This window comes from Cydia pomonella, chromosome 11, assembly GCF_033807575.1.
Source record: "Cydia pomonella isolate Wapato2018A chromosome 11, ilCydPomo1, whole genome shotgun sequence".
Lineage (NCBI taxonomy): Eukaryota > Metazoa > Arthropoda > Insecta > Lepidoptera > Tortricidae > Cydia > Cydia pomonella.
Window position 1 is genome coordinate 10738804 of NC_084713.1, and position 144179 is coordinate 10882982.

Consider the following 144179-nt stretch of genomic DNA (forward strand, 5'->3'; position numbering starts at 1 on the left):
GGACATAGTTGTTGGTCATGATCCTCAGGCATGAGGGAACGACGAAGAAGAAGAAGGGTAAGAACGACTAAACTTCTATAAGTAAGTACAGTCAGCATCAAATACTATCTATTTGATAACAATGACTATGATGGCCAAAGCGACCTGATATTATTATATATCGGAACATATTTCTATTTCTAGTAATTCACGCACAATTTCGTAAAAGAGTAAAACCAAACTCGACCGTACTTTCTTACAAACTAAGTATATACTTGTAGATATAGGTATATTATAAGTGATGGTAGACCCCATATAATTGCTTCGCGCTTTTAGGCCTCCTAGCCTCATAACATAACCCCTTGATCGATCCTGCTCATGTTAGAACTTCAAAAACCTATGCCCCTTAGCTACGCCGTTACCTAATTTTATTTAAATTAGAACAAATTTACTAAATTTATCGCGGAACAAACTATAGAAAATAAAATAAAAACGAATAGCCGGGATTTGCGCCTAGCCAGCTGCATTGCAAGTTGAATGTAAGAGCCGCTCCACACTAGCGTCTTCCGAGCGTCGGCGTCTAGTCAACTCTATGGCTGCTGCTCGACGCAATTAGTCCAAAATTAAATAAAAATTAAAAAAAAAATTAGGAAAAAGAAATCTATAAATGTCAACAATTAAAAAGAAAAATTAATAAAATTATGTCATTTAAAATCAAAAAAATATCTGGAACATGACAGAATAAGACAAATAAATTATTAATTAAGAGAAAAAAGTAAAATTATTTCACTTGGAGGTATCTATTTGATGCAGTACAGTAATTGGATGTCAACTTGCGTAAAATCACAGAATTAGAAATAGTATTGTAAAATTGCCTAGGTTATCTAGCTCACAATTTATTGTATGGAAAGAAGTTCCATTCTCCTTGAATACACTTGAAGCATTCTTAGAAAGTACTTTTGCGGTTTGATAAGTGCGAAGTAATTATAATAAATGTAGAGTAGTGGTAACCGAGGTTAGATGTAACCGAGGAAAATTTCGTAGAACGACGACCACCTCGTCCTTATTAATAAATATCCCGTAAAGTTATTTCAAAATGTTTCGAATATATAGGGAAAGTGTTAAAAGGGCACGTCATTTACGGTAAATAAGGATATTTTGCTATGTAAAATGTTTACCATGGTCTATGTTCTTGTAACGAGCTAAGAATCTTGAGATTTGAGATAATTGGTCGTCTTTCGGTTATATAATGATCCTGAAGAATTTAATTCAATTGAATGGTGTAGCATGTGGTTATATAACAAATATATACATACCTGTATAGTTTAAAATTGATTTTGTTAAATTTAAATGACCTAATTAATTAAAGGGTAATTTCACACCTCGTCAATAACAATGCAATGGTGCAAAAATTTCTGTGTCAACAACATCCATTCACAACCCCTAATCTAAGGGCGCTCACATAAAAGCAGTTCCGACTAGTCGGTCGACTGATCCACTTGCGGATATACAATACGCCGTATTAGTCCAGTGGAATACCGTTAATTTACTGGTAAAATTGTTTGAAAATATTAGTCACGGTTCTAAATATTGGGAATAAAATGTGTTCCTGGATGCGTCATTGGTCGCTGGAGCTGTCGGGCGACGGGTCGGGGCGAAAGTCGGCTGGTCACACACAGCGGCCGCGCGGTTCCACGCCACAGTCTCATCTAAGCCACAGCTATGCGCACATCTTACCCATCATAGCCGAAAATTCCACATTCGAATTCCAGAGTTACGCGTGCCGGCCGACGCGAAAGTTCCGAATACGAATTTTAAATTCGCGAAACTTTTTTCCGTTATTCGATAAACGAATTTTTTTTAACACTTGACTGTTATACAGGAGGAGGCAAACGGTAAAGTTTTTAGTGTATGTAAAAGTGCATTTTGCATATTAGAGCGTTGAACTTTTTTTTTTCATTTACTTATGTGCTGTATCGTATCGGTGTGCTGAAAGATTCTGTTTGTGAAGTGTTTTATTATTAAGTGCACTTTTCTATTTGGATTTTATTTGCTCCGGAATTTGGGTTGGTTATTTTTTTATTATTTCGTTTTAATTTGTCTTGTTTTTTTTACTGATATTTACTAGTACAAACCGCATAGGTATTTAATTTCGGCTTAATTTTTTTGGCATTATTGATTAACCATTTATAATAATGTATTATTTTTTTTACAAAATTTGTAGACTATGCAAGTACAATACTAATACGATTTTAAATTTGAATACGGGTAGGCATATTGTGTCAGACATAGTTTCAGAACAATATTTTGCTTTCATGTAGCGGAGCTGCTACGAGTTGAAAGCGGTTTGTAGCAATTCTAGTCTCGGTAGTTGGTGCCTACATTACTGCTAGTGCTCGGAAAATAAACTACCCGTTACGCACCTAGGTAGTAAAATAAGTTACTACCTACAAGTAGTTATGAACATGATCCCTACTGTTCATTTTTTTTATAATAATATTTTTGTTACATTCACTTAGGGTTTGTTTCACAAACTCTGAGTAAAGTATTGGATAGATACTAAACAAATAAATTAACTGCCAGATAAAACTTAGCCATCCTGCAAAACTTAGCACTTTATCTACCAGTTAATGTTATTTCAAGATTGTGAAACGCCAGTGAAGACTTTGTTCGTCACATAAGGTGCAAGTAGATTCAGGACTTTTACTTGAACATTGTGAAACAGACCCTTAATCTCTTATAAGTATTTTCCGAATAATTAGTCAAAATTAAAAATAAGATGAAACTTTTAGCATAGGTACTAACTTTATTGCACATAAAAAATTATACAAGATCGTACGAATGGAAAACTTAAGGCTGTAAGGCATTCTTTACTAGCCAAGTGTTTTTCTGGATGGTGGTGGGCGAAAAAAAAAATTACATTTCAGGCAATATTGCCTACAAACGAACACAATGTTTCAGTTCATAAGCGGTTTTGAATGCTTCATGCAATCGGTTACTCCAATAGTTTTATGTTACATTTTATGACAGTGGGTAAAAAACGCTTTAAGGTACAGTGTGTATGATATAACCGCATACTTAAACTAGACGTAGGTTTTAGTGCTATAAAACAATTCTGAAACATTTTATAATTTAGTCTTAACTACCAGCGCATAATTAATTTTTGAAAATATTTCGAGCGGCAATATATTTCGTAAATCATGGTCACTTGTGACAGTTGTGACGTCGCGTCATTAAATGAGACGTTTTGAGTTAAAATAAATAAATACATTGCCTGCTGAATTATTTTATATGGAAAACTTTGAAAGTGTGTTCATTAAAGCGTACCCTTTGATTATGCGGTCGTATCAAAAATAAACGCGGTATATTTTTCGGAGACTTAATAATTTACTTACCTATGCCTTTGTTTTTAGAGTAGGTAAGTGCTTTTGACACTTAAGACATTTATTTATTGTTAAACCGCATGAAGGTGAACCCTTTGGAAATTACAAAAACGAAAGTTGAAAATGTCTCGAATTAGGAACCTTTGCCTTTTGCAGGTTGTACATTATATGTATAAAATAGAATGAAAACTTATTTTGTGCCTATCTATCCTGATTTTATTTTTGCGAGCATTTTGGAAACAATTATCTAAATTTTTAAATAAAATTATCTTCTATTTTAAATTATCCTCCTACATAACCACCTGACGAAGCCTGCGTTGCGGATAATTTACATACTAATTGGATTGTTTTTAAAGTAGTAATAGATATATTTTCTTTAATAAATAAAATGAAAATAGTGAATTAGTAAATAATTAGTAAAGTGTTTAATACGAGTAGAAAAAATTGGTAGTTCTCCAGATTTGTGCCTTCGTCTAAACTCCGTCAAATCATACTAAGTGTATGAAAAGTTTGAAGGAGTTGAGTCCGATCGCAGTCATATTATTTGAGAATAACTCAAATCAGCATGTTAGAAAGGTGTCGACTTGTTGTATTTTTTTGTTATACTCAAAGAAAATAATTAGTATCAAACGGGGGCTAAAGCAAAATAATATACTGTGCAACGAGGGGGGTAAGTGAAATTTTGCAAACGAGATCTTTAGATGCACGACAGCAGCAGGCTGGAGTGCATTAAAGACTCGAGTTTGCAATATTATTACCCCTGGAGTTACACACTATGTTTTCATCACACTTGAGAAAAAAAAACTCAATTTTAAGCGCAATAATTCTTGAACACGGTGACATTTCAAACATTCTTCCGCCATATTGTAATTCTTTGACAGGTTAGGCGTCGAAGGCACAGACTTATCCGGTATTAAGCCACGATTGAAATTTCTGTAAAAATATTTTAAAGGGCTATTAAATTAAGCAAATTAAATATTTTTTGGCTGCGGTTTTCTGTATGGTGGGGAACTTCCCCAGTTGGGCTCTGCTCTAGATCTGGAATGACATCCGCTGTGCTGTGCCCTACCACACAAGTGATATTCACAGTGCCCATACCCCTCTTATGAATATTAATTAGTTCAATTGTTTCAAATTAAGAAATAAACGAACAACTGGCTCGTTTTGTAGCGATATCTAAGACCGCCTGTTGTTACCTGGTTCTATTTTCCTTTAAAATTTATTTGTAGTCTTACATGTATGTAAAATGTATAATTGTTGGTGCAATAAAGAATATTAACTTACTCACTTACTCCCTCGGGAGTTATAGCTTTTTTTCCGCTATCCATAACTCCCGCGGGAACAATAAATGCCTTTGTCCTTCAGTATACCTGCATGAAATAAGATTTTTTTGAGCAAGTCTGGTGAAAATGTAGTTTTTATATTGGATGTTACACGTTTGGATCAAGGGCAAGCCTCATGAAGAAAATAATACGGCGGAAACTAGATTAAATTTTTAAGGGTAGATTCCAACCTTTACCTTACTATAGGTTAAAGTTGGCTCAATAGAAAGAAATAACGAAAAGAAAACTGAATTTCATTGCATTTGGGTTGTATGTCGTAAGCGTGCATACCAAAAGAGTGTAATTTTATTTTAATATAAAGTAGCTCATGATATAGTCGAGTAATATCATTAGCAAAATTTTCAATATACGTTTTTTTCCATATTAATTGCAAAACGATTAAACTCTTTTTATTCTGCGCGATATATGTATTTCCCGTCGCAAATTACGCGCGGCGCGCCATATCTTTTGTTCCATTCTAATGAGCGTTTTTTTTTCGGACTTACACCTCTAGAATATCTACGTGTTATTAAGGTAATTATATAATGTCTGTAATATGTTTTATATAACTTTAAAATCCTTGCGTACCTTCGTAAATGATTAAACACTAAGTGACACTATGACTATTCTTATTGAGGTAAAAATACTATTATAGTCTGACAGACCAAATTTGTCAGTAAATAAGAACAAAAAAACTATAGTCATTCCTTTCAGACAGTCCCTGAGAAAACTATACCTATGTACTACAATGTTAACTGCGAATATCATCTTTTATTACTTACGCACTACTTATTTGAGATTTATAAACTTTACCTACTCCGCTCCAGTACTGTAAGAAGGCCGAGTATGGACGCTAGTAAAAGAGAGGATAGTGAAAGAATCCCTTTGGCAGCATTTTGGGCTACGAAACCCTAAAAAGTTAGAATTGTCAGATATAAACATAAAGCAGTCAAATTATATTTGGTTGTGTCCAACTATTAAGATACAGTGGAACCTCGATAACTCGAACCTCGTTAAGACGAAATCCTAACCTGTCAAAGAAGGACAATATGGCGGAAGAATGTTGAAATACGAAACGGAGAAATGTATTCAAGAATTATTTCGCTTAAAGTTTAGTTTTTTTTCTCAAGTGTGATGTAACACGAAATAAAATGCCCTTCCCTTCAAAGCCCAAAACCTCTATAACTCGAAAAATTTTACCTCGTTAAGGCGAAGTACTCGACGATTACCTTCACGACTATCCAGAACAGTTTTTAGGGTTCCGTACCTAAAAGGTCAAACGGGACCCTATTACTGAGACTTCGCTGTTCGTCCGTCCCTCCGTCCGTCTGTCACCAGGCTGTATCTCCTGAACCGTGATAGTTAGCCAGTTGAAATTTCTACAGATTATGTATTTTTGTTGCCGCTATAACAACAAATACTAAAAACAGATTAATATAAATATTTATTTCCAATCTCGAGGTTCTCATCCAATCACCGAAGTTAAGCAACGTCGGGCGGGGTCAGTACTTGGATGGGTGACCGTTTTTATAGATAATGGTACGGAACCCTTCCTGTGCGAGTGCGACTCGCACTTGACCGGTTTTTACTTTAAGCTGGTGTATTATTACCTCTTTCATACGATAAGATCATGGTTTTACTTCTGCAACTCGAAACGTCTTTGAGACGAATAGAAACGTGTGAGAACCGCCCTAAGTCGACACCCTCTACAAGACGAAACATCGTTAACACGAAGTTTTTATCGTTTCCCTTGAGATTCGTGCTATCGAGGTTCCACTGTATCATTTTATGGACTCACGGAACAATGCAGGAATCGAACTAGCTTCCAGATTACTTACATTGAATATGTCGTCTTGCAATGAAGTTAACATACATCACTACCGAATAACAAATTCTGCTCGTAGATTCTTTAACGACAAGTATTCGCGAAAAATATATAAAAGTCAGATAGCATTGGTAGGTAAGACTTGCATCTAAAGATTCATTGCTATGGTGCTATTGAACTGAACTGCAACAACATATTTACCGTCGCACTTTCAGCAAACTCGCTTAAGAGGGAAGAATAGCTTTGCGATCCTAACGAAATAACGGTACCTTTTCTATCAAATTCCATTTCGGGAGAAAACGGTTTCCACTAACTAAATCTTAACAAATCACTTGGATTTTGATGTCGATCGCTACAGCATAATATACTCTAGGATTATAGGTTTCGCATTTTTGAAAGATATTTTTTTTCCAGTTTTGCAAATTTTGATAAAACAAGGGAACACTAACCCCTACTCATAGTGTTGTGCCGGTGAGTAAGGTTGCCAGAGTTCAACAAGGGTAGGGAGTCCTAGGGTCGGCAACGTGGCTATGGAGACTGCTTACCATTAGGCGGAACGTATGTTTGTTTGCCACCAACGTAGTATAAAAAAAGGAAAACCTATAAACCTATTTTTTCATCGTACAAAAAAATCATGGAGAATGGAATTTTTTTTGAAGTGGAATAACATTTTCTCTTTTTGTATGGACGAGTACAAGCTATTCCTCTCTCTTAAGGCCATATTCGACATCGTAAATTTTGTTATCAATTTGATATTTATATCATGTGTCGTTCTTTCTCTTGAATCGCAGCTACATGTGTGCGGCGCGATACTATCAAATTAGTTTCGTATTTTTGCTTCTGAATATGCCTTACGTTGGGTAATATAGTAATGGCCACTTGCAACCCAAGGTTAACTGGTTAAACCTGAAGTACCATGGTTACCAGTATAAATTGACATTGGGTTAACGGTTTAACCGGTTAACCCCGGGTTAGTGGGATGGGGCAAGAGGCCCTAAGACAATAAGAATCCATGATTTGCATGTGTATCTTACTACCTTTTCGTTCCAGTAAGTGCGTTTTGTCACTTATAACGTTCTTCTGGCTGCTGCGTATGGGATATTATCTCGGGAACGTTTCAAATTCGCAGTTATTTAAGTTATTCGGCGTATTAAGTTTGTGGAGCGGAGTAACGTTCTTTGAAATTGTTTTCTGATAGTGCTACGCCGCGTTGTAGCCAGCAATTACCACTGAAAGTTTCACATTTATTGAGACATCAACTCTCACTAAAAATATCTACGTAGTTATGTATTTCTGTTTGCTATGTAGATAATAATGCAATAATTATAAATGTAAGTCAGTTGCACTAGTATAAGATCTATTTTAAGGATAAATAGCGATATCTACGTTAGATTGTAGCAGATGCTTTTGGCTTGTTGTTTTATCCAATACCTATAGAGGTAAATGAATACTTGTTAAGTGCGGGTTATGACTCATCAACTTCCTCGCGTTGTCCCGGCATTTTGCCGTGGCTCATGGGAGCCTGGGGTCCGCTTGGCAACTAATCCCGAGAATTGGCGTAGGTACTAATTTTTACGAAAGCGATTGCCATCTGACCTTTCAACCCAGAGGGTAAACTAGGCCTGATTGGGATTAGTCCGGTTTCCTCACGATGTTTTCCTTCATACGACATCTTCGACTGGTAGATATCAAATGATGTTTCGTACAGTATAATTTGAAAAACTCATTGGTATGAGCCGGGGTTTGAACCCGCGACCTTCGGATTGCAAGTCGCACCCTTTTACCGCTAGGCCACCAGCGCTTCTAAGTGCGGTTTGTGAGTTTTGTGACATACGTTATATGACAGATTAGTTTCAAAACATTGGATCATAAGATAAGTTTGATATAGCAATTTTATAAATGCCATTAAAGTAAATTATACTCCCATGCACTCATATAGTGTCTTATCTTTATAAGTGCTACATGTTTTTTTTTTTGTAAAGTATGTATATTACAATAATAGAGCATTTTAATTTACATTATAGGCCGTTCAATATGACCCGAGCATTAAATACTATCGAACTACCAACTGATTTATTGTTTTAAATATGTGATCAACTTTATTTTATCAGATACAAATTTACTTCATTAATAATATATGTATCGTGTAATTACATAAGTATATCCTATACTAATTTAAAGATGCGAAATCATTGATAATAAGGCAGCGGGTGCGTTTCATTGCACAGTTATGTAAAAGGAAATTTAATGAAATTACAAATCCATGTTGCACCACCCAGTCAGGTAAAACCAGATTATTTCGAGAGATGGTCCGAACGGTCGGCTTAAGTACGAGAAAAATCGAAGTGAAGTTAAAATATGGAGGTTGTACATTTGTCCAACACTAACTTGTGAAATAAGGATCCGTTTTTTTTGTGAAATCAAATGGTATTAAAAAAATTACTCTTTAAAAAATTTTTGACAAGAGGGACACGCTATTGTTTTACTCTTCGTGCTAATATTGATACCCGAGCAAGCGAAAGATTCCAAAATTGAACCATGAGCGTAGGGAGTGAGAAAATGGACTTTTCAGCGATGCGAGGGTTTCAAGGCACGAGGCTTCAACAAACTTTGTTATCGAGTCCAACACAATTTTTGTGAAGATACCAACGTGAGGTAAAATACTAACTGTACAATCTAACAAATCATATCCAAATGAACGCTAATAAATATTTATCATTCAAAACCATAACTTAAAAGTCAATACCAGCCAACAAATTACTTTGCCACTCTTGTAGATAAAATGCCACTTTCTCATCAGTTAGTTAGTCAATATCCCTGCATACCACAGCAATATAATTTTAGTATAAAATAGCTAGTGATACAGCCGAAATCTTCCGTCGAAAGTTGCGCGCGGCGTGCCATATCTTTTGTTTCTTTCTAATTTCATGGTTTTATGACCCGCCCCCCCCTTAACGCAGACAAACTTAAATTACTACGTTAGCTACCGTAAAAGTCAGTGATTTTATAAGCCTTAAGTAAATTAAACAAGGGTGACACGTAAAACATTAACATTTTAATTTGTACTATTCTTGTACAATTAATACTAATTCAAATACGAGAATTAGCAGTTTAAGCACAAACTCCTTTACTAACAGGTATATTTTTACATTAAATGAACAATTTTCCAATTTTCCTAAACCTAGGAGTAAACAATGATACAAGTTAAAGTTATTTTTATCGGTATTTGTTCGGATTCTCCAAAGTTTCCATTCACGTCAGACTTGGTGCACCATCTATTTTCGATACGTACGTTAGCTTAATTGTCCGAGAGAGCAAAATCCTTGTTCGCCGTGTTTTCGCGAACAGTTACGGAAAGAGTACGGAAACATCAAAATACTAGCGAACGTAGCTAGCACATCACAAACATACATCTGCGGTTTTACGCTGCGCCACTACCTTTTACTATGCGAAACTTAGTACGCGGCGATGCTAGTTCAATATTTCACCATCGGCACAAACAATTTTGTGGTGGAATGCGCAGTAAAGTTCCAAAGTTGTTCCTAGTTTTTGAAATTAAACGTCAAATAGAATGATATACGTATTTTGATATTTTTAGCTTGGGAGAACGGAATAGGAAACGATGGAATTATATTGGCGGTCCATTATCGGTTCGGGGGATCTTGGGCCATTCCAGCCTTATGGCGGTGTTATCGTTTAAATGTCTGTCCACATCTGTCGCTTATAGGAAATGAGGATGCATAATCGAATTATAAATTATTAAAAACAGCCATGACAATTATTTATGAGATTTATGAGTAACGAATTTATTATTTATTTATTACTTATATAAAAATACGTCTAACCGCAAGCGGCAAGGAAATAATTGCAGATTAGGGACTTCATGACAACTAATCATTTTACATTGATACTTGGGTATTTTTAGGTGCCATAAATGATGTTGCTATAGATGGTCCTGGGTTCGAATCCCGGTAAGGGCATTTATTCGTGTGGTGAACACAGATATTTGTTCCTGAGTCTTGGGTGTTTTCTATGTATTTGTATATTATACATATATATCGTTGTCTGAGTACCCACATCACAAGCCTTCTTGAGCTTACTGTGGGGCTTAGTCAATCTGTGTAAGAATGTTTATAATATTTATTTAATTTATTTATTTATAAACATAAGTATAATTGAACTAAGTATATTTTAAGAATTTAATTAAGTAGGTAAAATTCCACAAAAAAAAACCGAACAGTACGAGTACAATGAAATTGGTCGTATCTAGCAATGTACAGTATACATACATTCCATACCTATTGTATTGTATGAAGGACTAAGCTAATAGTTAAGTCATTTGATAATTCGTTATATGACGCGTTTATTGTATTGCCTTATATCAAGAATTAAAAAGAATACTATACTACATATAATACAACAATCTCATGAAATACATCCCTACAAGCACCACCTTCTCTATATCTGTGTACGCATTACGCAATAAGCCACATTTTACGTTAGGAATTAATAATAAGAAAAAGTGTCAAATAAAACTTAGTGTTTGTTTAACGTTACTACGCCATTTTACGTCCAATGCCAAATTTCAGCTCTGAATGGAATCGTAAGGCTTTCAAACCGGGTTCATTCACGAAAATCATAATGCTCTTTGTGTCTTATCTTAGCTTTGCAGAGCCTTTTAAGAGCATTAGTAAGAATGGCTGCAACGAGGGAGATGAACTATTCCACTACCTAAAGATAACAATAAAATACTGCCTACTTAAGATGAATAGACGTAATTGTCATTGTGGAAACAATACCTTTTCTTATTGGTTTAGTAACTTTATGTATATTTCTTTTGCACGGCTTGCACCCTAAACGACTTGATGCAAATTATATTTTAGTAAGATCAATGAATGTGTATAGTAGTCAATATAATTGAGTCCAACCTTAATGAGGTTACATTGTTTTATCTTTAAGGCCATATTCAGTATCCATCATCACATCAGCTCGATAAAAAAAAATGATGGTCCATACTTACATATTGCATTGTAACTGGAATTGCATGCATTTTAAATGGAAGCCTTAACCATGAAACAAAAGCTTATATTAACTTAGAAATTGATTCAACAAAATCCTCTTTCAATACTTAAAAACTTTTTTTTTTATTCCTCTTCAAGCTTAAACAGCTGAATCGAGTTGAAATTTGGTATAGAGATAGCAGGGATCGGAAACCGGTATTTCTTGTATGGGAACGAAAACGGTATTTTTTCGTTCTTTGTTAATTACTTCATTTCTAATTAGGCAATCTAATAATACGAAGTCGTTATCTGAAAACACAACTGAGTCCTACATTTAGAGTATAAAATAAACCAAAATATATGGTTATTTCGATGTTTTTGCAAAAAACCGGTTCCGATCCCTGAGAGATAGTTTGAGTCCCGGGAACGAATATAGGAAAGTTTTTATCCCAAAAATCATATCTTAAGGGTGTGAAAAGGGGGGGTGAAAGTTTGTATGGGGAATGAATAACTGCTGGACAGATTTAAATGAAATTTGGAATAATCTACATTATTGATTTAGTTGAAAATTATACCAAACGTGACTTAGAACCTAATCTTAAACAGTTAATAAGCCGAAGCTGAAACTGAACCGAATCATGAAAAAGCTGGGTAGCTTTACTTTTTTAATACATCTTAGGAACACAAAGATTAATTCTGTCATAGGAACCTTTGGTTCAGAGAAAGCCGTATTTGGTCTTTTTATGCCGTGTGCAAACGCAACTATAGCGGCATAAAAGCGGCAAATTAAAAAAAATGTAGGCGCGAAAGGTTATTGTCCCTTATAAAAAAATTGAAATTAGCACCTTTTTCTACTTACAAACTTGTTTGATCGACTATAATAATGAATCTTTGTAATTCAGCTTACAGGGAGGGGAATATTCAGTAGGTATCGGACTGTTTTGCATTTGCACAACAAAAATATTAAACAATGTTCTTTACCAAATTGTAGCCATTATATCGTTTTCTGAATTAATCATATGACATTAATATGCCTTTAAGGTGTTTAGCTTTCGGTGACCAATTTCTAGAATACATTTTTGATATGTTTTTTTGTTCAGTTCGCTCTAACAGTGATGTAGATTTAGTTTTAAATTTGGCGTGTCTGTGTAATAGATATTTTTTAAAGTTTAATAAGGAAAATTGTACACTAGTACTGTAAACCCGGATTTACTGCGTGACAAATAAATGTATACCTAGTTTATTTGCAAGAAGCACTTAAAAGGTGAATTATTTTAACTTACCGTGGCCAAGTGGATGCTGAAGTGGTTTATACTTAAATTAAGATGTGGTTTCATTTGAAGCGGTTATGTAGCAAACAAGTTTAAATACTAATGTTATATATATATAATATTAGTCGTGTTTGTTAAGGTTTATGAAAAGTACAGGTACTTGTAGCTTGTTTGTAAACACTTTATTTTGCGTAAAAGAGGTTAAAATAAAATTAACATAACAGCAGTTTTTGGAATATTTTGCGTTTAAAAAAAACACTTTATTTTGAAAGTAAAAAACGTGATATTAAGTTGTGTAGATATAAATTTATTTACATCGTTTAGCATAAGAATCAAATGTCCAATAGAAACAATGATAACGACCTACGCTAGTACTCCTGCAATCTAATATAGCCTGTTCTCGCTGCAATTTTAGCTCCAGCCTTACGTTACCAAAGGACAGGAAAAATATTTTATTTTATTTGGAAAAATCTTGAGAAGCACTTGTCTAATTATATATTTGTTATGAAATGGAGATGCCAAATATTAAAAACTCGTCCGTAAATAACGTATGTTTTTCTAAGAAGTATGTTTTGATTCATTTTAGTACATATTTTGCACTCATTTTCCGTATAAAAAAATTGTTATTATTAGTCTGAGACAGCGATCTGGCACTAAGTCTACCTGTTGCACTTACTAAACAACTTAATTTTACTTAACTAAACAAAAACATTGGCATACATAATGAATAAATGTAGTTTAAGACTACAAACTATACTCAGGCGTCCATAGGTTATGGTGACTGCTTACCATTAGGCGGGCCCAATGCTTGTTTGACACCGACGTGGTATAAAAAAACCTCTAAGCCCATACTGGCTGACGTCTTCGATTACTATCGTAACATAATAATCCTGTTGCAAGAAAGAAAAATGCATATGAATAAAGTTATTGACAATTAATCTTATGGACAAAAAAGTTTTTGTACAATTAATATGGGCTAGGTGCATTCTGTTAGGAAGCTATTTTCTCTAAATTAGGGACTGTAGTAGTTAAACATGGATAGGGATACCGAGCTGGCAATTTGTCTCACTGAGATATGTAACTAAGACATACTCATAAGTACTGTACTTTCCTCAAAAACAATAGGTATTTCATTTCATTTATTCATAAACAATTATATATTGTGTTTGAATGATACATTATAAATTAAATAAATCATGCCTATTTACAATTCATTACAATTTTACCATAATACCTAATAATCATAATACATAGCTTATTATTAAAACTAATTAAAATACATAGAACAATAAAATTACAATATGTCGAAAACCAATAAAATGTATCCATAATTAACATTGAATAACACGTAAAACTCATAATCATAATCATAAATCTTTATTTGCAATAGATATAGTGCTAACAGATCTTAGGCTAATATATACAGGTCCATATATCTAGACTTAAATAAGTCATGCAAATTTTACATTTTTAGCTTACTTGCTAATAACCTATTAAATACTTCCATTAGCAAAATATTCAGTGGTACTATAAAAACATTTGTTAACCAGCCAAGTAAAAAGTTTGTGCCTTAATTTTTTGAGGGGTAGTTCCTTTAATTACTCTGGCAAATGATTGAATATCTTAATACACATGGCATAACAATTTCTACCCCTCATTGCAGTGTGCATTTTTGGAAGCACAAGTCTATCTGGATATCGCGTATTAATGTTTGTTATATATCTTTTTTTCATCAACACGATAACGATCACGATAGTAATTTTTTTCCAATAAATATACTTTCAGCTTCGATTTGAATATCTTATGATATGTCATACTCGTAGAAATTCGATAGGCAATTTACTGAACAACTTCAATTTATGTAGAACCTTTGCTCAACATACGGACACTGCTAAACTGGGGATGGGGCCGCGGAGCAGGCCCGACGCGTAGTATCCACTCCTGTGACTCCTCGGACTCACTTTGCCGGACTAGGCCGGCAATGTTATATGAAAATCTATTGCAGGCGCGTTTCACTAAGAGCAACATGATTTGCTTGACATTTTCGCGCATGTTTGCTTACATGCTTATTGTTTTTACCCTTAAAGTTAAATTGTACGCCGAAGAGCATGTCACACGGAAACACCTACTTACTTAAAATTAGATACCTACCCACATACATAGATAATATATCTCACAAGTACCATGACTTTCAAATTGCAAACAACACGTCCCTAAAAAGTAAAAAAAAGACCACCCACATGACAAAATCGCTTAACCAATTGAATTGTTACCGTTTAAGACATTTAAATGGAAACCGCTTTAACCGTTGCTCAATATTTAAATGTTCAAGCTATAAAAGTAGCCATTAAAAGATATATGCAGTTGGCATTTTAACGAAAAAAAGGTAAATATTGGTGCAGTATGAAGTGGGAAATCTTGTAACTGTTTGTATTAGGTACTAGTTATTGATATATTACATACATCTATGCGACATTTATATGTGAAACATTAAGGATGCAATTATAGTTAGTCGTTCACCTAATGCGCGGTCACTGAAGAATAGGGGAATAGCAGATATGAGTCTGCCAGGCAAACGATATTGTTCGATATACGGCAAATGATCATAATTCGACCATACAGCAGAATTATCGAAATTAAACTGTCGTGAGACATAGTAACATTAAATTATCGTAACATTAACTAATCGAAGCGAAGCACGGCCGTCGTAAACGCTGCTCGCATTGTGAGTGCTTGAGTAAGGAGACCTATAGGCTCTCCGAAACATGTCGCGCGAGTGACTAAAAACACGTGAGTGCAAAATTAGTTTAATATAGCGGAATGTTTCACAATATCCAAGTAAAGTATTGGATAGCTAATTAACAAATAAATTAACTGGCACATAAAACGTCCTGCAAAACTTGGCACTTTTTCTACCAGTTAAGCTTATTTGAAGATTGTGAAACGCCAACGATGACTTTATTCGTCAGATATGTGGCACGTAGCTTATTATAAGGACTTTACTTGGACATTGTGAAATAGGCCCTTAACCTATTACTTTGGTAGTGAGTGATACACCTGATATTGTAGGTATCGATACCTAGACCGGTAACAGTCCCGGGTTCGAATCTTATGTGATTTGCATGATTAAGTATTTTTTCTTGTAACACTTATTTAAGCATTTTTAATTTATGCATATCGTCTATAGACTAGACAGTCTTTGAGCGTAGCTTTTGAAGACCGGTCTGGCCTAGTGGGTAGTGACTCTGCCTGTGAAGCCGATGGTCCTGGGTTCGAATCCCTATTTGTGTGATGGGCACAGATATTTGTTTCTGAGTCATGGACTTTTTTTATGTATTTAAGTATTTGTATATTATATATATCGTTGTCTGGGTACTCACAACACAAGCCTTCTTCTTCTTGAGTTTACCGTGGGCTAAATTAACTAAATCCCACAGTAAGCTCAATAAGGCTTGTGCTGTGGGTACTTAGACAACGATATATATATAATATATAGATATTTACAAATACTTATATAGATAAAAGACACCCATGACTCACAAACAAATATCTGTGCTCATCACACAAATAATAAATAATAAATATTATAGGACATTATTACACAAATTGACTAAATCCCACAGTAAGCTCAATAAGGCTTGTGTTGAGGGTACTTAGACAACGATATATATAATATATAAATATTTATAAATACTTACATAGAAAACACCCATGACTCAGGAACAAATATCCATGCTCATCACACGAATAAATGCCCTTACCAGGATTTGAACCCGGGACCATCAGCTTCGTAGGCAGGGTCACTACCCACTAGACCAAACCGGTCGTCAAATAAATGCCCTTACCAGGATTTGAACCCGGGACCATCGGAGGCAGGGTCACTACCCACTAGGCCAGACAGGTCGTCATATTTATTTATTTAAATACAAAAAAAAACTTACTTTGCTATGAGTACATTTTATTTAGTTGCTTTTAACCCTTAAACTATTTGACATTCCTTTCTAGTCATTCGATTTCGAAGCGTAAGCGTTTCTTATTGTAGATATGCGTATGATGGCAAGTATGTTGCTGCTAGGAACTAAGGCGAAATTTCATAGTGGAAGCATAAACTTAGTTACATATGTGCAACCACCATCAGTATTATATAGACTTGATTGCCACTTTGTGACTAATTCATGATAGTGGTCCGTTTTTACAGACCTTATTATGATGAATTTTATTACACTTTTCCTGCATCCCCCCCTATTCCTCCATGCATTTCCCGTAACACTAGCGATACACTACGGCGCACGGCCATGATGTACTCTTTTTATAAGTTCTGTTGCAACGTAAAACTCTATCGCGTTATTTAAGCAAATAACTAAGCATTGTGTGGGTCTATGCGTGTCAATTCTATTTCTACTTTAAGTACGTTTCACTATCTTTACGTCTTTACTAGTCGAGTTCCTCGATCGATGTGGATATCCATATGACAATGATTAAGCGTTAAGGTGCAGTAGGTTCAAAGAGCAGAGTTTTTGAATAGTCGTAGTGCTTTTTTAGATCAGAATACGGCTGCCAATAATTTAAGCAATCTTTAGGCCTTGCTCGAGGGACTCTATCGATTAGAATCCAGAGTTTTTCACTTTTGCTCGATAGAAAAAAATAACGAACATAGGTCTATAATGCGTTTTAAAAAATTGTAACGAACTTTGCACAAAATCGAAAAATATGAAAATTGCTTCTAAAAATCGGCAATATCATGTTTGAGGGAACTTACTCGTACCGATTACATTTTTTTACACGTACAAACAACTAAAATTTAAAAATATGATATCCTCGCTCCCGGGCCCGCATATCCATCTCGCTCACGCTTGCTCAGTGAGGGTGAGATAAGAACACGAACTTACTGGGCTTTAAGTAGTTTCTCATAGATTTCAGTAGTTAACGTTCGAAAATTATGGACTAAAACCTGTAAATAATCAAGCGGTCCGTGTTCTCGCATAAACTTAACTAGTTCTCAAATTTTCACCTATTGTAACCCATCGGCTATTGCGGGACAGAAAGCTAGTAAAATATAAATGAGTGGAGAGTTTTTCATTGCATATGAATATGCAGGGGCATTATTGCAATCGGTCACCGAACGTAAGCGAGGCAAACATTCAGTGAACCAGTATAAATGCACACTTCGTTAACGTGTGATTTTACAAATATAGTCACAATATCGGTGGGTAACCTAAGCGATCGACTCTGTAAGCAATCGGAATAAAAGGCCAGACCGCTACGCCGTCTAATCGTTCGGCAAACAGCCACGGTTGCATTCTACGTGTGGTCTTGTACCACAAGTGTGAATAATACAAGGAAGTAGAGAGCGTGGAAGTGAAGCCAATCTTCACTGTACGTGGGGTACATTTATTTAATATATTAAATTAGGTCACGTTTACGGTTTAAGGTAGATCGCAGAGCGGTTTTTTTAATCGTTCATAATGTCTTCACCGTCTAAGCAAATATTTTAGCGAAGTAGTATTATTTGAGTAATACATATTTATTAAAGACAGTAACGTAGTTGTACAGTAGTTGTTGCAAAAATGAAATTGGTGTTATATACGGATTAACGACGAACATAACGTAACTACAAGAGTTCCATCTTTGCCATTTCCATTAGTAAATTGTCCTCCACTTCCTAAAAGGTACAGTAAGACCGTTTCATGCCTCACGTAGTATAGTTCTTTCGTTTTCTCTTTGCTGAATAATAAAGAATGTTTGTATTGTACCTATTGTATATTAAAAATGCGTAAGTTATTCAACATTGTCCTTACGCTCGCGACTTCCTTCCTGGCGCATCCAGCGGCGCGCGCTCATTGTACGAGTCAACTTTAAACCAAAAGTACCTGAGATCCGCACTCAGGACCTTCACCTTTATTTATGCACACTCCAGCAGAATCACCCTTTGCGACGCCCGACTCATGGAAGCAAGAAAGCATTCAAAATGATTTATTGTAAATGGTTTCTACATTGTTGGCTAAAATAATAAGAGCCGCCTCTGCATTGCTGTTCTAAATTCGATATTTTATTGTTATTTTTTCCTTTGCTTGAAGCCGATATGGTCAGGTTAAGATTTAATTTGCAACCCCATTATAATGTCGGCAGTGTTATGAGTCAGCGTTATATTTTCTTGAATTCTCGCTACTCTGTACGAATAACTCGGAGACTTGCGGTTTACTTATTTGAACGCCTTAAAATTAAATAATATTACTATGTTGATGGTTGCTAGGCTATTTTCTAAGTACATATTTATAGATAAATACTAACCCCCTTATTCATAAACATGTACTAAAGTTACGATGTTGCTAATCATCGTTTGTTCCTTTCCATCATACCAATACGTCGGAAAGGGACAAACGATGATTAGCAGAATCGTAACTTTAGTACACGTTTATGAATAAGGGGGTAAGAACATAGCCCGATAATAAAATCCATATCTTTGCTGATTTTGACGCATTTAGAAAATTGCATATTGCTATATCAGTTTGCGATGTCTATATTATAACAGTACACTGTACAGTCAGCTACATAAATACCATTTATACATATAAATCTCTCTATTCCTGTTAGTGGCGCACTAATGATGGAGCGTCTACCTCAACGTCTGCCTGCATGAGTCTAAACAATAATATATAATTATATTTTGGTAGCTTCAATCACAATGGCCAGATAATTAGTGCGTACACCGCAGTCGTAAAGGTGGAAGGAGACCATAGCCCCGCTGAATGAGATATCCGAGGCCAAATAAAAACGGTGAAAGCACAGTAGGACTTGCGGGTGGCTTTGTCCAATACACAATGGCAAGTCTCTGATGCGATTGACGCTTCGACTTCGGAGGTGTTACCAGAATTAGTGGCCCATTATTGCTTTAAAGGGCCCATAGTAAAGCAGAATGCAGATAACAATAATTAGCTTGGACGCAGCAAAAAGTGACATAAATCCCGCATAATAAGTCCTATGCTGCAAAAAATCTCGTCCGAGCTTACCTGGACTGCAGTTTTTTGCATGAAGCAGAATGAACGTGGACCGACATAATAAACACCTCAATTCCTAGCAGAGGCATTGTTTAATGACTTCTCTGTTGTGATATTGCACAATTCTCGGCCGACTTTTGTTTTTTTGAGTCGAGGTTGCGAGGGGAGTAAAAACTTTTTTGTATGTCTTAGTAGCGTATAAACAAAAGGGACACAGGTTTCTGTAGAGGTGTGATTTATTTACGACCACGTTTAGAGCCCCGTGTGTCCAAGTTTGGGTGGCTTCGTCGCGCGAACTCCCAGAACAAAATAAAAACATAGATTTCATGTCTTGCGTAATCGTGATTTTCCTTTGTTGCAGGAACAATATGGACATCGACCACTCGACCTGTACCAGATCGAGCGCTGTTAATTAAATTTCTTTAAATACACCCGGTATTTTTTAAACCGTCATAAATACAAAGATGCTGGGGTGTGCTCTGAGAAGAGTTCCCTCCGTGTCTGCCGCCTGCCCGAAGACCATCAACTTCAGCACGGCTGACGACAGCCGTTGCTTAGACAAGTAGATGACCGAACGAATAAACTTTAATAAGCAACAGTTTTGGCCTTAACTAATTAAATTCGATCGCAATCCGAAACAGAACTAGTCACAATAAAATAAAGATCCATAGCAAATATTAAGTTACCATAGTTATCGGGGGTAGTCTGTGCGCTCGGGCGGGTGCTGGGTAGGTACCACTGCGGTGGTATGCTTTATATTGCATCTTGTGTCGACTGTGCGCTCACTGGTCGCTACGTCACGTGGCTTCCCGGCGCGCGACTTCAGTGCTGGATGCTACTAACTGTATACACGTAAGTACTTCTACATTTCCTGCTAGTTTTATTAGAGGAATCATTTGAAGCATCGGTACAAAGGAGAGAATGGCACCCATAAATTATTTGTCGTGAGAAAAAATATAAACTTCAAAAGCCTGTCTATAGGTATCAAGTTCAGTTTATGGCAAAATTGGTCTTAAGGACGGATTGACATTTGCAGATGGCAGCTGTTACCACGACTATCGTATAGTAAATACACTAATATGGCTATGGTAATAACCATTATTATACTGGTGCAGAGTATTTGCCATGAAGCATCTTAATTACGAAACGCTTAAATATTTATGTGGCTCGTAGGTACATAGTTACCTAGAGTGAACTAGGTATTAATGGCCTTTACGATCGTAGAGTTTACATATCTAGTTGCCATTTACTCGTGAATTTGCTAATATTTCAATAATCAACATACAATATTGTATACTACACATAAAACTTGGATATTCATTAGCATTATTTGACTACCTACTGTAAAGTACCCATAATTTTTCATCGAAGGTCACAATAGTTAAATTAATGTATAGATACATATTTGTAAGGTTTTACTGTCAAGTATTCTAATTAGTTGCTAAATCATTAAAGTAATGGTCAATGTTCGACTTTTGTAGACTGTTAATCGTAATTAATTGTCTGCGATTAAAATATTACTTATATTGCTATTAAAACAGACTACTTCGATAATTTATTCAGGATTAAGTAAATTTGTAATTTAATGCCTTGTTAACAGTTCAAATGGTTCTATTTTGCGCGAAGTCATTTTAATTTTACATCTTATTTCCTTATGATAAATTAAACAATTATTTCATTATTATGTAGAGTAGAACGTAGGATGTGATATTTTAGGTAGCTATATTTTTATTGTGCCATCTTCATTTCAGGAGTAGGTAAAATACAATTATTTACCTTTACCGTATTAGGCGTGTTTCACTATTAATTGAATTGTTTACTAAGCAATTAAGTTTGCACAGATGTTTCCCAATGCGAGGTTGGAAATCTAATTCCAATCAGAATCTTGGGGAGGCTAGAACTAATATGTATGCAAATAAATTCTCATCTACATAACAAAAGCATATGTTACGGATTTCGTGTCTCGCAGCTAAGATTTGTTAGGCTCAGTATGTGAAAAGTTTTTTGTAACAATACGCTTGTGTCATGGATAGAGCAAATCAGTCAGTGACTTCAGCAATTGTTCTGCAATATATATGTCTGAAGGAAACGTAACAGCAAATTAACAACACTGTCATTTGACCATAAGACAGACAGTTTTATTGGTTGACAACAAAAAAGATCACTAAGTAACACACATATTGAGTAAAAATCTGTCAACATTTTGTGGAGAACTTACGCAAATTCTTATAAGATTCATTTTATGAACACACAAATGTTAGAAGAAGTGACTGATTGGCAAGTTCCTGCTAGTGTATATTTTCTACCCAGTGACAATCGGCTTGTTAATTTTCACGCATAATTTTACCAGTACTAAATGTACATTTAATGGTCAGAGAACATTCCGCTAACACTTAGTACTCAAACCTATTCTATTCTACTATTATACACATTGCCGCGGGCGTTTGTCAAACATGTGCAAATATTTCGCGCTATTACTATATCACAATAGACGCTTATGAAAATAACCGGTTACGAAGCAATATGAAAAAAAACATGGAAAAGGTAAAGATCAAAAGGAGGTTTTGATGTTATTATAGGCCTTGAGTTTCAAAGGTCGCGTGTGTAAATGTTAACATTTTAGGAATGCTTAAACAAAACTGACAATTATGTTAGCCAATATTTTATAAGCCGTAACTGGTGATGAAATACGAATCTTACTAAAAATTCGCTTCTCTAGACATGAAAAAATATATTTTGGCGTCCCGAAATATCATGTTTAATAAACATTTAATTCAATGTGTCTTCTTTAATTAAATATGTGATCTTCAACGCAGCGAAAAAAATCTGTATTTTTTTGCCTAACCAAGTCGTCTAGGTCACACAGAAGACAATAATGGCCGAGTGGGAGGCGCATTGTTTGGACATCACCTCGAGTAGAGACCGCCAAAATGTAACCCGCTAACGAATAACGAATAAAAATATATATTTCTAGCAACATAAATTAAAAATGTCAAGATTATTGTTGTATGAAAGTAATAGTAGGAATTAAATTATTCACCAACTAAGTAGTCGGGAATATTTTGACAAAAAGGTGTATAAAATTTGTAATAAAGCATATTTAATAGTCTGCATTTTTCCTCTTAACGATTAGTCGCATGATTAGACATCTTAGGTTTTTATTAGGGTGAAAGAGATTGAGTATATCTGTTTCGCAACTTCGTCCACGAAGAGGTTGATTTCCTAATACTTATTAAGTGATATTTAAGGATCTATATTGTTTATTCATTATTTATTTTTTATGGCATTTATGAAATCGTTTTTGATTTATTAGAATAAATATTTATTCAAACAATACCTCTCTGATTACGACGACAGCTCGCATTACATTGCTGTGATTACAACAGAGACGTCTAGACACCTTCGTAAGCTGTTTTTTAGGGTTCCGTATTACGTTTGGTTATTAATTATACTTATTATTTAAAGTAAGGAAATACATTAGTCATAGTACATTTATGCGGTAACATCAGCGCACGTTCATTGTTTTATTTTACAAAAATCGTTCCATGTGGCTTTGACATGGTTTTCATCGCATTTTGCAAAAGTGCAAGCAGTTCGTGGTCTAGCTAATAGGTAAACCCAAGGGACAAGGATAAATGTACCATTTGTTTTTTAGTTAAAATATTAAGTTATTTGCCACTTTGCGTTAATCCAAAATACATCAATTTACGTATTTTTTAAAGCTATTACTTTTTTCCAGAAATCTATCATAAAAATCAACATATTTACGTGTTATTTTATAAAAACAAATATAATTATACTCCTCAATTGAACTTCCTTTTTATATTACAGAAATATCTTATGGTATTTCAGACCTCGGTATAAAATTAATTATAATTGTTCGTATTGTTGGCTTGTAATGTAATAGAAATTAAATGTTTCAGAACCCTTCTCACAAGACTGCTACTGTTTATTGCCTACAAGAATTTCAACGGCGAATTTATCACGTTCGAATTTTTATTATTACGCGTCAGATCGACATGAGATACTTACTGGTTTGGGAGTTCGGGTATTGTCTTTTTGTTTCTCGGTAGTCGTAATAAGTATGGCAACATACCTTGTATGTTTAAAGGACCGACTATACAGGCACATAACGAAGCTGCAGCGTATACGCAGATGCTTTTTCGCCATTTGTAATTGTATCTGCGCTGCGTTACGGGTAACGCAAGAGCATACATCGGGGTTTTGGTGCGGGTATATTTTACACTATTAGCCAGATAGGTAAAAACTGTAAAAACCGATACTATTTTAACGCAAGCGATCACGGAATGTAGGAAAAATGAAAACGCGCTTACCGCTGCGTTCAGCGCGTCAAACAATATACTGTCATTAGATTATCTGATTTAAAATGGGTGTGCGGCAAAGCGTTTGACGTTGCGTTGATCGCATAAAACAACAGTGCGCTTAACATTTCTTAAGCTCATTTGGAGCTTACTTTTATTTTGAATTCATGTTTTGGTAATTATTTCACAATAAACAAAGTTTTAAGCCACGAAATCATTCTCGCACCAAAAATCCCGATGCTGTTCGAAATGCTCCAAATAAATAATTATTACGTAAACCATCACTTACCTAATTCCGTTACAATTCCGTCGATAATGACATATTAGGAAGCGCTGGTGGCCCAGCGATAAGAGCGTGCGACTTGCAATCCGGAGGTTGCGGGTTCAAACCCCGGCTCGTACCAATGAGTTTTTCGGAACTTATGTACGAAATATCATTTGATATTTACCAGTCGCTTTTCGGTGAAGGAAAAGATCGTGAGGAAACCGGACTAATCCTAACAAGGCCTAGTTTACCATCTGGGTTGGAAGGTCAGATGGCAGTCGCTTTCGTAAAAACTAGTGCCTACGCCAAATCTTGGGATTAGTTGTCAAGCGGACCCCAGGCTACCATGAGCCGTGGCAAAATGCCGGGACAACGCGAGGAAGAAGAAGATATTGATAATGACTGCAGTAGTTACGTTGAAAGAGCAACGTTGGAAGAAAAACGTTGCTGAAGCCGTCATTCGAATGTAACTTAGACGTAACTTACAGGTGCAGTAGGTACAGCCAGCAGTTTTTGAAAAATTGTCGCGCCTTTTTTAAATCACAATATCTTCTTCTTCTTTCCATCCTGTTACCCCCTACTGGGGTGTAGGGCTCGTACTATTTTTCACTGACTCCGGTCCTGGGCAGCTTGGGTAATCTCCTCCCACCCCATCCCCAGTACAACCAACTCTTGCTCCAGGGAACGATTTAGACCGCAATTGTTATTTTGTTTGTTGTTGTATTGCGGTTGTGATTGTCATAGCAATCTTGAAGCATTTTTCTAGTAACTTAATTGATTCGAAACCTGATTTGACTTTCGCTCGATTGAAAAATTCGTGGACTTGAAACGCACCTTAATAATTCGTAACAATTTTTGCACAAGAGCTAAAGATATGAAAATTACTTCTAAAAATGCACAGTTTTTTTTGTTAACACTTACAAAAAAGTAAAATCCCCGATGCCGCACGCGCACAACCTACCTCGCTCACGCTTATTCTCAGTGAGAGTGAGGGAAGAGCCTGAAGCTACGGGGCCTTACGCGTTGATAGATAATGTTACAAGTTCGCTGATGTAATATATATTGAATTGTTTCTATCTGTAAATTGTAAAGTTCAATATATCATAAGTGGGTACGCGGTACATCATCAAAATCATCAAAAAATGCAGCTAAGATTAAAACAAACATTATTAAACTCTGTATTAAATAACCTACTGTATGTTCATGAATTAAGTATGAAGTTTTTAATCTTTATATAGCACAATAGCCGCCAACTTATTTGTTATTAGTAAAAAAACATTCGATTCATAGTATGAATTGTTGTAAGCCAATATAGCATCTATTTGACACATACTACTGCAGCTTGTCAGTAGCATTAGTTCTTGCGTCTTGATGACGCAGGCTAAAATTCAAAGTCACCGAGTCACTCGAGTCACAGATTCAATAATATTGTACCCGTAAATAGATACGCCAATGTAAAAACAAAAGTAATTGCCATCATCAGCTTCATCTCTTACTGCATTCGATATTTTCAATTTTCTTAAAATAAGTAAATAAAAATATATATCTAAAAATTACAAAAAAAACGTTTTATTTAAGTAAAACACTGTCGTTGTCTCTGGTTATATGGCACAGTACGAGGACCCGAATTGCCAGGTACACTGAGATGTTAAAGTGCACAGGTATGGTTAGTGTAAAGTAGATAGGTACTATATGAAATATTTAAATAGGTAATAGATAGTAAGTTACATATAGCAAAATTTTGTGCCCTAAGAGGGTGTCATGAATTGACTAATTTTAACTGTAACATCTTATCTTGCGTCTTGATGACGCAGGCTAAAATTCAAAGTCACCGAGTCACTCGAGTCACAGATTCAATAATATTGTACCCGTAAATAGATACGCCAATGTAAAAACAAAAGTAATTGCCATCATCAGCTTCATCTCTTACTGCATTCGATATTTTCAATTTTCTTAAAATAAGTAAATAAAAATATATATCTAAAAATTACAAAAAAACGTTTTATTTAAGTAAAACACTGTCGTTGTCTCTGGTTATATGGCACAGTACGAGGACCCGAATTGCCAGGTACACTGAGATGTTAAAGTGCACAGGTATGGTTAGTGTAAAGTAGATAGGTACTATATGAAATATTTAAATAGGTAATAGATAGTAAGTTACATATAGCAAAATTTTGTGCCCTAAGAGGGTGTCATGAATTGACTAATTTTAACTGTAACATCTTATTTTGTAATTATGTTCATGATTAGGTATGCAATAATGGAAATGAAATGAATGGGTTTCTTTCATTAAAGGGGTATGCACTTTTGAAGCTGTGTGTACACCTAGCCGCAAAGTTGCATAGTCACTTTATGAATGCTCGCTATCGCTATACATATCGGGATTCGGAGAATATTCGCGATGACGTCTCTCGCTACTTAAGAGAGACATCTTTGTTCATCACACAAGAAGGAGAGAGAAAAGAGACGCCATCACGAATATTCGCCGAATCCCTGAATGTCTTGCCGCACCATTACATTACACCGAAATCACAATCGCAATTTGGAAACGTGACGTTGTGAGTGGCTTATCTCTTATATATATTTTAATCTATCCGTGGTAACTATGTTAGTGTGTCTAAAGCGCGTGTAAGAAGTTACTAATATAATAATCTAATTAACGTCTACTGCCATTGACACCCAAACAATGTAATTCATGTGTCACTCATCGTGGTGCCAAATATAGAAGTCAATGAATTATTGAACCGGTAGAACCATGCTATTCTTTGCTTTTACAATGGGGTATCTTACTCTTCAATAATCTGTGCTTAATTCTCTTTTAAAATTTAGTTTTGCATTTTGATCCACTGTAAAAGGGAAAGCGTAATCAGAAGTCGCATAAATAACTTTGTAATTAATAGTTGCGGTTGTGCCACAGAAAACAATTAAAGGATGTACCAGCTGCACTCCTTTTGTGAATACGGAAAGGTTTCCTTCACCGAATACTTACCCACTGTTGTCAATTTTTAAGCATCAATCACAACTTTGTCGCATGTGGAGTTTGCCTTTAAGTAATTATTACACTAGGTACTCAATTAGGATATATGCATGTAATTTAAGTTTAGCATTGGTGTAAATAATTGTTGGTAAACCTTAATAAAAATAAAAATAGTTACATTCTCTGCAGGATAATTGCCTCCGCAAAAGATCTCCACTTCGCCCGGTTGATGCCCGGTCGAATATTGCTATACCATGGCAGGGTTCATGTGGAACTGTATTAAGTGCGTAGTTTTAAAGAACTGTACACTAACATGAGTGCAATAAACAATTCTGATTTAATGTTTAATGGCCTCAATGGTTACCTACAATTACAATTACAACTACAGACGACCGGCCTGTCCTAGTGGGTAGTGACCCTGCCTATGAAGCCGATAGTCCCAGGTTTGAATCCCGGTAAGGGTAGGGTATATTTGTGTGATGAACACAAATATTTGTTCCTGTGTTTTCTATGTATACCGGTCGTTTCCTGTAACACGAGCAAATAATTAAACCATATATTGTACTCCTAAAACGATATAACTTTTCATTACAACTTTTAAAAATTATGAAATCCTTCGATTTTAACTTTTTCATACAAATTTAATATTATTTTCAATGTATGCTGACATCAGTGTGTTTGACGTTTGACGTTGCTTGTCACGCTTTAAAAATAAAACAATTCGCAATATATTTTAATAATTTAACTATAAAATATTCATAAAGCTTGAACATATTATTAACACATGTTGTATTAAGCTAGCTTTATAGGACCTACTCTTAATAAACGTGTCAAGCTATATATTATGTTTTCGTCTAACATTGACATTAAAAAATTACAAGAAATAACAACAATTTTTCTTGAATTCTTGCAATTTGTCAAACTAGAAAATCACCTGACATTTAGTCAAAAGTCATTGAGTGACTTTATGTATACATAGTTATATCAAAGAGAAAATAAGAAAAAATAAAATTCAAATAGAGCCTATACTCTAGTAGATGGCGCCACTTTTTGATATCTAACCAATGTAACACATATCAGTAAAAGAATAAGGATCAAAGTCAAATGGTTTTTCAAAAGTTTTAATCATGTGTCAAAAGATGGCAGTTAATTTACTGTGGCTACTAAATTTACGTTAACAATCCTCTATTTCAAATTCCCTTTGGTTATATTAAATAATCTTTACTTATTCAATTGCCAAGTAAACCCGCCTAAACCGGTCATTAAATATCTAAACCAAATACTAGTTGACATATAACGGACTCGCAGTAGGGCACAGAAAGAACCTTTATACTTGCTTTTTGTTGTGACAGCGGGTAAGTAAACTACTTGCACGTTGCGACTGGAAAGCTACTTGTACTTGCCCAGTGCGTAGGCGGCTTTATTTGAGAATTGTTCAAAATATGAACTCGAATTGTCCCCAATGATACATAGCTTGTACTTTTTTAATTTTTTAAGTGTATTTTTCTGTTACAAACGTAATGGTTATGATAAATGTCGTGCTGGCAATTGTGTTCCCTTCATGTTGCTTGCCTTTCAAGATTTAAAAAATATGGGATATTATTTAAAGAATTAAGTACCTACATAAGAAAGTATTAATATCTGTATATTACCTATGATTAATGGTAGGTACCTGCTAGTGCTAGTGATAAATTATAAAATACAGTTACTATAAGTATTGTCACCATGTTAATACTGGGTTTCGATACCTAATCTTAAATATGCACGTAAGTTTTTCCAACTCTTATGAATATGTAAGTATACGCCTCGCCTTTGCAATACGTAGGCATTAAGCAAATAAAGAGCTTATTACAGGTTATTAGTTTTCTTGGACCCTTCCTTAAAGGTTATCCCAATGAACCTTAGCTTATTTTATATAAGTAGTTTATAGTTGACAAATCCCTTGATGGAAACTAGCAGTACAACTTCTCAATAATAAAGTCGTTGCCATGCCGCCCCAATGCCAATTCTAACCTAATTGACCGAGCAAAAGGTGCACAACGCAAATTGAATCTGAAACTTTCAACTACTTAATCTGAATTGTTTCGTAGCGATTACCGGAGGGGTGGAATCTAGAATGAGAGACAATGACCGAATAAACGGGCAAAATAGTACATTACGATACAAGTGCGAAAAATAGGAAATTCGAAACGAGTGGCGATAAATTAAAACACGACCGAAGGGAGTGTTTTAAATCGACACGAGTTGCGAATTACCTATTCGTACATGTATCGTACAACGTTTTACAGTACATATGGCCCTTTAAATGTTCGACACAGTAACGTAATATGCTACTTCTCGCACTAGTGCTATAAAGTAGCCCCATATGTACTGTAAATGCATTTTGAATAGTTCATTAAGTACTATAAATACACAACATTATGTATTTTATCATTACTTTCTAAAACGGCCTGATTCGAAGAATGAGTTACGATAACGATAAGTTCAGGTTTAGATAAGTTCTCATTTAGATATCGTTTGTACGTCGTAAAATTGATAGAAGCAGCTCAATTCGGGCAACCAATGTCACTTTAACGTTAGAAATATCGTAGAAAGATCTTATTGGGATCACATCAGCGGAATCGAAATAAACGCCAATTTTGACAGGTTGTTTAATTATCGATCTTTCCAAGATCTTAAACGTGTCTTAATCATTCTTCGAATCGGGCCGTTAGTCACTATTATGCTGCGTCGTATCTAAGTGTGACTGCTCCAAGAGAGAGGTGATTCCCCTGCATACAATCAGTCTATGCAGGGGGGTTGGGGGTCACCTCTCTTTGCATCTGACTATATATACAAGTAAATTAAATGATCTCAGTAGATTCTGCTAGTAGACATTCTTCTTGTTTATACCACTCCTGCAAATGAAAAGGCAAAAGCTTAGCTAAATCATGTAAACACAACTAAAACCAAGCAAATTGTCATCGTTTAGCACACCACCCATGTCAAGGCGCGCGCAAGATAATTGTATGTAAATATATAATTCTATAGAATATTCGTTTCAATAAATTTGACTACTAACTTACAAATATTGCAAATTACTTATTTCAAAGCTTGTAGGTAGTAAAATACGAATGCGACAAGATGAAAGCCATGCATTGAACCACATTACTGCCCTAATATATGTACTCCATTTATCCGTTGCTCTCGAGTTCAATGCATCTCGGACAATAAGGTTTTATAATACGTTTTTTGAACCCTCGAAATACTTCCCTCTTGAGCCGAAAGGACCACCTGACCCGGGGAAGCTGACGCGGACAGATCCGGGTCGCAGGGCTATGTTAATTAATTTATTGTCACGTACGGAACGATCCTTTCATTATTTGTCTTTTGTAATTGACGGATGTTTCGATGCAATGTTTTAAATGTCAGGATCAAGAGCTGAATGAAATGAAACCTTTAATTTTCAAAGGTAACTTCATTTGTCATTTCATTCAGCTCAGCGCAGCAGCATTAGAAATACTTAAATATATGTGAATATTTACTTCAAAATAACTACAGAATGAAACAAAATGACAACTGCATTGTGACCAACATTTGTGAAGTTCAAGCTGAGTTGAATAAAATAGAACTGAAATTTCTTGAAGATGGCGATCTTCGATAATAACAATAAAATGTTAACAAAATTCAGTCGGACTTAACTAGTACCATTTTTTACAAGTTGGTAAAACTATTAAAGAAGAGGTTTTCGATAGTTTTAGAGAATGAATAGTAAAGAAGCAAGCAGTTACTATACAGCACCAGATTTAAATTCACGACCAGACATTAAAACGTAAATAAACAAATATACTTCAAGTATTTAAATATGGAATACCTACTAGAAAAAATACTTAAAACTAACATAGATAATAAAAGGATATAAAAAACTATATACAACCTCAACAACTATATTTTTACGTTGGTGACTAAGCTTTCTAACACAAGTTAAGTGACTTGTCAGTGTGGGCTTTAAACTATTTCTTTTAATTCAGGTAATTTCGAGTTTATATTTCACATTACATGTTGTAACACGTAAACTGGCAAAATGAAATTGTTTTTAATTCGGTCTGCGCGTAGACTCCCGCGCCGCTGCTTTGATCTGCTCGTCCAATATGCGTAATTGTGGGTTTAGTGTTAAAGGGCGCGGCGCAAGTTAAAGGTGAAGAGCTACACTCTCTCAGCGGACAATTTAATGTATTTACTTGATGTTACCTTCATACTACTTACTTAGTAGGTACACTAGGTATTTTATCTACATAGCACTTTATAAGGTATGTAAAATTGATAGCTTATTTCTGAAGATCCCACTTAAATAGTGCTTATTATGCTATTTCTACAAACCGGCTGAGGTTATTGGCACTGGCGTTGAAATCGTCGGAGTTCAGTAAGGCAAAAACATAGCTCAGTCAGGTTGTAGTCAGACTACTTACTACTTGTACTACTACTTTTACTTTTTTGTATTATCATAAAATTGATCTATTGTAAAACAAAATTTACTGGTAGAATTAGTCTGAGTAATACATATAAAGTCGTCGAATAGTGGGTCTTGGGCTTGGCCTGATAGGTAGTCAATATATGATTGACGTGAAGTGAATAAATAATAAAGAAGAAAGGCTCCGCTTATCAAAATAAGCTAAGTATTGACACGACGCAGCCATATAATATTTCATTGTTAAAGTTGGTACATTTTTTTGTAGTAGTTATACACATATAGTTATAGCTTAATTTGCAATAGAATGAAGAGAACAATGAACATATTAGGCCGAAATTAAGTACGTGTAAGCGTGCATAAACTAATCCACCCGCTATCTCTTTCCACATTCACCACACGACTGAACCTCTTTTAGCCTGCGCAAGTGTTTTTAATGAATAGGTATTACATTAAGTTGGGGGCTGGAGTTACCATAAACCGTTGATGTCTTATTACAGGTGACCGACGATGTACCTCGGTTATTCGTAAAATGTATGCAGTGTTAAAGTTTTTAATTACCTCTCTTTTTGTACTTTTTGCAGAATAACGCCGGCAAAGCCTGTCTACAAGATTGGCCTGTCGATTAAAACGTTTATTATCCCATCATTAAATGTTGCTTTATTGCTTTTAAAGCTAATTGATTTTAAGAGCTTTTTAAAGGTTGCTCATTATGGTTAGGTGTATTTCCTCTTTGTGGTACGCACGTTATTCACACTTCTTGCGTATGATATAAGAATTGTGTAATACTCAGTAATAAAATAACATTAAAATTAAGAAATTATCGGATACTATTGATTTATGGGATATGTTTAGAAATTTTATTCCCTATTTTATGACTTAGGTTTGATTTGATTAGGTATGCGTATTTAATAAACATAGGCAACGTTCATTAAGATGTAATCGAATGCAATATGGCGGCACGGGTCGTAAACTTACCAAATTTGTTTAGATAACCAAGCATATCATTATCTCTTTTAAGCTCATTTAGATGGTGCGAATGATCGCATACGATTTTTGATACATTACCGGGTATTCTTCATTTTCCCCGAAAATTATATTGCCGAATTTCACTTGCCAACCCACTTTTCGCAGACGTTTCATTTGGCCGAATAACTTTTACCAAATAATTATTTCGCAGCTATTTCATTTCCCAACCCATAGTTGGGAAATAGAAATTGCGTACTAGGTTGGGTTAGATTAGGTTGGATTATGTAAAGTTGGGAAATGAAATTCACCCAAATGAAACTTCTGCGAAAAGTTGGTTGGCAAATGAAATTCGGCAATACAATTTTCGGCGAAAAGGCAGAGAACCACGTTACCGACTAGAGAGGTGCAGCGAATTAATCGATCTAATGCCACACATGTTAGGACATATTTAGACGGTGCAAGGAGAAAATTAACCAATCTATTAAATGCCAAATGTTAAGGGGCTCATTTAGAAGGTGCGAGAATTCGCGTGCGAGTTTCATTACATTACTGTATTTGATCGGTCGGCTGACTTGGGTGTAACCTAAATGAGTCCTTAAACTCGCATGGGTTCCTGCACCGTGTCAGTAGTCTTTACTAATACTAAACCATGTTTTTTCTACACGTGAAACCAAATAGCTGATATATGTACTTCTAATGTTCGATGAAGGGAAAAAAATGTTTGAAATATGTAACTTATTTTAAAAAAGTTACCACAAAAATAATGTCGTAATACTTAATTGTGGTTTAAATATTTTTAATGAATTTTCGCTATCAAGGAGACCTTCAGCTCCAGCTAGTGTGTTAAAATAATAGGTAATTATTTTTTGATCGACAACAGCTTTAAAATATTCATATCCTAACTTCTAGCAATAAATTGATTCCGTGGTAATTATTACGGTGCCGTTAATTGTCTTTTATCAATTAGGCGTATTTTATGTTCGTTGCTGTAAGTGTTCAATGGCATACGTAACGAGTAGATGAAAAAAACATTTTACGGTTATTAAACCCCACGATTGACAACCGGGAAGGCATTCTTGTCGTTCCCATATTTTTATTGCGTGTAAACCCGTCGGCGCGTTTTTATATCATCTCTTTAAGTGACATAAATTCTAATACAAAGTCCATTTGTGTATCTCGGACGTCTTAAAAGGTATGGGGATAATCGTTTTTCTGCTTTTTACAAGGAACTCATTTCAATTATCGAACAATTTGATGGGCATAAAACTCTATGGTATGTGTCGCGGCAGGCGCCCAACGGCGGCCCGCAGGACGCCGCTCTTTTACATTTTTAACTTTAGAACACGCTAATTTGATTATGAAAACTATTGATTTTTTGTAATGTCTCGCGCAGCTGTATCCTGTCGGTGACCATAATTTTCATACGTAACGGTGTTTTCGTTCTACTCTCTGGTTGTAATTCAATTAGATACTTTATTGTTTTCTAAGCTTTTTATATTTTTTGCATCGGTAATACCGTTGGAGCTTAAAATCGATGCTCAGTTAAATATGTCACGTTAATTTGTAACCAGATAATTTTATCTCATAGACCGATAGAAACAGTTATTATCTTGATATTCGATCTATGAATGGAGTTTAAATACGTGTATTATTTTAATCCGCGTGTAGGTGTATCGGCTGTGATACGGGACCCCGAGATTAATATTGGATGAGTGGGAAAGGACTTTGATGTCACAGGACAAATGGACTGACTTGAGTGACCGACACATTGTCCGTAAAACCATGGAAAGGTTACGTGTAATAACAGTTTTATTTTGTGTTCATAAAAAAAAACAATCAATATTATTAAAAATAATAATAATCAGCTGCATTTCGCGGTAGTTTTCTATATGCCACTACCAAATGTGAGAACAATCTATATCCACCTATTCGCACGTTTTTCAACCATTAACGGTTTCAAATTTATATGACTTATGCTGAGCGCTCAATTAAACACTTAGTGGCCGCAACAGTACCATGCTATTAAGTTTGCACCTATCTTTTTTCGTTCTCAAACTGGGAAAGATTGAGACATTTAACCTTTTATTGTTTCTAAAACCTTTTCAACTAATTTATGCATCGTCGCCACCGTAGTGTTTCGTTTTATGATTTGTGCACAGTTATAATGGCGGTAGGCAAATGATCGTCATCTTTTCTTTACTATTTTTGTCCTTTATGTGTTGTCTGTTTACTTTAATATTTGACTGTTTGTTTTGTCATTCCTTGGCTTTAAGTTAGGTCTCCACTGAAAATAGTCAGCGCTGCAGTTTACCGTGGAATTACGCTGACTGGTACTGTTTATCGTTTGTCACTTCTATACCCTCTTTTATGTAATTAACTGGCGTAACGTATATAAATCTACACATATTTTTTAATTTTTTGTTTTTTTTGGTTTTAAGGAATAATTACGAGTATAAAGCACAGTAAATTTATTATGAATGATCTGAAAAGCCTTTCATCTCACTTTTTTTCAACCAAAATGCGTTCTTGTTTTTATGGACTTTTAAATAATAGGCACTGGTTTTCTTTGAGAAAAAAATGTAATCTGGCAAATAGTAAAAATAGACAATAAAAGTATATAAAACCGTAGGCAAAAATACGTAAAAAAGGTAAAGTTATATAAAAGGTTGTGCAGTCTTGCACACTTGTATTTTATCGTAATCAACTTACGGTTATAATATTTGTGTTACTTATAGCCGGTTCTATAATAACGATACAATAAATAAGCAAACGCAACACGAAAACCATTTTAACATAGCAGCTTGGTAAAATAATGCAGTAGGTAGTTACATTTTAATATTTAATGAAAGCAAAAAAGTGCATAAAAATTTATAAGACCATTTTGAATCTTTGTATCATGTAGGTATGTATGAAGTAGGTATACGTGTTGTATTTGTATTGTAGTGGAAAGTTTAAAGCTGTCGCATCCATGCATTGCGATGTTCTTCGCCTAAGGGCTCGGACACGAAGAATAATGCCAAGCCTCTACTGTCACTGATATTCGAAGTATCTAAACTCTTTTATTTACTCCCCCGTATCAAATACTAGGTATTGTACGATATATTGGTTATAACGAGGTGGTACCGTTACGTGTCGTGTGCACGGATGATTTATACTAACGATTTATTACGAATATTGTCCGAGATCTAAATAATTTATGGGTGAAGCAGTCACGTTGCTAATTTAACTAAAAATTAAAGCATAGGATACGTACCTAATTTAAGCGCCACAAAATCTTAACCAAACAAAAAAGTTTGATCCAACAAGTATCAATAAAAAATCAATAAAAAAGTAACACCCAATATATCACATATCCGAATGAAAATAGTTTTCTATTCACACAACTGTCATCAAGTGACAGATGGGGTTAGTGATTTTATAACAAGGTAACTGAAGCGATTCATCAAGACGTGTCAATTATTATTCTGGTAGCGAGGCCCATGGCCGGTTTAATTAGAATTTATTTGACAAAGTCAGAGTCGTCTCGTGTTAGAAACTGCGGCAGAAGTGGAGTAAAAGTGGCCTCTTATGAATCGAAAGTTGCACGTGCGACCTAACAAAACATCGCATAAGATTTATTTTCATTAATAATTGTTATCTGCCTCTATGCGTCCCACTGCTGGACACGTATTTTTTTTAAAGATAAATCACATTGTACAGCATTGCTACTTTATAACGATAAAGTAAAACTTAATGGCCCAACATCACCTATACCTTTATATGAAAATCATACTGAACGTAATGCAAACATAATCCTCACTTTTATAAACGCAATGCATAACTACGATCTGTTAATATCTAAAATAGATTTAAGTATCGTAGTTATATGTATTTGCTTTGCAAATGTAAATAGATATCAGTGCAAGTATCGCAACTGCACATCATAATTACGGAGCAATAAAGATTTGACGACCAATCACTTTGTAAATATTGCGGGTGTTTCGCTACTTACTTTAAGCGTGTACAGTAACATGATCAGTAATCACCTCGTAAAATAAGATAGCCTTCATATTAAATCCAGATAAAACATAAACACCAAATATATGAAACGAACCGTATATATACTATATATTTATTTAGTACTATTACACTTTTTTCTTAATTTTGTACAATAGTGTTTTACTACTAGTAGTAGTACCACAATACTATATTTTTATACCTGCTATATTTACTTAGTTTTAGGGTAGGTATTTATCTATTATACATTTAATTTCATATCAGGAATTCCAAACTGCAATAAAGTTTAATAATGACTACGACTACGAGTACTTAGGATGGCCAAAAAGAAAAATCAATTTGAAACAATGTAGATACGGTACAATGTAGGTATATTCTAGTTGACAATATTTGGAAACTGTAATATTTTTGTACCTACCTACTTACTAATTAAAATCACAATTTAGTTGCGGGCATTGGGAGTGTATCCTTAGCAGCTAACTCACAGATACCTCAGTATTGCAGTACATGCAAAAAATTTACTCGATATAGTACCAGAGAATAGACCAAATATATCTAGTAAGATTTGATACACAATAGACAGACCACAGACGGATGCCAAAGAAAAGCTGGTAAAATACAGGCGCCCCCTAGCACTTTCAACGCCGAGCCGCTTAGCACAACACAACCACGTCTTGAATTTAAACGGTCGTTCCATACTTTGCAATCTTTATTGGCGTAAAATCTTCTTACGGGTTGTTAATCCTAATTAACAACCGTGTAATTATAACCTTCGGAGTTGAGAACGATTTTCTCGTCGAGAACTATGTGATTTAACCGTCATGCTAGGGAAATTTGCAGGACTTAAAAAACCTGCGATGCGGAAGAGGTTATGCAGTTCTGAGGTTCTGACATTCAATTAATCTTTCGATATGAAATGAGTTATTTGAGAAATACATAGTATGTTTCGTAGTAATCGTAGTTTCTTTAATTACGAAGTCATAATCGATTTATGAATGGTACAATACAATTTAAATTATATAGATCAGAATCACATTACATTACATAGATCCATGCAAATTAGGTACTAATGTACCAGCTTTACATGAATCCATGTAATGCGGGCGGTATAAAATGCTTTCCTGTTTGATATCTATATTTCTTAGTAGTAGCAGCAACTTAGGGCTATTCTTCCTCTATTTGTTGGCCATTGATTCCAATTCGTCCTATTCACATATCCAAAGATGCCGTGACTCTCATGTTCTCGTCCTTCCTTATGGCATTCGCTTTAACCTCGCTACATCACCTCATCTCAAAGAGCGTTTCAAGTACGAGTATCTCTCTTCTATCAGATGTTTTCAGACTGATATTCTTGCTCCTTCTAAATTTTATAATAGGTATTTTACCTTCAGGGCTGTTCGGTTGTGGAATGCTTTTACCGGTAGAATTAGCTAAATCTCACTCCATTTTCAAAAATCAGCTGAAACTATATTTTCTGTCTCTGTCTTAAGTTGCCATTTTATATATTATTGTGCAAGTATAAAACTATATTGTATATTCGTCACAGCCAGTTATCCAGTAGTGCTAGTGATTATAGTCTTACTATAAATATTATATATGCGACAAAAGCTGCGGCAAACCTTTGAAAGCGTTGAAGCACTTTTGCCATAGTTCCACTAATTAACGTTCTCAAGCGGAAACCCGAGACCGACCGAATCAACAATTTGTATTTAAATTAATTAATTTCACTCGCTTTGACTCTATTAACGTTTCCAGCGGTAACGGCCCTGACCCGTTCAGCTCAAGTTTCCATTTTATCTAGATTTTTGATCGCAGCGCCTAGGCTTCACGTAACCGCTCAAGTTCAGGCCGATCTTTATCGTGGAAACCGAAAGATCTTATCGTATCGCTATAGGCCGTACTGAATTCAATTTAAATCTCATTGCGGTATACGAAGGGTGTTCTGCGGTATTTTTACTACAATATAATTAGCGGCCAAGGTTGTATTCTACTGGTACGGTAAGACAACATGACATACGGACATCTATTCGAGCTCAATATGTTTGATCGAGCGTTTGAACGAGTCTTATAATTGCGTAGTCGCGTTGTATTAGGACGGCCCCTTAACGCACATATACCTACATACAAAGGCTAAAGCAAATTCAAGTATTAAAATCAATTCCCCATTTGGCGTTAACTCCACGTAATTAATATGCGCTACTATGTTATCCAGCAAACGATGTGCAAATTTTGCTCACACGACCAAGTGCTCGCCCTCAAGCAATCAGGACACATCATTTGCCCAGTTTATTTAAATAATTATCAGGGAGTATGTTAACATTAAGCATGGTTAAGTGTTGCAAAACGAGGAGCGTAGAAAAATGTCTGTATCTCAATCGGAGGACTAGTAACCAATTACCCAGTAATTTAAATGAGACGTTGCGTAGTGGTGTGTAATGGTTCGGCTCCAGCCAATGAGATAAAAAACATGAGGAGTCACTGCAAAAATCAGCAAATGTTCGATGTAGGTATTTAATAATGAAGTCGTGAATAACTGTTGGTAGGTATGAAGATATAACGCAAATAGCTTTGTAGTAGGTGCCTACGTAAGGCTTAGGCCCTGAACCAGGCAGACTTAAAATTTTAATAAACTATAAGTACAGAATTTTTTTAAATGATTGTAGTTATTAGCGAGATTTAGTGAATTTGAGTCAACATTAAGATAGTACATTCCGGTCCGGGCATTTACAATTTTGTAATAAAAGCCAATTAGTACACGACTGCACATAATATGTAATATAGTTGATAAAAAAACTCTCAACAATTAAATAAATGACGATTCGTATAGGTACATGCAGGTCAGCTGTTTTCAAAAAATTAAGTTGACGAATACCATAACATGTCCAACATCTCTGTGCTTATGCTGCTACTCTAGCTTATGGAAGCTACAACCTATCGACATGACTTCGATAAGCAAAAGTGTCGCTTGCGATGATAATAAACTCTCATATTTATGCCGCTGCCTACAATTAAAAGGCGTAGGTAACATTATCCACAACCTGCACGAAAGAATTCCGATGAGATTTTTATCAGATACCTTAACTGATCGTGATTACAAATACACATGTACTTAGTACTCTTATCTGGTAATTTTAATTGCAGAAACAAATTAGCATGAGTTTTATAGGGTAGTAAAAAAATGTATTTTGAGCCGCGGTTTAATTGCCGGTCAATCCAAGTGCTTGATGTCTACAATATTTTACGTTTAAATTTAATATCTTTGTCATTAAATTTAATGTAAAATCTATAGGTATAGTCAGATTTTAAGATGCCCGCGTATATAATAAAGAAAATTATAGTTTTGATGGTGTTGTCACTATGCATGAATAATACAGGTACTTATGACAAACGTTGACGCTAAAATATGGCAGAGTAGTTTTGCCGAGTTAATTTCATGAAATGGTCAATTCTAAGAACAGATGCGATATATATGTCGATTCCAAATATATCATGTATACATAGACGCGGTGTATCTTTTCAAAAGAGCTTATTTCTGGTCCTACTTATAACATTAAATTACGCATTTTAATTAAGATTAAAGTTCTAAAAAGTCTCTTCTTGTTCTCTAAAAACAGGTTCAAATATCGAAGTTCAGAAATCTGAAATTATTTATTTGCATCGATATAGTATGGGGGGGGGGGGGTGAGGCGATACATGGGAGTGTTACAGTTCATATATCTAGCTTGCATGCAAGGGTGCAAATTTATAATCAGTAAAATTACAATATATAAATCGGATCAAAAGGGCTTATTTCTTCCTAACTACATACACAGTCTTCCATGGCCGATATTGTTATTGCACTTTGCTTATATTCTCAGCTCAGTACCTACGTAAAATAAGTTGCAAATATGTTTATTTAATATTAACTTTATATATCGTGAAAAAATGCACTTTGTATTTCATACATTTTGTGTAATGATTTTATTATACCCGAACTTAAACACATACATATCATTTTATTTTGCAAGTATCTATCACAAGGTCACAACAAAACGGCTTGATTCCTGAAGTTCGCATCAAAAGTACCTAATTCTAAATAATTATTTGGATAGATAAAGAAATTGTACTGTTTTAATGTTTTAATATATAATGAGCTCTAATATATAAGAAGCGGAGTACGTGCGTAGCATGCAATTCTAGAATGCGCACAGTTCTCATATGCCAGTTGCATATAATTCATCGCTACACCCACCACGGAACATTCAATTAAGGATAGTATCACAGGCGCGAGCGCAGCCGAAACGAATCAGTGTTAAAGAGTCGGTGGCAAATTGGTACGCCCAACCTCTCAGTTACCACTTTCTGATTTACAACCGTTTCGTAATACACTTTCAGTTTCATGTTTATTAACTAGAACCTATTATTTTTCCATTAAAAGGTGATGATTTGTGCGTCTATTATGACAGTTATTGCAGCGGTTTTAAAGATTATTAGTTGTAATTTAGGTTATTGCTGTAACAATTAATAAAAAATGTATTTTGTATATTTTTATCAAGAGTAGTTTTTACCTTTTTGAATGCCTCTAATGCCGGGATTATCTTTAAATATCATATATCTATGCAATATAAAATGCGATTTGTCCAAAATGCGTACCATGACAAACAGTAATACGAGCGTACTAAAGGTTCTATGTGTGGTACGTGATTTCTGTGATTTTTCCTGCTTGTTTGAATGATACTGTAAAATTATCACACAACTATACAAGTAATAAGATTTTAATGCTGTGACTTATGAAGATGATATTACCCCTATCGATCAGAAAGCCAAGACGTACGTTTCATATCAACAACAAACATTATTAAAAAACATGTTACTATTAAAACCATATTAGCAGCGCTCTGGGAGGCTGACGCGCCAACAAATGAGGGGTTTAATGAAGAAACATGAACCGCGATTGTGGTAGCATTAATAAAATAATTTATTATTTTAATCACTTCTATCAGTGCGGTTTACCTGTGGTGTATGTTGCCAGTATTATTAATTATGCTGTAAATCCAGCTAACACAGTTCCAGTCGTCGATGATTTCAATTTTATTTACAAGGAATCGATAACTTTAAAAGCAATTTTGATTGATAGTAATTGTAACAGCATTCAACGTGATTTTAAAACGTCAAAACAAAACGAAGAGCAAACGTGAACGGAATAATGCGGAAGTGAGCAATCGGTATCAAAATCAATCTGTGGTAATGATCGTGCGTCAAACAAATGATTATGAAACCGATATTAAGCTTCCCGATGTATCGAAACATCGAACATAGACAGACAGTCACGTTTTGACAGACAACACTCATTAGCATTGTTTAGTTTAATTTTAATGAACTTTTTTTTACGGAGATGCCAAATAAAAGGCTTCACAATCTTTGTTCGATGTTTGTTTTTTTCATCTTAATGTATAATGTAAAGCACCTAGTTTTTTTTAACATTAAGGCAACACATATATACGAGTATGCTACCTATATGCCTCATATATATGAGGCATATAGGTAACTCGATGGGAATTTGAAATTTGAAACATATATTCTTTAAGGGCTGTAGAGCTCCCTAAGAAGAGATTTCCAACACCATGCTATTTATAATATGCCAGGTAATTATCAAATTACTTACCAATGTGTCAAATTCGGATAGGTAACAAACATACATCTGTGCATAATTCATGTCTTCACTATTAGTAAGATTATATTGTTATTACGATATAACTAAATAAGATGTAGCTTGTTGTGATGACTTCCACAATAAATCTTTTTTATTCGCTTCGCAAAATGACAGCATTTACGGCTTCCGAAGCCATTTAAAGAAATCGTTTGGAATATAATGAACATATCTTTCGGCTTACAATAAAACATTTTGAAAGGTTTCGAACGTATGTCGCGAGAGGTGTTATATTTCAATGTTTATTGCATAACGCTACTTCTTCATTATTACATGACGGAATTATGGGTGGTCATTCCTGTTTTTTCACGTTTTCTACAAAAAATCCTACGTGAAGAATGCGTGGGAATCCTTCCTTCTAACGTAAGCGAAGACTTCAACAAAGTAAAACAATCTGACGCATGGACAGCCGAACAATAAAGGTTATTGAAATAGCCGAAGGGTCTCGGCACTCTCATTGGCGCTTAGACATTTACGTGACAATCGGCGAGCGGCCACGGCACCTGCATTAGCGAACTGTCCGTGGCACAAATAACCTCCACAATGGCGACTTGTCTTCCACCAGCCTCGGATGTTCTCAGTTACGATGGCCATGTTAATGGGGCAAGGAATTAGCGCCGCTGCAGTGAACCATTATTATCATTTATGTCTTCATTTCACCCGCTTCAACTCTGACGGCCCTTCGATCCCTTCAGTAGTTTATGGGTGCTCGTTTAATGCCAGCTTTCGTTTAATATACATGCGCGTACGCATCGCATGTCTTACATTGTTTATCTAGCTCGTATGCCGCACTGTCATTTCGGTGTTTTATGATGAAGAGAAATTTAGTTTCCCTATTCATGTCCAAACTTGCGTTCGGACAAGTTTCTTTTGTCGAAGCGAGGAGTATATTCAAAAGTGTTGTGGGCGTGAGCGCCATCATAACCCCGTGGTCGTAAATCCATAGAGTTGAGGAGACGGTGGCGGCGCCGCTCATTCCTAGCATTAAATCTTCATTCGAATCGTTCTTATCGTTTGTAAAAACTTTAGTGCCATTTCGGCATTTCCGAATTGCGACTTCGATTCCAATGAAAGCCGTTATAAAAGTAACGGCGGCAGTATTGCTCGTCTACTGGTGTATTACTCATACCTACCCAATTCATTTTACGATACGATTACGATTAATTAATCCCAGTGGATGTTCTCACTGCCCCCATTACTCAAGAGGCTCGCACGACGTCGTCATGTTGTCTAATGATACAGTCGACAACAGTAGCATCCCTTATCAAAATTGAATCTTAATCGACGCGGCTATGAATTCATAAAGCAATTTTAATTGTTCTTATTTTGCATAAAATGCATTGAGAATAAATTGTTGAGAGTGGACAGTGGAATGACGTGGGTGGGGAGACGCGGGCGCAAGCGATGCGCCGCGGCACGCAACAAAATGTCACTTGGCAACTTGTTGAACAATATTTATTCAATAGCACACCGACTTGAAAAGACGGACACTCGAAACTCTTGTGCAGGAAATTGTTAATGACATTCAGTTCTTAGATACACAATGAACGCGAGTGTACAATCGACGAGTATGTTAATATTTCCTCAATGACCTGCTTGCCTGCGACCGCTAGCTGCGGTGATTAATTAAGCAAAATAAAAACCTTGACAAATTATGACAGTGCCAGCGGCGGCAAAGTAAAAAGTGATGGAACAAGAGGCAGAGAAAAAACTTGATACAGTTAAAGTGTGATTGATGGAGTCAGCCTGTTCGCACACTTACCGCGGACCGGTGTAGTAATTGAATAATGATAACACAATGATTTTGTATTTGAGCGTTGATGGACATTTCTTTTTGGCTGGCATAAGGTTGAGATTCATTATGTTTCGCGGCAGGCATTCGTCTCGTCAGTAGGCTTACGTCGAAGCCGACGAGGCGATGGGGAACCCATTTTGTACATAAATTTGCCGCGCTTCGACAGCACGATATGCAAAACAATCGAGATTAGCAGAGAGCTTGTAAAGATCCCGCGAGTGCGGGGCACACAGGAAGCAAATTAGCCGATTTTATTTTCATCAAAATTAACTAAGTATAACGGTTTGTGACATGTCCATCATAGGGTTACTTTTTTGGAACGTATTCAACATTATTGGCGAACTGTCAAACATTTAAATTAAATTGTTTCGACACTTAGAAGTTTTTAGGATATTACGTCTAATGAAGCAAAATAAAAGATACAATTTGGTATAACTTATTGTCTGCCGATTAGTGATGGCGGCAATTGCAAAAGCAGTAGAGTATTTTAAAACTATCATTAAGTATGATATATTCACGCGCGGGTAAAGACTCCAATGGTATTATATGCTTATTAACACATAACCTTGTAAACAAAGTACTTTAACTTGTGATTTTTAAGTAAAACGCCGACCGCAGGCCACATGCGATGTAAATTCGACTTGTTTGGCAATTACACAGTCGTGTTGTCCGTGTCTGTTTGTATACATGCCGCTACATGCTAATTATGAGCAAAGTCTGTAACATTAGTGTTTGATGAATATCACATAATTACCTAGAATTTACTGGTGTGGTACCCGTATTGAGTAGTTGCACTCATCACGAAGACTAAGCCATTAATGCAAATGGGACTGGATAAAAAAATAAATAAATGCGTGTGTCCTGACTGACTGACTAATTCTTCAACGCAGAGCCGATACTACAAAAGCTAGAAAGTTAAAATTTGCACACTAGGTTGCATTTGTAAAGTGTACACGAGAAGAAGCGATTTTGATAAATTTAAGCCCTAAGGGGTTAAAAAGGGGTTGTACGTTTGTATGTAGTTCAAGTATTATTTTAAGAGGCTGCAATGTCCTTGAAATTGATGTTACTTAAACAGTTTTTTAAGAAAGACTATCTGTTTTAGTCAAGTATAAAAAATATATGTTCATATTAATTATATTTCAAAGACCGTGGTTGTACTCGATACATGATTGAACGAAATCGGCTCGATAGAAAATAATTGCAAAGATTGGTTTTAAAATCACAATTAAACGGTTCTGTTTTTATTGTTCTGATTTATGGGTCTGCAATTAAAATCACAATTTCAAAACATTTATATCTAAACCGCTATTGAGTAAAATATTACACTAATAATCGACTTTTTTTTATTTAAATATTTTTTTTATTATTCCCTTGCCCAGGCCCAGTAACATGCGACTGTGCTATCTCATTTACTCCGATACAAATAGACAGTGTGCGCGCTTTAGGTATTGACAGCCTCTTAAGCTAGGAACTTGAAACTTGTATGGGGATCGAGTTGAAAGTTTATATGGGGATCAAGTTGTATATTAAGTTAGGAACTTACAACTTCGCAATAACACATTTTCATAAAATACGAGAGAAGTCATTTCAGCGTTTTTGAAAATTCATCCCGTAAAGGGGTTAAATAGAAGTTGTAACGGGAACGATTTGAGTAGGGACGTGAAATTAGAAGGAAGAGCAAATAATGTTAGTGATTTTGAAAATTGAGTCCCTAATAGGGTTAAAAAGGGGTTGAAAGTGTGTTTCAGGAAATAAATCCACGCGGACGAAGTAGTGGTCAACGGCTAGTCCTAAAATAAATATTTAGGCCAATTCAAGGTTTTCATGAATTTTCTAAAAAATTACAACGTGACGGAGAATCGTCCACGTTTTCTATTAATTAAGTGAATTAGAACAAGTATGTGCGTTATAAGAGCTGATTAAAAATAAATTTAATGTACGCGTGTATTGTCATTAAAATGTTTTATGTACTATTGCAAAATAAGATCTCGGTGTATTGCAGGCTTAAGTACAGTCCGCGGCGACTCAAAGGCCCCCGCGGTATCGGACGGCAGTGGCGCCACTGGGAGCTATTAACCTTCCCGTTACTCCAAGCATTTTCGATTTACAGCCTATTATAAAACAGCTACTTACAACATGTCAAGTACTAAATGTTGCGGAGTGAAGGAGCACAATGAAAATAACCTACACATATATTTGCATGTTTGATCCTCCATCAGTCCATCGCGCAAAAATAATTAATTGAATTCGATGAAATTTCGCACACAGTTATAACCTGAAAATGATATATGATGTTCTTTATCCCGGAATTCATTTCTTCAGGGGGTGCGATGGCAATTTAGGACGAGTATTAAGGGGGAGGGTTCGTGGGGGTGTTGTTTGATTTTTATAGAAATAACATTATAAATTGAAATATATGACATAGGTAAAGTAAGCTTCAGCTTACGCGGCTAAAGTCTTGACCCCTGGGCCACCCGGTCACGGCGGTACCCGCCCAAAAATCTCGAGTGTATGCATTTTTGGAATGCACGTTGCGAGCAGTTTGCAATCAAATTTTATAATTTCAAGTATCGTACAAATGAAATATATTATTAACGATTTTCCTAAAAACAAAATTGTTTTTGTTATTTGTAAACATAAAATTATATGACGTGACTATTATGCCGATTATTCATTACTTCATTATACATCGCAAAGTTATAAAAATTTGATCCTTATTCTTTATGAAATTATAAAAAGTGTTTATGCATTTTGTTTTTATGCAACTTGATTACTTATATCCACTTGATCACCTAGGTATGTTAGCCTAATGGTTGACTTGTACAGTATAGCTTAAGGCGTTGTCTGATATTTGTATTCTTTTTTGTATATTTGTGCAATAAAGTTTAAATAAATATATAACTTGAAATTATCTTATACGTTTTCATGCAAAATGAATATATATTTTTTATACAAAGCATTATACACCCGGATAGAGATAGGTTAATCACTTCTAAGCGGATGAGGTCGCGAAAAGAGGTTAATGATTAATAATATGTACCTACCTAGTTTTCAAAATTAAATATTTTTTTTATTTTTAACAAGCAGAAACGTCTGCGAACGATGCTATTTAGGTTCCAGAGGCCGTGAGTTCAAGACTCAATCAAGACAGTAATTTTTCCACTTTTAAATTTATTCTAAGCTTAAATATTCTTTTCCATTATTTGGTAGAAAACGATGTCAAAAATTTATAATCTGGGTACCAATAAATATAAGCTAACCAGCCAATATGAAATCCGGATAAAGTACATTATGATTGCTTAAAATCTAAAATAGAACCCAGGACAGTTAGTATTCGCAGCAAAAAATCTAAACAAAAGACTAACCACGCACACGACTGTATATATTTAATCTACATTTATACGAAACCTAAATACGTTACCTACCCTAGATTTTAGTTATTCAAGTCCAAGTAACCCACTAGTTATCGGCTTTAGATACCAATAGATAACTTCATTCAATAGCAAATTCTCGAAAGCAAATAGCTTGTAGATATAAATCTACAGAGGCAGTACAGGTGTCACGTCTCCAACGATTTAAGCGTTCAATATTAATTTAACCGAATTTGATCGACTTTACAGTCGCGGCACACACGCATGCTCGGCATTTGCTTAATCTTTCGAACCGCGGGTGTCATTTTAATATTCCGATAGCGTTAACCACAAATTGATATCTGCACCAAATCGACAATATGATGGTGTAGGAATACCAAGTTGACGCCACGGAGGTAGGTCCGTGCATACCAAGTAGCCGTTCAGGTATTTGGGTATAATTGAGGCCCAAATTTTTATACATCTTCATAGACTTCCGTACATAATTTATGATTTCCATAAGATCATGTGAGGTAAGAGAACATAGTTTATTTTTCGGAGAGCAAGAGCTAGTATGAGGATTCCCTACAAGTTCCCTCTTGCCTCGGTGTTTTGTTTCTCTTAGCCCAATTTACCCTAACATAATAAGCAATATGTTAAGACAAATAATGGCCTTCTCTCTTCTAAAACCATATTGGAACATAATATGTATATGGTTTATATAGGGAGTATATAACATTGCGTGAAGCTTCGAAAATACCTAGATTTTATTAACGCATTGAAAAATATTAATGCCCTTTCCTTTGCCCGCCTTAAATTAGGTACTATATAGATTCAAAATAACAAAAAATATACCAGAGGTTAAAATTTCTATTTAAATACATATTTATAAAGTTATAACATTGACCTACAGAATAATGAATACGAATGGCATGTAGATGTTATGGTCTTAAAGCAAATAACTTAAACCTATTGTATAAGCTTAATGGTTGTTACCAAGCCCACGGTAGCGGATATATACCTACAGCACAGTGTTGCCTCTGGCCTCACGTTATAAAGGAGCAATCACATAAAATATCCAAATAGATCCGAACGAGTCACAATATTGATTCCAAATACGCCAATTTACATGTAATTTTACGATATTTAGACGCGAATTTTATGGTCTGTTGTTTTTTTGTCTGCCACAATTTTTCTATTATCTACGGCTCCGTATTACCATAAGCGTCATTGAATTGCACCTACGTCAGACATTCTTCGTGGTAGGGACACTGATGGCCGAGTAAAAAATTAAGCACCTCTTCTTGATGTTTGTCAATAGAGTCCGTTGGAGTGCTTATGTTGCTATTATTGTCTAGACAGGTCCTTGCGATACTAAACACTTGATGATTTAATCTTTTTACTTTGCGGTAGTAGATACTTTACTTCTGTAACTTCCTGATGGTTTCTACGTTCAGAGCCGCGCCCTTTTTGTCAGTATTTGTATTAAGTCCGTTACGTTGTATTAGTAAGTTAAGTCCTTTTTGTGTTCGGTTTCACAAAAGAAATACATCTGTAGAAATAACTTACACAATCAGACGGGTATCGAACAATATGTTTTATAAATTTGTTAATATTTCACAGTCAAGGATATCATTCCGTTGACAAGTCGAAATAAAACAATAAAAAAAACCTTATGAAAATTCCATAAAACCTGCTTATGTCGCCTACTAGTCTTAAAATTTACATAATAATACAATAAATTATTGTTTCGACAAATAGTTATTAGCTATGTGAAAAGATACGAATCTGTTGAATTTGCAATAATATGTCAAAAGTAATTAATTGTGTTCTACACCTTATAAGAAATACAAAGTCCGATTTGGTCAACAGAGATCTCTCGAATGGAATATTTGGGAGACGCTGTTGAAATTGTAGTGATTTATGAAATTTTGAAATATAACTTGCAATTTTCATACGATTTTGAGAGTGGTCTCGAAATGGAATCATCGCTCAATTAGAAACACATCAAATCAATGTAATTTAAATCTGTTTATGGGTACCTTCATATCTGTCGTTCCGATTACAGTAAACTTTCTCTATCAATTAAAACAATAGCGTGGAGCCAGTAACGGTGTCAGTGGAGTGTTAAATATGCTTCACTAGCGTAAATTTGACACTTGAAATTTATCTTGAGACCTTAAACTAGTCCGTTGACACATATTCCCATGGTAGTGGGTTGAGGCCAAAGAAAGCGAAGGCCCTCTGATATATTTTTATTTATCATCTTTGTGGCATTCTAAATTTCGAAAATGTTTTGTATTGAGTTACGATAATACATTCTCGTGATGTCTATGATCAATAAGTTGGACTCGATCGCCAATTATAGAATGAAGCTTATAAATGAGGTGATTCCAATTTATTTCTTTTCATTGGAATTTTGAATGCATATTTCGCAGCTGGAAGTGAACCTCGCTTTAAACGCGTCGTAATTATTTATTTTATCGCACTTTCACACCATTGTTGTATTTTTAATGCATTGAATTGTAATTTTATTTATATTGTTTATTTTATTAATAAAATTTAAATATTTTCTCCTTTTCTCTAGAATTATTAATGTTTTGTACCTAATACCGACTCGACTAGTAAAGATCGAAAGCTAAACTGAACCGTTTATGATATTGACTTAACCTTTTCTCGATACTATTTGCGATAAATATAAAGCTCGCTAACATGATCATAATGTTGAAGAAATTAGTAATTTAATTTACATTTCATTCACCTACAGTTAAGGTATGTCGCGCGGCGGGTCCGCGTAGACGATTCTATTGGTCAAGGTCTCATAATTATGAATATGCAAAGAAACTACATTTAAAATATTCTTCTAATCAAAACTGCATATTATATTGGCTACAAAACAGGTCGAATGTATATAGTCATAACAGCTTATTTCACTAATGCAAAGTTTATATTATACTGTGAATTTTATGAGTTTCGAAACAATATATCATTGTCCATTGAACCAGTGGTTTAACAATAATTAAGTTATCTCAAAATTGCATACATGCTTTGAGTTAGCATTTCCACACTAAATAGTACCATACTCATTTGCACAAAATTACTTATGTTAAATACTAACATACTGTAATGAGTACATGTGTAAGCCGTTCGTAATCGCATGTTCCTACTGAACTAAACTAAAATACTTACCTAACACAAATTATGCTCTGGTAGTTAAGACTAAATAAAAAATAAAAAACTTTCAGAATTACAGTTAGGTTATGTAACACTATAATCTACGTCTAGTTTAAGTTTGTGGCTATATCAAATATACAAACTATATATAGTTCAAGTATATACATAGTACGTACGTAAAGAATTTCTTAAATTATTAGTATGGTAATCACTAATCAGCCTGTGAAATCAAATATTGGCATTCCATTTATCAAGTCCAACCAATTATGATCACTGGCTCTATTAAAATTTATGATATCCTTATATCATCCTTGATGTAGATGAGACAATTCCAATATGTTTTATTAGTAGCTCGATTAATTTATACCGGCTGCCTGCTTAATAAGTTGGCTCGTGTTCCGATAAAATTAAGAAGATTAATAAATAACTCGTTAAGGATATTGGTTATTGGTGATTACCAAATCAATTTTGATGTTGATGTGATTTTTAAAAACGCTGTTGAGTCCCATATACAAAGCAGATTAATTAATAACTTGTATGAGCCAGGTTTGTTTGTATCATATGCATGTAAATACTTTATTGTATTCCCTTTTAGATTCGTCATGTCCTCATGTCTGTCTGTTCGTTCGTCCTGACAGTCCATTTGTCTGCCGGTATTTCACAGCCATTTTACAAGGAAACTATTAGCTATGTTTTAATGAAATTTGGAACAAAGGTGTATTTTGTGAGCCGCTACTTTACTTTTCGCGCTTAGAAGTTAAAATAAATAAAAAAAAATTTAGGGAGGAGACCCATCTCTGACTCAGGCACTCCGGTAATTTAAAGTAAAAAAAAACCGGCCAAGAGTATGTCGGGCCACGCTCAGTGTAGGGTTCCGTAGTTTTTTTTTTTTTTTATACTACGTTGGTTTAGTTACTCTTCCGTCACAATAAGCTAAACTGGAGCTTAAAGTATAGTAAATTGCTAACCAAGGGATGAAACGGTACCTTTCACCCGAGTTAAACAAATAGGCAAATTTGCATAATCAGTACCTAATTAAAGTAAGTCTTTTTACTATGAAGGGAAAACTTTTTGCGATAACTCAAAAACAGCTAAACTGATAATGTCCGCTATAGTTTTCATTTAATGTCTTTCTTAAGCTCTACTTCCACGATTTTTTCATATGTTTTGGACCTATGGTTTAAAAGTTAGAGGGGGGGGACACATTTTTTTTTCTTCCGGAGCGATTATCTCCGAATATATTCACTTTATTAAAAAATGTTTCTTGAAAACCCCTATTAGTTTTGAAAGACCTTACTAACGATACCCCACACTCTAGGGTTGAAGCGAAAAAAAAAATTCACCCCCACTTTACGTGTACCCTAAAAAAAATTAAATTTTTAGATTTTATTGTACGACTTTGTCGGCTTTATTGATTTATATATCCATGCCAAATTTCAGCATTCTAGCACTAACGACCACGGAGCAAAGCCTCGGACAGACAGACAGACAGACAGACAGACGGACATGGCGAAACTATAAAAAGCAGTAAAAATCAACATAATAATAATAAATAAATAATAAATATTATAGGACATTATTACACAAATTGACTGAGTCCCACAGTAAGCTCAATAAGGCTTGTGTTGAGGGTACTTAGACAACGATATATATAATATATAAATATTTATAAATACTTAAATACATAGAACACACCCATGACTCAGGAACAAATATCCATGCTCATCACACGAATAATAGCCCTTACCAGGATTTGAACCCGGGACCATCGGCTTCGTAGGCAGGGTCACTACCCACTAGGCCAAACTGGTCGTCGCAACATCGCAACATCGGGCACATCATTCGACAGGTCTTAAAAACCTTTAAAGTTAATAAAAACTAGAGCACAACCATATATTATGTGCAAATGTCACTTTTGTATTAAGTCTTTTCTTTTTCTTTATTAGATTAAACAGTTTTAGACGTGTAACTTGAAACCGCGAGCTGCGAAATTACATGAAGTAATTTTGATTGAATTCATTGATAAAGTAGCCGTGCACTTTTGCATCTGATGGTATATATACATATCTCAACTGCGCGAGAGCGAGAGCCTTTCCAAGATTTTCAGCAATCCCTATTACATATTTCATCTCCTATATATGCCTACCCCGTCTATTCTGCATCGCCTATCTTGTGCCAACCACGTCCCCAAGCTTTTCCGTTTAGATGTACAGCCGAAGAGATATGACCGGCCTAGTCTCACTTCACTACAATTGCTTTTGAAACTCAGCGTATTCTATCTGATCAAATCCATTGTCATGAAATATTCAATACCTTGCTGGCAATATTTTTTTTGTATTACATTGATAATGAGTATAATGACTGTTCGCATCCGAATAAGACCCTAGTTCGCGTGCCACCGAATGTAGGTGAGCGCAGTAATCGGGTGGCGTTGAATCAATCCAATTTATTATGAAGCCTCTGCAACGTTTTATATCACGACTATGTATTCTAACTAGGTATAGTGTACGGACATGTCAAGGTTTATGTAATGGCAAATGTTTTGTTAACCTGGATTAGCATGTATCGAAATAAAAAGTTTTCTTTTAACTTGCCTAATGTTGAGATTATAAACTATTATTAAAGATAAAACTCATGTTTTGAACTGGGTATTCAATTAATTAAATAAAATGTTGTTTGCGAGTTCGTTTGTGAACCTGCGCGTGTATAGAGTAGACACAAACTTGTTAAATTTTCTTAACAAAAGTGTATTCTTCAATTGAATCGGTTACATGGTCAACGTTTACAAACAATGTCAAAGAACGGAAGATGACGCTACGCTACTACGCCGCAGCGACAGAGTCAGTGAGACTTATTCGGAAATATAAAATAATATTAATTGGATATCACAGCATCGCCCTCGCACACCTGTAGCGTGACGCACTGAAGTTAGGAAGGAGTCCATTGCTAGACAAAAACCTTTCCAGGAAAGATCTGCAAAGACCGGTTGAGCACTGCCCTGATCCAACGGTTCCCTGCGATCTTGATCAGATAGTAAGCCGCAGGGCCGAAGTAAGCACTTGCCATTAGAGAACTTTTTTCCCCAGCGGTTATAGGTAATTAAAACAAATACCTTGTCCCGAATCCATCTCCACAGCTTGGGCTTAGTTAGGAATTAGAAACAAATTCAATGGCTGTAGCCGCCGTGCAGGTCAGGGCCTCGACGACTTAAATAAAACTTCGATTTATAATGAAGTGAAGTATAATCTTCCAAAGGGGTACTGGTTTACAAGGGTTCTTGTCAAAACGGTTCAATGTAGAAGATAGGTGTTGAAAGTATGGAGGATGATGCAAGAGTGATTTGCCATATTTTACTTGATCAGTACAAAAGGTTTAGATTTAAATGCTTCCAATTGGCCGCGATACAGATTATGTGGAGCGCTCCTATTGGTGTTTTTAAAAAGCCTCCGAATAATAGCCGAGCCCGACGGCTGCGTTTAGCTACTGCATTGATTTTTATATAATATTAAGTTGCAGTCGCAACAATGGCGAATTCCGGCAACGGAATATAATATATAGGTTAAGTCATTAAGAGGGAAGTTATACCACCTGATCGTCCATACAAAAAGAGAAAACATTTTTCCACTTCTAAATATTTTCCATTCTCCATGATTTTTCAGTATGTCATTAACACAATGAGAAAGTAGGTTTATAGATTTTACTTTTTTTTAATTTGCAAAACAAAAAAAAAAAATCACAAAAAGCGAAACCCATAAACCTAAAATATATCATGCTGAAGCGATCGACATCAAAATAAAAGTGATTTGTTAAGATTTAGTTAGTGGAAACGGTTTCCTCCCGAATTGGAATTTCATTGAAAAATTACCGTTATTTCGTTAGATTCGAAAAGCAATTAGGTATTACGTCTTAAGCCAGAAAACAGCTGTTTGAACTATGTCGACGAACTTGGTTCACTCAAATTGCTATCACATTCATCGTTTCTAAATAAACTCTTAGCCATTATTGCTTCATATAAAAACATTCTAAATATGCTTACAATTTGTGTGAATCCCTTTATCGTGGAAAACTCATGGAGCCACCCGGGCGATGCAATCTGTCGATAACACATCGGTTGATACGTTATTAAATGTTAGCGCCAAGTTTAGTATAAACAGATAAAAAGGATTATAAAAGGGATAGCACCATAACTTCTTTCTATGCACCGTTAAAACTGTATTAAAATTGAGCAAGAATAATATAAGTATCGATGTCTTTTAATCGAAATCGTAGAAAAGTTTTACAGATTGAACTATTAATGAATGGTCGAAGTACTAAGTTATTTAAAAAAATAGATTTATTACCGAAACCCCTAAATTTTCTGAATTTTATTAAAGTGATTTCTTGGTAATATTGGGATTTTCCTTAACTACTGCATATGCAGGTCAAATTTACTTAGATGACAGACAATCACATCGCTATAAAATTTTAATTTTGTACGTTACGTCAGATATGATTCTAACTGTACTGATACTGTTCAATTGCAATCAATAGCTTAACCACCAGTTAACACTAGTAGAAGTTATATTCCGTGGACACATTACCACTAAACACTCGGAGTAATTGAGATAGACAGTACAGATATCGAAAAAGATTAATTAATACAATGAAAGATGCGCTACTATGAAATAGAAACGGAGATTTCAGTTGGCATCGTCTGCCACTTTTTCTTGGAAATTTCTACGATTTTTACAGATTATTACCTTATAAAAACAGAACTTAATCGCGTATTAAGATTTAAATTTACCTCCGACGTTTGGAGGACGGCGTAGTCCCCGTGGTCTCGGAGAAATCACGGGACCACGACCACCACGATCACGAGGATAACGCCGTCCTCGAAACGTCGGAGGTAAATTTAAAACTTAATACGCGAATAAATCCCGTTTCTATAATGTAATAATTACTTTTTCAATTGAATTTTAAAATAAGGGACATGATAAATAACTTCACGGAGCGACCGTCATCCGCTTGATACCTAAATCATAATACTTAATACCATAGTACCTAAATCGGGTACGTTTTCGAGAGTGGCATATCGTGTTGAATTTTATAATCGGTGCCGGTGCCCACGCCTGCGTGTTTGCGTTTTATAATCGTAAAGGGGATGGTCGCATGTTTAGCAATATTAAAGTCAGTCCAAACATTTGCTTTAAGCGCAAGTATTCGATGTATAACCCAAATTGAATGTAGATTGTTACTTTCAATGTCTTACTTGTTTTAAATGTAACTCGTAATGTGATTAGGTACAGTCGCCATCAAATATATCGGAGCGGCGAAGGTGTTCACAAATATCTGAACAAAGCCTATGTTATGTAGCTAGGTAAAATATATAATATTTGTGAGCACCTTGGCCGCTCCAATATATCTGATGCTGTATTTATAATGATGTAGCTAGTTCGTTTTTTAGGGTTCCGTACCAAGAACCTACAAAAAGAACCCTTATGGTGGGACTCTGTCCGTCTGTCCGTCCGTCTGTCATATCGCTAATCTATCTCGATAACTATCTACTTAAGCTATCGATTTGAAATTTGGAATAATCATGAACAACGCTAACACAAACACATCGAAAGTATTTTTATTATTAACTACTTATGAAAAATGGCCAACATTAAAAGAGGGCAAAATTTCAAAGACTAAGAGGGGGAAATTTCTAGACTAGGTCAAGTGGGGTATCATTTGAAAGAGCTAAATTGAACATTCCAAAACACTATTTTAATTTTGTCATAATGAAAACAAAAACATGATTTATGAAAGAAAATGTGAAAAAATACCGTTCTCCCCCCCCCCCCGGTGGGGGGTAAAATAAGGTGTGGTATTTTCGAAAAATTATGAAAAATTTAATAAACATTAACCATTAACATTATTATGAATATTACAGGATAAATATAATCACACCTCTATCTAGATATGTTAGTTTTTGGATTATAACAAATAATCCAATTTAATTTTTAATTTAACCCCCTTTGCGGGTATTTATTATACTTGAAATGTTTATGAGATTACACTAAAACACCTTCTTTCTAATAAAACTAAAATTCAGTTTACATGATAAATAATCATTCTTGAGAACCAATTGAAAACCAACATACATAAACTCGTTTGTCAATTTGCCGATAGATGGCGCTGTACACAATTAAGTATGCAGAAAATACTTTTGACCAGAAGTATTTAGTATACTTATTTCTATTATATTTAAACTCGAAACCCAAGTCTCAGCTAATAATTCTAGAACAAGCTACGAGGAAAATTTTATAATTGTTTCTCATGAAATGTTAGTCACAGTCCGTTGGAAAAGAATGGAATTTGAAAAATCGGTTTGTGTCTTGGTATAAGAATCTACAAATGGCTCGGAAATAAATACAAATCGAAGATAGCACCGCGTGGACCTAGAATATCTAGACAGTTATCGTCAGTGTCACAATAATTGTACTAAGGTATACTGCGGTATTGTAATGCTCATATTGCGAATTTGTTACATTGTTTATTGCATGTTCCGATAGACTTACTGGTATTGCTGATAAAATGTGAGTACAGAACTAAAACTTTTAGAAATAGGTACTATTTTTTCAATGTACTTAATTTTTTTTACTTGCGTAGGTTTAAGTCAATTTATCTCTTGTTTAATCTATAGGTACTAAAAATGTTTACTTATTTAGGTGAATTTTGGAGAATGACACCCTGGAACGGTGGAATCTCGATATCGGAAGTTTTGGGTAGATAGTAAGTCAGTTCCCATTGTTTGTTGAAACTTATTAATAGGGAAGTAGGTACGTGGTATACTTGTCCATACAAAAAGAGAAAATGTTTTTCCATTTTCAAATATTTTCAATTCTCCATGATTTTTAGTATGTTATTGACACAATGAAAAACTGTGTTTATAAGTTTTCCTTTTTTTTTCAAAATTTGCAATACAAAAAATAATATTTTGTTTTTAAAGCGTAACCTTGTTATAAACTTAAGCAATCGACATCAAAATCAAAGTGATTTGTTAAGATTTAGTTAGTGGAAACCGTTTTCTCCCGAAATGGAAATTTCATAGAAAAAGTACAGTTAATTCTTTAGGGTCGCAGAGCTATTCTTCCTTCTTAATTAATTGGTTAGTAGATCTAATAGAGTAAGCAGTACAATCACGTTAGAATGAAGTAGATTGTATTTTTATATAAGTTAGTAAATATTTGAGCGACGTCATCTAAGGAATGTTGTTGTTGTTAGTACGATTCACCAAAGATGACGCCAAAGTGCGAGTGGATTTTAAATTTTCCATACAATTGTACACTATATTTGAGTGGGTGGACGGCCCTTTACTGAAGGCTAAAAGTGTTTATTGCGCACTATTCGTAGTACCTTAAAAAAGGGCTGGAAACATACGATCAACTCTTAAGTTAAGATCGCTTAGTTTGTAAGGTTATATTGTATTACGCAGTTTTATTTTAAATTGACCTTTGTGTTTATTGTATAATAAGGTAAAATACCTACTATAATGTTTGTTTGCACTAGCACAAAATCAAATTGATTTTTATTCTAGGGCGATTTTTTGTTTCAGTGATATCTGAATAATAAACGCATGCCTTAATTATATGCGTCGCTATTTGTATAAACATGCACTTAGCGCAAGACAATCTGAAAGTTTAAAAAACAAGTACGGCTACCACCAGTTTGACACTGAAATATTCCCTACTTTCTATGCAACTCGCTCGTACTCGCGTATTAGTGCAAGCGAGATGTATAGAAAGTAAGTGACGCAGACGTTAGCGAATATGTCAGTTTGACACTGCTAAAGCAGTCGTGGTAAGGCCAAGGGTAAAGATTAGGATTATCACACTTGTCTGAACTCTGAACGTATTGAATAAGAGCGTGGTACACCGTACACTGAAAACGAAATAACATGCAAATAAATTTATTTAACTTTATTGAATTTGAATGTACTTTGTATACCAAGGGGTATTTTATTTCAAAATATATGTAACAGTGATAGGAACAATAATAAAAATGATAAACTATTAAATAAATTAAAATTAATAAAATAAATAATTAAAACTTTATACCCACCTATCTTAGGTCCCCTAGATCTGTCCGCTGCGTAAGGGTGCCCATAAGGCTGGCCACATTTCCACGCTGAATAGCTATGCCTATTCTTTGGCCTAGGAATGAGCCAGCCCTAGGGTCATCCGAAGTCTCAATCAGCCTTTTTTTAGGCCCTGAAAAAGTTTATGGGCGTCAGGACTCCACGGCCCCAGGGTCTCTACCGCGAACGCCACAAATATGTGGTTGTTTGTAAGACCAGCATATTTGCGGCGCTTTAGGGTTTCGGCTGTTGCCGCTGGTCCGCCGGCTCTCGGACGTGGCCGCTAGATGGGACGGCGCTAAGGTTCTAAATAATAACATTAAAATGCTAAATTTTGGATACACATTCATATAATATCATACTTCTAAATTCTGAACCATAACCGCCAGGAATACGTGCAAGGTTGCAAGCTTTGAAAACTGATTCTTTATTTTAAACGCTTACAAATTAATACATATGTATAAGTAGTTAGCAATATTATAAAATGTAAAATAGCAATTTAATTAGTGATCTCAAGCCTAGCATCCTTGTGGTTTCCATTGAGGATCGGCGCGTAATCGGCCTGGCGTGCGGTCGCGGTGCCATCCGAATATCAACGTCTTCAAGCCAGCCTCGCTGGCAGCTCAATGCCGTTCACATTACCTACTAGTTTATCACTTATCACGTAGGATAATTGACAAACATATCTAAAGGTATCTTTTAGTATGTAATATAACATTTTATGTAAAACTGACGGATTAGTTAAATATAAAATGAGAAGTTTTTAGTACCAAGTCAATTATGGCAATTTATTTACCGACTTCACTGTCTGCAAAGGTTCAGACGTTTTAATGTGTAGGTACGAGAGAGCACGGTCTAAGGTATTGGGCACACCAAAGTATAACAGGTATTAACGCACAATTTAATATTTGCGTGATCGAACTACTACTATCGAACTATTTATTTACTGCAAGCTAGCAACCCGCCCCGGCATCGCGCGGATTACACATAAACATAACAAATTACACACTTAAACCTTCCTCAAGAATCACTCTATTGATTGGTGAAAATTGCATGAAAATCCATTCAATAGTTTTTGAGTTTATCGCGAACATACAGACAAACAGACGGACGCGGCGGGGGACTTGTTTTAAAATAGGTAGTGATGGTAGTGCCCTAAACGTAACCATGGCCCTGAAGGGCCATCATTAAAACAAATTCCCAGAGTTTTCCCTAAAGATGAAAGGCGCGTGTATTATTTGCCCATAATATTTGCATAATAATTAACAAATTCGACATGGCGCATATGAAAATGTAAGGTTCTAAGTGGCCAAACGGTACAGCCGTGCGCGTGCATTAATCAAGCTACAACGAAACACGGAATGTTTGTAAACGACCGAGAAAAATCTAGATTGCATATGTTATGAGAAGTACTTGTGTGGTCGGCTTGTTCTATGCAGCATTTAGTTGAAAGACTCAAACGGCGAACACTGTACTTTTTTTGTACGTATGTTCAAAGGTGAAGTGAAGAAAGGTGAGCTTGGAGATTGGTCATAGTTGCAAATTTTGTATTTAGTAGCCTAAAAACATCAAACCGGACATCAAACATCAAAACTATCACCGACTCAAATATTAGGTTACGATCATATCATTCATAAGTAAAATACAGTGCAGTTGGAAATTATGTAGCATAATTTTTTTATTAATTAGTCATTACAATAAACGATGAATTATTCACATAAATGAATTATTTTATTTATAAGTTACATTTGACATCATACGCAATTTAAATTTTTTGTGTCAGCTAATATTGCTATATTTATCTTGCTGACGAGCCACCCGCCAGTCATTCTTCAGAATGCGGTTATTATCCTCAGAAAATATGTTTGTAGTCTTATTCACAAACTGATCATATCCTCAAATTTTATTCAATTTATTTGTTTTAGAAATATTTTGAACGTTACGTAAAATTTAATCTCGACCCTTCTAAGCCATCGAACTTACAACCATTATATGTTAATCCGTGCTGCTCTTGAATGCGTGTGGGGTTGGAGCTCATCTTAGGAAGGCGAAAGAAAAGACAAAGGCGAGGTGCTAATGCAGTTTATGAACTTGAAGTGTCTGGAGGCTTGTTAATTTTCGAGTGAACCCGGGGCCTTGACCGACCCTGCGCCAAAAGGTTCACGTCATGACATAGTGTAAATTTAAAATGTCTTGAAGCTTTTTCTTAGCTGAAAATAGAAATAAGTAATAATTATGACAAAATAAATAATTATTTTGAAACACTCAAAACATGAAAATTAACCTTGTGTGGAAATTCTTGACGGGTTTAGACTAATCTCACAACTTCTAGAGGCTTTTTTGCATTGCCCTTACTTTCTGAAAGAAGCTTTGAACAAGGGACTTAATTTGTAAAATATACATCCTCCAAATTAACAGTGTTAAGCAAACTAGATAGTACCAGGCTAACGTTAGCAGCTGCGTATTCAACATAGTGTTCATGTTTAGGTAACCTGCAATGTTACCGACCTTGCGCGGAGACTATGCGCCACGCGCGCATGATCTCAACAACAACAGGGTTCTAGGCTTACAATGGATGGATATAATGGATACATGAACTATGAATGTTACTTACAAATGCAAAATTGCTGAGCATCTTTGTGAAGATCAAATTCTCAGGACCTTACTTACCTATTTATTATTGTAACATTAGTAAACTTCAAACAGAATTCTGAATTAGGTATATTTTGTTAATTATAGGTGGATTTTAATCTGAAATTGAATTATTGGCTTTAAGAGCCAATTATTCAATTTCAGTGATGAGAGAAATCATCAAACTGTCTTAAATTTTATAAGATTAGAATGGTTTCTTAAGAAATAGGTAAATATTAAACTTTTCTATACAAAATAATAATAAATATAACTTAGGAATGTATCTACACAAAACTAAAATTCTAATATAATTATTAATGAAAAGACAAATATAAAATTCTATAGAACATAAAATTATCTACAAGGGAAACTGCATACCGAAGGCTCTAATGGCATGTCCAAGCTCTCATCACAACCTACATTGAGCTTCATAGAAACGTTCGCCGCTGTACTAAGCTTTTCCTCATGACAAGAAGGCCGCAGTTATCGTCTATTCCTATTACTTGCTCATGCTAACCAGCGTAACAGTGACTTCGAGATCCGTAAATGATTTGCGTAATCGGGGTTGTACTTAAACTGGTACTCGTAAGCGTTTGCTCTGCAGTCGGAATCACACCACGGGTCTGTTATTGCTGTTTACAAAGTGCAGTGGACTTGATAAACAATTGACAGTAGAGGACCACGCTACAAGGGATTTGACTTAACGCAGTTGATCGCAGTTCTTAGCAGCGATGTGGTAATTCTTGACACTTTAGGAATTTCTGCGTGTTTTACGAGCATCTAAATAGTTGTGGTATTAATTATTATTTGTACTGACTGCTACTTGAATGTTTTAAGTCTAAATGTTTATCATCATTAAGTAAAACATATAACATACTTCCTTTCACAATCGTATGTAACGTTAAAATTAATTGAAATTCAGATAAACACTTGTTTTATTTCACGTGACGCGATAATAAACGCTAAAACAAGGGGTCTTTCAAGCAATAATAATACTAGTAATTTATCATTTTCGTCAGAAAATTGAAATAAAACATCCAGTATTCCAGCATCATCGATGTGTCCACATGCAAAACATTATTTATTATCAAGTTTATGCAGGAAATGACGATTTGGACTATTAAACTCCGAAGAGATTACTGCATCGGTATGCGAGTGACGAAAAATACGCAAAATCGTAAAACTTATCGCGTTGTAGGATTTCATTGGAATTTTGACGTCTGATGTCTGAACATTCGCGCGCTCAAATCAAGTGAGTACTGGTCATATGTAATATAGTTGTGGTAATTCAGTGATACCCGGCACGGGGCCCGTGACTTGAATGGTATCAGACGAATTAAATTTGTCAACCAACAACCACTTATAAATATAAATCCACACATGAATTATGGAATTCATGTGTGGATTTATATTTATAAGTGGTAACCTGCCATGGGGCAGCCCATTAATAATATTAAGCCGATACCGTTCAAGGAATGGGCCCCAAATTAGTGACGTGCGGATTGTGGGAAAACAGGAATATTCTCGACAATATTGCCTTGGTGCAAATTGTGTGGATTCTAAACGGTTTTTTATATTTATTTTAACTGCAACATTATCGATGATATATTTCATTGAAATCATAATAATAATGGCAATAAAATATCGGTGTTAATACATAAAAATCTGAATGTTTGGGTAAGTGTTCAATTTCTAATATTTTTATCAGATTTTTGTCTGATTTTAACTACCCATGCAATTATTGTCGCCGCAGCTTGATGTGATTTGGATGCACGATTAACAGTTTTATTTTAGTACAGAACGAGACAACTTTACAAACATACTTAAAGTGGGTGCCGTTCAATTTTAATACAAACTTTTAGCATAATTTCATTTAACTACTATGGAAACTCATAATAAACATTATGTATAAAAACAAACCACAGAATGTTGTTTGTCATACTAATTAAATTACAGAATACTGTATAGCCATAAAAACATTCTTCATAACAATCCTCAGGAATAATTTTACTTCTAATAACATTCATTTCATATTATGATTAAAATTTAGAACTAAATTTTAATGAATTATCAGGTGGCATAATTTTCTAAGACATATTAAATTATACAAAATCTACTCATTGAACTTTAAGGCTGGTTAGGTACGACGACGAGCGAAGCGAGGAGGAGTGTTAGGTAGAACTGTGACCATATGGACAGAACCAATTTTTTTAAATACCTATTAGCTTTCCTTTTTAAGAGGTAACAAAATAAATCAGAAAGATATAGAAGAAAACAACATTTTTATTCATAGATAAGTTTATTTTGATGCAATTTAATTATGTATATAATCTGATAATGAGTTTTACCTACTTATTTTAATTGTAAATTTGAAGCAATGGCTCGCAAAAATTCACATTCGGAGTATTGATTTTTATTGGACAATATAGTGTCAATCCTTTCTTGTTGCTTGATAGTGGCCTTCTTTTGCTTTGGAGGACTGTGGCCATTGTAAAAGCATTCAATATTTCCCAATATCAAATGTATTTTTGCTCGTTCATTTTCACTAGGCGTTTATAACCTTCAATATTATGATATTAGTTTTGATGCATGAAAACCCTTCTGAATAATAAATTGTATAAAAAATAAACATTATGCTGGTTGCCTGTTATGAAAATACATTATTATGCTAGTTAATTATTATTACTTTCGACATTATGCAATTTGTTTTTATTTCACTTATTTTTATACCGAATCATCATTTCTGCAATTCAAAATTATGCAATTCAAATTATGCTAAATGAATATTCGCAAAAAGTTGTTATTAAAAACATTACACACCCACTTAAAGTGGACATTTTGTAGTGATTTATTATCGTAAAATACTGCAAGATTATGATAAGAAAAAATTAAACATGAGCCATTAAAAAACTTGGAGTAATTTACAGGGATTGGTTTTTTTCATTATTTCAGTGGATCATGCACATTTTACGTACCTATGTCTGTCATGTATCACATATGTGATCTTAGGATTATTCTAATCCAATCAGATTAGAAAAAAAGCGTTTTGAGGAATTAATTTCCAGTAAGTGGAAATAGTTTTAATAGTGTCATTTGGTCTTAAAAGCATGTAATCCGATTTTGCGTAATCCCAGGTGGTGTGCATACATTTTGGGAGCCTTTGGAGGTAATATTTTTCTTGGATTGCCAAACGTCTATGTAGAAGGAACCCATCATCAATTACAATGGCATTACCAGCAAGGCTTGGTGGATCAGACACTGGTGAAAACGTGGCGTTTTCTTAATGAAATGTACATTTGCAATTAAATGAGGAATTTTCCTAGTTTCTTAATTTTCGTTTCAGCTGTAGGTACCACTGAAACGTATTTGAAGGTTTGGATGCTCATTCGACGCAGATTTGAACCCTCTTTAAAATTGAACGGAATAAAAAATTCTGTCTGTTTTCGAGTTACAAGCAAAAAACTGAAAAAAAAAAAACAGCAAAAATTCATGCATACCTCCTGTGATCGTGCAAAGTAAAGTGAGTTAACTCGGATTACGTTCATTTAGGACCAAATGAAAGAATTCAGTGGATTTTCAGCTCGCTGGAAATTAATTATTCGAATAAATCTATTTTGATTGGCCTATAGATAGTTACTGAACATGTATAGCTGGAAAAGATTTAGTTCATTCAAAATAATAGGTATTTTATGGTTTAAAATATTTTTTAGAATACTACAAATATTTGTTTGAGCACTGCGCCACATTCTTGACCTCGTAGTAAGCTGCGAAACAATTCATCAGTATAAATCATTAACCCGTCTGCTAACACGATTAGCGGACTAGGGTTCTTCAAAACAATAGATAAATTTGAAGAACCTATAATAATATTTAAGAAACAATTGGGTTCATAACTGACATTCGGAAATGGAAAGAATAACTTAATGTTTTAGTTAAATTACCCCGTTATGTATACCACAACACCACGTTACGAACTAAAGTTTCAGCTTAACGCACCGGCTACGAAAAATTGCTTCATGTAAATTGTTTACCTTTCATGCCCTTAACACGCACAGGTACGTATACTACATACATACATACTACGCTGGTCTGGGAAACCGTTCTACTTTTATATGTGGTCCTAATTGTTGCCCACTTAGAATTTGATTTCCGAACTACTTATCCTCAATTCCATTGGTATATTCTTTTTGCTTGTATTATTACAATTAATCGCCATAAGTGACGTGTGTCTACATATGCAACTTTATTTGGGCTAAATGGTTGTGAGTTAGCTATTTAATGTTGTTTGTCTCTTACGTCATGCCGAAGGAAATTTGAAACTGAGTTCAAGGTCTTTAATTCAGGTTTTTATTTCTGACTTACCTTTACTTTCCTTTATACTTTAATTTCATATGAAATGACTATACGTACAGCGGTAACTAGTTAAGTAATGCATTCCTCAATCGTTTGTTTGCACTTTCAAGGGGTGTTAGTGTTGTTTGTTACAGGCGTTAGGCAACCACTGTTGACGCGAGGCCGCTGAACAAAGCAACGCAGGCTTGTACAATGATTAACGTATTCGATTTGAAAATAATGGCAAGCAATATTTTCCAGCACGATATTTCACTAAAAGGTATTAACCTGAAATATCGGAAATCGCGATCCAAGCCCGATTTCAATGCCTTAAAATTGTTGTATAATTTATAAACAGTTCAAGAATCTGTTTATATTTAAAAAAAGACATCTTTAATCATTTCCTAATAAAACAAATTAAACCTTTTGTCGTTTTGATACTGTAAGCTTTATTAGCGACGTGACAAAAAGAGATAAAACCAATGTATCAATAAGAGTATGTCGTTTTCCGTCTGCCCAATTTCAGCACTTGAGCCGACGGCGAAATGGGAATCGGGTCATTGGCCCCCCGACCCGCCATGTGACGGAGTGACAATCACAGTCAATGTCGTCACGTCTGCCCATTACACATCGAACTTCCCGATGTCACAGACTACAAAAATGCATACACCCAGTTGTACAGATTGAGCAGTATCTATGTATGACATTCGATAAATACTTTATTGACGCACGCTGTTTATTTTCATAGCCGACGTATGGACGTCCATAGGTTTGATTATGCAACTGCTATCTGGCTGTTATTTAATTGATGCTTTAATATAAAGTGAGCTTGGAGTGGTTTGTTATTGGAAGCTCCATGGGAGCCACTAGATGTGTTTTATTCTCTTTTTATTAGTAAATAAATTCCTTAAAGATATTTGTAGCCAAGTGCATATTGAACTGATAAGCTTTGGCGCCGCATATGAAAGAACGTATAGGTATTGATAAAATTACAACAATGCCACGTGAATGATAGATAATGATAATATTCTTAGATTGCGTTTTAGACCGGTACTCAATAAGGCGTACAGAGCAATAAGTTTTTTTAATACATGATAATATTTTGTCTTTTATAAAACTTTCTTCTTTTTTTGTTTTCCCATTTGTGTTTCATTTTACGTGTGTTTGTAATGCTAATCTTAAATTTCAACATCGTTTTATCAAGAATAATTCCGAAGCCGCGTTATTAAATAAACTAGCGATTATCCTTGCTAATTTACAAATAGCAGTAACAAGTTTGTCCGTTTTGTTTGGCGACTGGCGCCTCGCGTGTGTAATTGTACGTACAAACAAGCGGACGCCTGATTTACTAATGTATCTAGTTTTAGCACTTACACAATACGTGAGGATTATCCGTTGACGTTTTTCGTCAAAACACTTGCTCAGAGAGCATACTGTGAAAAACGAAGATCGAAATTTTATTATTCGCCTCTCTATCGCTCTTCCGTGCTTCCTCGGTCCTTAGAGGTATTTGCCTGCCATATGCAAGACACAGAACATTGCTATGCAACATGCAAATTATCAGCTGATTTAAGTGATGTATTTACTTTACTAGTACAAAAGAAAATCACGGCGTATTGTTATTCTCTCCTTTTTTTCCTTGGCATTGTAAAGTTCACGTTGGTAGCACAATACTCGTAGTAGTAGTTTGACGACCGGTTTGGCCTAGTGGGTAGTGACCCTGCCTACGAAGCCGATGGTCCCGGGTTCAAATCCTGGTTAGGGCATTTATTCGTGTGATGAGCATGGATATTTGTTCCCGAGTCATGGGTGTTTATAAATATTTATATATTATATATATGTTGTCTAAGTACCCTCTACACAAGCCTTATTGAGCTTACTGTGGGACTTAGTCAATTTGTGTAATAATGTCGTATAATATTTATTATTATTTATTATTCCTTTATTTCTCTTACTTCTTAGACTAAGGTTTTTTACAATATGGATATAAAAGTAATATATAAAAACGCATAAAAAAAAATACAATACACATATAAACACATTGTAAAAAACCTAACCTAGGGTGCCACCAGCAGCGGGGCAGGGCCCAAGCTGCCGCCGGACTATCCGCGCCGTGTCCAAGCTCGCCGCCTTCTGCATCTGATCCTTGATCCAACCACCTAACGAGAGTCTCTCAAGGTGCTGGTCGAGACTCTTCGCTGAAACGACTATCGGGACAATGATCGTCGAATCAACATCCCACATGGCGGTTATCTCGTGAGCCAAGTTTAGGTACTTACTGGACTTGTCCTTCTCGGCTTTCACGAGATTCTCATCATGGGGGATGGTGATGTCGACAAGCACGACCCGGCGTTGCGATCGATCTATTATCACAATGTCAGGCTTATTGGCTACAATAGTCCTGTCAGTGATAATAGATCGATCCCAATAGAGCGTGGCACGACCATTTTCGAGAACTGGCGCAGGTGAGTACTTGTACTTCGCGGTCCACAATTATTATTTATTATTATTATTACCTAGGTGTGATCGTGTCATTCACGACGACGCGTACCATGACTCGATTGACAAATCTGCGCGTCATCGTGGATGACACAAACTATATGTATTTTTCACTGTGCAGCTTAAGTTGTAGAGCCATATGTTATGATATTTTCATGTGCCTAGAATCAATTGAAAATCGCGTTATAAAAGTTCAGCTAGATGAAAATTCAATTTAAAAGCAGGTATAGCTCCCTAACAAAGCGATTGGATCAGGTACCAACCCGAACTTGTATTAAAATGGTGACCTATGAAGTTACTAATGTAACTTGCGCGCTTACGCTTAGTCGATATATAATTATAAATAATAATTCAGCCTATATACGTCCCACTGCTGGGCACAGGCCTCCTCTCATGTGCAAGAGGGCTCGGGCTATAGTCCCCACGCTAGCCCAATGCGGATTGGGGACTTCACATACACCTTTGAATTTCTTCGCAGATGTGTGCAGGTTTCCTCACAATGTTTTCCTTCACCGAAAAGCTAGTGGTAAATATCAAATGACATTTCGTACATAAGTTCCGAAAAACTCATTGGTACGAGCCAGGATTTGAACCCACGACCTCCGGATTGAAAGTCGGACGTCATATCCACTCGGCCATCACCGCTTAGTCGATATATGTCATGAAAAAAAGCTGTGAACATAATAAAATGTGCGTATATTAGCCATGAGATGACTGCACGTGTGATACATTTTATGAATAAATTTACTGTTAAATTAATAACGTAAATCGATAATTTTTCAGAAAGGTTACATCACTATATGATACATTTCGTGCTTTAAATTGGTTATAATCTCTAAGTATGACACAAGTCACACTAGCAGACCTACCTTAATGCATTATCACGGATTAGCTCCAATCGGAACTGTAATGAGATGGTATTAACAATAAAATTGATAAAAAGTTTCCTGCTCGGTTCTCAAGCATAATGACAACGACAACACCGCATTTATAATTAGTTATATGTTATCAATCCATGCAAAATTATATTTAGATATTGTGATCGCAATGATAGCTACATACATATAAATACATGTACAAGATGCTAAAAATACCAAAATAACATTCGCCCGTGAAACATGCATGAAAAGTATCAGATAGTGGTAGTTATTTTTGGCTGTGGTGTTGGTAGTGCCCATGGGCCGCGGTAATCGCTTACCATTAGGTGATCCGTCTGCTCGTTTGCCTCCTATGTATTAAAAGAAATTCCAAAGACCTGACAGTCAAAAAGTTTAAGTAAAAACACTGAATCTGCGGGCAAAACTGTAATCAAAAACAATTATACATATAAAAAATATCATAGTGTTTTTTGTGTGCGTTCGTATTCACTTATTGGTACATAACGCAAAAAATGTAATGTGATAAATATACATACATTGGTTCTAAATACGTTTTTACCCACGTGGGTTCGAGTTAATGACAATTTACGTTACATTATCGAAGCCTGCGTGAGTTTGGGCCGGCATAAATTTTCAGAATCGCCGCCGCCAGGGTCGGTCGGCGCGTCGTGTAGGCTGTAAAATTGGAATGAGACGTCAGGCAACTTTGTGGGCCCGTCTGTTTTGGCGGCCGGCAAACGGATAGATAAACCCAGTAAACCTAAGCAACTTGCTTAATAATATCCAATTACAATAGCATTTGCCTAATATGATGAAACTAAATTGCCGTACTAACGTTAAGATAAATTTTAATTAATTATATAATGAAAAGGCATTTAGTCTACTAGCTATAATTTTTAATTGTATATTTTTGTCACCGTATTAATTTTTCAACTATAAAAGTTAGTATCGGTTTCTATTTTCGGGTTGGTCAGCCTCATTTACCTAATAAGAGTAAAAAAATGCATTTAGCAAGCTAGCAAAAACTCAAAACCATATAACCGTCATATAAAGTGAGATCAGCCATGACATCATCTAGATAGGGCACCTAATAGCCTTTTTATTGCCTTTTGACCACTCACCCATAAACCATAACACAAACAGGTATTTTAACTCATTACTCACGGAACCCAAACGTATAGTCAGAGTCGCAATTTTTCCGAGTACTTCATGCTATGTAAAGGTTGGGCGGTCAAGTACTCCGCAAGTGTGTTCTCAAGGGAGTTTATTTACTCTGGTCTGGTCATTATGGCTGGCAAAGTTACATTATAGTGTTATGGATATATTGAGACGGTAAAATAAACAAACACGCGAAAGGCTACGGATAAAGACGCTACTCAGTGTCAAGAGTTGGCTGAACATTTCTTTATGCAAAACGTCGCAGCACAGGTTATGTAATGAAGTAATAATAGTTATGTAAGAAATGGGACTATAAATAATAATAGCTACGGTCTATCTAATTATTGCGGGTAGTTTAAAAAAAATCAATAGTGCTAAAATTTTTGATAATTATTACTGGAATAAGTAATTTGAAACTGATGTTTTGAGTCCCTTAATAGCACACGTGGTTGCGAAATAGACTAAGAAAACATTTAATAAAGTTATGCAAAACTACCCACATATAAATATTTCTCGGCACATATTTACGTGACATTTTGTATAGGAGCTCATCTTATTGTATATACCTAATTTATTTTCATAGGTAGTAGGTAAGATTACAGACCATAATGTTATGTAGAACACTATCTTTTTTTTTCTTTGTCGGTTGCAGTGTTGATATGATTGTCAAGATCATTATTGCTTTACAAAACGGTGTCATCCCTCTCTGATCGCGGCCTTCGTTTGCTTCAGTACAAAAAAATATTTTAAGCTCAAAAACCAAGCTCATGAATATTGCCCTTTAAGCCCACACTGCGTAATGAGCGTGCGTTATTGATACCGTCTCTCTTAATAGTACACGAAATTGCACTTCACTGGTTTTCGCGGTCAGCGTGACGTATCGTGACCATGTGTGTTCAACTCGCACATTTTATTGATCGAGGATTACTTAGAGCCTCCGTATTTGTACGCTAATTTGAATTTTATTACTTTTAATGCACCTTGCAAGGTACAATTGTTAAGTCAATAGCGACTGCCGCTGTATTAACTGGCGGTGAGTTATACCTAAACACTTTAGACAGAAGCATGAGATATGTATGTCGTACAAGAGTCGAACCGAGCTAACTTTGCATGGCATTTGCATTTACAAAGTTTGGCTATGTCATAACATTTTAATATTCTATGAAAGCACTCACTCATTGATTGATTGTGTTCAATTCGCCTCGCCTCGCAATCTAGCCACACTTTGACTTGTCTCAAAATTTACTTCGTACAGTCACGGACTTTGATTGTTGAGCCATTGACATTGCCATTTACTTTACATTGGACCGTTCATACCCTTAGTATTGACAACTAAATTAGCTTGAACCTTAGATGGATCAACAACCTAACCTAAGTTTTTGACCATACTTTCTTAACGAAAATCGTCACCATTATCATAATTTTGAGAGCTTGTCGGTGGAGTAATCTCCAGTCCATTTTTCTCTCTGCCACTGTTTTGAGCTCCTGATACGTAACTACGTTGATTTTCTCTTTAGCTTGGTCCAAAAATGCACGTCTCGGTCTTCCTCTGCCTCTCTTTTTTTCTAATCCCCGTTCAACTATAGACAATTTATGTAAGTATCGTCCATATCAAGTACCCCAAAGTAGGTATTTGTGTAGTGATTCGGTTCTTGTAACTTAGGTAAATTACTAATGTATTTGATGTTCTTCTTCTTCTTCCTCGCGTTGTCCCGGCATTTTGCCACGGCTCATGGGAGCCTGGGGTCCGCTTGACAACTAATCCCAAGATTTGGCATAGGCACAAGTTTTTAAGAAAGCGACTGCCATCTGACCTTCCAACCCAGAGGGTAAACTAGGCCTTGTTGGAATTAATCCGGTTTCCTCACGATGTTTTCCTTCACTGAAAAGCGAATAGTATAATATCAAATGATATTTCGTACATAAGTTCCGAAAAACTCATTGGTACGAGCCGGGGTTCGAACCCGCGACCTCCTCCTATACTTCCTATACAAAGCTTTCCGTCACTGCTAGTACTAGTAGCTTCACATTTAAGCCGTAAATGAAGGAAATGAAAATACTTACCAAAGGTCGCGTATTGGACACGTCGGACGGTCAAGGCAATTCTGTCAAAACAATCCTCTTTACACAGTAACCTTGTTGGGGTCCAGACTAAACAAGGAAGCGGTCGAATGTTGACACCGATGTGGTCAACGACTCCGGAACGAGGAAGTTTCCTGGATTTTCACTTCACTAGTCACATTCTTGGAATCGATTTATTAGAAACCGATATTCACAATTTGTAATCTGTGCACTTGGTACGGAAGGTGGTTTTTTAACTTAATAAAAAAATTAACCTCTTATAAGAAAATTGCTGGGTATCACTACTCACAATTTATGCACGTTTGCATTGCTCAAGTGCTCACTGTATGTATTTAGGAATGGCTTAATCTTTTTATGTGCTGTAGGGTAAGATTGATATAAATAACGAGAAATTATTATACATTCCTCAAATCTATTGAGAATAAATCTTTCAAATAATCTAAAATTTGTAGTAAAATATAATGACGTTTATAAGCGCATTGTAATATGCCTACTTGAATAATAAACTATCTTTATCTTTAATGTTTACGTGACTGAATGTTTAGTATTTAGCTTCCGTTTTTACTGGTTTTAAAATTTTATAGGCCAAGGTTGCTGCGGTATAAGTTTCAGCTTCAGTATGCTAAGTCGAAAGCACTTGAAATAATTACGCCGCGACCCGTCGACCTAGGCAGTTTCTAGGAAGAGCCGATACAGCAAAATGCGGCACTATTATTTGGGGGCACGGTAGTGACCCGCCAAGACGAGCCAAGCGAAGCGCAAGGGCACTACCTACCATTTCTCGAACGCTTCGTTAATTTTTGAACCCTCACAACTTGGGTTTGGATTTGATTATCCCAGATAAACAAAATTCTCGGGATATGATGTCAATAGCAGACCTATTAAACAGAAAAAGTTTCAATTGCATAGCTCTTATACTTTACATTGTATTGATATCTACAAAAACCCGATTCCGTCACTGACTCACTCATTCACTGATGATCATCAAAACTGTTAGGGTTGTTCCTGAAGTCCTAGAAACCTGAAATTTGGTAGGTAAGCTAGTATTAGTACACAAACAATATAAAAGTTGGAACTTTTACCCCCCAACCCCTTAAACTAGGGTATGAAAATTTGTATGAGTGTTCCGCAAATTTTGATGCTAGAGGTTTGAAAATTTATATATGGACTCTTTGTTATAAATAATAAAATATATATTTCAGGCATTTTATTGAATCACCCCCGATTAAATTATGGGATGGAAGATTGTCATAAGAAACTTACAAAGTGAAGTGAAATCCCATCAAAAACATTTTCATGTAAAATGTTGCCAAGACGAAAGCATAAGGCCCGAGCTGTCAAAAAGTTATTAGGTATCATGTTGAGCCAAGCTGCTTATTCTACAAGCCCTAACTTCACAAACTCTACACCTTACTCAAAAATGTGGCTTGGCTGTTTCGCTCCCATCACATGGGCGTAACGTGAAAAATGTATTTAAACTATTGGGATACCCTGTAGTGCCCGTTATTAGTATTTTCTACGCTTATGTAGCGTAATTTCCTCCAAAAAAAATCATTCAGGCATACATTTCAAACTCGTTCATTGTCAGTTTCGCAAAGGAATCTTACAAGACTGCGGTCGTTTACACATTATTTATTAAGCGTCATATTCCGACGCAATAATTATGTGTTTACGATTTTAATAACGGTGGTAGTCATGTTTCACGTTTTGAGGTAATTCAAGTAATAGCAAATAGCCAACTGAGAATATTATAGTGATTTTAATGGATTGAAATGCGTCTTTTGGCACAAGGTTTTTGTTGCAAAATCTTTAAACATTGTTTAGCGTGGACAAGTATGCATAAACTACCTTTCATGATTGCATTTTAAAGCATGTACGATTATTTGTGCTCACCGTGAAATATGTCGACCCGTCCTAAGGTAGGTACCAACTATTACTGAGCATTTTCCTTATAACTGAATGAAACCTGCGCGTTTATTTGCATCACCATTTTATATAGACTAAAGTATACAGTAGTTACACGTGGTTTTGATCTTATAATAAATACGTCAAAGGAAATTACATAGTTAAAATGACATTTAAAAAATGTTACGGAAGCAACAATAAATTAATATAATTTAGTAAATATCAACTTTGAAATGTGTCAATGTTTGTTTAAAATTCAAAGTTAAGGTCACTGGCCACGCAGCGTAACCTAAAAATACCAACTGTTAAAATGTAATTGACTACAATTACTTAAATAATGTTATGCAGGATTTTCGGCTGTATAAACACTTACTTTACTGAAGTTTGCTTTATTTTTATGGTTGTCACAACGAAATTATAGGAGTGGGAAGAAGTATCCGGGCCATTTTATTCAATTTTTTTCCCAGATTTCGGAATTTTTATATTCTTTTAACTTCGAAACGAACTGTATGGAAGTTTTGGGACATTGCTTTTCTTCTATTAGGATCGAAAGAGATCGTGATTCTAAGTATAAATAACATAAAAGTCCCAAATTTAATATAGAGTTATAATCATATAAATTTCAGAAACGGATCTTCAAATACTAGTTCATAAAAATGCATAGATACATACAAGTTATGAAGAAGCTAATTCACAATGAATTAAATAAATAAAATAATAAAAATAAATAAATATTATCGTCGGTGCGAATAAAAAAATCGCTATGTGTTTTTTTATGATTTTTTGATTATTTCATATTTTAATTCCTTTTTTAATTCCCCGTCGACCCATTAAACACTTTTTTTGATATCTTTATTAGTTTAAAAAATAACTAATTCCGCTATGTGCTCGCAGAACAAAGTTAGGAAGAAAAAAGTAGCTATGTGGTATTTGGCACATAGCGAATTTAAATGCACTGTTTTCCGTCGAGGGTCATGGCAATATGTTGCACATGGCGAATTTTTGTGGAGTGAATTACCTACCGTAGTCCTCATTTCCCTCTCTGGATATTAAAATTATTGAAAATATTTTGACACTATTTGTTGGACATAAACCACAGCTCTGCCCCTACGTTAGAATTATTGTGAATTTCTAATTATTATAAGATTTAGGAGTATTTAAAAAAAATGAAATCTGTTTATTTGTTTCTGTCTGTTTGTAAATATATAGGTACCCTATTTGTCACATTATTTAAAAAAATAGAAAAAAGTCAAACTTAGGGGTATAGATATGGTTAATATACATCAAATTATTTAAACATATTTTACAAAATATCAATATCCAGAGAGGAACCGACCGTCCCCTTTTCTCTTAGGAATTTAAAGTTCCACCCCAAGTACCTCTTAGATACGTAAAATTAATAGGTGTATGATTCCAACATCAACACCTAAAATTTCTAAATGTAGATTTGTGGACCCGTGGCTAGAACAAGTGCCTGTTGTCCCTAGTCATTTGTAGACGAGACAGTATTTGGACATATGTTGAGAGAACCTTTTTGGGGTCAGTTACACGTAAATTATTTATTGAAAATTTAAAAGAAAAGAAAATGACTAATTTCAAACCGAGGAAAGATGAATGTGATCCATGCATAGGCTATAAGGAAGATAATGTACCCCAAGAAACCTACGATTTACACATTCTTCAACGGTTCTAGTAGTCACAATGGACATGCAGAGTGCCCTTCCCTGTCCTAAGCTCTTGGTGTCTGAGCAACAAACTGAACGATGAACAGAAAATGGCAATACATAACTAACTACATGCCCTATGTCAAAAAAGATAAAAAATATCTATGAATATATATGTATAGCATGAAAGACAAGGCGGTGTGTGTGCAACTTGTTTTGTGGCTGAACAACATAACATAATGTTGTATAACATAACACGACTTCTTCTTCTTCCTCTTTGTCCTCGCCTTGTCCCATTTCAGTTGGGGTCGGCTCTCCTAATCAATCTTCGCCAGGCCATTCCATCCTGGGTCGTCTGTGGATCTAATTGGGCTAACTTTAGATCTTGGTTTATTTTAGATGTCCACGTGTCTCGGGGCCTGCCTCGTCCGCTCGGTCCGGTTTCAATGTCAAGCACTGTTCTCTTTTGGGCGTCTCATTCCGTGGCCGTACCATCTGAATCTCCACTCACATATTTTCTCCGGAATTGGTCTTAAATACTCGGAAAGTATGTACTCTTTTCTTAGTTTGTCGAGCAGAGTAACGCCTCCTGACCATCGCAGCATTTTTATTTCTGCTACGTGCAGTTGATCTTTCTGCTTCTTTTTAAGGGGCCAACATTCCGCACCAAATAGCAAGGCTGGTCTGACCGCAGTCTTGTAGACTTTTCCCTTTAACTTTTTCTCTCCACTTTATCCATCCGGTACTGATGCGATTCGAGACGTCGGGTTCTATGGTTCCATCGCTTGCCAGGATAGAACCGAGGTATTCAACCTTTGATAGAGGAGTGTCCTGCATATGTATGGTTGCGTTGCTCGGAGACTTTGAAAAGTTACAGTGCATGTACTCCGTCTTATTTCTGCTTATTTCCAGTCCAGCATTTTTCAGTTTCTCGCCACTGCTCTAGTGTTGACTCCAGTTCTTTCAGGTCTTTACTAACAAGTACTATATCATCCGCATACAGAATGTTCCATGGTGTTTTTTTTGGATATCAACAGTGAGGTAGTTCATAAATTAACACGACACTGCTTATAAAAAAGTTTACCTCATATCTGATGGTTGTTCTTCCTAGCAAAAGAAACAAAGTCTTGAGCATTGCTTTGTCTAATTTTTTCGGCTTCTTCGAGTACCTATCAAAATTGAACAACTCATATTGGAGAAAGGCCACACTATGATGGAAGTTGACAGTGTCCAATTTGAACCTAAAATTTATTAATTTAACATAATTCAAACCTCCAATTTATTCACCAACTGACTAGGTACATAACCTGCATGGGGCACGCAAGGCCTACTCAATCTTACAATTAAAAATTATTTAGATCCCATATTTTTTTATTATTATGAAACTTTGCCAGATAGTTTCTTGAGTATTATGCCTGATAAAAACAAAATGCGACAAACCGCCACATTCAAGCTCTTACCACAACGAAGACATGAATAGAATGAAGCTAATGAACCAGTAGGTACCATATTATACTCGTGCAAAAATTGATCCAGCGAGATATAGTGGCTTACAATCATTAAAAACATATATTATATAAGTACACAAAGTTTACCATTACTTTTACGATAATCTTAATGTGTAAAAAATGTAAATCAACTTGAGTTTTTATAATAATAATATTATTAAATACTAAAAAAATAAAGTGTGGTTTGATCAATGATTTTGAATAAGAATACGGGATTTCTTAAAATAAATATAAATTATATATAGGTACCAGGTATCTGGATTTATTCCTCTAGTTTGAGTATATATCTTACATTTGTTCTGACAGTAATGATACTTTTACTGATTTAAGTAAAAAAGGAAAACTTCACTTGTAATTAATAACTAAAATACTTTAAAATGATAAAAATCAAGCAACAAAACTTGTATTAACTCATTATAATATCCGCTATGTAACATCTCCTGTGCTACAGAACGTTGGCAACAAATCGCCATGTATCAATTTCGCACATGACTATTTTAAGTGAACCAAACTTAAATCGCTATGTAGCCAAATTCTGGTTTTTAATTCCTATAATAAATTTCTACGAAAAAACTGTTTGTTTTCTTCATGTTTACCATGTAAAAACTATAGATCGTTTATATAAAAAATAAAGGTGTAACAAATATGATACGTACAGAGAAATAAACAGTTTTTTTCGTCTCCTGAAAAGTAGCTCAAAAACACATAGCGATTTTTTAATTCGCACCGACGTTATAGGACATTATTACACAAAATGATTAAGTCCCACAGCGCAATAAGGCTTGTGGTGAGGGTACTTAGACAACGATATATATAAAATATATAAATATTTATAAATACTTAAATACACAGAAAACACCCATGACTCAGGAAAAATATCCATGCAACTAGATTATTTTAACCGGTAAAATCTAACTCTCAATCTAACACTAAATCTAAAAAATAAAACTTAAGTATATGAATTTTGTAAGGTACTTAATTGAAATGAAAAATAACGAAAATCATTATTAATGACACCATTGCTAAAGTATAAAATTTATTTTAAATCCAAAACAATTGAACAGAAAATATTTAGGTACCATAACTCTATTTTTCCTCTCAAAAATATTATAGAAATTAAATAGATAATTAGTAAGTAAATAATTAAAGATATTACTTGGACGTAGAGAGCCAACGAACGACCTGAGTACGTTGGGTTGGGAGTAAGGTGTAGGCTACATTGACCCATTTTGATAACTCACACGGCAGTGGCGAGTACGCACTTGCCTTGGCAACTATTATGCATTTTTGTGTACAAATGCTTACATAATATAAATATGTAGATAGATAGAGTACTCTTTATTGCCATACATCAGTAAAAGGGTTACCTATCATAATGTCGAAATTCGTTACTCCGAATATTATTAGCCCGAAAACGTTTCCCTTTTTTCCACTTCGCGTAATTATTGTTTGTCCGAAATTACGTTTCCCATATTATTATGTCCCCTATTTTTATTTCGTCGCAATTTCATTTCGCTTATGATTCGAATCGCCACTTATTGAAATCCCGAAGTAATTTTCTAGCGCCAGTTTGTTTCCGCGGGGTCGCAGTTCTAACCTAACCTAACCCACTATTCGTGCCAGTTTTATCCGCGGAGTCGCAGTTGTAACCTACTTAACCCACTGTTCTAGCACGAGAGTCGCAAAAACCAAATCATAACACAAAAAGCGACAAGCAACAAATTTCCAAATGCCGGGAATAATTAATAAAAATCTGTTGCAATTTTTTTTATGGCATTCAGTGTAATGATATTAGGGGAAATAAGTATGGTAAACAAAGCAGGTGGATTTTAAAAAATCGGGGAACTGTTTTCGAACAAGTGAAAATCGGACAAGTCAGTTTCGGAAGATCGATAGGTTACCCAGTAAAAGGTACAGTGAACATAATATAATATGGTAGTCCTGTAATATCTATCTACAAAACTGCAATGCGCATTGCAATTTTATTCGAAAATTGTATAATATCTTGCTTTTTTATGTTTTAATAAAAAATGGTAGTAAGTAGTGAAAATGTAACTAAGTAACATTTTAAAATTACATTTCTTTTTCTAAGTGAAAAGTATGAACACCTACGGCTGACCACTAACAAAAGCCTATCATCCATATCGACGCACGAACGCACACGAACAAAAAACTTTAGCTTATAAGTTTATAATCAAGCGAAGTTTTTATCTCGTAGTCGATGGCTGGCCGTCGTACAGCGCGCATGTCGCCGTTAGCGCTGAAGCCCCATAAAATAACGCGCGTGAAAAAAAAACTCCCACCCGCCTATGAAAATTACAAAAAAACAGTTAAAAGAAGCCGTCAAAGGAGTGTTTCACAAGCGAAAAGTGTTCTATTTTTAAATTCGCGCAGGCTTAGTAGGGTTTTCCGAAAAAATTACGAGTAAAGTGTAGTGAAACCGTAGTGTTTCCGTTCAGAATTTTCTCAGTTATTTTCAATCTTATGACTACAAAAGCTATTGTTACGTCGCACCTAGGAACAAAAAGTATACTAATTCAAGTGTTTTGCTTATGAATGCAAAGTGTGTTTAAAAATTGTTATATAAAAGTGGATTGTTAAGTTTTTAAAAGGATAAGTGGCAGAGCAATTCATTTAGATGTGTGTTCTACATAATATACAACGAGACACAACATGACGGCAAAGTTCGGCTATGTGAGTAGATTCATGTTTTAATAATTAATAAAAAAACCTTATAAACGTTTCTTATTTTTTACTGTATCTATTTTAGCTTTATTTATATTCACTCGAATCGATAGAACTACAAATGTACCCTCTTTTCTAGCCATTAATTGAATGACAGACGGCAATCAATAAACACTTCATAATATTATGATGCTTATCTGGCACTTATACTTTCATGTATGTCATATTTTTGTATTGTTATGAATGGAATATTTATAAATTATCTATAGATTTGTAAGGGGATTATACAGATTACGAGAAAACGCCAGTTGGAATGTCTGCAAATATTTATTAGGTAATAACTTGAAATAGTGTAACAATAGTTTAAGTTAATAATTAATAAATAATAGTCTCTGTTTATGTATCTGGGCTGGGCGGCAAATCACTGGGAACTTTTTTTATGCTTGTGTCTTTCTCAGCTTCTAAAGTAAAGTTATTTTTAATATGATCGCATTATCTATGATATCTACCATTAAATGCGAGCGTAAATTTTTTTTTCTAATATTTGAAGTTATTAATATTGTCAATATCTATCACTTATCCTGAAGCTGTATCTTTTACAGGTGTGCAATAAAGTTATTTATCTTTCTATCAATTATAGAATTGTAATTAAAGTTCAATAATACAAAGCAGCTAGTAAACAAATATGAGCTATCTGCATTTTTTTTATTTGTCGTGGTAGGTAGGTACGTCTAATCAAATCCTATAAGTGTTTTTTTTTTTTTAGAATAAATTTAACATAAATTAGTTAGATCGTATCGAATATTAATTTAGTTAGAATCTAGCTGTTTTTCATCCACCAACTTGTCTGTATTGAATTCCCTCAGTTATCAATCATGATATTGCACCTACTACCAGATGACCTGCGGGAATTATTAATTAGCAACGACTTGTACAGTCGTCAAAGATAAGTTTACACTTTTGTACCTTACTCCTTTGTAATTAGGCTAAAATTATAAACATATCTTTGACGTCGACCGTACATACGCACTGAGATAAACAGTAATGGCCCGTCGTTTGCGAATTAGCTTATCACACACCGTTCGGATGCTACGTATTTGATTGGAATTAATGGAATTAAACAGTTGCCAGTCTGCGAGCACATCATTGCCATTTGATAACGATACGATAATTTGGGCGTGTGTTTTTAGTATATGAAATTACACGAGGCAGAAAAGATTAATGGACTAAAATAAATGAAAGTAAATTTTCTATGTATATTTTCTTGATATATTAAATTATACTCTTAATAAAATAAGCAACTCTTGGATTAGGTATTGGTGATCGAAATTAATAATTGTTACAATAAGGTTAAGTTTTCGTTTATGCTAACGTAGATTATCATTAGTCAGTCAGTTTCAGTTGTAATTATTTTTGTTTTATTTTGTTTCATGTTTTTATTTTTAGGCGAATAATTTTGCTTGGATTGAGAAAAAAGGTTTATGTGAAAAGTAATAATCATTGTACGAAGAAAGCGGTTACATTATGAATTAAAATTGTTTATTAATGTACCTTGTCTTAAATTTGCACATTTACTTAATCTTAAATTAAGGTGTCTTGCTTGCCACCTAAGGCATAGTCATAATAATTGTAGAACACGCAACTGCGTTAATAATTTAGAAGTGGGTGGGTATATCAAAGTAAATACATGCTTCGTCACAACAAAAACTTAACAACTATCAAATAACCTAAACGCTAAATATATGTGAATTATTGTTATTGAAGTTTCCTGGGCTTAGAGTGAGAATATCCCACATTGCGTGAAGGACACAAATACACGTGCATAATATAAAATTGTCCTTATATAAAACCTTCTTCTCAAGGTCACTATAGTCATAGTTGGAAGATATATCGTATTCTATTTGAGTATTAAAATGACGTTTACTTGTATGAAAACTACGCCATCGCCTTTTACGTACTTCGTGTAACAACTTTAGTATATTTCTCTCAACCGCTTGAAAATCTCAATCTTATGGGTTTTTAATAAATATAAAATAATAGGTATATTTTTACTAAGTCATTATTGTGCTGTACATGTACCTAATTATCTGTTATAATCGTGTGGCAAATCAGGCTATTAAGGCGAATTATTACGTTCCTATTATCTATTGAGTTCAGCACTCAGGGTTTTCGATAAAAATAATTTATGATCGAGGCAAAAAATACCTATATTTCCTTAAATTCTGTATATTACCCTAACTACTTAGTTTATTGTAAATTTACAAAATTAAAAGCTCAGGTCAAAGATGCACTAAACTAAATAGACTAGTGAAGAATTTAATGAAAGTGAGTGCGAGGTAAATCTAAATCTGGGGTCTCTGCAGACTACCCTACTATACCTACTTCTTTAATGTCTATGATAACTTGCAAAAGCTGACAATCGCGGATAACTGACAGGCCGATATCGTCCGGCGAACTGGTAATCAATGGGCCCCTTAAGGTTGTTGTGTTTAGATATACAGATAGATAGACATATTTAGTATAAGTACTTAACTAATTAAAATCTAAATAAATTTCCCTGTTTTTCGTTATTTTGTTATGTTTAATAAGAACTAATGATATTACATAACTATAGATCGATTATACTCAAACATAAGGAGCACAAAAAATACTTCCATATATATTTTTATTCCTAGGAAGAAAACTTATTTTTGATTAATTTTTGCATTCCGTTCATCTTTGTTATGCTCGTTGTTAAACATGTGCTTGTCTCTTTTTCTATCGGTGAACGGGAGCTCGTTAGGGCGTGCACATTTCTCGCTTGCCCAGGTGGGACTAAAGGCAACTTGTACAATTTGTCACACCTTCACAAGGTAAGCGCTTCAATTTTGGAACGCGTATAAAATATCTTGAGTTATAATAAATCATTGATAAGAACTAGCTGTTTTGTCTATGGTATTAGCCAATCTTCTTCTTCTTCCTCGCGTTATCCCGGCATTTTGCCATGGCTCATGGGAGCCTGGGGCCTGCTTATGGTTTCAGCGAATATGGAGGTAAATTTGAACTCATTCACACTTATAATATAATGAAATGTTGAAAGTAGGCAAGCTTAAAAATCGGGCCTACGTACCTTAGTTTAAAGTTGATATTCGAATGGCGAGTGCAGCAATTAATATTAAGTAGTTAAATGTTAACTAGTTACGTAATATCAATATTATTATTTATATACATATATTTAATTTAGTTATTTGCTTTTGATTCATAAAAAAGAATGCAATATTCGTATTACTACAGTTTTATTATTCTTATTAGATAAAAATATTTAGTAATATAACTCTCTTTTATAACGTGACCTATCTACAAGTTCATATTCTAGGTTATTACATGGCGATAACGATTATGTCAGATAGACATAGATAATGTAAATACGTAGATATAATAGTATGTGAGCATAATTATATATACATTTATTTAAAGTATTAAAAGTAAAAATTAAGTAATAAAACGGAAGTTAGCTACTTGATTTTAGCTGCTCAAAATCAAACAGTCACAAAACACTAGCGATTTTCCAGAGGACACCGACTAGACCAATAACAGGTCTACTTGAAAATGGAAAGCGCAAACACATCTGAGTATGTTTGTGTGTACTAAAACATGCCAGATAATTGACCAGCGGACATGGAAGCGATATGTTAGATAAACCACACAAATACCTAATGTCGAAATAACTGGTTCTTTTATACGATATCTGCCTAATATACCAGTAATCTTACAGATAAGTTATCTGGCTTCATTAGAAATACTTGGATATGTTAATTCTTATGAGATTAATCAATCATAGTATCTATCTAATTTGTGGAAAATTGACATTAATTTTGTACTTATTATTTTCGTTATGATTACGAAAAGGTACATAACATGATATAATGCCGAAGGGGGGACGTTAGGAATAAATTGAAAGGAGATAATAGCCGCCAACGGTGCCTTGTAGTAGTATATTACTGCGTTTTCACCTAGATTATACTAAATGCTAAATGATGAACGCAGTCCGCGCGCGAGCTTCAAGTAACATACACCTGCTTTTCTGTCACGCCCCCGCGATGCGTGACGCACACCCTCCTGTTTCTTAAGTCCCCGAATCCTCGTAGCTCGTGCGTCGACTGTCTTTAACGCAATTAATTCAGCAAAAAACCAATAAGCATATAGCATCGAACTGAGAATGTGCTTTCTATAGTTAGATGTAATATTATTTTCCCATTAGCCTATTAATGATGTGATGTAGAAGAGTGGATGAGTAATACTTTGACCAAGTAGTTTGCGCCTTAGCAAAATAAAGGAGCCGAGCCTTAGGCCGAAACTTAGTTTAAACAAGCTTAAATTTGTTTTTCAAAATTAGTAATTGGTATAGACCTGACTCTTGTCTAAGTATTTTATTTGTTCGCTGTGCCGGTCTGAATATAAATCCTTACAATGATTAATCTGTAAGCTAAAATAAGTAGAAAAATATCGGGTTGCTTAGTTAAACAGTCTCATGTAGGTATATACGAGTATACTTATACATGTATATTGCTGTTATTTGCATAACATGTGCTCATATGAAACATGAGGTGTCAACTAATAACTTTAAAGTCATGTAGACAGACATTTCTTTAAATCCAGTTAGATTTACTTCCAATAAGCTTACCAATAAAATAAAATTTTCTTTACCCTTTGTTTCAGGTTACCACAGCTTGCCGTCTCTGCGAAGATATTGTGCCTCCTGATGGTAAGTGATATTTTTTTTTAATTCAAGTATTTCGGAAGCTTACATATAAAATTGATATTTGACTGTATTTATTTATATGTGAAAATAATAATAACGCGATTTCGAAATCTTTAATAATATATATATAAAAGGTTATGCATTATCGCCCTATGCATTCTCTCGTGTAGGTACTAACTTAAAACAAGTACCTATTGATAACCTAATACATAGTTAAAAGTCTAATTTGATAATATCAGTTAAGTTTGAATTACTAAATTGAATAAGCGGTTATATGCAAAAGTTCAGTTAACCGGCGAGGATTAGTATTTTCAATCGCGAACTATTCTGTTCGCATTAGCCACCGTAATGAGAAAACGTCAGCCTTCTGAGTGACCCGTGCGACTAAATAGGGTGCTTTTTTAAGAATAGTATTTACTTTTAAGCATGAAAAAATCATTATACATCGTTCGTTATTTTTAGCATTAGAATGAAGGTAAGCGAACTTGACGTGTTTTTTTAAAATTAAAAATCACTTTTGAGAAATAAGACACAGCATATGTAACAATTATAAATCATATACGATCTTTAATATTATTTTTCTTTCATGAGTAATACAAACTATTTTTAAAGCGTTTTTCAATAATCTTCATTAAAAAGACATGGGAAGTTTCTTTACCTTTTTTCTATTGAAAAAAAAAAATAATATATATATATATATACATATATAATATAGACGGTTACTGAAATTTGCATTTCTACAAGTCGAAAGTTGAATGTTACAAATATAATAAACAAAAATAGTACGGAACAATCTTAAAAAAAACCCTAAATAAATGGAAAAATTCGTAACGGAGAAACAAATATTGGTCATAAAAACACAAATAAAATTCCATTACAGGGATCGAACCCTGGATCTTCAGCTTCGTAGGTAAGGTCACTAAAAGGCTCCCACTGGTTACTAGTACGTCGGACGATATCGGCCTTTCAGTTATTCGCAAAAGCGGACCATCGCGAATAACTGACAGGCCGATATCGTCCGGCGAACTGGTAATTAGTGGGCCCCTTAACGATTAGGCTAAGAGGGCTATTACTTTGTTTCACTAAATATTTATTATTATAAAAAAACATCTTGATGTTTTTGACATTTTGTTTTAAAGACTTCCCTACGTGGATGTAAATATTTCCTTGTCGGTGTAAGATTTCCTTGATACGGTTGTTCAAAGTCTTCTTATTATTTATTTCGCGAACTTCAAATTGAATCTCAAATGATTACAATAATCAATAAAAAAAGAAAACGGCACATTTGCATCAACGACATTGAAAACACTTATTGTTGAAACTCGTTTGCCTTTAAAAATATTTGAACAATTTTCGTACAAAACCAGTTGAGCGGGATTTTTTATTGTTTTAAAAATCCGTGAGCTTAAATCGTGACCCCCATTTAACTGTTTCGACTGACATCTCTAAGCCTTACAAATTTTTAGTTATTTGTCAAATCGATTTATATATTTTTTGCATATCTGAAATATACATTTTTAAATTGTCTATATGTGTTTTTTGTGTGACCTTATAAAAACAGAGGACGTTAGCGTTACCAATCTGATGTCAGATTTATCAACTTCACTGTGATTTTTCCGGTGATAGTTTTAACCCAGATCCTTATGATGAAATCATAAGAAAGCGACGGATATTTTTCAATAATTCCTCGGAATATTTTCTGTTAGGTATATTATTTCCTGCACTTGTATTAGAGTTAATCTGGTGGCAATGAGATTAAAATTACATTATTTAAGCAACATCGGTTATATCATTCAACAATGGCGTAAGCACTCGTTTTCTACGAAATCTTTATCATATTTTCCGTTTAATTCACCGGTGTTCCGCGAACGCTGCGTCGTGAAGTAAATAGTTTCTATATAATTTAATACATGGGCTATCAGAGCCTCACTCGCTGGCTGTCGCGCCCCGTAATTACCTGCACAAGCAAACACTCTTCGATGAAGAAATTTACCTTCAATCAATCGCCGACCACTTTTCTAATGATTGAACGGTGTTTGATTTAATAATATCCCGTATTATTCATTAATGAAGTCGAGGCAAGAGAGCCTCAGGGGCGCATATAATTATTGAATTTAGAGCGTAACTATAGGGATATAATGAAAGGGAGTTTGTAATCCAATTAATTTCGGGACAAATGTCTCATTATTCTGAGATTTATTTCTGCTTATAAACAGTGAAGCAGAGAAGTTATGAAACTCATTTGAAGGTTAGTTTTCTTGATACAAATTAGTCAAAGTTATTACCTATTGAATAAACAAGACAGTTTTAGACAAAATGACAACTAAGTTGTGTTTTTTTATACCACGTCGGTGGAAAACAAGCATACGGGCCCCGCCTGATGGTAAGCAGTCACCGCAGCCTATGGACGCCTGCAACTCCAGAGGTGTATTAACTTAAGCAAGAATTTTAGAACACTGGAGTAAGTTGCGGGGCTATTAAGGATGTTTCACACCTACCGAATGAATTATATTCAATAGACTGAAAGATCACTGCGATGACGAGTACTTACGATACAATCCATCCAATTTTTATTTTATTTATCAGAAAGTCTACCTATTTAATTAAGTGAATATATATGTATTTTAATCCGATTCGCGCAGTATACTGCTGTGTATTGGGTAATTTGTAGGTATTTATGAACGTCTGGTTAGACAATTTGGTGTAAACAACCCTCGCCCGCGCAGTCAGGCGTGGCCATCACTGCCACTCGCTGCTCGTTCAAACGACCACTAATTAATGGATCCATTCAGATTTGAAATTAAAAAATAGCAAAGCATTAAGTGTGGTGTTTCAAGTCCATTACCCTAAAGTAGTAAAATAGAATATAATAATTTTTATTCGTAAACACAAACAAGACACATTAAATTACATGATATAACAAAAACAAAGAAAGTATAAAGTGCCTCGAAATGGCCTCATCTCAGCATGTTGCTGGTGGCTTCCAGCGCTTCTTCTTCTTCCGATGAGACCATCAAGTGAGAAAAATCACGAAAGGTAACAGACAAGAAGGAAAAAGTCTTAAAATAATATAGAGTGAACAAATTGAAAAATATATAAAAGATAACGACTAAATTAAGTAAAGATTATATATCAAGCATCGTAAACATAACACTGTATCGGTCCGGTCCAACCATACCTTGGCTGAACATTACAGCTGCATACGCAACAAGCGCCAACGGTAGCTACACGAATTAAAAGGCAATGACAGACCAGACCAATATCGAGCGTCCATGAGATCAATTTACAAGATTTTTATATTATGAAAACAGCATCAGAGGAAGACGAATACTAACATAATAATACTCAAACAAGTATGGCATAACAGGAATGGTGAACTATTGCTATGCAGAAGGAAGAAATGTCTAGTCTTGATATGTATGGTCGTATTAAACAAAATAATAAAGACTGTTCATTTATATTCATAAAGGCGGGATTTCACCAGCGTGCGTCATTTTTGCACCGGTGGTAACACTGGTGGAATCCCGCCTTACGGGAACCCTAAGCTGAGAACACCCTTTTTCTGTTGTTTTGCAAGGTAGTGCTATGTGCAGTGAATGTCTGAGCGCTTCAACTGTGATTAGAACTTAAAACTATCGCCATTTATATATGAAAATATGCTTAAATTACAGACAAGGTGATTTACCGTAGGTAATTTACCTATAGGTGTTGTTTTTGGCGAACAATCAAGACATCGCTGATTATCTAGGTACATAAAGCACGTGAAACGTGTAGTACGTGTAAAAATATTTGCGGTGGTTTGTTAAATTGTCTTGTCTACATTTTAACATAGGCTTAAAGAGCAAATTATTATAATCATGACATTAATCAAACACAGTAAGTATCTTGCACGTTACCTCGACATTTTCGTAAACAATTACTTTTTATTTTATCAAAATCTGCAAATTCCCGTTCAAACATTATACACGCGTCCATTAAACTGTTTGCTTGTTTTATCTACCGAAAACAATTATTACGTAGCCGTTATCTGTCGCGTGTGTGGCCGGTTTACCCGCCAAACGAGGCATAAACCTTTTGATAAGTGTGATGGTATCTTAACTGGGCACTGACTAGCTAAAGGGCTACGGTTATGTTGTTTGGGGCCTCGTAGATAACCAAGCAAAGGACCCCTGTGCACGTATACTCTAATATATTTAAAAATATTGCATGATATAAATCCGACTTTTTATACATATTTTTTTATTAAAAAAGTTGAAATAAATAATCATTCGCTTACCGTTTTGAAATGTCTTATTTCTTTCATATCCTGTTGTCATCACTTCCTTCATATTCATATTGTCTCTCGCATAGTCAATTGCGTTTAAGATTAAGATTGTTAAAAACCAACCAGTTTAGGTAATAGGTACGTAACAATTGGAAGTATGGTTCCATTGCAAACTTTAACCACGGTTCGATCTCCAGCATAACTGGTGTCATGAAACCACATAGATTGACGGCTCTATTAACATCTATGAAATAAAATGCACTTTCTACAGATCTCACAAATATTAGACTTAACTATTAACATAATGAACGCCATTTATATTTGGAAATGCGACCGTTACTTCCAAATGTGACTGTTTTGACTTGTTATGATATGATTACGTGTAGTTTATATTGGTATTAATATACAAATTTCGAAATTTACGCTTTGGATTGAAAGTATATGCATAAAATGTACTTTTCTGTATTAACTAGCGTTACAAGTTGATGTTCCCATGAGATGATTATGAAACAATGCAAGACCACTGAAGCTAAGTTTGTTTTCGTATCGAGATTGTCGATCATACCTGTTTGGTATTTTTCTGAAAGCGGCGATGTCAACTTAGAACTGTATAATTCTGATGATTTACTTAATTTTCATTTTTTTTAAATAAAGACAAATTTCTACATCAAGTTCTGTGTATATCTAATATATACAAGCAAAAAATAAAATGAAATGCTATAGAGCCAAAACTAACAAATAAAACTTGCACAAGGTTTGTATGGAGAATGCCTTGCCCTACCCTGCGCCTTAATAAGCATCATTATAATAATGTTTATTACATTTTATATTAAAAACATACTTCGATAAATATGGTTCGGTTTTATAGTTCGAAATAATGCAATAATTATAAAAATAACAAGTCATTTGTGTACGTACAAAGGAAAATATCGATCAGGTACGACTTTTCATGTTTTATACAAATTAGTTTAAGAATAAACTGTGGGAGTCGTCTTTTTCGTGTACGCACGAGGTTTGCGCGTGTTACCTACATAGGTAAGTTAGATCTAGATAAGTGCTTTACCCAAAAAAAGGTACTTCAAGCACCAACGTGATTACCAGAGCGTCTATTTTGAACAAATTAGATGTTTACCGGAATTTTTATGATTATTCTTAAAATAATACCACGTGCATCCTGCGTGTATTCAATCGAAGGTAATAAGCAAATCAGTTTTAACTTACAATGTTTCTTAATAATATTTGTGATAAATTAAATTTTTAGTCCTATGAAAAATGTGTACTACAAGCTGGATTCGAACCCACAAATTTAATGTCTTTCTATCAATCGAGCTACCGGGAATAGAGTTGAAAATTCTCGAAAAAATCAAATCGTGTTTTATTTAGGGCGTTTTGAAATTTTCGTTTTTTTTTTCTTTTTTTTTCAGTTTTTTTGGGAAAGATTGCCAGCATTTGGATAACAAAACACAAGACTAAGCAGGTGTAGCTAAGGTACCTAAGGAAAAATTCACAAGTTCTTTTCAAAATGCGTTTTTTTTTCAGATTTGTTCGTTTTTATCGGAAAAATATAGATACTAAGTGACATTGTTTTTACCGAATTTTTTTTTAAAAAACATGGCTTTTAGAAAAAAAACGGAAATTTCTCCGGGTTTTTTCAACCCTCAGCGGTCGCAAGAATTTCTTGATTAATCAATGAATATATGTTACTTGTATCTTGGGAAGGCTAGAAGTGAAATAAAAGCAATTGTTAAATTTAGTTTATTGTGTACCAATGTGTCAATCGTTCTATCTTTGTCAGCTAATTTATTTCAACACTAAATTCCGACGAGTACCTACTTTATAATTAAAGAAACAGTCGAAGAAAGACTTTCAACATTAAAGAGTATAAGTAATCCCAGTATTGTTTACACAAAGTTCACGTGAAACGCAATATGGCTGAGCGCCGACCGCGTCGCGGTAGCCTATGCTTTCCCACCTGAATATGACACCGCCCGCCCGCATTCAAAACGTCCAAACGCATCCTTTAACACTAACCAACAAACGACTTTCACTTAATCAAAATAAGGGTAACTATCGCTTGTATTGCACATTCCGAACCCTCAGTATGACGGATTAGCCGAGCACGCCTGACCCATTAAAACGATCGATTGTTTCCTTATTGTGGTGCTTGAAGCCGTTGTTTCTAGTAATAATTATAAATTTAATGTGATTATGGATCGAGGCTCTATCCGAAGGCCTATGCTGACAAGGAAATAAATACTATGATACAATTTAAATTATATGCGTCGACATTTGATCTGTTCCTCGGTAATTGGTAGTGACATGTCATTATTTAATTCATTACCGTGGGCGCTGAAAATAAACGAAGTTTGCCGAAGCGAGTAATAATAAGCGTATTACTACCGTATTAGTTGACAGATAATACGTGTCCGTTAAAGCGATTGGCTACAGAAACGGTGAAGGTGACAAATCGTCAGAACGTGAAAACACGACTTTCAGCATCTTTCAGTTTAGGAAAATTAGTGTTTCAGGCTAATATACGGCTAACTCGATTTATAAGAACTGTACAAATTGACGGTCGTGTTTGTCTACGCATGATAAAAACAATGTTCATCTATCTCGATTGCGTTCTGTTAAAAAGTGACACTTATATGTTTCAGCCATCCATCCATAATTCACCTGCAGGATTAATGTTATATGTTTTGTCCTATTACAAATCTTAAACTACGTAAGTCAGTTGCTGCTCATGTCAAGTGTTGATTTATAGTGAAATAGGTAGTTATACTTTTATGATATTATTGATTCATACATTTAATATTCCCAAATAATGGTCGTTATACTTTGAGTTTTAGCAGCCTTAAATATGAAAAAACGGTTAAACACACAATAATATTTGCCTAGGTACTGCTAAATATAGCGGGTAAAAAACTGTTGTTAACTTTTTATGCAAGTATTTTTTTAAATAGAATAATGTTAACAATGTAAGTCAAATTAATCAGTGGCCGGTATAACTGTATTGTGAAGTTCAGGGGTTCACGAGATGCCGATCAGATCTGCGTAATGAGTCAGCTGAGGCGCCATTAATGGTGAAAGCCTAGGAGTATCACTCTTCCTGCTTGCCGAGCGCGTGGAAGTCAACCAGTAGAAAATGCGCTATTCAATTCTATATAGTTGTTATGGCGTCACAGCTCATATATACAATGGTTTTCCTCAGTATTTTCCTCAACAATGCTTGCATCAAAAGGAATATATGGTCAGAATAGGGAAACTAATTCAAGCTATCACATCGCGATAGGACATCGGCCACACGCAAAAACGGATCTCACGATTTTAGCTTCTTCATTAGGACTGGGTAGAGAGAAACTTCCTTGCGATTTACAGACATGGTGTCAATAAGATTGTAGTAGAACTGCATAAGTTGTATTACAATCAGTTTTATTTATTCATTTTAAAAGCAATGATATAAAGTATCTGACGCTACTGATTACGCACGCTAAATTCCTTAACCAGATGCTTCTTTTGCCTTCCTAAGTGCTTAACGGTATTGAGTTACCATCAAACGTATGGCATGACGCACATTACGATACTTAACTGGGATTCAAGACCAGTGACTAAAGTTGGCGTAATCCGATGATTTGCTGCCTGTAATGTTATCGTTTGAACGATTCAGAGTAATCATTTTCCGTCACACTGTGACGACATCAGACCTACACAATGACTTCCTAAGTCGTAAAATAGTACCTATGATTGTAAGAGCGGCGTATGCACGCATTTACTATGATTCAACAAAAGTACTCGTATAGTCTTTATCATTCACCTTCTAATACTGGAACTGATATAACATCTTTAAGTTCAAATTTACTTAACAATATTCACAACATATCAATAAGAGCTGTGTGAGTGCTAAGAGTACAGAATCCTTACAAAATATCGATGTTGATGACCCTTCGTTTGGTAAGCTGTTAAGGTGAAATCGCCGTTATATATAAACGTAATCCTCATTTTCTTAATAATAATATTTTCGAAAATATTTTGTCACAAGGGGCATAGGCATATGGTTAAGATACATAAATTTAAAGAAGCATATTTTCCATAATGTCAGTATTCAAGCGGTGGTGGCCGAGTGGATATGACGTCCGACTTTCAATTCGGAGGTCGTGGGTTCAAATCCTGGCTCGTACCACTCGGTTTTTGGAACTTATGTATGAAATATCATTTGATATTAGCTACCACTAGCTTTTCGGTGAAGGAAAACATCGTGAAGAAACCTGCATACATCTGCGAAGAAATTCAAAGGTGTATGTCAAGTCCCCAATCCGCATGGGGCTAGCGTGGGGACTTTAGCCCGAGCCCTCTCGCGCATGAGAGGAGACCTGTGCCCAGCAGTGGGACGTATATAGGCTGAATTATTATTATTATTGTCAGTATTCAGACAGGAAAATGGGGACAACGTTTGTAAGGAGAAACTGGTGTTCCCTTTCCTGTTAAAGAAAGAGTGATACGCACTTACAGGGGTAAGTGCCGCTAATAATCGTTTGTCCCTTTCCGACGTATTGGTATGATGGAAAGGGACAAACGATTATTAGCGGCATCGTAACTTTAGTACACGTTTATGAATAAGGGGGTTAGTCTTTTCACTGCCATAATCCCTGCTAGAAAAGGCAGTTGATATATCGCGTTGAGTCTTTTTAAAAAGAAAAGATTGTTTCCTTTAAGTAAAATGAGCTAATTTTAAGGTTTTAAAGTACTTTACCTCCATTAATTTTTTCCACATTGTAGGTATATGCAGTAATTTTTTTTTCGCCAATAGACTCTGTTGTAATTAACTATACCGCATTGGCTTGAATGCACTTTAATTAAATGTCGTAACATATGGCGTTCCATTCATTGTGCAAAACGTAGGTTATGATTAAATTCTTGAATGAAATGTGTCTACACGTTTAAGACACGTGACATTTGAATTTCATTGACAAAATGATAATAGTTAAAAGTAAAGGTTTTTTCCACTTCGCCTGTGGATTCATTACTGAGCTAATATTGATTAATTAAACATTAACATAACTCAAACATTAAACTACAAGACACGTGCTTTGTTTTAAGTAAATTCGAAAATTCCGTACAGTATCAATTAAGTATACAATAATTAATTATACATAATAAGTAGGAGAATAAATTAATATGTTGCGACTTTGTAAAAACATTATTAAAGGGTAATATTTATAGGTATAATGACCGTACTTCTAAATATATCTTAAGAGGTTAAATATCTGGCAAAATATAGTTATTAAAAATAAAATAAAAAAACCGTTAAGACGTAACATGAAAAAGATTGCCTAAAATGTTTATTTTAGGGATTTTTCATACTCGTTGAGACAATACGTACATGACGTACTGGTCAATAATATACCACTACATTATTGACCGATACGACAGAAGCACAAGCGCGCGGCTTACCTAGTTTTGAATGACAAATGTAGGAACTGTCCCGTATCTTGCATGATTCAATAGACAAACGTGGGGTGAGCAAATGCCGTGCATTGATAGCGGCTACCCTGTGATTTTCCACGCTTCACCCTCGCCCGTATAAAGTTCGAGCCATACAAACCCATTATCTTATTATCAGATCTCCCCTTACAAGATGGCTCTTTTAAAGCTAATAGTTAAAGAAGATCAGTTGAGACAACAAAATAGTGATATCAAATTAAATTGATAGTGCTAAAAACACACAAGCACACTCAGAGCGTCAACGCGAAAGTGTTTTACGTGATAGTCAGAATGCCGGTGTCAGAGTTAATGTTACTATTAACTCGTTGACACCTTTGCTTGTTTGTTACACACTAGTATAATTGCGAGACAGCACTCTGTCCAGTAAAAAGATCAAAGACCGAGTTGCTGTCTCGGCCGCGTAGTTCTTTTCTAGGCCGAGTGCCCAGTGATGAGTTCACACCTCGTGAGCGCTCGGTCGATAGCTCTGTCTCGTCACTATATATATACATCATATAAACATATGGCTTGCTCATCTAACTGTCCAGTTAAAGCACTGCTATGACTGTATCTTCTAATTGAGTATATGTTTTTGTATAATATTATTTAACCTTAACTTGTCACGTGCTGATAAGTATTCAAACTAATAAGTCTAATAACACTGCCACCCTCTGTAAAGAAAGTTTTTTGAGAAATGTACGAGTATATAAATCAGTGCTCTGCGTTTACACAATTTGTCAACAAACCGCAACCGCCCTAAAGTGGCGACGGAAAGTCTGAAATTGAAATCCTAGTGGACGAGACGAAATGTTATTCTTTGTTGACATAAATTTCAAAAAAATGTTTGCTCTGCAGGTGGTGATCTGCGGTGCGGTGCCATCGATGGTCCGGTCGGTCCGCCTGTACAGCCAGTGCTCGCACCTCTACGTCAACGTGTTGCCAAACGGCACTGTCATGGCTCGCTCCGATGGAAACGACCAGCGTAAGTACCATCATCTTCAGTACTCCACAACAGATAACTGCTGGACAAGTGAACGTAGGTCTTGTCTACTTATCACGAGATGAATACAAAATTACAAAATCCGGTGATCTGCTTTACAATTCTATTTCAGCTTTGTATGTAAATAGTCACGCCAATTTGACGACGCGAGTAGACAATATATTAGCTAAAATGCGTGTTCTCTCATTGATATATTTTAAATTTAGTTAAAAGAAGTAAGAATTGCATTTTAAATAAAGGATTCGTTTAAAAACTCTGTGATAATAAACGTAGGTAGTTCAGTAACATTATGTTATTAAAGCCCCGTTTTGATATCAATACGCATTGAAAATATATATTAATTATACTATAAAATTATAACCAATAAGAAATGAAATGAACCTAACGTCGATGTAATAGCCTCAGTATTCACAGAAAGCATAACATTGTTTAGCAGTTGCGAGGTGAAAACTTACGAGTCCGCGTTCTACAGTACGCTATGTAGGTATATAGAAGTCGTACACGGGAACGTATAGGAATATGTCAATACTTGAAGGGTCAACGGCCAGTCGCAGGTACGCGCCATAACGGGGTATGTGCGAGGTTAAAGTTTATAACAACCCCATTATGGTACACGTATTATTGTTACTGAAAATATCGGAAATACCGGGAATTTGCCTTATTGTGAATTCTAGAATTTAAAGGTATTACGAAGGGACTAGGGAATTAGGACGAAGTTTTACCTGTATTGCAAGTTATTTAAATTCCTATCTTTTATTTATGTTCTTGTCCCGTTACTTGCCTAATGGCATATGATAATGCTCTAGAATTTTTCAAATTTGATACGACCTGATACCTAAAAATAAATCAATTCAATCTATACCTACATCATTAACTTTGATTATGATACATTAATAAGGATATAGGTAACAACGATAAATATAATTCTACTTTAAACAAATGTCTAGCAGAGATAAGTAAGTATGTATTTTCTTTTTCTTACATACTTATAAATTATTTTCTTAGCCTTACGCACAAGTACAAGCACAAGTAAACTTGGAAGTGCTTATTATTGTACTTATAAGGGGTGATAAGGTAAAATACATTATATTATAAATTGGTGCTTATGTATAAAACGGTTAAACCAAATTGATGAAACTTTATTAATATATTAAGTTTTAATAATAATTGTATTGCGTGAAGCTTCATCATAGTTTCCTATTTACTTCCTTGTTGCATAAATTACCTGCTAGTTGCATTGTATCTCGATATAATCAAAGTCAGGTAAAATCCACGAAAATTATTTTGTGTTATTATTATTATACCTATACTATATTAGTACCTAATTACCTAGTGTTTACCTCTGATCTCTTATGTCGATTAAAATACTGTTTGTTAACGTCTCGAAGTGAAAAGGCGTCTACAATTTGAAACAGCAGTATTTTATTTCGTAATATATTGTTTATATTTAATGTAACACTTTTAATGTTACACATATTTTAACAAAATGAATGATTCTGTATCATACATAATTCGTAAACAAAATGTAATGGTTTGTGTGGCTAATACGGAGCGCTTCAAATAATATGCCGGTTTACATATGCTCATTGAAAATCCTTTATTGGGTACTGTAATTAATAAGGATAGGTAAGACTAGGACCCAGTAGGAAGGATATCGATATAGTTTTTTTTACCTAAAACATTTTGCTCAATCACTAGAAGTCGTGCCCCTAGTTAGCACACGTGTGAATATAAAACGTAGATGGTTAGTTACACTAAATGGAAGACTCAATTGTTCCTATATCGAGTGAAATGTAGCGAAAATCTGTCATACATTATTTCTTCATTTCATAGTTTGTTTAAAACAGAGAAATTACAAGTATTTGCAAACAGGTATTAGATAAGTATCCATTGTAAGATATTACTCAATGTTTGATTTTTGTAAGAGTATGCAACTTTTAGCGGTCATCTTCGCAAATATACTTTCACATTTCTTTTTTTCGCGCAGTGTATAGGTATGTTGCGTGTTTTTTTTTTGCAAATATATTTAGCGATTCAGATAACTAGTCAAATGGTAAAGTGGGGGTAAAAGACACTGTGGAAAAAAAATTGGAAACCTTAAGTTGTTGCTTAGTCAACTTTGATACACATGCTTTTCCAGTAAAATCTGCGTGTGCACATTCAAAACTGCAGACAAAAGCTAATGGCTCCTTTGCACGATATGCCATCATATTGGGCCACTAAGATGGGCCAGCATGATAGATGGCGATGGGATGGCCACGGTGTCGGTTGATCGTCCGCACATCAAAGGTAGTGGGCCAGCGATGATGCATACGCATCTACACGTGGCTCTCAACCATTACATGGCCATCTGGCTGGTCCACCGCTGGGCCATCCTGTAGAGGAGCCATAATATATTGTAAATATATTGAGTAAGAGTAGGTTTTAGATATCTATACAGATTGAAAATTAACAACTCACAAGAATATTTTTTACAATTGCAGGCCCATTCGAACGTACACTGACATCATAATGATATTTAAATGATGTTATTTAGTTATCGCGAGTCTCGCCCGCGCCAATACATATACGGACAAATAATAGCGAAATTAATGATAACTGAATGACATCAGTTACATGTCATTCTGATATCAGTGTACATTCGAATTGGTAAGTTAGTCAATTTAATTAAAAACAATCTATTCATAAAGGTATCTTTATTTGGACAAAAATACGCAAAAGCGATAAATAAAAATATCAGCGAACACAAGTAAACTCCAATTATATTCTTTATTTGATGACAGGGTAACTAAAGATTAGCCCATGCAGGCACATTGAAATCTTCCATATTGTGTAAAGCTATCGGAAGACTACAAACATAAGGTTCGATTTTGAACTTTAAGCCGTGGTCATAGGTCGCAGTATCGTGTTATTATGACGTCCTTCACACAGAAAGGTGTACGTGTAAAATGCGAATCAAGATTACAGGGATCATGTTACAAGCGAATAGTGGCCTAATAAAGACAATAACATTAGGTATAATATAGATATCTAGGTATAGGTAGTACGAGTATTTGTACGTCAGTTTGCATTGTGATAGTATTATAATACATATTATGTAGCTAATGTACACTGTTGTTGATGTAAAAACACTGTCATATGCGAATGCGCGCACGCGCACAAACAATCGACCTCAAAAAAAATGTACGGTCAGGGAATTTAGTTTTAGTACCATTTCGTACCTTGTCAGTGACAATAGCACCTGTTTTAAGTATGTGTGATGAATGGGTATGTTTTAAGTAGGTATGAATTCTATGGAAATTAAATTCTTTGACTGTACAAGAGTAGGGAATAACCTTTTCCCATCGTATTTTTTGGAAACGTTCGTATTTGTCATGATAGTGTTCGTATTAGTCATATTAGTCAGTGTCAGTACAAAAAGTAACAAAATACGATGTACTTACTACTTAAGTGATGAAACACGATGAGAAAGGATTATTCACTACATGTCTACAATATGTAAAATTTACACTTTTGCACTTTAGTCCTCTGTGATAAGACGGAAAATATAATCATACGAGTATCATTGAAGTGTTTAATCTGTAACTTAGGTATATCCCATAAGGTACCAAGTGATCACACGCGTTTATCGTTCATGAGAAAAACACAATATTAACCATCAATTATATCAATAAAATTATACTTTCTATATGTTAACTAATACTAGCCGGAAAACCATTAATCTAATATGAACAATAATTGCGTGAGAATAAACATTTATTTGAAGCTACAAAATTTTTAATCACTTGACCCATGTTAGCATACGTGTTAGTTGTGAGGCAATAAAAGAAACGACGTGGCCAATATTAAATTTAACGATTTAATATTTATCTCCGTTGTTCCCTGACACGTTATCCAGTACTTTTCAATCCGTGTCAGGGTTCATGATAGCTTGGTGCGTTAAGTTTTCATCGGAATCAATGTCTCCGCCTCCTGACGAATACCGCGTGAAATATGTGATACTTTTTAATTAAAATTAGATTTTGAAGTACTGATAAAGAAATTTAATTACTCGAAGTCATTTAGAAAAACGACTGTTCTGAATAACGGAAGTATCGTATGCCTTAGGGTTTTAGGAAAATTCTTTCAAAAGATTTCAAAGCCAGTTACGTAAAGTGAATCACGAAAATTGTTAACGCGTGTAATACTCGTAGTAAAATACTATTTCACTCCCGCGTATCAAAGCGATAACTTTTCTATACAAATACTTAGTACGGCTACTTGGTTACTTAAGTTGGGGCAACGACCGTACCTGTCTGTTAGTATTTTTTCAAGTGCTCACATAGGTACTTTTTTTAAAGCGCCGCCATTATTACGATATCTTATTTATTATCAGTATTACATAAACTCAAAGTTCAATGTTTACAGATAACTTGGTCGACATGTATTGTCACATTTGTCCGAAGTGTCCGCATTGTATAAAAAAATCTCAAGAATTTCGTTCAGCTTTACCGCCGATTTTTATGTGGTTCATTTTTTGTGAAAATTCATCGGGAGAAGGTAGGCGGAACGAAAATTATATGAAATCAATCGATGTAGGCGGAGCAGTGCCTTCCCAAATTAAGTTGTTATTTTATAAAAAGTATAATAATATAAAACCCATAAGGCCCTCCGTTTTGCAAAAAATACCACACACATACGTGCACTCATTATTATTTAATTGGACCAAAATAACATAATTTGGCGCAACGGGGAAACGTTTCCGTGAAAGGTTATAAAGACGTTTTTTGCTTTACAAACTTATGATTGTTCGTGTCAAACAGAATGTGTGTTATCATTTGGTTTTATAGGTAGGGTTTTTATTAGAATAAGTTTTTTATGTTCATTCAGCAGCTGGTACTCTAAATTTCGATAAAAACTATCCTTTCAACAGTTGTTGATTACCTCGTTAGTGTTCGGAACCACAAGAGCCATACCGTTTGCTGCGGGGTGTCATGACTCGCGATATTTCTTTGTATAGTAAGTGACGGCAAAAAATATCAGATTTAATAAAGAAAATGTAGTTCGTTATAATTAAAACGTATGTATAACACTGTTGCTTGATTATTTATAAAACTAACTAGTATAAATGATATTAAGTTATGAAATATTTTAGGCAGTGTTCAAAAAGTTATTTGGAAACAACCCAAAAATACAGTAGGCTATTAATAGCCGGATTTGTAGTAAATAGAACCTAACAGTTTTTTTTTACCTCAAGACAGATAGGTTTATTTGGCACCGGCGCCAATCCCAGAATCGACCCATTAATTAGACTATCGACGGCTATTAACAATTAATAAAATACAAGTTTCATGCTCGTCAAAATCAAGGCCTCAAACGAATGATAGCTTATCGTTATTTTATTGCCTTTATTATAACATCTGGTTAACAATTGCTAGGTGGGTGGTCCCGACTTAGTTTCCAATGTTGATGTCGCAAATAAAATGGAATGTGACGGTGTACGTTTTGTAAACAAAGTATTACAATGAGGGAGGTGCAAATATTTAAGAGCGTTGAAATGAAGGTAACGGTTAAACTTTGCACACCGCCAATTTTAAGGATAAAAGGATGTAGGACCAAATTCACTAACGCAATTTTAATTTTTTGTCAATTGCGTTAATGTCAGAAATAATAGCGAAATTGAGCAGTTTTTACTACTCGTTGTTTTGATTTCTTCTTTTCATGAGGTAAAACATTGATTAAACTAGATTTTTATAAACATCTACCATGATAGCTACTATGGGATGGATATCTCAATGCGGTTAATCCTCATTAATGAAAAATCCATGGCCGTTTATACAAATATTGTAGGAGGAGAGGTCATCAGAATTGAGTAGTAGTAGTTAATTCTCAAGCTTTGTCTATTTCTAGCTGATATATTTTTCACCACCTTCAGTTATTTTCAGAACATATAACAATAATGATGAGTAAACTAGGCAGTAAAAATGCTCCAAAATCCACTCAATTAGACATGTTATATGAACGTATACGTATGAACGTAGAAGGCTTGCAGCGGCACAATTTTCATGAGGAAACAATTTGTGAGCCAAATCATATCGGTAATAAAATATATTATCAACGTAACATGCGTAATGGAATCACTTTATAATTACGTCATAATGTCAAAAAGTCATACCAATCAAATCTTTACTACGAAAAATATCAGTAGGCGCGTTCTTTATCAAGAGTTCAGACTAGTTTATCTAAATAAGTACGTAATTTTCCGACAGTAATTATTCATTAATTCTGACAGTACCTAGTTGGGGCCTTAAACTGGAGTGACTTAAAAAGAGGGGCTACTTAAAGTACTTAATTACGAGTATACTTAAATTACTACGAGCATTAACATATATCTAAGGACGGGCCTTACGGTCACTAAGAATGGTGCTAGTTTAGTGGTGTCACTCACGAATTTGAGCCAATCGTGCAGTTTAACGCAACTAGTTGCGACCAATCGCGCGCGTGATGCAAACTCATCAACCAATCGCGTTGTGGCGTTAGACTGCACGATGGGCTCGAATTCGTGCGCGTGACACTGCTGTACTGGCCCCATTCTTATTGCCCGTAACTCGTCCTTAGATATAAGTATGTCAATGATTACGGGTAACAGTATTATTATTGCTTCAAAAATACGGAATATACGGAAGTGTACTACATTTCAACTGTTAGTGTTTATGATTGTGGACATTGTGGACTCACTTCGTTTCTATGTACAAGTATTTATCTATAGCTATATATTAATATTATATATATCGTCGTCTAGTACCTACAACATAAGCCTTACTATAGGGACTAGGTTGTTATCTGTGTAAACATTGTGCTTTAATATTCTATGACGGTTGTAAGTCTGTCACAGTGAGTATATAGCCTCCAGTGTTCGGTAACGCATTGTTTGTCTACATTGTGAGCCAGTATCGAAAGTCGTCGGTTTATCGTATGCGACTGACCTGATTCCAATCGCATTTGTCCCTTCTCATTATCATGCGATAACACCCAATACATGATTTTCGCACAGTCTTTACTACCGTATACTTAGTGACGATTTTTGGTTGCCAAATAATGGATGACTGTGTTTTATTGTTCTGAGCACTTGCACCTACTCCCTTTATGCCATGAATTTAGGTTTGATTCATATTTTATCTCTTAAACATATCCTTATCTTTATACTTTAAATTGTAGGTCAATGTTTCTTATTCTCTTAATTCAAACGGTTTTTTTTTACAGATTAATCATAATTAAACCAGCTATAGGTTATGAGATACATTTATAATTATGTATTTTATAATATCTATCTATAATATCTATGATATAACCGGGATGTTAATAATCAATAGTCTTATTGATTGATTTATATTTAATTACTTAATTGATTCCAATTAGGTTCTTAATGTTGGATAAGCAAGCTCAATAACATCCTAAAAATTAGTAACAGTGTCCGGCTCAGAACTATCTCTTCGACCGTTTCCCATTAGGTATTAGACTAATATATGTACGTACGATTAATATTGACTGGTAGATGCACAGCGTAGAAAAATATGGGTCCTGGAGAAAACTTTCATCCGTAGCACGAGTGCGCCGCGACTACGTCTCGGCTCGAAGAAAATATTACAACAATGATTTGGTCAAATCATAGTTAAATTTAACCACAAGTTGATCTTTAGGGCGGTTTTAGACAAGCGTTTTATACGCGCCTATAAGCTCGTTTTTGGAACAGTGTGTAGGCGCATATAGACTAAATGAAGCGAAATATAGCGCACGTGTAAGAGCGTAACGCCGAAACGATGCGACGATACGACGAACGATATTCGTAAGCGATCGTAGTTTGCTATTACAACTAGAAATATTTCTTACTAGATACCGCATGGTAGAAATAGCTGCATTACAAGCATAGCCCAGTTTTTCGGGGGCATATATAAACGTTCCAGTCCTAGTGATTAATTAAATATCGACTCAAGTTTTATCAGTGTCGATAGCAAGCAATTTCTAAGTCATAATATCAGATCTGACTCATGAGCCTTGAACCTTGAACTAAATAATAGGTATTCATTGAGAGGTTTGTTCCTCTGTTATCTATTTGCAAACCTCTTTGATTTATTCTTATTGAAACTATAGTGTCTGACATCTGACATAGATTGCAGCCATTCTGACAATAACAAAAATTACATAATTTAATTAATTTTATTGTAAAACTGATATATTTAAAAATTATGTAACGGTACTTGTCTTGACATAATTTTATCGAAATCGATTTATAAATAGTAAGTTTCGTTTCTTCTCGCGTTTTGTAAACGTCAAACCAAATTGCACCCGTCAAACCGGAGTATGGCTACGAGTACAGAATGCAACAAATTCTCTTTAGGGCCACCCCACACTAGCGTCTCCCGAGCGTCAGCGTTTAGTCAACTCTATGGCTGTTGTTCGACGCAAGGTTGCCGCAACTGCGCAGCGACGCCATCCACTAAACGTCGACGCTTAAAAGACGCTAGTGTTGGGTGGCTCTTACATTAGCAACATCAAAACATATAATGAAACAGGCACCCGTAATGGGATGGTATAGACAAATCCTGTAAAACAAGTATTTACCATCAGTTTAAAAACGCTTACAACATTTTACCATAAACAAGAGCCAAAGACCTGCTTAAGTTTAATTTTTCATGGATGTTTGTTAGTTTGAAAACGAATGACGCCAAACATCCCATGACTGGAGCAAAAAACCATAGTTTTAATTGGTTAATAATATTGAAACTAATAGCATTAGCTTTTATTAAATACATACAAAACATAGAGGACGAATTGGACATTCAACTTTTAAAGCATAAAGCGGTAGGAATTTTACAGATGTCAGTGAAATATAAAAAAAACTTCAATTTTTCTTTTAAATGTTCCATGATTGGTGCCGTTAATAGTATATTGAATGAATCGCACATAGTATTAGTGTCAATGCCACAGTGTTTGTGGTTGCATCTGACTAGACGGCAATATGATATGAGTAATCTAACTTATGATAACCTAAGATGCGATTTGACAGTTCTGTGAACACGATATGTTGCAATCTGCATAAGATATAAAATCATCTGTGTCCATAGTGGACATTAACATGCATTCTTGTAGTTGTGGTTATCTTGGATTTGAAATTAATTCAATATCTTGTTTACGTGATGCCTTCGGATGCACAGATATATCTGAGCAGTTGCAGCAAGTACAATCAAAGGAGATAATTGGGAACATAGGGGTAACATTCGACAACTGAAGTATGTAATTGCCACTTACATTAATGCGGTTGACAGCATTGTACTGTTTACAACCTTTGGATCGACAATTAACGGTTTTAGGGTTAATCTTTCAACAACCTACACTAGATCACAGAGTGAAATATCTGTCGAATGTTATCGCTTTGTACCCCAGCTATCCCAAGCATGTCAATATCAGAGCGACGCATATGATCTTAGTACGGAATCCATTACAATTTAGTCAAATAAATTATGAACTACACATCGGAGACGGTAACACAGGATAAGCTTTAAAAAAACTTTACCATCAAAAACAATGTATTATAAAGAATTCTTAAAAATAAAGATTTAAAAATTCTGCAGACCATGAACATCAGACAAGCTCCAAGTAAGTTTTCTTTCAAGCGGATGTTACGTAAGCATTTGCTAAAACAAGAGTTCAAATAATATTCATCATTATTATATTTATAGTATGTATGTGTATGTATATATATGTATGTGTGTCTTATATTTATAGTATGTATGTATGTTTGTATTTATATGATTTATATGTAGTTTATAAGTATATTAGTTTGCTTTTCTTTTTAATTCGTTGACTTGACTTTTTATTTCTCTCTCTCTGCACCAATTGTAAGTGTCTCTGTTTGGCCCTGTGGTTGACTGGTAGAGAATGCCATTTGGCATTAAGTCCGCCATTTGTACATTATTGTATATATATTGTGCAATAAAGTTTAAATAAATAAATAAACATGTTTGGCCTGTTAAAGCAGGTATATTTCGAGTTCTATTTGGATATATGTCTGTGGCTTTAAATTTTTTTATTGACATGTCACGTGTCTGACTGAACATGTCACAAGTCACGTGCTAGCCGCATTTGTATAAAAACGGTTCGACAGATTATATTTTTATTTGATATTCATCATTCTAAGTCTACGTACGAGTATGAGACATTAGTTCAAAATCTACTTTCCTATCAAGCATTCACAAAAGAATGGAATGTATACACAACAGCAGTAAACTCATTACGAAACACAAACTTTAAAACTCGCAGCCCTATTTGCCCACAGATGAAGTTATCCAGATTAGCTTAAGGGATCTAGTGCTGACGCTTTTAGATGCCGCATTTCCTCGGTGACAGAGGCTGCGGCATTGGGGGTTATCGGTGGCTCAGCAGTGTCTATGAAATTGTGTTTACAGTATTAAGCGTTGCTCTCCTGTCGTCGGGGGGCGCTAGCTCCTGTGGCACGTGTTCATACTACGACAATAAAGTGTTCGTAGAATTATAATATCTACTAAGGGCCGGTATTACCAAACGGTCTGTCACCGTTAAAATTGTATTTTATGGGAATTTCCATAGTTCTGGTGATCGGGATGTTAAATGTGGTATGGGAACTATGGGACCCTATGGGACCCTGTGACTATGTAATTTTAAATTAGATAGTTTTATATGTAAAATATCTTGTAGGTCTTGTGGGTTATTGCAAATGATCATGTAAGTATACAAGCATAAACATACGCATTTGCGTATTAATACACTTATTATATGACTTTACATAGTATGAATATTATGATGTTTTAGGAATTGCCACGCGCCGCTATACCAATAAGTGCTAACTTGTCTATACGCAGTACGCACCGTGATGGGTCGTTTTCGTTAAAATAGATATACAAATTTCAAATAAAAATAATTATTTGTAAACACATTTTTTTACCACACGAACATGAGGATAATACTAACTTTAAAACGTTAATTGTCAAACATAATGTAAAAGGTAATTCTACCAACTCAAAATTTGCATCAACTTACTATGCCAATCTTGTGGGTAAAATTTAACGTTCCCATCAGCGTTCAAAAGATAAAATGAACCTTTACGAGCTGGTGTGGTCAAAAAATATTGATGGTTTACAGCACATGGACATGGACATGTACAGAAGGGTTGAACACCCGTTCACGTAGTCATAGTGTATGCCATTTTAGATGCCATGCGCCGCTGCGTCAGTAAGCCGATAATTTTGTCATGTATATCGTCGTGATGTTTTGACACGTTTTGTATGAAAAAAATAGAAAATGATGTCACTCAAACATTTTATTTGAGTAAAACATCAATTGGTGTAAAATGTGATACGGGCCCAATCCCGTACCGGATGGTACTATGCTAACGTTTAGCTACCAAGGAAACATTCCGGAATTTACTCCAAGATTCCTGTCAAATGCTTACCTACCGCAGCGGGAGGATTTGCCGGCTTATCCCGCGATTACGTGGGACACGTTTATAGTCGTGGCTTATCTAGCTGTAACAATTAACTAGCAAGAAGGGACACGGTACGTCGTTTAATAGAGATGTGGTGATCGTGTGGTAGATTTGTACACTTTTGCGTAAAATGAACCTACTCGGACGGAATTGTGTACGCGTATAAAGTACTCGTGAAGGGAAGAAATATTGTCAATGTACTGTAATGTAAACTTTATTGCAGACACACGGTCCATAATATACCATATCAATAAATACTGTATGTCCATGACACTTCATTCCTAGTCTTATTTTTTTTAGCTTGGCACGGCGAATAAAAACATGTTTATATTTCTAGTAACCAAGCTTATTACTTTGCAATTTGATGATCAGGAGGTAATTTAACTTTTTTTCATGACAGTGAACTCAAATATATTATTAGAGAGTTAATATGGCCATGTAAGAGGGTTTGTGATATTTTCATCTGTCAAACCCATCAACGGCTTGGTCTGCTAGTAGATTCCTATAAGTCAAATTTTGATCAACCATTAAACTTGTAAGCATTTAGGTATATTATGCGAAACTATATGTTTAGTATAAGTCATAACTCTTGTTTTTATAGGACCTCTAAGGCTTCAAATAGCCAATGGGCACGCTTTAAAAATTACATGGTAGCTCGGATGACCGCTCGAGTCGCTACTTTATGGCCCCACGGCGCCTAACTCATGGTTATTTTGTCGACATGAAAATTGAAACACCCTTATTTCCTCTTGGTGTTATTTAACAGCATAGGGTGTCTCAAAGCTTGTCCAAGAACCTATACAAGAAGAAAAAAGTTAACAAGATTTTGCCTTTATTTTAAAAACTACTGTAACAATAGTAGCATGAGTTTAAGATGCACATTATATATATATATAATATTTATTTCTATTTATTTCATAGGTGACTACAGTTCACATTTTGGTGTATTTGTCCCCGCCCACGTGACCACCGCCATATATCAGGTGGAGACAGATGGGAATGATTCATACGAATGCACCTGTTCCCATATGTGCCCGGCGGGGACAAATGGGAATACACCCACATTTTGCTTCGTGAAATAAGATTTAAATAAATCATTATTATCTACAACAGAAATCATTATAATTGCATTATGTTGATGAAACGCAGGTAATGCATATCTTAAGTAGGTAAGTAAGTGTTTTATTTGCAAATAACATAATAATAATTACAATGGGGTTTGCGTACAATCTTTCTACATTGCCTATTAAATAAATGAATCAGTAGCTTGGCAAGATGGGATTTATTTGGTAAGTATTACAGTTTATGCAATATGTAATGGGTTCATCCAAATGTGGTAAAATTATTTGCTGACTGATACAAATAAAATTTGATAAAATGCAAGAATGAAACATCAATAAAACCTACTCTAAAAATGCATTTAGAACAATTAATTTATTACTATACCAAGCAATCACCTATGTCCCTTTTCTATCAGATTATAGAAAGTCAGTAATTTATACTGTACACACATAGTTATAATATGTACAATAGTACCTACATATTTAAAACAGATAACCCTTGCCAGGCGTATTCTCTAGAGCACAATATAATTTTCCTCATTGTAGAAAACGCCACGCCCGATTTTTTTTTAATATAACTAAATTAGGACATTTTAGGGCAAATTAATATCAAGTGTCATTCGTTATCAAGTAGCAGGTTCGAGTTCTAGAGCAAGTGTCCACTTAATAGAGGAATGCACTTTGGCACATACTATCACTTGTTTCGTTATCGCATTTCACATTTGTCCCCTTAAATTTATAGCGTGTTTAATCGAAAATTAATTTTGAAGTCTAAGACAGCAGCGTTCGATTTGAAATTGATCGGTTTTAGATTTGAGTTGAATCCTTTTATCGGCGATTTGCCGATATTAGCTGATAACTCGACCTCATTAAAGTAGGTCATGAAAATTCAGAGATTATCATTTACCAGGTTTTTATATGATTTCAAAGGATAAAAAAGTGTATTGAAAATAAAACGGTTTATCTTTGTCTTGGTAATTTTTGATGTCAAAAAATTAAAAGAGACACGTTATTTAAACTATTAATGAAATTAGGAAATCTTAAAAAGATAATGTTGCTCTTTCGTGTAATTAAATCATGAACAAGAAAAATCTAAACCAAAAAAGAAATATAGGAAATTTTGTTATGTATACAAAAAACATTGGTTCCGTTAAATGCAGGTAAGTTGGGAGTACCGAGATTAGTTACATCGATACGGCTACTATCAGTGCGATAGCCGGCCATTGACCCCCGATTGGTCATTTACGGACATGGCGCGCTTGCTCGGAGTTAACAACACATGCTTGCGTTTTCCTCTCCGGTGTACTGGCGTTTAGAATAGGCGATGCTTAATAAATGTGAGTGTAAATGTATCAGTATCAGTCCAAAAGTACCTATTTAACGATTTAATTAGGTTCAGCGTAGTTGGTCTCTGCATGGCTAGGCATTATTATGTGAAATGGCGCAAGTCGCAGCAAGCTGTGCAAGCCACGCTGGTCGTAGACCATCTGTAGTTCACTAAAGGTCACCAAAAAAGTTTAATTTAAAAGCGTTTAATTTTTGATCTTATTTCTTTTTTACGGGGCTCGTTTTTAAATCTCAGCAAAAATTTTTTGTTACAATTCTACATTATACTTATTATTTAAGAACAATTTTGGTGTTCTTATAGAGAGATCTAGCTGATCTTAGACTTAATAGGAAACTAGCTTATTAAGAGTATCATAATAATATTGTCACAGTATAAGTATAGCTATGCGAGGAAAGAGAAAATTCACGCGTCGGCGAGCTCAAAGACTTGTTTGCCGGCGGATCTTGTTGTCTTTTCGAAATTAACTCTTGGGCAATGTTGACAGGCCGCTGCTCGCTTGGAATCTATGTAACATCACATAGCATACTGAAAGCTAGTATGGGGCATAGAAAAGTGAAGAGACTGTGGTCACTTAAAACCGGTCGAAAAAATAATGTTTTGAATATAATGGCTAAGTGGCTGAAAAGGCATTCACTTTAGCTTGATAGTGTAAACATCTGAAGCGTGATGAATAAGTAATCCTTAACACTCCTTCTTTGAAATCCCCTATACGTTAACACTCCATCCAATAAAAACTTCGACTTTATGTTCCCTGACGACAGTTTACAGTACTTTTTTGCCAGATAGTTTACGGGAAAACCCCTCTGATAAATACTTTACCATTCCGGATTATTATAAGGTGGTACACAGTAATTTTGGTTTTCCAAATACTGTGTATGCTGTCTTATTAACCCGTTTTTAATGAAAACGCGTTTTCCTTAAACTAGTTTACCGTGTCACCTTGATGAAAACCCATTTTCACTATTTAAAACTAGTTTTCCGAAACGCCTCGGTAAAAACTAGTTTTACCCAGGATCTTAAATGTTAGTTAAAATTAGTTTTAACACTTTTGACTAGGGAAAACGTGTTTTCACTAAAAATATATATATATCATGATGATATAACATAAAGTAAAAACTTGGCTAAATCATGACAAGCTGAAAAAGTTTAAGATCTATTACTTACAATGTTTTTGAAGGTTATTCTGAAAAGTTTAGTGGAAAAACAGTGTTTTTTTTTCTATTTACTTTGTATCATAAACTCGATACCAAAGATGTCTCCAACGGTCGCAACGACGTGCCCAAGTGTTTTCACTTCTCCAGATGTTAATTGAAATGACTTGACCGTCGGGTCCTGGCCTTTTTATTTTATTCATCAAATTCCGACGAACTTTCTTACATTATCCATTGATGACCGCGGCGGGCTTACATGTTGCAGTGAAAGTTGATAAAATATGCATGTAAATTTAATTTTATCAATTATTAAATGTCAGTGTGTCGGTACTTTAAGGGTGGACATTTTATAAATAGGGAATTGTCTAATGTTGCAGGTTTTGAGTACCAAATTGAAAAGGAAACTTCAAAGGATACACTCTTTTTTGCCGTTCACTCGTCACTTATGATCGGATATGTCAGTGTGAAAAGTGACGTTTGTGTTTGAAGAAACTTCACTTTTGACACTGATATATCCGTTCCATATCGTATCTCGGCCTAATATTTGACGTATCTTAAAGTTCGAATCGGGCTGTAAACCACAGTAGATAGCAAAATATTGTAATTCTAGGATCTTACAAAGTGAACAATATATTTAACATTTTTAAATACGAATCCGAAAATCAACAACATGTAACCCAACTCTTAAGACTTTAAGTATTGAATGTCCAGCGATAGATTAATATTTATTGACATTTTATTTTTGTACTTTATTAGCGTTCAGTGTCATTAGTTGTCGCTCCTGACACTCTTACTCTCTCCCTCATATTAGTAATTGAATTTACTATGTGACCGACGCATGAGGCGGCGGCGCGTCATTATTTTAAAGCATTAAGCCAAAGCGGCGTATACACATTTTACTCCTAAATCCTCTTAAGCTCTATTGGCTTAAAGCGGTAGTATTGTAAGCATTAGTCGATACATGTAAATGAGAATTCTTAGAATATTTACTTTCTATTTAATAAACATCCGACTAATTAATGTATTGAAGCGCGTGTGAGACGAAAGTTTGGTAGCCCGTGATTGGATATTAATAACTTGTAGCTTAATTACATTTTTAATTAAGCTATTTGAATCCTTTAATAGGGCTTGGAAGAAAGATAGAATGTATCTAATAGTAGTCGACTTTTTAAATATTCAATGATCAATTTATTTAATACAATATGAAATCATTTTATGTATGACTCTGTTTATTACTTTAAAACTGAATTAAATTAATAGTTTTACTTTTGAAATTGCAATTTAGCCTCAGAACGGCGCGTTATTTTGGATATTTTTTTATTTAAAGATAATCAGCAATGTTTTAATGTTAAAACGTTTTTGTTGTTGCAGCGAATCTCACCATCAGTTCGCGCGGCTACAGTCTCGAGCTGCTCATCCACTCGCCCGTGCAGGACATGTACCTCTGCTTCAACAAGGCCAAACTGGTCGGCAGGCGACTGGTAAGCATATCCCTACTTTTCATAAAGACATGATGTTTTAAGAGTTTAATATTCATTAAAATGTAATGTTTAAGAAAGTTTCTTTAACCTTGTTTTCTTGTACACAGACGCATGCCCAAGCGATGAAACAGCCCAACTGCCTCTTCAAAGAGGAGTTTGTGGACGGCTACAACAGATACCACCTCGTGAAGAACACCGACCGCTATATAGGCTTCAACCGGCGCGGTCTGCAGCTTCGGCGCGGAAAGAGCCTCCTCCCCGAGCGCAGCCACAAATGTCTGTCCTTCATGAAGGAGGCCCACGACTTCGACATCAACCGACACAACACCTTGCTCGCGGGCGACCCGCCCAAGTGGCGCCAGCGTAGGCTCCGGCCGCCGCCACAGAACTCCATCAGCCCGCCCTACCGTGTGCGGCACCATCACCGCCGGCAGTGGCCACGGCGGAAGAGCCCCAACGGCACGTAGATGACTTAGCTTAGCAGCTCCTTTACGCTTCAACGCTTCGCGCGTTCCGTTGCCAGCTGTCGATGGACCTTGTGAGTGGACAGAGTATTAGTCAACTATCGCAGTATTATTACAGTGACGAGGACTGGATAGCGTTAAGTTAGGGCTCGGTCGCGGTGGCCGCGGCGGCTCGAATGCCGCATGAATGGTAGCTGAAGCGAGAGAGCAAACATTTGGATGGAGGAAAAAAGCCGAGCCGGGACGTCGTTCGGAGCTGTGAAATTCCTTAAGGTCGTGTAATATCGTGGCGCTCGTTTGCTCTTGTGCCTGCGGTTAGACTCGTGCTCTAAAAGGAAAAAAAGGTTTTCTGTGGAAAGAGTAAATAGTAGTCGCGCTAGTCACGAGTCTTCCGACAGACCACCGCACTGGAGGCGGGCGCGCGCGCCGCTCGCTCCGCCGCTCGCCGCGCATGCTCGGTCGCCACGGCTCGGCCGTGCATGCTTGGGCTGGCTCGCCATGAATGTAGCAAAACGCCTTCACGTCAATTCTCAGTGTGTTATTATTTAAATGCTTTACTGTTACTTACGTACGAATTGTGTTATCTGCTTGTAAATATAATAAAATAATTGTGTTTACATACTTATTTATCAAAAGACTTTAATCGGAATTTGTAAACGTAGATGTTAGTTGTAAAGTTGTATTAAAATGTTTTGTATTTAATTATGGGTGTAAAACCAATCGCTCTCTCCCGCTCGCTAGCCTCAGTTCATACTCTAGTTCTCTCGGGTTACTATACATTCCCATTGCGCAGTAGTTTATGTTTAACTTGGTGATTGTTTGTTTTGAACGTTTGTACATATTATTTTAAGAGTTCATCTGAGAGTGATAGGTTTCTATTATGAATCTCTTTTCTGTCCTTGTTTTCGCGTCATCCATTTTGAATTATTGGTTTCGACTTAATGTAAATTTACTTAACAAACGAATGACAATACTTCTGCTTCTTGTACAATTACTTTTTCATATCCATACTTAATAGAGGACATTATAATCTTAATATTTTAATAAGATCTGTGCCATAGTGTGGTGGCAGTGTACGACTTTGTGTTCGCATTGTAACTAGTGTATTAAGTGTATGTCTGTAAACTTCGAGTAAACTAAAATGTTTAACATTAGGCGGAGAAAACTGTTCAGTGTATTCAAATAAAAAGTAATATTCCGATTGTTGGAGTGTTCGTCCTCGTAAAGCTGCCGACTGGTTCCCCGTACCCATCAATAAATGTATGTTAACTGCAACGCCGGCGCACGGCAAACATTCCACACAATGGGGTGTTAAACAAATTCCCGACCATGCGCTTAACACAGTATGTCAACGCGATGACACTGTCTAATGTATTACTGTGTCTAATTATAAGTACCTATCAGATGCTGAGATCGAAATCATATAATTGCTAAGAAAAATTACGAAATTAAATCATATTTAACTCGCAAATGCCTGTTGTTTTTTTCGTCAAATCGTACAACACTACAATCCCGTAGGTATATCTCATTTACCGTATGGAGAAGAGTCACTATGTAAGCTAATGCCTGACCAAGATAGGTAAATTAAGAATATGTTTATTTGAGGACATACTACATACGGACATAACGGTCCGTTTAAGGTAGGTATATTATTATTACAACGCCTAAAACTTACGATGCATACATAGCGAAGGTAGTACACATTAAGGTAGGCAGATTTACCAACCTTAATGTAATCAACCAGTAAAAACACAGCCACCATTCGAGCATGAACTTTATGTTGGACTGCCAAAAATTTGAACTTGATCAAGTTCATTCTACGGGATCAAAAGGCTGTAAATCTATCTTTTACGTTGGGAACCTGGCATTATGTTTACTCAAAAGTAGCCGGTCAGGGGCGGTCAGAAAAAAGGGCGAGATTTCCAATAAGTGGGCCGGAAGAGGTCGCGGGTGAAATGTAACCAGATGACGCTTTCGCTACAAAACGGCGTCACAATCAAGAAGGTGTTAGGTTCTTAATACATTTGGGAGGTGAAGGAGTGTGGCGGAGGAGCAATGCGCGTGCGCGGCGCGATTAGCACCTGCGCAGAGTACTGCTGCGTAGAGGCAGCAGAGGTCTTTTTTGTGTTTTGAGACAAGGATCTTAGAATATTACACCATTTACATTTACACATTTTGCCAAATTATTAAATATTAACTAAGTTTAAATATTTATTACAGTATTTGTTTTGTTTGGTACGTCATGTATTGTAGGTTAGTAGGATAGGGCACGACTAAGGGTCCGCGGTTCACAATTCTTATTCGAATTCAACACTCAATTTAAATGTAAACGAAGTGTCCATGTCCGTACTCACAAATGGATTTTTAAATTCGGTCTAAGGCTTGATCAACCTTTATTTATACATTTATACTCGTATCAGTCGGTTTAAGAAGGCACGTCGGGCCACGCAAAATAAAAGGTTTACCCCTTAGGCTGTCTGAACACGTGAGAAAAACTATAAACCAACTATACAACTATTTGTATAATACATTCTTATTCGTATTGTAACGTGATTCATCAAAGAAGTAATAAAGGGTAAAGTTTCACGCATTCAATGTATTGCAACACGTATTCATAAATCGTAACGGTAACGTCATTTTAGTATCTATAAAATTGTTGATGTTGCTCAAAATTAACCGTGAATATTGTTGAAAACTCTAAATGGTACTATGGCACGAGTTTGACGTTAAAACGTTGAATAAAGTGTCGTGTTCCTAACTAGAGATTTTTTTTTTTGTAATTGGAGTGCATTGCCTAAAATCTGAAGATTACACGTAAGTTGTGCCATGTTATAGAATAATAATTTTAATTTAATGTAAGTTAATTAATTAATTATTTTAATGTAGATTTTATTTATATTAAGTAAATTATCAGATTATAAATTATTCATTATATTTTAAGCAAAACTATGGATAATTATGTCCGAAATAAACGATTTCATTTCATTTCATATACTAATGGTGCCTTAGTGCTCCTAGAAACACCTATTTTACCGAAAGGTGCATCGGTTACAACTTCACGCTAATAGTATTCTTACTTATTTAGTCTTATCCTTTGGTACTGAAGACTGCATAATTCGGTACTGATGATTTGAATGGAATTAAATTTATATTTAAGTACCATAGGTATTTATTTAATTTTATTTAACATGACTTGAAAATTTGAAAGTTTTAAAATCACATTAACGTTAGCGTTAGGAGCTCAAGTGCATATTGTAACCAAAATTCTCTAGAGCATAACTTCTCTATCTCACAAGAAACACACAAGTCAGTATACAACGATGTATCTCGTCGATAATGTTTGTGGACGCTAACATACTGATGTAAGTGCTAAGTAGTCCATAGTGCGCCGGTATCCACACCTGCTGCGTACGATGCCGAGGGTTAATTAGGAATTTTGGTTTATTGTGTTAGACAATTTCCATGTTATAATATCTTTTCATGTAGGCATACATCACAATTTTTGGTCTCTAATGCTCACAACACACTGCGCTATCGTATTTTACGAATATGGTTACATTCCTTTTGCATCCGTTTCTGGTATTAAGGGAAAAGATGCACCGCAAACATTTTGGCATATAGGGTAAAGTGTGTTTAAATAACACAGATACTTAACATAGGTACTTTGTGTGTGTGTGTTTGTTACGTATATAATATGTCGATTATGTTATACTTCTCTTGGTGGTATTTATAGTACATCTAAAATGTATGAGCGAATCGGATTAGGACCAACCTCGAAATCTCTGGAACAGTCATGAAATTGGGTATGTATATAAATTAAAGAATGTTTAAAAAAACTTAATATGCTTGTAATATTATATTAGTACTATTAGTAGTAGTTAGTATTTTCCTATGCATGTTTCAATCACTTAATCTATTAATGTATAGTTGTAGTTAATAATGTAGTGTAAAAAGCCTCGAACTGTTTGAGTGTTGTTGCACACCTGTTATTGGTGCATAGATATTATACGTGGCCACTATACTTGTTATTTTGCTAGCTTTGTTTATGTACTGTTGGTGTGTCTTATAAAAAAAAAAAAAAAAATAAAGGCCCCTTTTTCATGCCCACACCATTTGACATTTGGGAACCTCGAGGAATCTTTAATGAGGCTACATATTTTTTAGATCAATTTGAACGGTTCTTTCACATATACCCTTACCTTATGTGTACCCAGTAAGTAACAAGTTAATAAAAAGTGCAAATATTTTTTTTTCCGAGTTTAATTTGAGTAAAACGTCAGTAGTACAGCTTTTTGACTTTAGAGCCATTTTTCTATGAGATGGCTTCGTTTTAGGGACATAGTGTTTTAAACATTTTTTGTGTGAAATTTAATAAGATTTCACTTCACCTATTTTATTGAAATCCTCTTACTAGTTGAGGCGCTAGAAGAAAAAATATGATTTAATATTCGAAATCCTCTCAAGGCGGTTTGTTTATTTTTTCTGTAATAAAACAAGTGTAAACAGGTTGTGAAGGGTAAGAAGAATCTACCGATACGTCATTTAAAAAATCCGTCCAGTATCCTAAGCTACAGGATGTACTGAATCATCAGTACTTAAACCCATAACCCTACTTTCAGGTTAAGTCGCAGTCGAGTAAAATGTTAATATTGGGGTAGATCACGTACAAATTTATAGTTAAAAGTAGAATTCATATTCCTCTGAGTTTCCTATTAAGATAATGTCCCCTGGAAGTGTATAAGCGTTAAACTTAGATTCAGCAAGTATTTTCTATAACAAGATGTATTTTTCCGCAAAGAAATCAAGGACTTTTTGGTGTAAAATTGAATAAGCTTTAATGTTGCCTTACACTATATTTTCATAAAAAAAAATTTTTTGAGTAAAACGCGAATTTGTCCTGGATGGTACACATTTTCCAAGATGGCTGCGATTCCTCGAGGTAAAATGATGTGGGAATGAAAAAGGGGCATTTAATTTATATACATACCAAATTTCATGACTGTTCCAGAGATTTCGAGGTTGGTCCTAATCCGATTGTGCTATACCCGATAAACATACATAGAGTCAGACCAAGCTAAGTTTGCAAAGATTTTGATAGCCCAGCCTGTGCAAGTGTTAAGTTAACGTCATAATCTCATAGAGGTTTGATGTTTAAAATAACATAAAGTGTGTGCTGACAAAATCGCTGCCAACTTATTTTGGTCTGACTATAACGCCTTTTCCCATAAATATATATTATTACACGTATAGGAGTGAGTCCGAAATAGTATTTTATACAATCGTGATATAATAGAGAGCTTTTCAGTTGAGTACCGTGTTCAGGCTACGAAGCTTGCTGAGTTGCCTAAGTAATGTACGAAATTGAAAAGCTTGATTATATCCCTACAACACTTTTTCTACGAGTCATCTAAAATAATATGTTTTTAGTATAAAACCTAAATAATTAATGAAAATTTGTAAGCATTTCGTTAGACAAAAATGTAGTACAAAAGATATAAACGAGCGTCTCCCGCCCCGCTCCCGGCGCCCGTTTAGTATTTTCTATGGGAGTACGGCCGGACAAAAATTATTACAGATTGGTCTCCCCCAGACGGAAAAAGGAAGCAAGGTGGCCAATTTAAAAGATGGAGAGACGACATCAATACAATTGAAGGAACAGAATGGCCCAAAATAGCAAACGACAGAGATAAATGGAAGAAGCTGGAAGAGGTAGGCCTCTTGTCAAACTAATAAACAATGATGTGCAGTTTAGTGTCCAGCAATAAAGGCTATAATAATAATAATGGGAGTGCGGCGGCACGTGATTGGTCAGTTTTTTTTAAATAGTTGACTACAGCCCATACATGAAATGTACGCAATTATAGTTTGGTATAATACAACCTTTATAATAGATGAGTAGAAAAACACCATTGTTTTCTAGTGTCGGTAGTTTAACAACTCGATTACTAGTGACACGTTTCAGTGCTATTTTGACAGGCTTTTATACACAAAAAAGGTCACTGTCAAGGCAATTTACATAGAAAACGCCTACTTTTATTTATTACAATAATTTGTTACATTACATCAGAAATCAAGATAAATGAAAAGAGGCTCCAAGTATAATTCTTTAAGACTAATTTTTAGCAAAAAATACTTTCGAGAGCTTATTTTATTAGTTAAGAGGGAAGTATAGCACGGACTCGTACATACAAAAAAAGAAAATGTTTCCCCACTTCAAAATATTTTCCATTCTCCATCTTTTTTTGTGTTATTGACACAGTAAAAAACTAGGTTTATAAATTTTGATTTTTATCAATATTAAAAAAAAAAATTTTGAAGCGAATCCCATAAACCTATAATAAATTATTCTGAAGCGATCGACATTTTCTCCCGAAATAGAATTTCATATAAGTGTTTCGTTAGATTGCACGGCTTTTCTTCCCTCTTAATGTTATAGTAAAGATTATCTTGATACCGAGCCAAGTGACAATCATTTATAGAAATCGTTAATCGAAACTTAAATGGAAATAATCACGCCACTTATCTGTGGACCTTAGCGAAGCGTCTTCTAAAAAGTTGCGCTATCTGAGACGCAGAATCGATGATTAAATTGACGTAAAATTGGCAAGTATAACTCATGCATACATCGCTAATTCCTAAGGATTGTAATAAGAAACCTGTACCTACATCATAGAATACCTACTATTTGTCTACTGGACTCCACGTGCCGACGTGTGCTACGACGTGTGAAACGTTATAAGTACTACGTGTTCTTTTGCTCCATTTTAGGAAGGGAAGACAGTACTCAATAAGGATTTTCTAAATCAAATCCCATCAGGGCTTTAATAGAACAATATGTATTGTAATTAGGATTACACTAGATATAGACGAACTGGACAAAAACGTGACATGTTTCATACAGTGTCCTGTTTATTCACCGAATTATCCACTTTAAGATAAAATGTTTTTTTTTTTTTGGCTACCTGGAAACCGGAATAACAGTTATTAAAACTAAGTACCTAACACAAATCGGATTAACGGGTGATACAAATTAAGTTTGAATATATCTTTGGATACTTTGGTCATAAGTACATATATTTAGGGAAACGTGAGTATCAGATCAGACGCCAACGTCTACTCCGGATATCTGTATAAGGTGGCCGCATGTGTTCATAACATCGTAAATGAATAAGGTAAGTAGGTGTTTTTTTAATTTTGCGAATTTATTTCATACCTTACATTTCATCTCGAACCTATTCAGTAACATTTCTAACACGGAAATAATGGAAAAACATTAAATCTATTCCCCCCTGTAGCAAATAGCCTACCTTACCTAACTACTTACTGATGATGTTGAACTTGAAAGTGTTGTTTGCCATACAAATGTAACGTTAATCGAGGATGATGCCCAACTAGTCAGTGCCGGCGTTAACCGTTTGACCAAACAACCGAGCAGGTTTTGAGTAGTTCTGACTAGCTGAGCCTTCATGAATAGCGAGTTGTTATTTCATAAGTTTTTTACTCAGATGGTAATAGATGAATGTTAGAGGTTCCGTATCGGAGTAAGTAATATTCATTCATAACCGCCATAATAATTAAGTCTACAAAACCTAGTGTGAAAAATTAAGACATAATACGATAATCTTCATGTCTTTAGCTATTACAATAATAAAATGAGAGAGTAGGTAATAGGCACTGCAGTATACGAATACCTTGTCAGAATTACATAATAAAAGTGGCTTCACTTCGTTTGCCAGTGCTAACTCTCTAACCTTTGTTATTCAAGGTCCGTAATCGGAAAATTTTATTTCTGTAAATAATTCCGCCCACTCGCACCTACAAATCGTGACAAATATTTTAAAGTTGGTTGGCAGGTGTACTGCCTACCTACTACTCACAACATAAGCTTTAATGAGCTTACTCCGGGACTAGGTTGATTGGTGTAAAATTGTTCAATCATATTTCTTTATTTATTTTATTTACTACATGGTGATTGTTTCAAAATAAATGGAGAAGTCGCCGATATATTAGAAATGTGAGAGAGATGCATGGAGACTCAGATCAATGTCATATTTATCATCTAAATTGTCTCTACGTGGCCGATTATTATTCATGAACGGGGATTGAAGGATGACTTGAATGTAATTAGCAAATCACGACTGGAAATAAAAATTCAGCATCAAAATTATAATGTTAAAATCAAATATTGGGTTAGCCGCTATTCCCTCAACTTTGTACAATAGCGCTGGAGAGGCCTGCAAACATTCCCGGCCCGCTAGCAACTCTAGTACTTGCTTTAATACAAAAATTGGGCTTTGAGTAACCTTGGCTTTGAGATTTTTTTGTTATTTACTTTGACGATTAAGATACTTTAGAAACAAAAAATGCGAAAGGAATAAAAAAGGTTTTTATTGAGCTGCGGATTTTCAATTGAAACTTTAGTAAAAAGCTTTTCATTTTCTGGTATGATAACTCTTATGTAAATGCATAACATAACTAAGTTATGAGATAAAATCTTATCAAACAAAATCAAATATCATTTATTTTCAGGCAACTAAGGCCTATGATATACATTTAGGCCCTTGCACCTTACAATAGATAGATTTTTATTGTATATAAGTATGTTCATTTGTAAGGACAAATGAATATATATTATACAATAAAAATCTTGTATGCTAAATAAATCATGTTTGCGCCACAGTTTTCTGTTGCGGTATACCGGTAATCCTATAAGATTCGGCAGATTTCCACGGAACAACCAAAACAACACACCCTTCGGCCAGGAGTCCGCGCCCGCGATGGTTTCCAGGAGGCCTACCGCAAAAGCCGAAATTCGCGAATTGCAGGGATTTTTTATCTTTAACTGTCACTAAGTTGTAATTAGAATGACCGAGAAAAATGCACGCACAATTGACGAACTTCGATTTTCGCGGTTATAGCCCAGCTGCCGCATCATGCACCAAGAACGATCTAATGTGCACATAATACTTAGTACATGCACGTAGTGCTTAATCTTAATGATTTTCATTTGCCAAAACGGCCAGTTCTTCCTCCTTATCAGACTTTTCCGCTCCCCATTTCCATTTTTCCTTTCCATTCTAAAGTCCTTGAGCGTCTTGCAGATAAGCAGCTTACTTCCTTTATTGACAGACACGCGCGAACTCTGGTTTCCGTACAAGGCAAATCACAACTACCGCTCTTGTAAAATTAATAACATATTTTACATTAATTATTAAACAAAATATTTACAAATATATTTTCCGTTCCATAAACAGTCAAAGCTACAAATCTATAAAAGGACTATTGAAAACTTAAATAACATCAGGAACACAAATCGGGGACGAAACGTGGGCATAAGTGGCCTCACGGACTTATAATTAAAACTAAAAAAAACATGTTTCCTTCCTCTAAGCCCGTCAAACATGGATCCATCAAAGCAGTTCAAATAACCCTCACTTGTCATCGCAACAATAGAGATCCCTTTATTATATTATTTATATTGTTGCGGTACAATTTAAGGAATTCCATGATGAGGTTGTTTCGTCTCTCCAAAACACCCTAGCCATTCAACCCTTGCCGGGCCTGACAAAAAATACTCCACTCGGTAAATATTGGACTGCAGCGTCTAGCCGCTTGGTACAAGCCAAGGGAGAGTGCATGAACCTCATAGTATAAGAGGAAAGAACATTCTATTAGGATTGAAATGTCTCCGGTCTGTCCAGTAGCGTATCATCTTTGTTTTTTGGTGTGATAATTATGTTCCGTATGTACAGTCGGATGCAGAGAGGGGTGACAATAGAATGATTGTAAGCAGGGGACACCTCTCTCTGCAGCTGACTGTACATTTACTGGGTGTTGATATGAGCAATTATCAATTCATAAATTTTGAAGTCAGTTTTTCTGAACAGGATAGGTACATGTTGCGTATGGTGCGTAGATAGGTAGATACGTAATTTCTGCGCCACCCAGAAACACCCAGAAACTTTAATGCTTTTGGAGCGAGATCGAAGTTTTCCATAGCGCGAGATAAATCATGTATCATTCTGTCTATGCTTAGACCACACGTTAAAAAATATTGTGTTGTGTTGAGTCCTTTTAACGCCACTCGTGTGTTTGAAGTCATCGGGTATTACATGTCCATTAGGTTCGCTTGCGGATATTTTCTGAGGCCGTCTTCAGAGCAGGAGTGCCCAGGAGTTGACATTAATAAAACTTTTTGGCAAAAATTTCATTTTTCGTACAAGCTTTTATCGCTGACTGTACTTTTCTTTCCACAAGTAACTAATACTCATCGAGACAATTCAAAAACCCCAAACACAATTAGGTTACGTTGTTTTATCACAGAGTTCCTATGGCCACCTCCTGTCTCCATCATCAGATCATCTTGATGGTACCATAATATTGCATTGTCACCGGACTTACATAATTATGTATGCAAATTTTCAGCTTCATCGGAAACCGGGAAATGGGTCAAATTTAACTTTCAAGATTTGATTACAAACAGACAACGGTCAGGTGAAGTAAATAAAAGCTTGTAAAAAATTAAGCATTTATCTTTATCATTTTGTGGCAGTAATCAAATAGAACTTAAGCTATTTTTAACCGACTTCGATTTCAAAAAAAAGGAGGTTCTGTAGTCGGTTGTGGCTATTTATTGATATAATGAAGTCATAGTAGTCAGTGTCGATTTCCCAGTTGTGGATTATAATCCTACTATGTCGCGAAAATAAGTCGGAAGCTATGTACACATGAATATAATAAACCAACATTTTAGCTCCGATGGCATTAGATAACTTACGGGACCAGAAATTAAATCTTCAGATTTTCCTCTAATTATCATCTATCCCATTGGTATTTATTTGTCAATAATGTCTTATCCAACATTGTTCATACGTCGTTAATTTAAGTGGCTCTCTCGAGACGTCTAACGCCCCATTGAAGTCTCCTTTTTATTATTTATCTGTTCCCATTACATTTTCGGACAAAAGGCGTCTAGTGTTTGGTCGGCGTTGGAGAGGCCAACAAAATGTCCGGGCAAATAGTCCCGTTTCCCACGGTAACTGGTCTGCTTTGTGACATGACCCGCACTGACCCGAAATGTACTAAAATTAACATAGATTGGTAAACTTATTATTTTTATATTTTGTTAGATTTTGCCCACAAATTAAATCGCAAAATTACTCCAATAAAAACATGCACCACTCTTTCTGTCTCCTTAGGAAAATGATCCCTCAAATATTACATTTCTACTAGTCTAATGTTTCCTAGTCTAATTTTCTCCAAATGTGTGTGTGTGTTGTGTTCCTCTTAAATATTAATATAATTAAAAAAGTTCGTATATTAAGTATCTACGTTATACAATACCGACATCAAATACTAAGATTTACTTAGTTGATCCGAAATCTAACGAATTCAAACATCTAAAACGAAGATAAACATTAAAAGTCAATCGTTCATCCGATAAATACTAATGAGTTCTCGTTGAAAACAAACTTATCTTGATGAGACAGTTGAGAGGCACACACTCCATTAATAACCCCATATAAATAATAACATCATTACTTTAAAGGTAGACCACCCAAAATCATCACCTTCAATATACGTTTATTATGCTGAGATCATAAACTAAAAAGATACCGAAGAAAATGAAGGGAAATAGGAGACGAAAAATTAAGTGAAATCACCGGCCGTAATTGTTGTATCCAAGTTGTCGGTGATTTGCATATGATATGAGGCGCTAATGGTGAAGATACGGCTTTTTCAGAATATTCTCAGATGACCGTAGCGTGCACAATTGCCATTAGCATAGGATAGCATCCAGATACGAGGACAATGATGTTGCGTCGTAGGGTGCGGTGGCATACTCTTACCTTGGATTACAGTCGGATGGAGCGTGACTTACCATGTGCGATCACTACTGCTTATACAGATACTGTAAGCTTTATTTGTGTAAAATATTTTGTTAAGATGCCATAAAATAACTACGATTAAAATTGTGACCCTTGGGAATATTTCAGTTAACTTCTTTAATTTATTATTTGAGGTTTAACGAACTCTCCCATACAAGATATCAATATTAGCCAGCCAAAATTCGAGATGAGAATCAATTTTATTTTCACTATTTCGGGGTTGGTCCCATAGTAAAAGTTGCTCAGTATGACCTATAGAACGTGTACCGACCCTACTTTCAGTGGCTGGTGGCTTTCAATTTAAGTGGTTTTCAGTGGTTGGTTGTATTGTAGTAATTTAAGTTTGGTCTTTTTATTGAAACATTTGCGAAATTAACATTACACTGTTCAACGATCGGTCTGGGCCTCGTGGGTAGTGACCTAGCTTATGAAGCCGATGGTCCCGGGTTCAAATCCTGGTAAGGGCATTTATTCGTGTGATGAGCATAGATATTTGTTCCTGAGTCATGGGTGTTTTCTATGTATTTATAAATATATATTATATATATTGTTGAGTAAATACCCTCAACACAAGCCTTGTTGAGCTTACTGTGGGACTTAGTCAATTTGTGTTTTCTTTGAATCTTTGAATCTTTTATCTATGCATTGCAAGTAGTAATGGTTGATACAAGTTGCCCGTATAAAAATACGAAAAGCATTTTCCAACCACTAGCTCAGTGGTGGGAAAACTTTGTTCATGGCGGGACAGAAAGTATATGAAATTTCAGAGGAGCGCAAGAATTACAGCAAAATATATTTTGAATTGAAACCGTTAATTAATCATAAAAAATTATATTGTAAGAGACGATGGTAAGAGACCGGACGGAATGTCACTAATTCCGTGGAAGATGGGACGGGTGCTGGTGTGGGACGCCACATGTGTAGACACCCTAGCCCCGTCTCATCTCCACGGCACAACTGCAAAAGCCGGCGCGGCGACAGAGGCGGCCGAAAAATTAAAAAAGATCAAATATAGTGGTCTCGGCCCCGAATACGATTTCGTACCTTTTGGCGTCGAGACCCTTGGCCCGTGGGGTCCGAATGCATCTACACTGTTCAAGGAAATATCCAAAAAAATAGCAGACGCTACCGGTGATCGTAGAGCTGGCAGCTTCCTCGCACAGAGAATAAGTATTGCGATACAACGAGGAAATGCTGCCAGCATCTACGGCACCATGCCGCAGGGGGATAGTTTTTAATTATTTATTTTAAGATTAGTTTTATTTATTTTTAGATTTAGATTTTTAGTTTTATATGTATTATGTTGTGTTTATAAATACTTAGTGTATTTATTAGATAATAATAAAATGTTTTATCATAAAAAAATAAAAGGATAAACATTAAAACATTTTGGCTCGGCGGCGGGCCGGATAAAATCCTTTCGCGGGCCAGAGCTGGCCCGCGGGCCGTAGGTACTTTGCCCACCACTGCACTAGCTAGTATAGGTAGTCCAATTAAACTGAAATTTAGTAAACATAATATGCTGAATGCCACTGGTTCGGTAGTATCTAATGCATAAATATCAATAAAAGCTTGTGTTAAACAACTGTAGGAACTTCTGAATTGACATATTGTCGTCACTATTTTTATTAGTAGCAGTGAAGCAACGAATGTAGTAAAATGTGTGTTCTTAATGCTTTAAATGTAATAATGAAATTCCTCGGTTAATTGTAGCACGAAATTTAAAAGTTGCTCCCATATTTCTTTGTACCGTTGTACTCGGAACTGCTTCTAAAATATGCATCGACAGTTTTGGAGGCGTTCCGACGTGTAATGAGGATATTTAATGGTCTGTGCTTAAAAATAATTTATGTCATGCGTGTTTAAGGCGTAGTCTTTGCTAAATTTGCAATTGTAATGTTAATGTAAAAAATAATGCTCGAAATGTAAAACGTGTGTCAGTTTATGTGAATTGTGAATTCTCAAGGTCAGTAATGAATAATACGATTACCTTGTTCTTTTTTTTACAATAAAACATGTGTAAATAAAAAAGTTCTAGGCGACGTCGTCTACACATATATATATGTAAATGATTTTCCAATTCGTAAGTGATTTCTTCCATCATGTGTCAATTACCACTGCTACACGTGAAAATATGACTTTTGTCTGGTTCGTATTTGGTATCTATCTATCTAATAAGGAGCACATTACGGGTCTGACTGTTTAAACATAATATGTTTTTTGTTAAATACAACTTTTCTTTTTGCATTAATAGTTAGTAAAAGCCGATTTATCTAAAATTGTGCGCACATCGCATTTGGACGGAACTTAGTATGATGGACATCGCAGAAAGACATTTTGTACCGTCCTAGATAATAAATTTTCGCCAAGAATAAAGTCAGGCAAATACATAATATCTGTCTCTCCCTTAAGTGAATATTTAAAGCGCGGTTATTGATTAAAGTGGAGTGAGTATCATGTAATCGTTCAATTTGTGCCGCTGCGGCGGTCAATTATGGGGAATTAAATACTTCAGCCTACTTACTGCCTTTTATTTTGGTTCGCTAAATAGATAGTTATCATTATCATAACTCTATCTTTTTTTGCTAATTTTAGATTCGCATATAATTACATGCTATGCGACCCGTCTATCTTAGCTGAGAGTCTTTATTTACGAGCTAATGCTATCTTTATTTATGAGTCAGTCGCATATTTTACTTCATCAACTCAACGACGCTTACTTTATTTTGTAAAATCAGTACACAAAAAATCATTTTATAATCCAAACTGGCAAAATATCAACGACCACATACAAGCAAATAGGTATTCAAAAGTAAAAACATTCAACGTAACGTACGTATAATGTATCTTTATATGTCTGATATAAAGATACATTATGATAAAATTAAAATGAGGACTGGTTTGGTGACGTATAATTTTATCTACAACATGACATGTGCTTTATCAACACTGCATACCACTTAATGGGAAAACAACGGAAATGCGACGATTACACTCGATATCTGACGAAAATAGCGTAGATCTTGATTATGTCTTGATGGTTGATCGCGATTGTTGAATTGATATCTGCCTTAGAAACAGACATTTTGTTTCTATTGGCTGTGTAAAGTACGTGATGGAGAAATACAAACGAAAACGATGCACGGGATGGCAAAAAAGTGAACTTGCATGGAATAACATCTTCATATTATTTGGAGGGTAAAGGCAAGAAAACAATTTCTTAAGGGTGAACTGTTGCAAAAGTGTCCAGCTGGCAGCTGTAAATAATAGTTTGAAAGTAAAAAAAATATACTCGATGTATTGTGACGTACTATATAAGGTTTTTTGATGGACACTTTTCATACACATAGATTGTTCTCCTTACCTTTACCCTCTATACAACTAATGTTCCCCATGCCCGTTAGTAGGTTAGTAGCCCCACAGTCATGCACGCTGCTTGGAAGTCAATTTTGAGACCTGTCATTTAAATTCAGTACATACCATTTTTATCAAAAACTATTTAGTTGACACACAAAAAGTGTTGGATTACACTGTTCTCCGGATTTATTTCATAGCAGTGGGCAACAATATCAAAAGTACTAAATGGTGTACATAAATAATATAATAAATAATATTATAGGACATTATTACACAAATTGACTAAAGTCTCACAGTAAGCTCAATAAGGCTTGTGTTGAGGGTACTTAGACAACGATATATATAATATATAAATACTTAAATACATAGAAAATACCCATGACTCAGGAACAAATATCCATGCTCATCACACAAATAAATGCCCTTACCAGGATTTGAACCCGGGACCATCAGCTTCGTAGGCAGGGTCACTACCCACTAGGCCAAAGTGGTCGTCCGGACATATATCAAAACAATTATAATATTTATTCTTGTATAAGATAATCCGCCATGAAATCCAAATGCTTCTTAGACTCAACTACTTTGTTGTTATGATTTATGCCACCAAGTTTGTCGTGTTTTCGATGGTCTTTTCTGATGCTAAAATTCCGTCAGCCAATAACAAGTGGCATCGTACGGTACCAACAATATAAAGGGTCTACATACAAGTAAAAACCGGTATGAAATAAAAGATTAGGTTTTAAAATGTGAACCCATTATGAGAACGGGTTGCGGCTTGCCACTCATAGGGACAACTTTAAATGATTTTTGTCATAATTATTATTCGTGTGTGGAATTTGCATACAATATGAAGTGGGAGCAGTGGCGCCGCGCCACCTACGCGGCCCTTTTCGGAACTAGTAATAGTTTTGTCGAACTTCTTCAGTAGGTAACTGCATATATGTATCTTCTACCGGACAAGTTGCTCACAAGATATTATACGCATCTAGATTAATTAGTACTTGCATACATTGCACAATTAAAAAAAAAAGCATAATTTTACTAATATCACTCTCACTGTCAGAAGACATCTATAAGATACCTATTAAACATTATTCTGATAAGCACCATAATAGAAAAATAAGCACGATCACACCACTTGTAACACGAGTGCCGCTGGCAAACACGTTATGACATTTTTGTCTGAAAACGTAGAATTTGTAAGAAAAACCGAGAATGATAAATTAGCCCCACTAGTGCTGGTAGGAACTCGAGTCTATTGAGTCTGAATTTGAAGAACTCGACTCGTTTTTACGAGACTCGGCGCTTAAAAAACTTCCGAGTGTTTTAAGTCCCGAGGCGAGTCATTTATTGAGTCTTTTTTAAAAGAGCTCAAAAGGACTCGAGTCTCCGAAAAAAGACTCCGTCAACAATTTCATAGGTTTAACCTAAATAATAGTAAACAATTTATATGTTATATGTACAATAGTATGATTTGTGTACCTAATCCATGAATATTAGGCATATAAAACAATGCTTTTCAAAATTTTGCAAAGAAAGAAATTGAGAGTTCTCTGAAAAGGACTCAAATCTCTATAAAAGACTCGAGTCTAACAAGTTGAAAAGAACTCAAGTTTAGACTTAATTATGTGAGTCTGAAAAACTGAGCCAAGTTTCAAAGCAGAGGACTCAAACGACTCGAGTCTTAAACAACTCTAAGTCCCACCGCTAACGTTCTTATTTACAAAACAGGTTGCAAAGGCTTAATATAACTTGACCTCTGAGTCCATAATAAATTATGCGCAATCGGATGTCAGACTTATATTGGGTATTTTGGATGAAGCGTTTGGCAGACGTCTTGTATAACAACTAGTAAAAATAATATTTAGTCCTTCATTGTTTCCTCGTCCATTCATAAATTATTAATTATATTCCACCTTACACATACATATTCACCATCAAAAGCATTAATTTGTTCGCATTTACATCAATACTATGATAATCTGCCAAAAATATACACATACGTGGATTTAGGGCGTAAGATCCGTGACAGCTGTCAATCTGAATTTACGAGCCAAATTGTTTACGAGACGTTTCTGGCAAACAAGATTATGTAACGCTGTTAGGCCTTGTTTTGATGAAAACTTGCCCATTGGTGAACAAAGGACTATTGAATTACCAGCTACCAACTAGTTAAACATTTTTCTTGATACCTAGATTGTGGTAAAAGAACGTAAGACCCGCCTGATGGTCAGCATACACCGTAGTCGTAGACTATATGGGCGCTTGCAACACCAGAGGAGCCCAAATGATACACATAAATATACCTGACGCTGGACTACCACGCGTAAGAGCGTTTTCACTCACACGGTCCGATCCAATATCGAATTTTGAATACCCTTGGAAAAGACAACTCCTAGAGAATTTATTAAATAGGAATAAAAGGCAATTTATAAAAGGGTCTAGCAGGCTAAGCGAACAAGAAGTGCCCCCAACGACGGATTTTGTCGATATTTCTGGTAGTGTACTGTGAGGTCCTAAGGACCCTCCATGCTTAACATCAGACCTCGATTCTCTTTTGTTTGCGAGTTATTCAGGATAACGTAAAATAATTAGGGTATCATTGAAAGTGTCATATTTTATAAACGATTCAAGTTACGTGAACCAAACAAAATTATATTTGATAACAATAAAAAAAACTACAAAATGCATATTTTTTACCAGCATCCTGTCCTTAAACTTCATTGCAAAAAATAAAAATATTTTTTTCCTTCCAATTTTTTTTTTACTTTTCGCAGAGGTACACCTCCAAAAAAAATATGCATGAGTAGCCACTAATTCCCACTACATACACATATAAAAATATTTGCACAAATGTTCGTGCTTCATGTCAAAAAAAAACGATTCTCCAATAAGTAGTCACTGGCATTATATGTACAGATAGAAGTACCGGTATCAGCGTAATTCGTCCCATTCGTTTTTCGTTCATTTCTTATGTCCGTCTCATTCTGTGTTCGTCACTCATTCTTTATTCGTCTCGATCGCTATACATCCCTATCGTCTTAAGTCCAAAGTAAAAACAACGTTAGAATAAAACTTCAATAAATATGTGAATCAAGAAATTAGGGAAGAACCCTCGCTAGCAATTTTCAATTTCTAGTCTGCAATAGTTCAACTCCATTTAACGAGGAAAATCGGCACGCGCGCTGCGCCTAAACCGAATCAGTGCGAAAATCCAATTTCAGACGCAGCGGGCTGAAAGGACATAATTTAATCCCTAGTGCAGTGCGGTAATGCAGTTAGCTGCGCGAGTGCGTGTGTTGTAAACCTCTAATCCTCATTCCTAACTAGTGAACTGTGGGTACTGACATAAACTATACCCTGACGAGATTTTATTTGGCCTTCGTCATGTTGCGGACTTTCAGTGGTACTAATTAATTTCACTGGCAAGGAGACTCTTTGACAACAGAGGTCAGGAGTCATCGAATGTCACCGATATAAACAAAAGAAAAGATTTCGCAATTATAAACGATTTTACCACAAAAATGACAAAAAAGGTTGTCCTAGTTTATTTATTTATTAAAGTGTAAGAAAACGGAAGAACACTATGTGGAATTTTATGTTTGACTTGTCAGTTACCACAAAAAATATGATGTTGGTGGTAGGTATAGCGCCATCGAGTTGTTCTGTCAAAATCGGGGATACGATTTTTTTTTACTTTGACACCTGTTTTACAATAAATAACTCTTTGTTTCTATACTTCGTTTTTTTAGCATTACAAAGAACTTCGCAGTTATAAGTATTGGCCATGCTACATTCGATAATTCCATTATAATTAACAATTATATTATTGCCTGATAAAAACTGCACACTTACTCCTGGGAGCTGTGGAGTTCTTTCTCGTGCTAAAAAAACGAAGTATAGCGTGAGACGGTGAGAGTGGCGGGACTGGCGGCGGTGATTTTATTTCAATGCTATATTAAAGATTATTTGTGCTGTTTGCTATAAAGGGCGGGATTATAAATAGTTCTTATTATTAGAAAGTCAATAACGTGGCACTTATTTTGTATCAAACCGTTACACTTGATATAATTTATCAGAATATTGTCACAAATTAAAATTAAATTTAAATCATAAAATTTGTCAAAAAGAAAACAATGGCACGGGAGCCCTTTTTATAGGTAATTACTTTACCTTAAAAACGGTCGAGTATTTACATAAAGTCGATTTGAATAAATTAAAGAATCCTAACTAAGTTAGAAATTCCATACATTATTAAGTAAATTACATAACTACGCGATGTCCTTCCACGATACTAATGTAGAATATATAGATATATACTACTCGCTCAAAAAACACAAACCTTCGGCAGTTGGGTAAAAATTTTACATGCCTAACATATTGGTAAAACAACCTTCTTCTTTAAAAGTATTTTTAAATCACATTTAATGGGAAACATACAACATATAATAAAACAAAATGGTAAAAACTTGGTTAAGAATAGAATATGAAAAACAAATCAAAAGTATTGCAGAACATCATAAAAAAAGCAAAAGGATTTGCCGAAACCAGGGATTGAACCAGGGACCTTTAGATCTTCAGTCTAACGCTCTCCCAACTGAGCTATTTCGGCTGATGGTAGGAGATGCGAAATTAGCTATCGCTTTCTTGTTAGTTTGTGCAAGTAATTTAAACAATATTTTCTTTAAGCATTTAAAGTAAATCAAATCAGGTTCAGGTCAATATATAGGTGAAGGTCAAAGATAAACATTTTTGTGCTGTTGGGAGAATTGCATTAGTATATACCTAGTTGTAGTAGCTATTTTTTTTATTTTTACAAATAAGTATTCACTTATACATATTCATGTACCTATATATGTATAAAAAAAATACAAAAGACGCTCTTGTGAATTTCAACCTTATTTTTATTAACTTACGGTTCATAATCAACTTGAAGAATAAAGATAGATCGCAAAGCACTATTTGAAACTAACAATTCATACGTTTTCTTATAATTATACCCCAGTTGAGTGAAAATGCCTGATCTTAATTGGCGGAAGATATACGTTTCAAGTGCATCCAAGTATTTTAATGAACGACAATAAATCGGTAGTGGTGCACCAAAACGCACGCTATTATTAAATTGGTCCCGCCCTATCTATTACACCTCCATTTATCCAATCCTCACTTACATGGAAACAAATTACAAAATAAAGTATGTTCGCGCACAGTAAATGATTTACCAGTATTTTAACATCACTGAAATAAATGTAATGTACGAAAAAAAAGTGATCAAGGCACTGAAAGAGTCGGTCACTTTTTCTGTCTATTTCAGTTCAAAGTCAGATTATCGTTTTAGTGTTGTGCGTATTTTGTGATTTGCGTAGTGTGGTTGCATCAATTTCTTTTGTGATATAAAAGAGGTGCAACAGGAATGTTTTCCCAAACATCTGTTTTCGATAATAAACGAAGAAGTCTGTCTGTCCGCCTGACAAGGCCCTTATTTGCAGTTGGTAAGTTAACCACGAGCTATGTCAATGTATGGGGACAACGGCTTTCCAACTGCAAAGTTAAGTTTGTCCCTCAGTAAAATAAGCGAATCTCGTTGCTTATACTTTGATCGAGAATAGAAATATTTACATAGGTAGGTATGTTAAAAGTTTGTACGGAACCCTCAGTGCGCGAGTCCGACTCACACTTACACTTAACCAATCTCTTACGGATCAAAGTACCTAACTATAAGTATCTGTCTGTAGTCAAAAATAGATAAATATTGTCGTTGCAAAAAAAAAAACGATAAAACTGGTACTGCATGACGTGTACAGTGTTGTTTGTCTGCTTGTATTTTGTGTAGATAGATACATATAAATATATAAAGTCAAGGTACTACTTAGAATGCTGTAATCTGTTTTAATAGAGGCTATTCGCGGGTGAATTAATATCGAACAGTGATAGAAAGCAACTATTATTAATAGCGGGATTACAGAAATTAAACGGTTTACAGTTGCAACGGTCACGGTTCCCGTGGGGACTGGGATAAGCTGAGGAATTTTGTCTTATTGTAGGTAGTCATAGACACCTTAAGAGTAATTAACTTAAAGCTAAGTTGTTTAGCTATAGGGATAGAGACTCTTACCAATAAGAGGTTCTATCCCATCCCTGCACGTCGGCTAGCGTCCTTACCTAATTTGAGATTTATATGAGAGCTTCGTTAATCCGGGCCCTCGCTAATCCCGTGATCGGTGTAATCCGGGCGGTCTCGGCCCGGATGCACTGACAAATTTGACGAGTTTGATAGTCACGATTTTCGACGAGTGCTCTCGAAATGAAGTGCGAAAATTTAAAGCTGATAGATTACAGTAATATGTTATCTTTTATTTATTTACTAATTAAGTGATTTTTCTACCATAAAAATTGCAGTAGATAGTCCGGAAACCGCCAACGGCCGGGTTATTGCCCATCCGGATTAGCAAGGTCATACTGTATTTCCTTATTCGTTAATCAGGTAGCATCTTACAGTAGTCCCCCAAAATAAAAGCATGAACATCGAAGCTGCTTAAAATATCTGGCATGGTATTTTTAAAGATCCACATTGGCATGTTTATTATAGGTACCTAATTATATTTGTCGGGGTTCGCTGTGTAAAATAAGCTTGATATTTAAGCTTATTATTTATTTTATCTTTTAAATTAACATTTTACCCACGATGTGCGTTTTTATGGCGTTGCTAAATCAATCCATTTCGGCGTTTGTTATTTCTTGCGCTATGTGCAATTGTGCATCTCCTGCCTCAATAAATCAAACGAAAATGAAGAAGCGACGGAACCTAATAAAAAATAACGAAGTGAGTGGCGCCTTTAGAGGTAGGTAATTATGCCAATATGCATTTATCTACATCGCAAATATTAGTTTTTTTTTTACAAAATTTGTATTTATTCCTCTTATTACCTATTAATATTGTATTATTTGAATATAATGAAAATGAGAAGTATTAACACACAAAATTAATTTCTTTAAACAACATAGTCATATATTTCTGTACCAATAAGCGTTAAGTTTCTTTGAAAGTCAAGCCGTGTAATAAGCTAGGGTCAAAAAAGTCCCTGGGAACACACAGGCCGGCCATAAGGCCATAAACACCGCCACCCAGACCATTGCTACCTTTTATTTGGAAGGCCAGTTATGGTCATTGGATTAGACCCTTTTTTGACAAAACGAACCCAGTGATGTGCCACTGGATTAACACGTGTTTGTTAATTTGTGTTAAATTATTTTAATACTTATGTAGTATTATGGCTCTATATTAATAATATTGTGTAAGATATCAAGCAATGAACTATAAAACTTTGAATTTCTCTATCCTTAGAATAATACGTGGGGCATATTATTACTACCAATAACAAGTTTTTTGATAACGGCCTACGAAATTATCGTATTGCAATACTATTATAGAAAGGTGTCTAACGCGACAACTAAAGTAAGAAAATCCTAATACCATAAAAAATAGATTTATAACCCTCGTTTTTGGAGTTATTAAGTTAACCATAGGTATACTTTCATCAGTCGATCACGGGGCTAATCGGCCCATTACTGGCTCCGCCCGGTCAAAGGCGCCTCCGAAACTACAATTTTCGTTGCATTCTTTTTATATTGGTGCAATTCGAACGTGTGATGTCCTAATGCCTCACCTAATGCCGTCGTTTTTTTTAAATTTTCTGAATTTTAAATTAAAGTAGATAATAGTACATACCTACGGCTCGTGGCAAGAGTCGGGACGAGTGAAGAATGACATTTCCGCACGTGTATCGAACGACGTTTTTTTAATACAGTTGCGAAAAAATAAGAAAAACAACAAGTATTTTTTTATGCATATTCTTTAAGACATAAACAAATGTAAATATAAAACATTGTACTATTATTACCTAAGTATCGTTATTATCGATTATTTGCGTGTCGGATATTTAAATTGTATAAAAACAATATCGAATGTTGCCTTTGAAAACATAAAACATGCTTGCAGTAAGAAAAAACGCCTCTTCTTTGACAGACGTTTCGGCAGCTATTCCGTTCTATTCGGACAATTTAAAACGGTTTTCAATATTAAACAATGAACGTGTTATAATGATGAAGAGGTAAGTAATAAAATATGAAATATGTATATTTTGATTCTTACATTAACAGTAGGTTTTTATGTTCATTGAGACTTTTAAAGGAAACTAACATTAACATGCATCAATAAGTAGTCATGAATTGGAACAAGTATGAATGAAAAAAATTGGAAAAGTAAAAAGCACTACTTCGCGAAATCCATCTTTCCGCACGCTAAACAGCTATGTAAAGTAGCACTTTTTGAGCAACTGTATTAAAAATCATATTAGTGAACCATATTAGTGTTATGATATGAGACCGGGCAAATTTTTTAAATATTAGGGGTACCGACACATACTGAAACAAAAATATACTTACTAATTGACACTGTTTTTAGTTTTGAATTCTACCTTCAAGTAAAATTCTTACGGCTTTTGTGAATGGAGCATCAAATTTTAATTAATTTAATTTGATTTTTATTAAAATAAATGACAAACTATAGCAATCCGAGATGAATCGACTTCGAAAACTTTCTTCTTTATCAATTGTACGGTCATCAAGTTTTTTATGGTAGGGAAATCTAGCCCTAAGTATCTTGGGAAGTAGGTTATGACAATACTAGTTACTATTTAAATGAAAATAAAAGTACCGAAAGAGCCATCAAAATATAGGTACTATAAACTTAACATAGCTATTCTATTCCATTTCCATACAAGTAAATGTTATTTGATGAATTGACATCGACACAATACAAATCGGATTGGAATTGAAACCCGGAGGCGTCGGCGATATTTCAACGCTACCGCTATTGGAGAACGTAGTATGCAAGATCCTCTCGCAATATATAATGTTTTTTTTTTGTGCGCTCGTGGTGTTTTCATTCCACCCAGCCAGCCCAGAGTTACACATATCATCTAAAGTGTAGATGAGTGAAAACTTAATAAAGCGAACTAATGTAAACTGTGAGCTAAAGGCTCGTACCAACAAGGTGTAATCAAAGATCACTCTGACTCGGTTCACCAGCAACGAATGGTCCATAACCGATGGGACTGGACCCCGCCGCAGGGCCCGGGTCCAGTTCCAACCCTTAGCAACTAATTTGGGACAAAGGCGCCGCCGTCCATTAATTGACTATTAAACACGCATCGGCACAAAAAGGCTAAAAGGTTAAAAACAATGAATTTCACCAAAGTTGATAACTCAATTTGGTGGCGGTAGCGAGGAACAGGGAATGCTATGGAGTTGGCGTTAAAATTGTTAGTAAAATAACATTTAAATTAAAATCATATAGCCCAAGATTCAAAAATCGCTTTCGAATAAAAAAAGTAAAAATCGGATAACATTATTACAACATTTATGACAAGGTATTTTATTGAAAGTACCTACTTTCTAAACTTAAAAATTAACGAATAAATGATGAATTTGTAGGAGACAATATTATTTTTGCAAGTCGGGTAATATAAAATGCACCATTGGTGAATTACAAATAAACAATCACACATTTGACGCAATTGGATGTCATTACAAATAACCTTAGTAAGCAGAAGCACCACCACATACCTAATTGCACAATGCAAGGAGCGATAATGATGCAATAATATCACACTTACCAACCATTATAACGCCATTATAGTAAAGTAAAAGTATTCTTAGTATTTCTCAGAACACCCAGTTAACAATAAATACGCTTAAATGAATTAAAACATGGTTAGATAATATAAAACTAATAATGAAAAGATAGCGATAATGATAAAAGATGATGCCATTTTTGCTAGTATGTGCACTATCAAGTAAGGAATTACTTGGCAAGTGTCATTCTATCACATGAGACATGAGACTTTCTGATATGGGCTGTACAGATAGGTATTATAATATGTAGTTAATTTAGATTATACACCAAGGGGATAAAGTACTGTTTTATGTCACGGGCGCGATATTGAATCTTGAACGTAAGGAAGGACTCTTAGGACTGAGATTTAAGTCCCGAGCGCAGCGAGGGGGTTATTAGTAAGACTGAGTCCTGAGTGCAGTGAAGCAAGCGCGCCCAAAACAAAAACAGCTTTATCTCCGATTCTTAACCTCCTGCGAGATAATAAAAAAACTAAGGCTACTAGAAACAATATTTTATTAAAATAAATCATAAATTAAAATGAATGTTTGATACACAGCGTCAAGCGTCTTGTAGCGATTTTTTTTTCAATTTATTTATTCATAAACAATATTCATCTTGTGGTGGCCAGTACGATTTTCGAATAAATAAATTCGATTTTTAAATCAGTGCGGCGGCCGCCGCGCCGCGTGTGCCGCCGTACAGGCTTCACGAAATTAGACTTTAAAAACATAACATTAAGAACTATGAGTAGTGAAATCACATTCAGTACTTAAATTCAGTACAATATTACTACCCGGCTAAAGCCAAGGGCTATAATGATTTGCTTTGCATGATATATAATTTGGTATTGTCGAGCAGGTAGTGTGAAATAGTTAGTTGTTTTACAAGGGGGCAAAGTTATTGTTTAACCGCTCGTGCTAATATTGATACCCGAGCAAGCGAAAGATTCCAAAATTGAACCACGAGCAATAGCGAATGGTTCGAGAAATGGAATCTTGAGCGTTGCGAGGGTTTCAAGGCACGAGGGTTAAACAAACTGCCTCCGAGTGAAACACAAAAAATTTCACCACACCAACGCGAAGAAACTATTAACTATAAAATACCAAAATATTCAAATTAAATCAAATCCAAATGAATGTAATAATAAAATTATCATTCAACATCGTCATTTAAAAGTCAATTCTACTAGCTAACATAAAAAAACAACTCAAAATTTGTATCTGATTACTTTGCCCACATGTGGAAAAAATGCAACTTTCTCATTAGTTTTTGAACAATCAAGAGGGCCTTTACCAGTTGGTGGGGTAAAAAATTTATTTTCATATTTATGTAATATTCCACCGTAGAAAGAGGCCCAGGTACATACAGAGGTAAACATACAAAATCCTTATTCCAGTCCGCCTCTATTTTAACTGCATTTTTAAGTTAAGTTTATTTCAACGGAGTGTTTTAGAACATATTTTGTTTAACATGTAGATTATACCATTAAGGATCTCCCAGAACAGGATACGTGATACGTTCTTATTAGGTATTGTTTTATTTTCTAATAACATAAATATTTACAATCGACTCCATGCCTGCCTTGCCCCAGAACTACTCTCGATCATTTTTGGCGGCACCGTTTGTGAAAAGACGTAAGCGGAATAATAATAATGTAGCATCAATAACGCGGACCGCCGCGATCGGCTGATAACCGGAGCCTTAATACGTTTTAATATCCCAATTACTTCCTCATTATCTTAATGAAATTGTTTATTGAAAACTTGGATAGTGAGCCATATGAGGCGAAAGAGAGTTAAGAAACTGGTTCATTCTTTATACGTAGGTACTTTGTTTTTACTTAGGTAGGTACTTACTTGCTTTGGGTCGATTGCGTTTTGGTTAAAATGGTTTTGAAATAAATTATCTTTGGGATCTCCGTAACGTTGCTCCATCGGATTACAACTCCTTTCATCTCCGCACAACTCCGGCTCAGTGGAAAGGGAGCTTTTAGATCTACATATAAGATGCCTGTGTGGCGGATACCTACATTTAAGTACATGTCAAAAGTAAGCTTGGTGGAGAAAAGGATTTCATCTCCTAAGGGATAAGGAATTTCTACAAATATTGCCATCTGTCTCTTCAGTGCCACTTGCAGTTATGGCTGGTATGATGCTTCATGTCAATGATGTCATTAATTTTGACGACCTGTTTGGCCTAGTGGGTGGGCCTAGTGACTCTGCCTATGAAGCCGATGGTTCCGGGTTCAAATTCTGGTAAGGGCATTTATTAGTGTGATGAACACGAATATTTGTTCCTGAGTCATGGATGTTTTCTATGTATTTAAGTATTTATATATTGTTTTCTAATTACCCACAACACAAGCTATTTTGAGCTTACTGTGGGACTTACAAGGAAAGATACCCAACTGTCCGGTTCCGATTTGATTTATATTTATGTATGTTATAGAGTAGTCTAAAATAACGGACACGTATTTTTTTTAGCTGCCCAAACTCAACCTATTGGGAGAAATTGCCCTCCAAAGTACTAAAAAGTTACTAAATCTTCTAACTCCTATAGAAAGTGATGCTCAAGCAACTTGCTAGTTAATCGCTTGTTTGAGTATATGTTTGAGAACAGGAAAAAATAATGTACACGTGTTTTGTTATATCTGCTTAAACCACAGAATAACTAATAGTACTACCGTCTTAAACTCAAATTTTCCTAAAAAAACACCCGCTTTATGTGTAACTTTAGCGATAAGATATTATAAAACTTCGAATATCGATTTTTTAGGAAAAAATGAGTTTTTGCCGATATAACAACTCGACTCGTTGTTCCGGCTTTTGGCCATGGCTAATGGGAGGCTGAGCTGAGGTCCGCTTGGCAAGTAGTCCCAAGATTTGGCGTAGTTTTTATTAAAGCGACTGCCGTCTGACCTTCCAACCCAGAAGGAAAACTAGACTTTATTGGGATTAGTCCGGTTCCTTCACGATGTTTTCCTTCACTGCGACTGGTAAATATAGAAATATATATCGTACATGAGTTCCGAAAAACTCTCGAGTTAAATACCAAAGTTATGTGTGTTTTATTACATCGAATTATTTATACAGTGCGAAATCTTTTACAATCACATTATTCATAGCACACATAGCACAATATATGCGGCGATGAGTAGCGGGTGTTCTTATCGCTAAACAAGATCCTCTTCCAGACAACCTAGGTAGCGATGGTATGCCACAATAATATTGTTCCTTTCTTACTAACAACCGTGTCCAATCAACAATGTCTAATGACGAGCCATAAATCTCTTACTTAACGGCTAATAGCTGAGAGCGGTGCTTAAAAGGGGTGGCTATAATTGGGTAGTTTTAAGGGTGCATAGTCACCTTTACTTAAGGGGTAGCAAGAGTATTGCGAAAAAAAATCTTCCGTAACGAATAAAAAATAATTGCGCCGCCCAGGGGCCTAAACAGGGCTTTCAATCCATTATAATTTAAATATTTTTCTAGTCAATAAATTTGTCTTAGTCTTAAGTAAGAGTTACAAAATTAGCAATACAATTATTTAGACTCTTTATTAGTTTATATATTTTAAACTAAATAGTTTTGTTTATCCTTGTTTAACCGATGTTTTTAATGTATGACTTAGGTATAAATAATAATAATAATAATAATAAATATTATAGGACATTATTACACAAATTGACTAAGGCCCACAGTAAGCTCAATAAGGCTTGTGTTGAGGGTACTTAGACAACCATATATATAATATATAAATATTTATAAATACTTAAATACATAGAAAACACCCATGACTCAGGAACAAATATCCATGCTCATCACACGAATAAATGCCCTTACCAGGATTTGAACCCGGGACCATCAGCTTCGTAGGCAGGGTCACTACCTACTAGGCCAAACCGGTCGTTATGCAGAAAGTAAATTTTCAAGGGTGCATCCCTGAGCTTAAATTAAGTAGCTTTCTCAATGAAACCGGTATTCAGGGTATTCTAATTAACACCGTGTACGCTGAAACAATAAACGTACGTTTGAAGCAATAAAAATTTTAGGATCATTTTTCCGTTCCTAATATAAACGTAATTAACTATATAATTATAATCCAGTATATATTTACTATTTTTTTAAAAATATTTTACAAGAATGCACAACATATTATAGAATTTTAACTTTTTACGTAATCTATGAAACGCCACCTTTGATTTATTTTGGTGTTATTGAGTACGCTTCCCCTTAAGCCCATTTTAATTGCTTGGTGGTAGTCGCAGCAGGTTCCAGTGATTTATCTGTAACAGACCTCCGTCCTCCGGCCACTGACGAAACTGATCTGCCTAATTAATGTTTGATAGAAGATAATCAACACAAATGGTCAGTGGATCCACCAACTTGCCGTGTATAACCGATAGTTAGCATACCGATAGATAGCTGCATTTTGCGGTAACTCTGATTGTCAAAAGTTGACGTTTGACAATTCAGTGACCGCAAAACTATGGAGGGCACAAGAAGGAGCAAAATCTCCATGTATGAAAAGTGTCCATCAAAAAACATTAAATAGGTGGCACAATACACCGAAATGAAATGTCATAGACCTAGTATTTTATATAGATACCATACACAATTGACATCATTACAAGCCTAATAAATACCTCTATTCTTACATCCACCTTTCCAGATATTTAGAAGTTAGCATTAGTAAAGTAAACCCCTTGCCTAAAGAATCAAACCCATCCATGCTTAAAGACCTTAGGTCTATAAGCATACTACCCTGCCTATCTAAAATAATGGAAAAAGTTGTGTGCACACAGTTAACCTAGAAAACAACAATATTTTGCCAGATGTCCAATCAGGTTTTCGTAAAGGACGTAGTACAATGACTGCTTTACTTGATGTCACTGATAACATTCTGGATGCTCAAGCCAAGGGAATGTGCACACTTTTAGTACTCCTCGACCTGCTATTATCGAAACTGAGCTACTAAAGTGCGTCTCAATGATGGTTCTTCACTTTTCTCTAAAAAGACTGAGCTAACTAGAGGAGTTCCTCAAGGATCCGTGATAGGTCCGCTCCTGTTTATATTATATTCCGCAGACATTACGTCTCACATCACGCTTTGCAAATACCACATCTACGCAGATGGCATACAAGAATATATATTTCATGTAAGCCAGCCGGTATCAACAGCACCATAGAAAAACTAAATGAAGATCTCACCAGAATTGCTAGATGGGCTACAGAAAATTGCCTACTACTTAACCCCAGCAAAACAAAATACCTCGTGTTTGGCAGCAATCAGCAACTGGCCGGTGTCAGTAGTTCTGTGAGTGTTATGCTGATGAACGAACCAGCTGAGAGGGTGTCTGAGGCCCGTAACTAAGGTCTCCTAATGGACTGTGGACTGCGATATGAGAAACATACCACTGAGGCCATTAGGAGTTGCTTTTATAATAAAATAAATAAATAATAAATATTATAGGACTTTATTACACAAATTGACTAAGTCCCACAGTAAGCTCAATAAGGCTTGTGTTGAGGGTACTTAGACAACGATATATATAAATATTTATAAATACTTAAATACATAGAAAACACCCATGACTCAGGAACAAATATCCATGCTCATCACACGAATACATGCCCTTACCAGGATTTGAACCCGGGACCATCAGCTTCGTAGGCAGAGTCACTACCCACTAGGCCAGACCGGTCGTCATTTTATAAACTTATTAAGGTGCTATATAAAACTCGGCCATATTTAAGTGAAAACAAGTTGAATCACTCTTCCTATCAAAATTGAATTATGTGGATGTTGTGTTTCGGCCAAGACTTCTTGCCAAAACTAAACGACTCATACAGCACGTTCAAAATGCCTGTGCTCGCTTCTGTTTTGATATTCCGTTGAGAGCTCACGTGACTCCGTATCTGAATAGCCATAAGATTAAATTAAAACTGTTACTACCATAAGCAATTTTCCTCCTTCATACACTTCATACGCAAAACATATGGCGCAGGACAGCGCCATCTGTTTTGGATATCATACTAAGGGGTCAGTTTTTTTCTTAGACCTCTCTATTACAATCAATTCTCTTTGCTACTACGAAGGGCTCGTTTAGACGGTGCGAAAACTCGATCGCATTCGAATTTCATTACATTGCGGTATTTTATCGGTTGGCTAGCTGGCATCAACTTTTTTTTGGGTGCACGAAGTTTATGTTAATATTTATGGACATAATAATATGATTTGCGTTAAGTCACGCTTAGGTGTTCCCTAATCTTTGTATGTGTTTCCTATTTTTACCATACGTCGGTCCACGTTATAGCGAGCTTTCACACTCTACGTTATTTTAGATTTCCGTGTCAATGTGTACTTACAATAAAAATTACAAATCAACTCGCTTGCACAGTTATGCTTATTGTAGGTTTAGTACGGTACGAGTATGGTCTACGCAACGAACCTTGATACCCCAGTGGGTAGCAGTTCCATAGTTTGTTATAAAATCTAACCTACTCCGATTATCATGATTATGATTAAGTATACATTAGTTTCTTTCCACTCTTAG

General features: G+C 35.2%; 1 protein-coding gene and 1 non-coding gene across 5 annotated transcripts; one reads left to right on the forward strand and one right to left on the reverse strand.

Annotated features, from left to right (window-relative positions):
• The first annotated feature begins 1537 nt into the window (after positions 1-1537).
• Positions 1538-114170, forward strand: LOC133522823 (uncharacterized). Of its 4 annotated transcripts, none has more exons than XM_061858282.1 (6): positions 1538-2045; positions 20140-20630; positions 84907-84952; positions 95550-95676; positions 112126-112235; positions 112343-114170. In XM_061858282.1, the coding sequence occupies exons 2-6, from the start codon at positions 20527-20529 to the stop codon at positions 112700-112702; spliced, it is 747 nt and encodes a 248-aa protein (XP_061714266.1). In that variant the 5' UTR covers positions 1538-2045; positions 20140-20526; the 3' UTR covers positions 112703-114170. The 4 variants fall into 4 exon arrangements, with proteins under 4 accessions (XP_061714266.1, XP_061714268.1, XP_061714267.1 ...); XM_061858284.1 differs by having other exon boundaries at positions 1538-1888; XM_061858283.1 differs by having other exon boundaries at positions 1538-1874.
• An 18313-nt stretch (positions 114171-132483) lies between these two features.
• On the reverse strand, positions 132484-132556 carry Trnaf-gaa (transfer RNA phenylalanine (anticodon GAA)). Its single transcript has one exon. It is a non-coding gene; the product is annotated as a tRNA-Phe (tRNA).
• Positions 132557-144179: the final 11623 nt, after the last annotated feature.

Coding starts and splice junctions, on each gene's coding strand:
- LOC133522823 (XM_061858282.1), top strand. CDS start 20,527: ATGCTTTATATTGCATCTTGTGTCGACTGTGCGCTCACTGGTCGCTAC. Junction 95,677..112,125: donor CTCCGATGGAAACGACCAGC/GTAAGTACCATC, acceptor TTGTTGTTGCAG/CGAATCTCACCATCAGTTCG. Junction 112,236..112,342: donor AACTGGTCGGCAGGCGACTG/GTAAGCATATCC, acceptor TCTTGTACACAG/ACGCATGCCCAAGCGATGAA.